Genomic DNA, 137,824 nt, shown 5'->3' with positions numbered 1-137,824 from the left:
GCTTCTGCCCTCGCCAGCTGGGAAGAAGGAATTTTCTCCGTGCCTCCTTCCCCCACAAAGGTAAGAAAGAGGGGCTCGCTGGAATGCCAGCTCCCAGGGGAAGACAGGGAGCCCCACACACTCTATCACATCACATGCACTTAGAAAAATAAAACCAAGTGGTGTTCTGGCATACCCAACACCCTAAGATAGCAATATCCACCTGGAAGTCATCTTTACCATTTTCTAGAAAAATTTATTGCACTTAATTAACAGATGTTAAAGGAGCTCTGGGGTGGGGCTTTACCATGAAAACCAGGGCTCTTGGCCCTTTGTGTGTGTGAGCAGAGTTCCCAGGGCCTTGGGTGGTGAGCTGCCCGGCACAAAGGGGCCCTCCTCTGCTGGCTCCCACACCTGCGCCCCGCCTCAGGCTGGGGGACGGCAGGAGCTGCCCACTCAGGGCCACAGCAGGGTGATGCTGCTAAGTGCCTTCTCCAACCTCAGAGCGACAGGCAGACCCCTTTGGTGAAGGGTACGAGTCACCCAGGCCCTCCACAAGGCTGCTGGCCATTGTGAAAGCTCTCTCTCCAAATACCTATTTAATCTAAATATACATTTATTTTATGTATATTCTTGCAACATTCTAGCTCATTCATTTGTTCTGAGGTTGTAGCAAGGCTGCCATGAAACTGCAGACAGGGCATTTAGGAAGGGATGGCGCTTCCCAGCCCATCACAAACCCGTGTAAAGCCATTTACAGCGGCTTCTCTGGCCTCCAGTGCTTTATAGGAGATGTCAAAGACATGAGCAGAGGAGTCTCAGTCTTTGGCTGTCAGCCCCAAGGTGGAGAGGGGCCAGGAGGGAGTCTCCTTGATGGAAATCGCAGGCACCAACCCCCTCCTGCAAGGACTCGCCTCTTGGGCACGGGAAGGAGACACACTTCCCTGAGCACCCCTTTCCCCCAACACGTCAGCCCCCGCAGACATCTCCTTCCTGTCCCTGCTGGGCTCCCAACTCACAGGGGCTTTTCCAGAAGAGGCCAGAAGCCACACTTTCCAAGTAAGCACTTTGGGAAGGAACCAGACACCCACTGCCTGAAGGGAAGGACGGGAGGGCACTGCACAGGCAGAAGGTGGGACAAAAAGAGGAGACTTCAGGCCATCATCCCACCCACTGGGGTCAGAACATGGACACCATCCAGAAATTTAGTCTCCATCCTTTTAAAACAATCAAAACATTAAAAAAAAAATTAAAAAACCCCACGAGCCATATACTTTCTGGCCAAAGAAAATGAAGAGCTTTTAAGCTGGAGGCTCTTCTACCAATAACAAAATGAGAACTGCCCTCTTGGTGGGCAGCCAGACCAGAGGGAGAGTGCTCGGGCGGGCGGGCTGCCCGGGGCAGGACACTGACATGCCGGATGCAACTGCCCTGTTGTGGTTACAATAGAGTGAAAAGTGAACATGGGTTTTCTAGAACCACAAAGTAAAAGTCAGGGGCCTGGAGGGAGGTGGTGACCTCCCTTGGCCTGAGGCACCCTTGTCAAGTCCCCTGGAGAGGCGGGTGTGCAAGTCCCCGGAGGGCCGTGGCATTCCTCTGGGGTGCGGTCCAGTCAGTGGATGGCTTCCCCAGGTCTTATTATGTTATAAAAAGTCTTTAGGGGTCAGAGTCCAGGTCTTGGAGATACCACTTTAAATAAAGCCAGTGGTACGCATGACAAAGTGTGCCCGTCACCCCGACCCCTCTTAACCACAGGCTGCCTGGCCCTGAGCCAATAAATACACCCATCCGCAGATGCCCCAGCTGACCACAATGGGCAGAGGGCTCCACGGATTTCCTCAATGAATCGCCTGGGCACAGCAAGAAAGACAAGTCCAGCTGGACACGAGAGGAAGCAGCTGTGAGGCAGTGCAGCCACAGCTACAAGGACCCCTCCACAAACCTCGGCCAGGTTTGTGTGGGTGGCCCAAGTCCCCTAGGGACCCAGACTGAGGGGACTCTAGCATGTGTATGTCCAGAGAACCTGCTATTCCACAAGCTGTGCTGCGACCCTGGTGACTCCTGGCCAGGCGTCCTGCCCGGCAGGTCCCCTCTTGGCAGCTTGCACATGGGAGGGTTCCTGGAGCAAGAACTTGGAAGCCCTCTTCTGCTTCCTCTGGCCTGGCCCGCACTGGAGGGCAGAGCAAGATGATGCGGAGACACATGCCCCAGCTCCTGGCCCGCGCGGAGGCTGGTTTTCTGGGCAGTGCGCAGGAGGTGCCTCCTGCCTCCAGGAAGGTGAGCTTCCGAGACAAGGGGTTTTCCTTTTACATCCAAGGTCCGAGATTGGTCACTAGGTGAAAAGAAACAGTCTATCGGGACAAATGAGATTCAGGTGGCCTCTGCAAGCGACCTGGAGAAGAGATGTCAGGGTGGCTCTCTGCACTGTGATCAGGGCTCAGAGGCCGGCCGGCCTGGGGATCTCCCCTTCGCAACAGACAAGACGCAGAGAGCGCCGACTGCCAGCGCCCCCTCCCTGGCTTCCAGGCCTTAGAGTCGCAAGAGTAAAGGGGTGTGGGAGCTAAGAATGGTTGGGTGCACTTTTGCTGCAGTCCCCAGATCCCAACCGCAACCCAGGCTAGCAGAGCCACTTAGGTGGCCTGGGATCCATGCAGACACGACAGAGGAGCTGGTGTGTCTTCCGACCTCTAAGGGAGATGGGAACGGATGTTTCTCTTGGGCTTTCTGGGGAGGGTGAGGTGGCCCACAGACAAAGCACACCTAGAAACACGCCCTGCTACCTGAGAAGACATAAGGGCGACAACGATGGACTCATTCTGCGGAGACAGGCCTCCGCAGCCCGGGTGGAGGCTGAGGGAGAGTCGGGGCGTCTTGAGCGCCCTGTGAAAGGAGGTCTGTCCTCCAGGGGTCCCCTTCCAGTTCAACTGGGACATCCAAGAACAGACACTAAGGCTGATGCACCCGTCTACCTCGATTCTCTCGCGTCCCTGCCAGTGAGTAGGCTGGCTCCCCAGGGAAGTCGCCCCATGCGCTGGCCTTGGGATAATGAAGCTTGAACATGACAGCTCCTGGAGCAGGTGCGTCACCATTCGCCCGTGACGAGTCATAAGTCTCCACGTGTGTGGGGTTTCAGGGAGCCCCCAGGCAGAGGGCTGAGATGCAGGCAGCGTGGCCAGGGCGGGGGCACAGGTTACAAGGGCCCGTACTTGGTCTCGTACTTGGACACGATGGTCTTGCACTTGCCCACCTCCTTGCGTAGCTCAGCCACCTCCGTCCGCAGGGCCATGTTCTCCTTCTCCAGGAAGGCGGCCCGGATGGTGATCTGGTTTTCCTTCAGGCGCCGGGCGTCCCGGGACCGTTTGGCTGCCACGTTGTTCTTTTTGCGTCTTGTCCAGTACTTTTCATCCTGTTGGGGAAGTGTCCTCTGTTGGTCTCTCCTCTTGCCCCACAAGGAAACCCAACCTTTCTCCTCCTGCCAGCACTCCACGCCCCAGAGTCCTCTTATCACTCAGCTGGTGCAGCCGGAATGAAAGCCGGGACCCAGGGAAGGAGGTGCAGGTGCCAAGGACAGCAGCAGCCCTGCTCTTTCCCCAGGATGAGAAACAAAGCCCTTTGGAAGGAAGTGTTGGAGTGACGGGGACTCCACTTACTGGGAGCCCGCTTTGCGATGCTCCAACATAAAGCACTGTCACATTGATTATGGCTAATAGGGTCCAGTCCCCCGAGTTCAAATTTTGCCTCGGCCCCTTATTAGCAGAGGAACCATGCGACTTCCTTAACTTCCCAATGTCTCAGGTCCCTCATCTTTCCAATGGGGGACAGCAGTAACTACCTCTTAGAGCTATTTGAGAAGTAAATGTATTATATTAATATAATATATTATATTATATTATAGTAAGGATCACACAGAAGTTTACCATTTTCATCGCATTATGAAAGCCTCAGAAACCTCCTGAAAGGCACTTATGGTTATTCCCATTTTACAAACGAGGAATCTGAGGCCCAGCTAGTTCTAGACGGCAAAATGGGGCCTGGACGGAGCTCTGCCTAACTCCCAAGGTTGGATGAAAAGTCCTCCCTGCGAGTTTTCCATAGGCGAGGATGGAAAAACTGCGAAATCCTCTTCTCCCTCCCCATCCCAACTCCTACAAGACTATCAGCTTGAGAGCTGTTTGCAACATAAAACTATCTTTTGTCCTTCAAAGCAAGGGCTTGGGCTTGTTCAGCTCAGTTCCTGTGACCTAGTGAGCTCTTGCCCAAAGGCTGGGATAAAGCCAGAGAAGCCAGAACATCAACACGGCCACTGGCCAATAAGGAAACAGACACTACAGGGAGTCACACTGGGGCCAACACCACCCGATTCCCTTTCTACCACCTGGTGCAGGATATGGGTCTATGCTCTGAACTCATGCCTATAAGGAGGGAGGATCCCCCAGATAAAATCAAATGTGAGGAAGCACAGCCCTCCCCCCACCCCTGGCTCTTGAACCCGTGCTGCACCTTCCCTTACAGAGACACCAGATTACCTTCTGTTCATCGGGGACAAAGACCTTCTTGGCCTTTTTGATCATGGGCTGGGGCTTCAGGTCCTCCTCTGCAAACTTGTGCTTCCGAGGATTGAAGAGCTCCCCGCCTGGTACACTGGAGAGGACCAGGTCTGCAGGGTCAGGATTGAAATTCACATCCACCTCCACACAGTTGGGGTCGATGGGACTGGGTGTTTCCCTCTCCTTTTCAAGGGAGGATTCTGAAAGACACAGAGGCAGGTGGTCCCAAAGCAGCTCACTGAACAGCAAAGACTCATGCCACACACTCCTTGAATCCAAAGACAGATTCTTTGACAATCTCATTTGTCCTGATAGACACCTCGAATCCAAGACTCATGCCAAAGATACCTCCTTGAATCTCAGTGTTGCACAGCCACTGCCACCTGGAGAGGAAAAAACCACACAGCACCAGCCCCCAAGCCAGACAGGCATATGTGATTCAAATCAACAACACAAACATGGAAAGAATCCTTCCCTTTAGGAATAAAATGCTGAAAAGGAAACAGAGGATTTTCTGATCCCCACCCCCCCGCCCCAGAAATATTAGGCAAAACACTAAATCATTATCCTCCCTAACTTCCTGTGATTTCAAGCTCTCAAGTAATGAGAAACAGCTGAATCTCTCCCTGAACCATACTGGGTTAGGGACACAGTCTGAATAATGAAATGGCTTTCACTTTTGAGTCCTTGGAGACATATCAGTCACAGTGTTCATTTAGTCTTATAACAACTCTGAAAGCAAGGTTGGGTGTTAACTTTATTTTGCAGATGAGGAAACTAAGGCTCAGAGAAAGGACACGGTTTTCCCAGGGTCACAGAGAAGGTAACTGACTGAACTAAAATTTAAATCTGGGTCTGGCTGACTCTGAATGCTTCTTCTTCTCCGCCCTACTTGGCTGCCATTTTATAGTGGACATTGGATGAAAGGAACTTTCAGAATTCAAAGGCTGTTAGAGGTAAGTTACTTTAAAAACCTATACCTTTGGCCTACTCAACACTACTTCAACACTACTGATAGGAGTACACAAAATATGTAATCACTCAGTCAACAGCTATTTACTGAACACCTACTATATGCCAGCTACCGTCCTGGTAAAGACAAAGCAGTGAACAAAACAAGTAAAAATCTTGCCTTCATGGAATGTTATTCTAGCAGGGAAGGCTGATGTTATACAAGCTAAACTGTAAATTTCTATACAAGCATTAGATGGCATGTGCATATTCACAAGAAAACATTTCAGAAAGAGTGACCACCGAGTGCACTGCGTTGTGCACAGCCAAGCACTGGTATGTTCAAGGATCAGCCAATGAGGCCAATGTAGCTGGAGTAAATGAACAAGAGGGAAGAGTGACAAAACAGGTAAAGAACAGGGGACAATTTTGTCCTGCAGGGGACATTTGGCCATATAAGAATTATGCAGAGTGGGAGAGGTCCTGTTCGGGTAGCTCAGTTGGTTAGAGCATTGTCCCAATACAAGAAGGTTGTAGGTTCGATGCTCAATCAGGACACATACAAGAATCAACCAATGAATGTACAACTAAGTGGAACAACAAACTGATGTTTCTTCCTCCTCTCTTTCTCCCCCCCCCCCCCCACCTTCTTCTCTCTTTCTAAAGTCAATAAATAAAGACTAAAAAAAGAATTGTGGTGGGGAAGGGAGCACTACTGGCATCTAGTGGGTAGAAACCAAGGATGCTGCTAAATATCCTATAATGTATAATATAGTCCCTCCTCCAACCCCAACAACAAAATTATCTAATCCAAATGTCAACAGTATCACTGATTTTGACTTTTGCCCTGACATGAGAGAAACCATTGAAGGGTTCTGAGCAGAGGTATAACATAATCAGAGTTAAGTTTTAACTGGATAATGCACATAAACTCATTGTAGCCCATTAAAGGGGATCAATTACAAAGAGGATTGAGGGTCAGAAGAAAGAATAACCAGGGACCAATGTGATCACTGTAGCAATACTGGGGCTGCCAAACTACACCTACAGAGCAAACAGCCAAGGTACCAAAGGCTGATGACTAGCACTCCCATACCCCACTGGTGGGAGTATTGACAACTACAACCACGTTGCACACTGGTAGTGTCTATAAAAGCTGAATGTCTAGCTCTGGCTGGGTGGCTCAGTTGGTTGGAGTGTCATGCCATACACCAGAAAGGCTGCAGGTTTGATTCCCAGTCAGGGCACATACCTGGGCTGTGGGCTCAATTCTCAGTTGAGAAACGTGCAGGAGGTAACCAATCGATGTTTCTCTCTCTCTCTCACACATATACACATGCGCACACACAAACACACACACACACAAATCAGTGAAAATATCCTCAGATGACAATTAAAAAGCCAATGACCCAGCCATTCTACTCCTAGGTAAATAGCCAACCAGAATGTAAACATATATTTACCAACTGACATGTGCACAAATGTTCATGGCATTGCTGTGCATAATCCCAAACCAGAAACACCTCAGATGTCCATCAACTGTAGAATGGAAATGTGCTATGGTCATACAATAAAATACTATTCAGTGATGAAAATGAACAAACTATGCTACAGGCAACAATGTGGATGATTCTCATAAACGAAATTAAGGAAAGAAGCTATACACAAGAGAAAGAATGCATACTATTTATATCTTTCCTACAGAAGAAACTGAGAAGTTAAGAGAGAAAATTTGCCCTGGCTGGTGTGGCTCAGTGGATTGAGTGCCAGCCTGCAAACCAAAGGGTCGCCAGTTGGATTCCCAGTCAGGGCACAAGCCTGGGTTGCGGGCCAGGTCCTCAGTAGGGGACATGCAAGAGACAATCACACATTGATGTTTCTCTCCCTCTCTTCCCCTCCCTCTAAAAATAGATTAAATATTTTTTTAAAAGAGGGAAAATTTTACCTCCATTTCTACCATGTATACAAAAAAATTGTTCAATGTAGATCTTACTTTATCTGTATTTAGGTTTTCCTGTCACAGGAGTACTCCTTACGCATGTTCTGTGAATCTGTGTTGCTAGTGTAAAGAGACTGTGACGTCCATGTGATTTGTGTACTATAAAGCTAGCTACAGAAATCTATAAATGTAAGCAAGTATAAATGTAATTAACATGTAATAGTTAAAAAAAAAAGGACATAATATACAATTCCACTTATAGAATGTTCAATTACAAGCAAAAGAAATCTTTGATAATGGGAATCAAGATAGTGGTCACCTCTGGGGAGTAATGACTGCATGGAGTCACAAGGCACTTTGGGGACACCAATAATGTTCCATCTTCCCATATGAGTGGGAGTCACAGAGATGGGTTCACTTTGTGAACATTCATCATGTTGTATGCTTCCGATATGGGCACTGTTGTGTGCCATAATTAAGAAAGTTCTTAAAAACACAATCAAAGGCAAATGTCATCCAGGTGATCTAAGGTACAAGAGGGGGGCTCATTCCCAACTCTGTCCCCTGCCCACACACACGAAACCAGCCTTCTAGGACAACACAACCAGCACAAAAATAAGCTGCCTTTGAACAAGAGTTTGGCTGGAATCAGCTGAAGCCTCTAGATCTAACCTGTTTAGAGAAAAAAAGGAGGTGCAGAGGAGCATGGTAAATGGGACGCCAGAGATATAGTCTAAGCTCTACAGGATAAATATAGTTTATCAACATGTGCTAAACTCTATAGCATGACTCCATTTCTTCAACAAATAAGCTGCAAAGAAAGAAAAAGAGAATGGACCCTATAGATTACAAGAGATTTAAAGGATTTAAGAGACATAACTGAATGAAATGTATGGTTCTTGTTTGGATTCCATTCAAACAAACTGTAAAACAGCAGCATTTATGAGATGACTTTTTGGAAATTTGAATGGTGATGAATTTATTGTCAAATTCAGATGTAAAGTTTCTATTTTTGTTATTTTTTAAAAGAACTCATATTTTACATACATATTGAAATATTTATGGATGAAATACAGTATCTAGGATTTGACTGAAAATAATTAGGTGAAGGGAATGGCAGAGGTTACAGAAAACAAGACTGGTTAAGAATTATGTAAGCTAAGTGATGGTTATACGGATGTTTACTATAGTAGTTACCTTTTGTATCCGAAAATTTGTCCATAATGAAAAGTAAAATAAAAACCTAGAGCATGGGGATTCTTTGGGTGTGGGTTCCAGGGGTCCCTCCAGAAGCCGTCAGCCTGTGTGCCCCTACCTAAGCCTGCAGGAGGCTTTTTGCAGAGACCCCTGGACCAGTGACCATGCCTCCTCTGAAGGGTTCATGTCCAAAGGGCATGAAAACCAAACAGCCAACCCACCCACCCACCCCACCCCCCAGAGGTAAAACAAGAAAAGGACAAGAGGATGAAGGAGGAATCCCAAAGATGCCTTCTCTGTGCCAGTGCCTAGGCAGGACCTGGCAGCGGCGTCAGACAGACTGGGCTCAGGTGCTGCCGCCACTACCTACCAGCTGTGCGACCTTGGGCAAATTACTTAAGTTCTGTTTCCTCGCCTCTAACACACAGATGAGTATCAATCTGATAAGGTTCATGTGAGGATTACATGTTAATACCTGGCACAGAGTGAGTGCTAAATAAATGTTAGGTGACATTATTATGATCATTGCCCAAGCTTCCCAAAAATCTGCGGCAAAGTGCCTGCGGGGGTGAGGAGCCGCGCTGGGAAAACGCAGAATGGGATCTCTATCCTGAAAAGCCTCAGACTGGAAGATCTCGCTCCACCGTCCTGACCAGTGGCAGCATGCCAGCCAACAGAACAGAGCAGCTCCAACACTTCTGACGGGACTGCTGTTTTTGCCTTCAGCCTCGGGGACTGTGCTGGACGGGGACGGCACAGGGTTCCTCCACACTGCAGGCCCACCAGGACCTCCCCTGAGAGAAGGGGCTCCCTGGGTGTGTGGACACAGGAAGCCTTCAGTGGGAAGTGGGCTTCCTTAGATGGGACAGGCGGCCCTGCCCTGAAGCCCGTCACCAACCTGTGCTGGACACGGTTTCAGAGGGCTGAAAGACGGCGGTGGAAGAGGACGGTGGGGACGCTGTGGAAGAGCTGGCCGACTCCTTCCCTTCCAGCTCGGCTACACGCAGCAGTAGGTTCTGGGCCAGGTGGGTGGGGCTGGCAGGAATGCCATTCTCCAGCAGGAACTCGTCCAGGTCCATGTACTCCAGGTGGAAAGACTCGCCATCATATGGGATGGTTTTGTCCCAGATGGGCGGCATGAGGGAGGCTGAAACGGCCATGGTACTGGCTGCTGAGGCCTCGTCTTCCTCCAGCTTTTCTTTCCCCTTTTCCTTATCTGCAGACACAAAATCTGTGATGAGACACCATGTAAGAGGGTAATTCAATCCCAGGAGAAGAGCACTGAGCTTCACAGGGCTAGCCCATCTCTCTGAGTCCTGATCTATCCCATACATTTCAAGAGCTCACTGTGTTCTCCATTTTACAACCTAGCGCTTGACCTAGGTTATAAATGGTCTTTAGAGATGGTGGCACGTCCTCACCCATGCTTCGGCTTCCCAGAATGCTCACCGCAAGCTCTAATGTGATTAATTCAGAATGGGTTGTGGAATTAGCATCTGGAGGAGATTGGCTGCAGGGAGGAAATGGAATTTCTGAGTCTTCATGATTATCTTTTCCCTGTGGTAGGAAAGGGCTGATTCCTCAGGTCAAGAACTTCTGTGTTCTGTCCTGTCCCCTCCAGCTATGCTTCTCCATAGCAACCCAGCCTAGGGTTTGAATGCCAGCTCTGTCACCTAGTTGCTGTGATATGTGACCTTAGCCATGTTATTTAACCTCTCCCAGGCTCAGTGTCATCCACTGTAAATAAGAATAAAGCTTCCTCTTTGGTGTAGACTAAAGATAACATCTGAAAGTGTCTTACAGAGTTCTGGGCAAATGGCAGGCATTCATTACTACCATGAGCTCACTGAAGGCAGAGACTGTGTCTGATTCATTTCTGGATCTCAGGGCCAGCACAGGAGCAGGATGGCCGTGGGCCAGGGGAAAATGTGGATACTGAATGAGGAACGCTAGGCTGGCACACAGGTTCCCTTAAGGTTTATTAGATACAGAGGGTGTGGAGCTGTCTTTTCAGGACCTTTTTTAAGGCAACAATTTCAAGAGAAGCCTGTCTCTGAATAAGCAGTGAAGACTGAAGGCAGGTTTCCAGGGAAGGAGGAGAGGGTGGAGCTGAAGAAGCAATCTTGCTCCCATTCAAAGCAAAACTAATCAATTAACAGGGACTGGGTCTCACCTAATTGTCTCAGTCAAAAAGTTACGTGCATGGATATCCAAGAAAGAACAAATTAGGAAAAAAAGACAAGAGAGAAATGTGAAAAGGTTGGAAGGAATCAAAGTGACAAGGAGGCTAATCAGGGAAGTGGGAGATAAAATCATGACAAGTTCATAATGGGTTTTCAAATTGAGGGAGACAACTTTCAACTCTGGATTCTGAAGTGAAAAAGAGAAATCAAATATGATTATCTTGTAAATAAACCAGTCGTGCATGGACTCCATCATAGCTAGCCAAAAAGAAGCCCACTGGTCCAACAAAAATGGGTTAAAAAAGTGGAGGACTTGACAAATGGAATTTGGTCATGGCTTCTACTATGAATTAGCCTGAATTACTGCAACTGCCTTCTGTCCCGGGCTTTGGTTGAAAGAAGAAAGCAAGACAAATGGGAAGTAAGAAAGCCAAGATTTGGTGAGCTGGGTGGGCCAGATGGCTTCACTCTTTTCCTCCCCCAGATCTTTTTATTTATTTTTATTTTTTATTTATTGATTTTATAGAGAGAGAGCAGAAGGGGGAAAGAGAGAGAAACACTGATTTGTTGTTCCACTTATTTATGCATTCATTGGTTGACTCTTGTATGTGCCCTGGCTGGGGATCAAACCTGCAACCTTCGCGTATTGGAACAATAAGTACTAATCAATTGAGTACCTGGCCAGGGGTCTCCTCCCCCAGATCTTGACTCTACATTCTCTTCAGAAATGACTGTGATCCATATTGGGTAAGGTCTTGGGGATCAAAGGAGACAGGAGAAGAAAGGAGATAGAAAAACAGCCATAATGAAGGACAAGTAAGAGTTAGTTCCAGGTTTTGCCTGACCTAAAGAGTTAAGGGTATTTTTTAAAAACATCTATTATTTTAAAAAGAGGGGAAGGGAGGGAGAAAGAGAATGGCAGAAACATCAATTGGTTGCCTATTACATGTGCCCTACAGGGGACTGAACTCTCAACCCAGGCATGTGCCCTTAACCAGAAATCAAACGGGTGATCTTTCACTCTGCAGGATGACCCCTAACCAACTGAGTCACATGGGTCAGGGCAATTAAGGATATTTTTAATCAATGTTTTTATAAGACCGAGTTTTAATCGTAAGAGATAATAAAGAATTAGGCCCATGACTCAGGTCACAGGGATTAACATTAGTGGTTGCCAGTGACATAGCAGAGCACCAGACTGAGAATTACTAGGCCTAGTTATGTGACCTTGAGGGAGCATCCTCACCTCTCTGAGCCTCAATTTTCTTCATCTGCAAAGTGGGGCTAATACCCTCAATAGGACCGCTGTGGAAGACTAAGTAAAACAAGATTCTGTCAAAGTGCTTTGTGAGCGCTCTGCTAATGTAAAGAAGAATTACTGTCATGGATAGCTTTTATTTGGCAATCTAGAACAAGAACCTGACAGATGTCTACACCTGTCCCAGCAGCTTGTCTCAGCCCCAGATTTGGAACAAAGCATTGCCTTAAAAACAAACAAAAGGGTCTATGCACATGAGGTTCTGGAGCAGGAGGAGAAAGCCTGGCTTCACCTGATATGCTGAAGCTATTTATAATCCAACGGTGACAAGCCATAGGAATGGAAGCCTCAAAATACACCCAGGAAAGAAAAAGATGGCATTTAAAATAAAGCAAGCTGATTCCCCAAGACAGGTAATTTACAGAAGGCCTATTCCGTCCCAAACCTCCAAACCACACTGATGATTCTTGGAAATTCAAAGGTCTCAGACTGGAAGCATACCTCTGTGCACCTAAAACCACAATAGGTGGCACTCTACTGCTCTCTGAACCTCATGTTGCCACGCCAAAAAAACAAGGCCAAACCTGCTTTCCACATAGGCCCTAGGGACCTTTGTGGCCTAGGAAACAAGATGAAGCCCAGATCTGTCACTGTGGCCCTCAAAGTCTAGGGTCAGCCCTCCCAAAAGCAGGTGAATGGTTTTGATCTTCACCCCTCTACCTGCCTTGCCCCACTGTCCACCTCAGAAGGTGCCTTGCATCTCTTCTGACACCCCTCCCCCACCTCAGCAGCAACCCTGAGACACACTTCCAGAAAATCTCCAGTGTGTACCTAGTAGTGAGGATGAAGACAAGATCCTCTTCCCAGGAGGGGGCAAGGCCAAAAGCGAAGACAATCTGCCATGTAAATCAGCGCTTCTCAAACTTTACTGGACTACGGAATCACGGAGGTGGGGTGCTCTTTAAAACGCAGACTCCTGTCCCAGGAGCCGCAGATTCGGTGGGTGAAGGGTGGGGCCCAGGAACCGGTATTCTAAACAAGCATCCCAAGTGATTCCGATGACGCTGTCCCGGGAGAAGGCTCCCTGGAGCGTCATTTCAGTGGCTGCTACGACCACCTTCAGACTCTTCAGTAACCCCTACACCTCGCACGCCCTCGGGCGGCTCCAGGGAACCCCCTCACCGCGACCCCACCCCATCCTCTCCCTCCTGACCCTTGCCTGCCGGCGCCCATCTGACCCAACCTCTCTTAACTCGCCCCTGACCTTCCCGCAATCTTCTTGCCTCGCCCACCAGGCCCTTCGTCATCCCCGGTCCCATCCCCCTCCTTGGGACCACTTCACCCAGACCTCCGACCTTCCCGGCCCCGCCCTCAGAAGGCCCCGCCCCTGCAAACCCCGCCCCCCCGGCGCGCGCGGACCCCCTGCTCCTCACCGAGGCGCGCCTCCCGCGGGGGGTTCTCCATCAGCTTCTTCAGGACCAGTGGGAAAGACCCCGGCAGACCCCTTTCCCCAGCAGCGCGCCCGGGCCCCGGGCCTGGCCCCGCCTGCGGCTCCACAGGCGGCTTCTTTCCACCGCCCGTGTCGGACATCGTGCCCCGCGCTCTGCTCTCGCGCCTCACCTCCCCCGCCCTCCCCCCAGAAGGGCCGGAGCCTCGCGACCCGCCGCAGCTGCCGACACTGGCAGCTACTGCGCAAGCGCCCAACAGCTCCCCCGCCTCCCTCCATCCCTACCCCGCCTGCGGACTTGCTCTGAGATATTAATTATTCATGAGGCCAGGCCAGCTTTCCCAGACCGCGGCCTTGGATTGGCCCACCCTGTGAGGAGGGCAGGAGCAGCTTTCCGGGCTGTGATTGGTTAGGCTGCCGCGATAAGTGAGACACGTGCGGGGCCAGGTGAGTAGCAACGCCGGAGGTCCCTCCCCGTCCGCCCGAGTCACCTGATTGGTGCCTGCTGGAGTCTGTGTCATAGACCCTCTTCGGCGGTAACTCCTTCCCTGCTACCAGCGGTTTCACCTTCGCCTTCCTCTTCATAACCCCCGCTCTCATCCTAGACCACCGTGACCGCTCTCCTTTCCCTCTCATCCCAATCTCACCACCGTCGGGACAGGCCACTGAACCGAGGTGGGCTGGGAGCCTCCGGGAGAGCCTATCAGAGAGCCCGTTCGGGATGCATGGCCCACCCCCCGCAGGTCACATGGAGCCCCAGCCGAGTCTATTTGCGCGGGGAGGGGAGAAGAGGAGGAAGGCAAGGAGCAGCCAATGACGGGCGGGGGCGGGGCCCGGGTTGGTTGCACGAGGCTTTGCACGTGCGGGCCTGCGGCGGGGAGGGGAGGACGGGTGGGGGCGGGCCTCTTTGTACCCGGGACTCTGTCCTGGGTCGTGGGGCCAGGACGCGGAGTCGAGCCTGCACCCCTCCTCCCTAGAGGTTGGCTGAGGGCAGGGCGGCGGGCGGCGACCTGCTCTTCCCGTAGGGTTGGCCCAAACAGGAGCAGCCTTGGCCGCCGCTGAAGGGGGTGTCATGTTCCTCACTGATCCCGGGTTTGTGGTGCGGGCGTGGAGGCCAGATAAACACTAGCGTGGAGGGAAGCGTTCCTGAGGCCGGGGGGTGGGGAGTGGAGGGGAGAGAAAGGGTCCAGCCCCAAGCCATGACCGGGGTACGCGCTTTTGTCCTCCCACTTACTACCTGTGACCTTGGGAAAGTCCAGTTGCTTCACTTGAGCTTATTTCCTCGTTTATAAAATTAAGGGATTGGACTACACAGTTTCTGAAGTCCTAAACAGCTCTGAAATGCCGTTGCTCTCTAGGACCTTCCCATCCTTTTCCTAGGGACAAAAAAACAAAACAAAAACAGAAAACCAAACTGCTTTACACAAGGTACCGATTACACATTTTGTGGGAGAACCACCTTCTCTCTTAAAATATAAAGGCTCCCTGGGAGTTCCTCAGGAAACGTAAAAATGTAAAATGTGACGGGTACACAAATACGGAGACATTACAGGAAGCTGCTCCTAAACAGCGCCCAGAAATTCCTCCCTCTTCACAGAACGAATTATACTTTTCTTTGAACCCAAACAATACAAGACTCTGCCTGCCTGAACTCCCCGAGGGCAGGGACTTTGGCTTGTTTGTCCTGTACCCTGCCAAAGGCTGGGGAGTCGGAAATGGCGGGATGGCGCCGGGGTTCACCCGGTCCGGGCGTGACTGCAACACCCAGCTACCTGAGAGTTGTCAAGCTGAGGCAATTAGAATTTCGCTGGGAGCAGAAAAGGATCAAGAAACTGGGTTCCTGCACAGGCCTGGAAAGGGGCGGGGCGGGGGGGGCGGGGAGGCGGGCAGGGCGATGGCGTTTGACGCCAAAACTCAAATTCACTGCCACCCTTACTAGACTTCAGTCCCTTTCTTACTTGATCAGTCAATTGCTTCCCTGCTCCAGGCCTCCTTTCCTTATATGTCAAATGGAAACACTGTCAAGGACCTACCTGGCGGGGTTTCTGGAGGCCAATGCATGTAAATGCACAATGGCAAACCTGCAACAAGTGGTAGTTTTCATAATTTTCTAAAACTGAAAAATAATAATAAAACTGTAGGGTACAAAACCACTGCCTGGTGTATCCCTAATCCTGGAGGCTAGTACAGTGTCCACATCACTCTCAATTTAGTGGAAATAGTAGTCTGTGTATACAAAATCCATTGTGTTGCAGAATTGTTGGTGGGAACTCTGTATGTGGCTAAGATATCTTTAGGAGAAGCTGACCTAGAGGATTTTAGAAACAAATTTGGAAAGGCTTTCCAAGGGAGATTGATTAAAAGATTATATGAAGCTTTTTTAAAAATGACTAGTTTGGCTGTGGAGAGACCGACTGGATTAGAGTCAAATGTATATTTTTCATGGCTAAACATGACATTGTTGAGGGGGGAAAAATCTCAAAGTATTAGAGGAGGATTTATGAGAACATAAGAGTGGGAAGTTATAGCATTTGTTTATGACAAAGGCAGGAGGTAGTAAGAGGGAATAAAGATTTAGGCACTTTTAAAACTACAATTATCCCAAGGGGAAAATGCTTACCCCACTCATCACCCAGCCTGGAGCGACTGAGGTACCAGGCAAGTGACAATGGTGAGAAGTGAGGCAAGCAGGTCAGGGCTTCGAAAGTTTTTATTTGGTTTTCTGTTCATGTACTGACACTTCCCAGAGAGGGTCCCCCCCCCCATAACCTCAGGGTGAATGGTGTGTCACAAACACTGCAGGAACCTTGCAAACATGTTCTCTCTCGTGCCTACTTGCGAGCTGGATGGTTAGCTACATTGCTGGCTGGCAGCCTTCGACAGCGCCATCCGGGAGGTGGGAGCGATTATGTTCTAGTTTTCCTTCTCCCGCTGACCTGAGAGGAGCCATAGCCACCTCACTCTACCTCCAGCTCCCGTCAGTGTGGGGGGAATAGCAGTGCGACCTTGCCCCTTCTCTTAGTGGAGAAATAAATGTTGTGAGAAGTAATTAGCTCGTTTCCACGGTGTTTATGAGCCCTACAAAGAAATAAACTCCATATAAAGAACATGCTATTATGTGGTTAAGGCTTTAAGGGTATGAGTGGTACGTTAGTGTTCTTTAGGAGCAGGGTTTCAATGCAGCCACTTCTTGAGGAAAGCATGGTCCTGGGGACAGCTTTGTGGGCCGGGGAGGCAGGCCTGGGTAGAATCTCCCCTCAGACGCTGACCAGCCATGTGTCCTGGGCAAGTGACTCCTCTTGCCTAAACCTTCGTTACTTTTCTCTTGGAAACAGAGATCTATCAATAAGATTACCTCACAGAGTGGATATGAGGGTTTTGTGTGAGGGGCAATGTCGAGTGCCCGCCTGGAGCAGTGTGGCATGGTGTGGCCTCCACCCTTCTGCTCCCACTCAGGTTGTGTTGGGTCTGGAGTGGAATTATGTGGGGTGTAGGGACAAGGCTGTGTGGTTGAGGAGGGGCTCTGAAGTCTATGCTGAAGCCTTCTCCATAACTGGGCTGGCTTTAAATTCTACTCTTTCCCGTTCCAGGAACCTGCTGACCAACCCAAGTTAAAAACTTAATTCAATTCAATTGAGCATATGCAGAGCAAATGCCTTTAAGCCATTACCCACCGGTTTGGAGTATTATCATTTAAACTGGAAGTTCAGAGGAGCTAAAACACCAGCATGGGAGTCCTTGGCCAGATACCCTCTTTGGCTACACATTCACTAACTACTAGGACAGGACCATTCCCTCTTTCTACTTACTGAAATGCGTGCTGGTATAAGCCTGGTATGCGTAAGACCAGGGAGATGGTAAGGCTTCCATTGAGCTCTCACAAAGCCCAGTTATCTGTGTGCTTTGCCAATACCAAATGCAGGAGAGTAGAAAGCTTTGTTCAGGTTAGTAACTCAATAAATATTTGCTGGCTCATTTGTTGTTGGTGCTGGTAGGAGGGTTAACAAAACCTTTCAGAGCCAAGTCACATACATTTGGAACGTTGTTAACATGAAATAGCTGTCATTGTGTTTCACAGTCAGACCTCGAATAACAAACATGGCAAGTGCCCCAGCACTGGCTGGCCAAGAGCTGTCTCTTTCCGAGCCCACATACCTGTGGGCTGCGCTTTGTGCCTTGGTCTCGGTGCGCTCTAGGGTAGAAGTGGTGGGTGGAGGCTCTTCACTAACTCTCGCGCATCTCTCCAGTCCTCTCAAGAGTCCTAGTTTCCCGTTCTGCTTGCATTTTGCCCACTCCCAGGATTCCGATTGATTGCAGATAGAGAGCTGCCCCAAGAGGGCCGCTTCCAGAGATAAGCCCTCAGCTCCAGTCTCTGCCATCTCAACAGCCACTGCCTGGTGGCCGGGGATTCTCCTGTGCGTGCCCTGTTGGCGGTGCAGTGGTAGGGTGTGGACTCTGGAGCCGGACCATTTGGGTCTGATTCCTGCCTCAAATACTTCTGAACTGTGTGGCTTCAGGAAACTTACTTAACCTCTCTGTGCCTCACTGTCGCAAATGGAAGAGTACCATTCAGGCACACGGCTGAGAGCAGCACTTGGTGCATAGCAAGTGCTCAATTGAAGTTAACTCTTAACTATACTCTTAACTATAATTCCATCTTGAATTGTTCTGGGACTACCTCACTCCTCCTCACCTGCCACCTCCGTAAGAATAGTGGGGGTGGGTGGGGCCTTGCGGGCAGGGAGAGGACAGCTTCACTTCCTCTATCACCTTCAAGGTCCTGTAGGCTCTCCCTGGTCCACATCTCTCCAACCTCACCTCTTCCTTCTCGCCCCTTGTTCACCTTCGGCAGCCACAGAGGCCTTTTCTTGCTCAGACATGTGTGTTTTTCCTGCCCCAAGAAAGGCCTTTGCAGGTGCTCTTCCCTCAGCCTGAAAGTTCTGGGTGGAGCTGGCTCCTCCTTGCCCACCAGACCTCAGTTTACATGTTGCCCCCTCGGAGAGGTTGGCCCTGCCTCCTGATTGCTGATTGTCTGTCTTTTCCCATGGAGCACAGATGCCAGGCAAGCAGGGCCTTGCATGTGTCATTCACTCCAAGCCACCAGTGTAGCAAATGTTCAGTGAGCAACTGATGACAAAGCAAAGGAAGACTGAAGAGGTCCTGCCCTGGGTCCGGATTTCAGAGACCTAGGGTCCTGTGGGCAGGGTCGAGCCTGAAGCGGGCGGGGACGGGTGGGAACCCCTGACTACGCTGAGCCTCAGCCTCCTCCTCTGTAGAACGGATCATTACACTGCCCTTGCAAAGCCATTTCACAGGCAGGGAGGTCAAAGCACTCAACACACCCCCAGCTCAAACTCAGGAACAGTGGCCTTTCGATTCAGGATGCATTCCTTAAGCAGCCTGGCCTTGGGTCAGGGCCTGTCCAGCTGCAAAGCCTTTTGGAAGGGGCGCTCCTGGACACTGCCATCGGTTTCTCGCACCCGGTGAGAATGAGTTTCTCATGTTTCTCTGATTGGTGACAGAGGCCAGGTAGAGAAGGTAGCTGAGCCCCTAAGGTGGAGCAAGGAGAGAGGCTGGCCCTGAGCGTAGCCAATCCTCACCATTTAGAAGGTAGTAGTAAGGATCCAAGGAGCCAAGGCCTCTGGCACGCAGAAGGCCTCCTCCGCCTCTCTTCCCTGAAAGAATGCTTCCAGATTGCTCAGCTTTGCCTGGCCACCCCAGGCCGGGAGTGGGGGCAACCCTGTGGACCTTACTGAGGCTAACCTCAGGACAGCCTGGCTATACGGAGTCCACCCCTCTGGGGCCATTTAGTTCAGTCCCTGAAGAGGAGGCCACCCAGGCCCCTCATCTGCACCGCTGCCTCTGTGCCAGAAAGTCCCCCTGACATCTTCCCTATTGTCATTCAGCTCTTTCCCTGGCCAGTCCAGCTGCGCCGTCTAGTTTGGAGCAGGGCTGATGGCCCCCAAGAGCCTCAGCCCACATTTCCAAGGGGACAGCACAAACTTGCAACATCCAGATATTTTAAGGAGACTATGCACAGGAAGAAGGGTAGAAAAGAGGGGAATGAGGGTCAGATTGCAAATGTGATGTTGGTGGAAAGAACATAATGCCAGACCCAGCTGCTCTTTGCCTTTCACAGAGAAAACAACATGGCACTTCACAGTCTGCACATGCTTTCACATGGGATAACTCATTCAACCCTGGCAACAAGCCTGTGAAGCAAGTATTCCTTTTCTGATTTTTTCCAGATTGGGGATGGAGAGAGAGCGAGCTACATCTAGGAAAGCCTACTGGGTGGCCCACTAGTGATTCTAGTTAGCAGCTCCCTGCAGAGTGGACCCTGCCTGGCCAGCTCAAAGTGAAGGCCATGTTCAAACTTTGGGTGTGTTTCATGCTGTGTGGCTGCTTAGTGACCACAGCTGTCAGAAGGATGGAGGACCGGCCTCTAACACAGCCAAGCCGCTATAGGACAAGGGAAGGAAGAGGTATAAAGAGCTAACAGTACGGCTTAGAGAAGCAGGGTCTTTCCAGAAGCTAGAGAAGAAAGTGAGAGAAAATGAGCAGTCTGAAATGGAATCATCTTTTGGAAAAGAATCCTGGGGGGCCCTGGCTGGAGTGGCTCAGTGGATTGAGCGCAAGCCTGCGAACCGAAGGGTTGCTGGTTCAAATCCCAGTCTAAGGCACAGGCCTGGGTGACAGGCTAAGTCCCCAGTAGGGGGTGCATGAGAGGAACCTCACATTGATATTTCTCTCCCTCTTTTTCTCCATCCTTTCCCCTCTCTAAAATTAAATAAATAATATCTTAAAAAAGAAAAGAAAAGAATCCTGAGGAGAAAGGGCAGGAGTGGAAACAGGATGAACAGTCCTTAGGGATCAGGGCTTAGAGACAGAGGGGAAATTGAATCAGGGCTTGGGGTACATACCACCCTTTTGCTGGACAAGGATTTCTCTGCCCACAGGAAAGTTGGCCAAACTGGTGGCCCGGAGTGAGGGGCCGCCAGGTGACCACTGTAACCTGAAGCCAAGGGAGGCCGGAGCCTCATCAGCTTTGCTAGACAAAATCTGCTTAACTAGAGACAGGCAAGAGTCAGAGGCCTCTCTGTGCAGGCTGGGGTGGGAGGCAAGAGGGAGAGGGAGAAACCCCAAGGTCGGTCCCAGGGAGCATCTTTGAACTAGAAAATGGAGTGAGAAGCTGCAGGGAGAACAGTCTTGTGAGAGCACACCTGGGATTTCTCACACCCTGCATGCTTTCCTCTGAAACTCTCTCACGCTGGACCCAAGATATGCTCTGCACGTGACCTAAGTGCATGCTGAAGCACAGTCAGTGGGCCGGAGAGAGTGGGGAGTTTGTAAACAGGTCTCAGTCCCCCGAGAGAAACATGTTCTTATTACATCAAAGCAAAGGGCAAGAGATCCTGAGGGCAGCTGTTTCTGGGGCAGCTGGCGCCTCAGCGCCTCCCTCCCACTGAGGTCCAAGCCAGAGCAGGGGACAAAGGAGAAAGGCTACTTCATTAAGAACTTAAGGTGCTTGCTGCATGGCTGCCAGAAATTCTAGTTCTGTAGGGTGTGTGCACTCTCTTTCCACTGAGAAATATGGCTTTTCAGGTAGATACTTTTATTTATAAAAGATTTGGAGAGTCTGGGAGCTTTGAGAGCGGTGATTGCAGGTCGGGGCAGTGATGTGAGTGAGGTCTCTGTGGGTGCCCCGGCCTCTCGTTTTATCTGCCCATTGGTGTCTGTCAGTCCCACAGGGCCTTGCACTTCTGACCCTCAGTGAGGTGCCACATGGAGGTGGTCTGAGACACTGGTCCACACCCCTTGACTGACCCGGCTGTAGCAGACCAACTGATCCTCAGAGTTTGCCAGCTCTTGGCAAAGCTCTGTCCAAGACCTTCGGCAAGTCCTCTCAGCACTGGGTCCCGACTTTGCCCATCCATAGTGAGTGATGGGGATTTTCCGGCTGTCACAAGACTATGTGGACCATCTGGGAACCAGCGACCAGCAGCTGCTGCCACACTTCAAAGGCCTTGTTATCCTCATCGGCGGAGGAGCAGCGCCCTGAGTTGCCCCCAAGAACCCTTCCCTGCCCAGCTGGGAGCTGTTCCTGCAAGCTGCCAGCGGCCCAGCCGCTCCCAGTGCATGCACTGGGCCATCCTGGACACCCCACCTTCCCTGGGCACCTGGGCCATGAGGGGAGCCCCCTACCTCTAGCTGCTGGAAGAACTTCAGCTTCACCTACCCACACGGCTGTTCAGGGATGGCAAGAAAAAGTCAGCTGTGACTCATCCACCAGGCTGTCCCGAGGAGGGTGAGCTTCTCCTGGTGAGCAGCTGGGGTCCTGAGTGCGAGGAGGGCACAGGGGGTCCTGTGATGCCCCAGCAAGAGCCTCGGTGCGGTCTGAGGAGCCTGGGCCTGGAGCTCTCTGAGACCCTGGGACCCACCTTTCTTTCCCCAGGCAGGGTTTCCACAGAGCAGAGCCCGCCGGCCCTCTTTCCCTGAGCCCGGCTCCCCGTGGGTGAGAGGGAGGGAGGGCGGGCATGGGCTATGGTGTCTGTCCTCAGGCTCCAGAGTTTGGGAGAGGGCTGAGAGCCTGTGGGACAAGGTCCTGCGGGGACAACCAGGGCCACCTGGTGATGAGATACACTAGTTGACAGCACAGTAGGATGAGGGAGAGGCCTGAGAAAGTTCCCCTGAGGGGACACACCCGGGGCTCCTAAGTCAGACTCAAGCAGCAGAGGGCAATCAGCCGGGCTCCTTTAAGGCACTTTTGAGCAGTGAGGTCCTAGGTGTGAGTCCCTGACATCTTAGAACAGAGGAGATGGGGTGAACCCTGAGCAGGGGGCCCCCAAAGCTAGCCGTGGCCTTGGGTTGCTCAGGCAGGAGTGGGGAGACACCTGGTGCTGGCTGCTGGCTCTGTCCCTCGGTCCACGCCCTGCTCTACAGGCTCCCCGGCCCCGTGTTTGCCTGTGGTATCCTAGGAACCCGGGCTTCGAGCCTGTGGTCCTGTTACATAACAGCTTCCCTCCCATCCGTGGGTTCAGCCCTCCAGCAAGCAGGAGCTGAAGCAGGCATACGGAAGAAAGCCTCTTCTCCAGACGGGAGGCTGCCCAAATCCACAGTCTCTACTCGTCCTCTGCCACCATGCAGAGGGAGGGGACTTAATAAGCAATCTGCATCCAGCACATTCTCTCAGCAGGGCCCTGTGGTCCTGCCCTTGTTCCACGTGAGCACAGCACCTGTCAGTGGCCACATGCTGGCCATGGCTTCCCCAAGCCCGCAGGCTGAGGGGCAGGCCTTGCGCTACATGGCACTCCCCACCTTGCCCCTCTCTGAACCCCAGCCCTTCCTTCTGCCCAGGAAGAGACCAAGGACAGATCCCCGCTGGGGACCCTCTCTAGCTTGGAGATGCTTCTCCTGCCACTGTGCCTGTGGCTGCCCCCAACCCCTTGGGCGCCTGGGCATCCAGCCAATGCAGGCCACCTCCGTTCCTACCTGTCCTCTTCTCTGGCCAAGGCAGAGAGTGCTCCAGCAGGGATTTGAGAACCTCAGGCATGTCCATGGCAGGGGCTACTCCGATCCGGTCGCAGCTCGACATGGCCTGGCAGGAGGAGCTTGCTCTGGGAGTTTAGAAGCAGCTGGAGAGGCAGGAGCTGGCCCGGGAGCCACAGGCTCTGGAGGCGGGCGGGGCGGGAGCCGGAGGCAGCCAATGGGCAGCACGGACCCCGGCCCGCCCGTCCACCCCCAGCTCGGCCACCTGCCAGCTCCGGCTGCAGCCAGGCCTTCCCTTCCCCGCTGCCTGGCAGGGCAGGCCTGGCCCTGTGCCAGCTGCAACACGTGGAGCCACTGCGCCAATCCTCTGACAGAGAGCCTGTGCTGTTATCTAACTTTGCAAAGGGAAGTTCTCCCCCAGGCTGGGAGCCATGACCAGGGCCTGCCAGGTGAGAACAGTGAGCCAGCTCCACGCCCACAACAAGCGTGCACCGCACAATCAGGCACACTCGACAGAGGAGCCCTGGCACAGTGGAGAGCAGGGCCTGCCGTGGAAAGCAGCTTGGGCAGGGACTTGAGACCCTGGCACTGCAGGCAGCTCAGCACAGAGGATAAACTCTATGTCCGCACAAACGGGCACGTGAAGGCACCGCACACAGTCACCTGTGGGCTTGTGAGCCTCCAAGGGTTGTGTGTTTTCATGCTGGTACACGGCATGCCAGGTACATGGCATGCACAATTGGGGCTTTCTACCACCTGCAGAACCTGAAGTCTGTTCTCTTAAGGGAAGTGACAAAACCTGCAGCCTAGGGTCCCTTTGGTCTTCCGGAGAGGGAAGAAGAGGCAGGCGCCAGTAGACAAGCGCTGGGAGGCCAGCCAGGGCAGACACCGCTGAAAGGGGCCGCTCTGCCAGCCCGCCTCAGGCTTGTCCTGGATGGTGCTCTGCTTCCCAGCCATCCAAGGGACCTTGGGGGGTACTGGCCTCTCTGCCTCCCAGGCCACCTGAATGTGTGGTTGAAGCCAAGGTTCTGTATGTCACCTTCCACTGAAGACCAGTATCAGACTTGGCCAGGGGGTTGTCAGCCCTCAATCATGCCACACACTGATGTGTGATCTTGAACAAACTGTGCAGATCTTGTCTAAAACTACTGAATACTGTGACCAAAACTGCTGAACATTGTAATAGCCTTCAGCTCTGGTTCTGTGTCTCTGACGCCCTCGGTTGGATGCAGTAAGCAGTTGCTTCCTTCACTGTAGCAGATTTCTGTGCCGTCCTTCACTGCTCTCCAAAATCCCATTTTGCACAGAATCAAACATACTCCAGGCCTCTTCACCTTATCTTCTAATTACCATCCTGTCCTCCTTAGTGGCCTTCCCTCCCAAAACCATGTTCTTTTCCCAAATTAAAATTAATTTCAATTTTTAAAAAAGATTTTATTTATTCTTTTTTAGAGAGGAAGGGAGGGAGAAAAGCATCATTGTGTGGTTGCCTCCCGTGCACCCCCCACCAGGGACCTGGCCTGCAACCCAGGCATGTGTCCCGACTGGGAATCAAGTTGTTGACCCTTTGGTTCACAGGTCGGCACTCAATCCACAGTCCTGCCAGCCAGAGCTAATTTCAATTTTTGAATATAGAAAAACAGTATATGGCTCAACACTCAAAACTTTTGATAAAGGTACCCTCTAGAAATGGCATTTCTGCCCTGGCTGGTGTGGCTCAGTGGATTGAGCGCCGGTTCATTTCCCAGTCAGGGCACATGCCTGGGTGGCGAACCAGGTACCCAGTAGGGGTGCACGAGAGGCAACCATACATTGATGTTTCTCTCTCCCTCCCTCCCTTCATCCCTCTCTAAAAGTGAATAAATAAAATCTTTAAAAAGGGAAAAAAAAAACCCTGGCTGGTGTGGCTCAGTGGACTGAGCGATGGCCTGTGAACCAAAGGGCTGTTGGTTCGAGTCCCAGTCAGGGCACATGCCTGGGTTGCAGACCAAGTCCCTGGTTGTAGGGTTATGTGAGGGAACCAGTCAATGTATCTCTCAAAAATCAATTAAAAAAAAAAAAAAAAAAAAGGCTGGAAGGAAGGAAGGAAGGGAGAGAGAAAAGAAAGAAATGTCATTTCTAAGCCCTGGTTGGATAGCTCAGTTGGTTAGAGCATCATCCCAATATGCCAAGGTTACAGGTTCGATCCCTGTTCAGTCAAGCAATGAGTGCATAAGTGAGTGGAACAACAAATCGATGTTTTTGTCTCTCTCCTTTCCTCTCTCTCTAAAATCAATCAATAAAAACAATTTTAAAAGTACGTATGTAATGAAATCTCATAAAAAATGAGATTGTGTATTTATCCTTCCAGCACCCTTTGCCTCTGTGACCCCGGGCAAATGAGGACGCAGTGGGCCTGCTGTGCAGGCTGCCTCGATTTGCAGGCTGGGGAGACTGAGGCTGGGCTGGTACATTGACCATTCCTTGGCCCAAGAACCCTGTCGTGTGCAAGTTCGGTTTTTTACAAAGGTGGAGTGAGTAGGTGCCCACAGATTTCAGAGGCAATAGGAAGTACCCAACACATCTCAAAAAAATACCCACCAGCTGCAAGACATTCTCGATTTGTTCCTGTGAGCTCCCTGAAGTCCCTTTTCAATGTACAAACGTACTAAGCCTCTAGGACCGGGAATGTGTGCTTACGGCATACCTGGCATGGCCTAGATCTTGTGAGGAATTCAAAGTTAAATAAAAAACCCAGCCAGCCAAGTCTCTACCTTTAAGGAATTTTTCATGCCACTGAATCAGTCCACTTGGCACCCTTACTCTGCACCCAGGGTGTCCAGCTAGCGGTATCACCTATGGTCGCATAGGGGCCACATCAACAGGTTGCTGGGTCAAGATGCTAGGGTGGAGGGTGGAAGGTGGAAGGGAGAGGGGAGGCCATATAAAAGCCAGGGGACATTCAGAGGGGCCACCTGGCAGGCATGTTGGGATAGTCTGCACTTCTTGGGTTTCCTGGCTTAGAGGTCTTGCTGTAGATGGCTCCCCTGGTTGGTTGCTTATTTTACTCTTTGATTTTCTGAGTTCAAGGGAGGTCCTGATGGAGGTTCATGATCTCTCCAGCCCAACGATGGGTCTGCGCTTTTTTTCTGGAAGCAGTACCTTGTGACTCCCCTTTGGTCTTTCAGTGTGTGGCTAGGGATGCTGAGAAACCAGACATCAGCGATGAGGGGACCTTTGCCGATCAGCCAGTTCCCAGTGGTTCTTGATCTTCTTTCTGCCTCCTTTCTCAGGGTCCTTGGCTCCTGCACTGAACGTGCAGGGTTACTGGGGAGAACGGATGTGCTGCATCCAGTGCCTGGCACACAGAAGGTCCTCAGTCAACTCAGTGGCTGCTCTTACCCATCTGGTCATTTATTGAGCACGTTAGCCCCTACTGCGCGCTGAGCCCAGATGATTCCCTGTCCTTGGGGAAGTCACAGGTCTTGGACCTCTGCTCCTGGGGCCACTCTGTATTGTAGTTTAAAGCTGTCTGGTGAGCTTGCTCATGAACATGTGCAGCCCCTCTCATCAGGGCCCCCTCCATGACGGGCAACCATACACAATGCAAGATTTGAAAAAGTACCTCCAGCCCTCACTGGTGTGGCTCAGTGGACTGAGCGCTGGTCTGTGGACTGAAAGGTCACCAGTTTGATTCTCAGTCAGGGTTCATGCCTGGGTTGTGGACCAGATCCCGAGTTGGGGGTGTGAGAGAGGCAGCAGATCAATGTACCTCTTGTACATTGTTTTTCTCCTTCTCTTTCTTCCTCCCTTCCCCTCTCTTTAATGTAAGTAAATAAAATCTTTAAGAAAAAAGAAAAAGTACCTCCAGCAGATACAGATATCCCTCATTGAGAATTCCTGACTTAACCATATGCACTCTTCTGTTAATGACGAGGAAGCTCACGTGACTTGGATCTCTCTGGGCCCAGAAGAGTCCAAGCTGCAGTCAAGATCATATTCCAAAGCATGACATGCCCCTCACCTTTCTGGAAAAGCCACACCCAGACAGCGCACAGAGCCAGCCCTCTGGAACCCAGGATGGTGCGCATGGTCAAAGCTGGGAGGCGTGGGCACTGTTGGACTGCCCACGCAGAGCGACTTAACTGCGAGCAGGCCAACTGCGGAGGAGCCAGCAAAGGGTGGCTAACTGGGGTCACTTGTGCAGAGCACAGCTTGTCCCTGTCAGCCGTGGTGCTGCCCGAGCCAGGGTCAGCTGAGTTGCCCTGTTTACATAGGGAACCAGGCCTGCCCCTCACCCCTCGGAATGTCTGCTTTGAGGCATTCCCAGCACCAGCCAGCTCTGCCTCATATGAGTATGGAGCAGCCCAGGCTCCGGGCACAAGTGTCAGGCAGGGAGGAACAGGAGCGACACCTTGGGGACAGAGGTCAAAATGCACACATTTATTTTCTAGAACAAAGGCTAAGAGAAGCAAGTTTCTTTAATTTTATTTTAAGAAGGACAAAAATTGTTATTAAAACATCTACATTATTATCAAGATACTAGACCTTATGAATATTTAATATTAAAGTGTGGTATTCTTAAATTTTTAATACACAGACATTTTAAAAGGACCATTGAATTGATTCCTGCCCAGCCGAGAAATGCAGCATCCCTCTTTGCCCCACCCTAAGGGGCACTCACATCGAGGGTGCCTGTCCATCGCCACCATGTCCGCCATGATGTTTTGACCCTGCCTGATGGCAGTGCCACAGGCCCCTGGTTCAACTGGCCCAGCCTCTCAAATAGGGTCACGGCTGAAGCAGTCCTCCTCCTCACGCAGCTCCTGTCCCCCTCCGCCGCCTCCTGCGTCGCGCTCGGGAATCCCGCTCAGGCCGGGCCAGGAGGGCCCAGGTCCCCAGGGCCCCCGGATGGATAACAGGCTGAAGAAGAAAAATCGGGACTCCAATCCTATTTCCTCAGGAGGGAGACAAACACCAATGATTTTCTGTTCCTGAGCACTCTTGCTCTCTCCCCACTCGCGGTGATCTGGAAGCCACCAGGCAGGGCTGGGCCCCGGCAGGGCCATTTCTGCCCCATGGTCAGCTCTGACATGACTCTAGTCCCTGAATCCTCAAAAATGGCCTGATGACCCTGAAAACCTCTCCAAATTACATCAGAATGGCTGCATTTTCTGACCAAATTCTTTATCTTTAGCCCTCATTAGAAGTGACTCGTTGGATACCACACACATATATAATATTATATAGAGCGATATATTTAATACCTGTGTATATATGTATCACGGGGGCGACATATATACACACTAAAAACAAGGCTGGTGACAACAGACTGCAACACCACAAATCAGGGAAAACAAATGTCATTGACACTCACGGCCACGCCCCCACCTTGGGTGTGGTCTCTCCTCCCCTCCAGCCGCCAGCAGCACCCACACCTCGCAGCGCTGGCCTGCTGGGGGAAGGGGCAGGAGGAAGGGAAGCATGCCACGATTACTGGGGAAGGGTTGGGCCGAGGCGGCAGGAGGAACCAGGTTCTGTGCGGCCCGGTATGCCCGTCATCCTATCGTCGCGCACTATCAATCCTTGCTTGAGAAATACAGGGTGCTCCATACTCTCCATCTCACCCCCAACTCCAGCCTGTGTCCCTGGTTCCTTTCGGGGGGACCCCACTTCTTGTGCCAATGGTGTGGGGCATTCTGGAATGTCTGGAGAACCAGGGAAGGCTGGGTCTGCCCACAGGGGGTGGAAGGGAGAGGAAGGGGTGCACACAGACATTAGACAAGGGGGACAGGAGAAGGGCTGGTGGGGGGGTCTGGGGGGTCAGCTGGGGTCCTAGGCAGCTGGCAGGGCTGGGGAGCAGGAGGTAGGGGCCGGGACAGACAGTCATAGTTGTATTTCTGGGTCTAGGGGAGAAGCGAGAGAGGACCATGCCGGGTTCCCAAGAAAGAGGGGCTATACCTGGTCCTGGAGTGGCCCATGGTGCCCAGGGTCCCTTCCCTCTACATCCTCCTCACCCCAGTACCTGATGCAGAACCTGAGCCCATGGGTGCCCTGCCCTTCCCACCTCTCCCTGCTACCTGTCCCTGAGCGGTGCGAGGAAGTAATCTCTGCTGCTGCACTCCCCACAGCCATCCTCAGGAGGGGGCTTCCCCTCCACAGTGCTGACAAGCCCAGCCCTCGGAGCACCCCTGCCCCAGCCCCTGGGCGGCGTTGCCTGGGACCCCAGATGCACACTGAGTCAGAGGCTGTCTGTCACATTGGACGGGCCCTGAGTCTTCTGACTAGTTTGCACCCCAGCTCTACCTGGTGCCATGGGAGGGGGACCCTGGGCCGAAAATGCCCCTCTTTCAGGCCTTAGTTTTCCTATCTGCAAAACGGGGGTTTGGGCTGGGCCATCGCTAAAGGCTCTGAGGATCTAAAATCTACATTCGATGGCTCAGGAGCGAGAGAGGCTGGGCTGGCGGCCTCACCAGAGAACCAGACTCCAGAGATCACTAGCCCAGCCCCTCCCATTCTTCCAACCAGAGGGAAAACTGAGGCCCCCGAGGGTAAGTGACCAGTACAGTGTCTCAGCCCCATCCTGGGGCTGCATGTTAAAGCTAATTGGGGCTTCCTGCCCTTGGTTGTGTCCTGCTCTGTCCCGAGAGAGGTGGGGGTGGAATGAAGGTGGGGCAGGGAGAAGGACCCTCCTGCTGCAGATTCAAGTGGGGACCCCAGGCTCTCCGGCCCTGAGCTTTGGGCCCCCTTCAGGAGCAGACAGAAGTTAAAGCTGTAGCTGAAGCCAGAGGGGTCGGCCAGACCCCTCTCCGCCCAGCCAGGAGTGCTGGGGGGTGGAGGGGGAGCCTGTCCGGGTTTCAGCGGGATGAGGACCCTGGGACCGCTTGTGGCTGCAGCACGTGCACCCGGGGTTGCACACTGGGTAGCGGGGGCAGATGGGCTGGGAGGGGCCTGCAGGGCCAGAGGCTGCCTGGTGGGGGCGGCCCCCACCCCAGCCCTGGCCCTTCTACCAGGCCTTCTGTCCCCACCCCCACCCCTGACCCTAGGACTTCACCCATGACCAAGACCTGGTCCTACTCCCCGGTGACAGTGGCAGTAGCAGGAGCTTCCGGGGTGGCACCAGCAGTGTTGCTGTCCTCTTGCAGCAGGAAGTTGTATTTGCCGAAGTCGTCGTCCCGGGGGCACAGAAGCATGTCCTTGCGAGCCTTGGCCAGCTTCTGCTTCAGCACCTCGCGCCGGTCCAGCCACTCGTTGAGCTCCTCCTGCCCGTGAGCGCAGCGGCACTTGTCCCCATCGGGGCAGGCCTTGCCCTTCTGGAGCCTGTGGGCAGTGGGGGACTCAGTGCCCAGGCTCTGTGCCCCGTCCACGGTGGGCTGCTGGACCTGGGGCTGGCAGCTTAACCTGCCCCAAGACAAGCATCTCCTGGGCAGCTTCCGTCACGCCACGAGGCGGCATGCCCGGCCCTCTCGGGGATCTGATCCAGGGCTGCAAAGTCTGGCCAGGCCCCACCATGCCCTCCGACCCAGCCCTGCTGACCCCATCCTCCTCCCATCCAGGGGAAGCTGTTTCTGGACACACCACCCCTTGTGTACCATCTCCAGACCAAGGGGAGCAGAGCTAGCCACGGCTCCCATTTCCCCAGGCCCCCCGCCACCGCCCACGGTGCTGCCCTCCCCGCAGGCACCTGTCGCACAGCCGGAACTCGCCCATGGGGAAGCGGTAGGCCCAGCCGCTGGCGTCGCTGTCAGACGTGAAGACCTTCTCCTTGTGCTTCTCCGACTGGATGTGCTGCTGCCACTGCTTCTTGCTGTTGCTGTTCTTGCCACAGAGCCAGCAGTGGTAGCCCATCTGAGGGAACAGCCTCCATGGGTGCCCGCTCCTCACACCCCTGCCCAGGGCTGAGCCCCTCCCATGGCCCCCCAGCCCCCAGCCCGGCGTTGAGCATGTGTGGGGCATTACCATGATGTCAGCATAGTCTGTGGGCATCTGGATCTGCTTCTCCCCTTCCCGGGAACTGATTGGGGTCCCTTCCCCCGGCTTCCCTGGGTTGTGTTTCTTCAGCCACATGTCATAGGTCTGCTGCATGTCCAGGACTGGTGGGAAGCAGGGGACAGTATCCACGGTGAAGGGATGCTCCAGCCAGCCTGCCCCATGACCCCTGCTGCGCTGGAGACTTGGGGGTGGCATAGGCCTGGCTGCTGGGCCGCCTGCCCAGCCAACCCCAGAAGACTAGAGAGGGCGTGGCCTGGTGTGCCTGCAGAAGGGACTGGTGGCAAAGGCGCTCTTGGGCCTGCTGAGGAGTTGGGGTGTCCAGCGATGAGGGGACACAGGGCCAGGCCTCCACCCTGCCTGGCCTGCCCACTTACTCTTGTTCTCCTTCATGAACGTCCACATGTCCCTCTCCTCTGGACTGTGTGCGAAGGAGCAGTTCCCCACATACTGGCACTTGCGGCCGTTCTGTGCATGGATGCAGAGCTGTGGGGCAGGCGACGGGAGAGCGTGCTGAGTCCTGCTGGACTGTGTCACTGCCCCGGCTGGGGCCCCACGGTCCCTCCCTTTGAGGCCCCACTGCCACCCTGCCGCGCCCCTCCCCTGCACTCACATCGTATTGCTGTGGGAAGTTGCGAATGGACGGCAGTGGTCTCACTGACACCCATTTCCTCTTGGCCTTGGACATGACGAGAAGGACCCGTCGCTCCTTGGTCCAGCTGCAGATCAGAGCGGGGGGCCAGTTGGGGCAGAGTTTCAGGCTGTGTGTCCTCCACAGAAGATCCACGGCCTGCTCACCCCGTGCTCAGGGGCCCCCGCCTGCCCACGCCCTCTCACCAGTGCTGGGCCTTGGCACTGCAGTACTTGAGGTCTTTGTCAGGCTCCACCACCTGCCCATTCCGCCAGCACTGGCCGCACACAAACTTCATCTGCAGGTCGAAGGTGCTGGGCCCGTGTGTCCGTGGGGCACCCTGTGGGCAGAGAGGTGGGTGACACCACAAGCACCGGGGCTGAGGCCCTGGGGTCCAGCATGAAGGTCCAGGAGCATTAGGGCTGCCCAGAGCATTGGAATGGGCCACTCCATCCATCACCCCTTCCCGGCAGGATGTGGTGCTTCCAGCTCCAGGGCCGAGGCCTGGGACAGGGCTCCTGACTCCCAATCCAGTCCTCTCCACTTTCGCTGGCTGGTCCACACGGGCCTGCTCTGTGGAGGTACTGGCATTTCTCTGGGCACAGCATGCGACCTCACACCTCCCTGCCTTTGCACATGCTGTTCCTTCTTCCTAGAATGCCCTTTCTCCATTTTTCATTAGGTTTGTTCTAGAAATTTTCAAAACTCAGCCTGAGCACCTCCTTCAGGAAGCCTTCCTGCAGCTCTCCTAAGTGGCAGCTGCCCATCCTCTGGGCTTCCTGTTGGATGCAGTAAGCAGTTGCTGCACCTAAACCTGGTTGACCCATCTAGTTATGAGGGCCAGGCCTGGTGGAAGAGCATGGCCCAGCGGGCAGGAAGCCACTCGCAGCAGGTGGGGGAGAGGGGCCTGCGATGGGCACTGGGACAGACTTTGGGGCAGCCCAGGACTCTAAGGTCCTGCAGTGCTCGTTCCCCGTCCTCTGCCCCAGGCTCTCCTTTGCAGGGAGGAGGCCTGCTCTTCTGCACCCCTGGGTCAGGGTGGGAGGCAGCGGGTGAGGAAAGTGCCTACCACCAGCCTTGTCTCTTGCGACCCAGCTGATCCTCCTGTAAGCCAGAGCCTCCCCACACTCCCTGGAGGCTCAGATAGGGGTACCCCACCACTCTCTCCTCTGGGCTGGCAGGTACGCGTACCCTGCCACGGGTGCACCTGCCATGGGCAGTCAGCACTGCCCAGCCCAAGGACTCTGCCCTTGTATGCTGACTGACCCCTGGCCCGGAGCTGGGAGACCGCACCTTTGCAACTGGGACACCTGTGCTAGAGTGTGCCTCGCTGCAACCTGGGGGGCAGGTGTGGGCATGTCCACCTGATGGGGTGGAAGCAGAGGCCCTAGAGGTCACTAACCCTCCCTCAGGTTAGCGGCCTGAGGACAGGGACCGGGTATGAGGCGGGCGCTCGTGCTTCATCGAGGGATGGCACAGATGCTTTACCCTGGCATCTCATACTTGGCCCCACCCGGTGAAGGCAGGCAAGCAAGACGCCCACGTCCGGGTGACAGCAAGGCCTGGCACAAAAGCCCTGTTCCGGAGCCAGGTCTGCGGGTAGCATCTTGGTGGGGCAGAGGGGGCCTGGCAGCAAGAGAAGGTTGAAGCCTGTCGCGGTACCCTTGGGGGGCCAGGCCTGCACCTGTTTTTAGGGACCCTGGCAGCAGCCCTGGGCAGGAGGATGGGGGTCAGAGGGATGGGAGGTGGCGAGACTCAGTGTTCACTCTTTAAAAGACAACGCTGCAGGCCCAGTCTTGGCCTCTCACTGGGGTCCAGCTAGGATCTCAGCCAGGAGCAAAAACTAACCACATGGGAGAAGGATGGAGGAGGGGAGCAACCAGCACGACGGGAGAAAGAACAAGGACCAGAAATGAGGGGGTTGTGAGAGCAGGAAGGCCTGAGGGTGCTGGGCAGCCCTGCTGACCCGCTGGCCTGCTCTGCTCCCTGCGCACCCAGGCTGCCTCGGGACGGGCCAGGGACCAGCCCTCTCCCAAGTTGATCAGTGGGTTGTCCCTCACGTGTGGATGGCACAGAGGGGTCATGTCACAGTCACCATCTTCTGGGCCCTGAGGCCACCCCGTCTGTCCGACTGTCATCTAAGTTACAATGAGCCCTACTTCCTGGCGCAGGTGTGAGGGTCAGGGACGGCACGGGGCCAGTGCAGAGCAGGGACCCAGCAAGCTGCAGCGTGGTCAGCTCCTGCGAGTCTCACACCTGCCTCGGGAGATGGCAGGCAGGACCGGGGTCCCATCTTATGGATGAGGAACCCTCAGAGGTGAAGGGCATGGGGCAGTTTGGGAGGGGGCAGAGCAAGCTCCAGATAAGGCGTCAGGGAACCTGGGGTTTACTTCACTAAGTGCCCCTGGGCAGGTCTGAGAGTGTTCTGAGCCTCTGCTTCCTTATCTGCAAATGCCATGATGCTGCAGCTCAATCTTCAGAACGAGGGAGAGAATTAGGAGGGACGGGAGGGGACACAGCCAGGGGATGAAAGTTTGAGGAATACCAGGATATTTACCAGGTCTCAAATATCTCCCCGGAAGGTGTTTATTAATTACAAAGGGAAAAAAAATATAACTTCACAGTGGAGGCACCTTATACAAGTTATCCAGTTATCATCAGTAAAAGCCAAATCGGATGATGTGCCTTCCAGTGAGTGACCCAGGAAGAACATAACATCATCCTGAGGTTTGAGGAACCATTGAGCGATGCCAGATGGATGGGCCTTTTACAAAGCAAGTGGCTCTTCACAAATGTCAGGGTCATGAAAGACACAGAGAGGCGGAGGAACTGCCCTAGATCAAAGGGGACTCAAGAGACACAATGGGCGAATGCAGTGTTACTCTGGATTTGCAAATGACTCACAAATTCTGTATGACAGTACATCAGAATCTGAGCGATTACACCAACGTTAATTTTGTGATGTTGCTAAAGGTCCTGTGGTCATCACTCAAGAGGCTGTCTTTATTTTTAGAAAATACACACTGAAGTATTTAGGGGTGATGGGGCGTATCATGCCTGCCACTTATTCTCTAGTGGTTCAGAAAAAATGTGTACATTTCCATATACAAATGTGTGTGTGTAGGTACACACACAGAGGACAGGGTGAGTGCGGACTGAGGTAAAATGTTAACGTCTGGGGGATCCAAAAATGGCTATACTCAAATTCTTTATACCATTCTTACAATTTTCTGATAAATCTGAAGTTATGTCCAAGTAAAGGGATGAGGGCTGACCCACCCCCAATGCCCACCGGGGCCTTACCAAGCTGCTGCTGGCTTTCCCTGCATGGGCCTCCATCTGCTGCCAGTATTTCTTAGATTCCTGGACGATGTCTTCGTGGGTCATGCCTGGGGGAGGGGCGGAAGCAGACATGGGTGTCCCTGAAGGAGCTCTTGGGGAGAGGCAGGGATCTGAGGGGGCCGGCCACAGAAACAGGCGGGTGTGGGGAAAGTGCTCGTCGCCTCCGGGCCTGTTTGTTCGCTGGTGACGGGGACTGCAGCCTGCTCCAAGAGCAGGAAACTGCAGGACAAAGATGCTGGCTCCGCGGCATGGCAGGGCGACTCCATGACCTTACGCCACCGTCCCTGTCCCTTGGGCCAGCTGCTCAGCGCCCTTCCTTGGCCCCCGTCCCACTTGGAGGGGCCTCAAGCCTGACCCCTGCGTGGCGGCCTCCAGCCCCCTAGATTCTCAGGGCTCCATGCCTGGCCCAGCCCAGCTCGCCAGCTCACTGAGGGGCCTGGGCCCTTCACTGCCAGTCAGCGAAGGGTACGTCTCTGAGCCTGGTGGCCGAGACCCACCCGATCTGACCGTTGACACTGAGCCTGCCCTGAGGGGTACAGCTCGGAGCCTCCTCCACGAAGCTGTCCCCATTCCTACCCACCTCCAGTCTTCTAGTGCCTTTCCCAGAACTGATTCACTTTTGACCAAGCCCTATGGATACTGCTCCATGGTGGCTGCTCGTCATCAGCCATTAACTCCGGGCCACCTACAGCGCCTGCCATCCTTCTTGTTGATTCCCCAATGTGTGTCTCCAGCCCAGACCTCTCCTCTGGACTTTCAGGTGCCCCCATCATCCCCTTGGAGTCCAACAGGCAGCTGGAACTCCCCATATGCCACACGGCCCGGACGTGACCCCCACACCGGCTCCTCCCACAGCCTCCCTGCCGCAGAGCACAGCCACCCCGAACTTCCAGTTGCTATAGTCAAAAACCCTGGAGCGGGGGTAATGCATGTCCATGAACAGTGGGATGTCCACTGGCCGTACTGCCTGCCCTGCCCTCCCCCACACGCACCAGCTCTCTGCGAGCGAGGGCCTCCCCTGCTCTTGCTCCGCCCCCGGCCCAGAGCAGGCGCTCAGTGAGTCCTTTAAATGAGTGAGTGAGTGAATCACTTCTAGTCTCCGCAGCCCCGACACAGAGACGTTCATCACCATTTTACAGGTAAGCAAATGGAAGCTTACGACCTGCTGGTGACCATCCTGGTGGCCGAGGGAGCGGCACCCGAGCGAGGGAGAAAGCCAGCATCCCTGAGCCTGGCAGCTCTCTGAGAGCAGAGCGTGAGTGATGTTTAGGAGGCACCGGCTCCTCCAGAGGCGGCCCCTCATGAACTGCCCCCTCTGCACCAAAGTCCCTCTCCGCCTGCGGCGCGGCAGCCCCTACCTGAGTACTGCTGCAGCAGCCAGACTTTGAGCTCGATGAAGCTGTGGGCGAAGTGGCAGCTGTCTTCCCTCAGGCAGCCATAACGCACCTCGTGGCGGCACACGTCGAACTGGAAGTGCTCCTGGAACTGGCGGATCTTGGAGTACTTGAGGGAGGTGGAGCGGACGATGTGCACCAGGCACCTGGGGGGCAGGTGAGGGGGCGCAATGTAGTCTGCAGTCCCCGTTCCTGGGGGTCCACTCCCCACAGTGCCAGCAAGCCTGGCAGGGGTCCTATGCTCAGGCAGCCCTGGGTTACAGTGCCAGTTGTGCTCCCTCCCTGGCCTCAGTCTGGGGCAAGCTCCAAGACGGGGCTGCCCGCAGGGGCAGGCGCCAGCTCCCACGGCTCTTCGAGTCTGGGAGACGGGAGTGCCCGTGGGTGGGGTAGGAGGCAGTTTCCTCAGGAGGCCCGGCCCGATGCCCCACAGCCGGTCCTGCACTGAGGGGTAATAACCGAGTTCCTCCTCCGAGCCAGGATTTAAATTACCCACTCAGCCACCTTAGGAGACTTGGGGTCATCATCAACTGTAGAGATGAGGAAACCAAGGGTCACAGTGGCCAGAGGACATCCAATAGGCCACTGACCAGACTCGGGCTTGGACCCAGATCTGTCCGAGTCCAGGGCCTGGGCTCTATCAGCTCCGCTGGGGCAGAGCCAAGGATGTCAGAGGGAGCAAAGATGGGTGACTGCCTCACCCAACCCCTCCCACTCACTGTCCAACACTGATGTCATGAGTGGAGGGCTCCAGATAGGGGTCAGAGAGGTGGTCTCCCGCCTGCCCAATAAGTAAGCTACATACTTCCAAGCCTCCGCTTTCTCACCTGTACAACAGACAGTAACTCTGCCTTCACAGGACTACAGGGACCATTAAGATACCCAAGAGGATGCTTGGAGTACAGATGCTCAAGGAAGGCGGCTCTGTCTGTCCTTTCCAGGTGGATGCTGGATCTAAGTCCCACGTTCTGCCTCTTGCCTTGACACCCTATGTCCACCCTCTGGCCTCAGCTGCTCCCCAGGCATCTGAGCCGCCCCAGGGGGCATCTCCATGTGCCCCAGCTGCTGGGCCACGCTGCAGGTCCCACTCACTTGTTGTTGTAGAAGCTGTGCTTGGCAGCCAGGTTGGAGCAGACGGATGGCGAGTCCTTCGTGCCTTTGCTGATGATCCGGGGTTTACTGTCAAAGCAGATCTGCCCGGGGAGGGGGTGGGCTGGGATCCAGCATGGCCACCGGTGGTGGGCGGGGGAGGCAGATGGGTCGCTATAAGCCCTGCCCTGAACACCTGAGCCTGGGGAGTGAGGAAGGGTGTCCCAGGGTCTCTGGCCCTTGCCTCTGGCTCTAGCTGACAGGTAACCAGGGCCTTGGCTCTCTCCCACCCTTCACGGGGTCAGGGAGTCACCACATCATGTCTAAGGAAGGAGTCACTCCATGCCTCTGAGCCTCAGCTTCCTCAACTGTAAACTGGGAATAATATAGGGTGTGTCCCACAGCGTCACTGTGAAGCTCAAAAGGGATATAACAGGACTGCAGGTGCTTTGTAAAGTACACGCAGCCAGCCAGCTGGGGGCTGTGACACCCAGGCCGCCTGCTCCCTGAGTCTGTCTGCTCTGAGCCAGAGGGAGGGGCTGCTTGTGCAATGCATTAGGGCTGAGCTCTGCCAGCGGCCGGACTCAGAGCCCTCACGCTGTGGATCTGCGCCCTCAAGTACAGGGACTGGGTGGGGAGGCAGGGCCAGGGGGCCTTCTGTGGCAGCTCTGGGGAGGGAATTAACAACAGCTCGGTGGGGCCGGCTGGGTCCGAGCTGGGCCCCAGAGGGTCTGCGGACACTCCAAAGAGGACACAAGGCTGGACGCAGGCAGGGAGGCGCAGTGGGCACTGAAGTCTGCACAACTGAACAAGGAGGCATGAGGGGTAGACTGGGGACTTCAAGCATCTGAGGCTGAGGCTGGCCTACAACAGCCGCAAGGAAAGAGCAGATGTGATTGCTTCTCTTTCTCGCTGGCCTCTATTTCCGCCTCCACGCAATGAGGCGGCTGGATAGGTTCAGGGCTCTGGCATGACAGTAGCCTCTGAGCCTAATTCTCTAACAGTCCAAGGACCTACTGATTCTAGGGTCACGCTTCCAAAGCCCACAGGTTCCAGGGCTGATATCCCACAACAGATGGAGTACGCCAGGGAGCCCCCTCCCCAGCCCTGTCTGTGCCATCGACTGTGGAGGTGGCAGGTGGGTGGGGCAGGCAGGCAGGTACCTCACAGAGGAAAGTGAAGATGCCCTGGTGCTCCTTAAGGAGCTTGGCAATGGTGAGGCTGCCGCGCTTGACGCCCCCCAGCGGGTCGAAGAGCAGGTCGCGGTTGAGGGTGCCCTTCCGCTCCTCGGTCCACACGTCGATCTCCTCCTGATGGTAGGCGAAGGTGCAGTTATCCCCGTACTTACAGTCCTGCTTGTTAATCATGTCTGCAAAAGGCAACAGGACACACGTTCTGCCGGGCAGGATGGTAGCCTGCGGCACCCTGACAACTGCCACTGCTGCGGCCCGGGGGAGGGCCAGCAACCTCCTGGCAGCCTTGGGCTCATCTCCAACACATGGCCCGGTGGCCTGCCCACCGCAAGGTCTTGGGAGGGGGTGGCATGGCAGAGCTCAGGGAGAGCCTCTCCCAGGCCCCCTCTTTGCTCTAAACCTGCGAGGGTGAGGGTGGGGATTTGCATCTTCACCTGCAAAGCACGGCTAACATCGGGCTCCACCCCCCAGAGTTGTGAGGATGCATGACGGTGGGTACAAAGCGCTTAGTAATATTGTGACTGTCATGCATTGCTCTGCAAACTGCTCCAAGATGCTTGGTTGAAGAACAGAAGAAAGTATATAAGATACATGATAACTGTCCATTAAATTTCAACCAAATTGATAGGAGGCAGAAGTGAGGACAGTGACAACAGAATAACTTTTAAAAGCTAACGCTTATCAAGCCCTTGCTGTGTGCTGGTCCTAGTGCTTTGCTAGCTTTCCGTGAACTATCTGACCCTCACACTCAAAAGCGCAGGCCACCAGCTCGACTGTAACACCCCAAACATTCCACCTGTCTGCAGAGCTGCTCGGAATGGGAAATGCTCATTTTCCCTCAATGGGCCACACCTGCTCTGCCTACCTCTGTCTACCAGTGATGGGGAGCAGAGCAGCAGCCTGGCATAAGAAGAGATGCCCCCGCCACAGGCCACCTACCTTTGCACAGGTAGTAGGAGCCCACAAAGCTGGTCTTGGTGGGCCGGGGCCGGATCCGCTTCCAGGTCTGGTCCTCGGAGCTCCGGAGCCGGCCGAGCAGGATGTCCCGCTTGCACTTATGCTCGAGGCCCTCGCGGTAGGTGTAGTCGCCTGCCCTGGGGCCTGTGGGTACAGGGGGAGTAGGGACTGTGATTCCAGAAGTAGAACTGACGGGTGATGGCTGACGGGTCTAAGCAGTGGGAAGTGGCCCCCCGCCTAAAAACCTACCTCCTTCACCTGGGCCTCCCGCCACACCCTCCCCTACCATAGACTCTCTGGGGTCTGGCTGAGGGGGCCTGAGCAGCCAGGTACCAGCTTCTGGGCTCCAGGGCAGCCATGACACTCACCAGCAGTGCCAGCAGCACCCCCTCCCTTCTAGCACTTCTGAAAGTCCCTGACTCCCCTATTTTATTCCTGTCTGGTCGAAATCCCCGCGGGGCTCCTGTTCCTGCACCCCTCTCTGACTAGTGCACTAGGATTCTGTCATTCTGGGATTCTACGCTCCTGAAATTCCTGGCAGCTCTGGGCAGAGGGACAGAGTACGAAGGTGCAACATTACCTGTTTTGGGGTAGCAGAGTTGGCAGGCCTGCTTGAACTCGTGGGTGGCAGCCAACGGGTTCTTGATGAGCAAGGCGGTGTTGGGCATGGAGGGCTCTGGCTGTGACAAGAGAAAGTTGGCCATCTTGGGCACAGGATGACAGCTGGAGCTACCGGCCAGCCTGGGCACCAGAAGTAGGGGCTCTATGACCCTCCCACCCCACCCAAGAGCAGAACTGTAGCCCAGGACCCTCTTTCTTCCTCTGCCTTCCCAGCTGGGGAGCTTATAAATGATCCCGGAATCCAGAACATCAGGACTGAACCAGCCTAGTTGGGCACATGGGTAAGAGTGATCTCAGCCTAGAACCCTGACTTGAGTAAAAGCCCAACATGAAAGCAGAGAAACAGGAGTGGCCCCAAACCCACATGCTGTCCCCCAGCCTCTGTTTCCCAAGTCCCCACAGCATCAACAGATGGGGAAGAAGGTGAGACTAGGGGAGGTTAGGAGACTCTGCTGGGGCCACACAGCTAGTGTCCAGGCTGAGGCGTGAGCTCGGGCTACCTGACTCCTGGGCACGTGCCCTCCTACACCCAGAACCCAGCTGAGTCCCGAAACCAAGGATGTTACTAACCCTGGAGAAGTTACTTAGCCCCTCTGAGAGTCAATGTCCTCTTCTGCCAGACCCCTGTGCCCTTTGCCCACCCTCCCAGCACACAGCTCCGCTGGGAAGGGCCAGGAGAGACCGTCTCCGGCCCCCGAGGTCTGAGGGGCCCCTCCTTGAGAGATGTAGCGCCTTGTCCCAGGCAGAGGGCTCACCTCGACTCTGGAGCCCACAGCCACTTGCCCTCTACCCCAGGGAAGACACGGGACGCCCGGTTGCCAATCCTCGCCAAGTCACTCACCGAGGGAGCTGGTTTCTGAGTGCTGCTTGGGGGACGATGGTCCTGTGAGTTGGCGTCCTCTGGGAAAGGAGAAGGCACGGGGGTCACGGCCCTGATCCGAAGGGTAGGAGGGGACTCGGAGGACTTTTCCTCCACATTTCTAACCCAGAGATGCCTCCCAGGCTACACGTCTTCACTTATTCATGCTGATCCCCGAACTCTACCCCCGCAGGGATGGGGAAGCGTCCCAGCCTGGGCATGTCCACCTGTGCTTAACCGTCAGCACCCCCACTGTCCCTAGGAGGAAGCCGAAACTCCTCAGCTTGGCTCCCAGGTCCCCCAAGACCAGCTCAGGTCTGGGCGGCCCCCCCCATTCGCCCTCCCACGGTGCTCATTTGCCTTGGGCGATGTCCCCCCCGCCCCCATCACACAGGCCTGGTCAAATGCTCTGCTGGAGGTGACCTCCTTCAGGAGGCACCGTTACCCCGTCCTGGGAGCCTCCCTGGGCCCTGAGGCTGAGTGAAGGAAGGCCCTCTGAGCCTCTGCATCCCCGTGGATTCCCCTCAGCCATGAGTTCAGGGCCAGGTCTGACTGTGGAAAGTCGGTTTCGTAGGAGCCCAAATGGGCCTGTTTCCTCTGGGGGTCCCTGGCACCCAGCTCAGAATAGTGCTGAAGGCACCCGTGGCCTTGTGCCCCTTCCTCTAGCCCCAGGATCATCCCTGTGGGATCCCACCAGCCTAGCAATCCTAGGGCGCTGGGGGGCTGGGCAGAGAGCACCGGACCGCAAGTCTGGGGTCCTAGACCACCCCAGCTCTGTTGTTTGATCTTGAACAAGATGCCAGCCCCACGCCATGCTGAGAGCTGCAGGAGACGCAGCAGACATGGTCCTGGACAGTGACAGGGTGAAAGGACCTGGGCTTTGGGAAAACGGCTGTAACCCCAGCTCCGCTCTCCGGAGACTGGAGCTGTGATGGCACTTTGTAAACTGTCAAGGGGGTGTGGGGAGACTGTGCCCACACAGGCCTCACCCAGGAAGGAACTGGGCTTGTCCAGGGCGCCCCGGGTCGACCCGAAGCTGTCCAAGGCGTCCAGCCGGGTCTCTGAGTACGGCAGCAGGTCCAGGGAGTCCAGCGCAGAGCCTGGGGGGTCGAGGGTGTCCAGCACAGAGGCAGCCAGCTTCTTGGAGGGGTCCATGACGAGGCCAAAGGAGGCAGGGGGCAGTGGGCTGGAAACAGGGATGGACCCGCCCACCACAGGTGGCAGCAGCGGGGTCCCACCCGGGAACACGGGTATCAGCTGGGGCAGCTCACTGGGCACGCCGCTGCCAGGCAGGCCACCCTGGACCAGAGACTGCAAGGTGGACAACAGAGGGGTCAGGGGAGAGCTGGGGGCAAGCCAACCCGCCACGCCTCGGCCCGGCCTGCTCCAGGGGGCACACAGGAATCATTATGGCCCCTTCAGCTGTACATTCTGCAGCTTCACGTTTCTATACCTCGCTGGTCCCTTCCCCTGAGGCCTCAGTCTCCTCACCTGTGACATGAGACAGGGCCTTCCCTCCACCCACTGTGAGACACAAGGACGGATGGGATGGGGCCCTTGGCAGGACAGGGAGCCGGGAGAGGAGGAGGACAGCGGCACAGCTCACCAGGGAGTCCAGAATGGAATCTAGCTCTGGGCCAAGGACGTCCCCGTCGGAGAAGTCGTCCAGGCCCTCGGTGCTGGGGAGGGCCCTGCTGCTGCTGTCCAGGGGCGCCAGCAGGTCCAGAACGTGAGGGAACAGGGGCATCGTAGGGGTGGAGGGGAGAGGGGCTGGGGAGCCTCGCAGGTCCACGTAGCAATCTGTGGAGGGGGGCGGGGGGCTCAGGAGCTGCAGGGATCCTGCTCGGTGGGGTCCTCGTCAAGCACTGTCCCTCCTATCCCCAGCTCCTGCTCAGAGCCCTGCCTGCCCTGCTGGCCCGACCCCACTGGCAGAGGCTCGGTGATAGTGAAGGAAGGCCACCGCGGAGTGAGGGAGGGTCCTTCAGCCCCACAGTATGTCCCTGGTGGGCCTGGCTCAGGGTCTGAATATCTTGCCTCTGCGGTAAGCAGTGCCCTCCCCAAGGGACACTTTTTAAGTAACTTTCCTGGCAGCCAGTGAGGAAAAATGGGGAGAGGACTTTGAGAGGGGCGAGCACCCAGCTGCAGGGCGGGGCGGCTGGAGCGGAGGACATGGGGCCAGCACCGCCCCACTGTGAGGCAGCCCCTACCCTCCCAGGCTCGGGAGGTGCTCTCCCCTCTCTGGGGAGTCTGCCCGAACCCACTATATTGACCTTCATGTTTCAGGAAGTCCCCAGGAAGGGAGCCCTCAGGAGCCTTCGTCCGCAGGGCTGGGGCTGGGGCTGAGTCCCTCCTGGGGCCCTGTCTCTACCCCTCCCCTCACATGAGGGACACTACCTGTTTCGATGTCATCTATGGACCCCAATCCATTGGAAGTTCCCTGCGAAGAGGAAGGACATGGTGAGTCAGGCAGACGCAGGCTGGGAAGGCCACAGTGCCCGGCACCCAGGGTGTCACCTGGGCCACGGGACTAGGCAGCACAGACCAGAGTCCCCTTCCCCAGTTACAGCCCTTGGCGGAATCGGTCCAGGTGGGATCCTACTGCGGAGGGAAAGCTGGGCAGAGCTTGCTCCCGGCCCTGCCAACGTCCTCACCCTCTTGGGCCTGTTTCCTTACATACAAAGCGAGGACAACACAGTCAGCTACCTCCTGGGACTGTTACGAGGATGAACTCATTTGACATCTGTATAGGGCCTAGAGGCCCGCCTGACAGACAGGAACTGCCTTATGTGCCTGATAAACAAGCAACATAAAATTTTAAATCCAAGCTGTCAGGAGTTAGCCTGGGTGAACTGGGTGTTCTCTCGGTCCCCAGCTTCTGTATTCCACCCCCTGTGGACGTGAATGGCTCATCTGCCCCTCTGGGCTGGGCCCGTCATTCCTCGAGCCTGGCAGGGCTCCCTTCTGCAGGTCCTGCACACTCCAGCTGAAGTCCTCCTTCCTTGGCAAGGCCCTGGGTGACCTATCTCCTCTGCGCTCCCGCGGAGGGCAACAGAGGGAAAAGACCGCCCCCCCAGGCCCCGCCCCACAGCTCAGCAGCAGCAGAAATAGCAAGATTAGGCAGGCGCTGCCTCTTGCCGGGGTCGGGCCTGCACTTCACACCCAGTTGAGTTCAGGCCTTGGCGCAGGGGCCTTGCAAAGTATCCTCCTGCACAGAGAGGTCAGTCCTGAGAAGCTGCCACTCACAGGTCAGAGGGGCTGGCTGACTTGGGAGCTTGCCCTGACCCCCTGCCCTTGGCCTCACGCTCCCGACCCTGTGTGCAGAGCCGCTGCCCTAGGCACGCAGCTGACAGCGTCTGCCGTTCGGGCTCCCAGGGTGTGCTTGGCCTTCACAGACAAGCTGAACAGACCAAGGCTGTCAGGCTGGGTCACGGAGCTGCGGTGCTCACAGTAAATATACAAAATATTTGCTCAGTGCTGCCATGGCTCCCCAGGCCCCATGGGACACAATCACCTTCACAGTCCCCTGCTCCCCACCTAGCTCCAGCCCACCTCTCCAGGTTTGCCTCTCCCTGCCCGTTTCCGGCTAGCAACACTCACTTAGCAACAACGGTCTCTGGAGGCCCCGCACTCTGACAGGCGCTGTGCTGGGAGCGTTCTCATATGACCCGCTGGAGCCCTACGGCCACCACAAGATGGCAGGCGGCACCTCTCCGAGAGGTGCCGGGGCCACCTCACAAGAGGGGCGCACTCGGGACCTGAACCCAAGCACAGCAAGCTGCGGGGCCCAGGGTCTTCTGAACCCCAGGGGAAGAGCTTGGGTTTCCCCCTCCTGCCTCTTGGCCTCTGCTCCAGCTCTTTCCCTGCTGCAGCCCCCTCCCCGCCCGCCCGAGTCCTGGCAGCCTGACGCCAGGAAGGCCTTTCAACCACCACTGCCTCGGGCTCCGTCTGCACCTCAGACTCCCAGCCCTGCTTGCATCCTGCTCCCTACACTGCCAAGGGGCAGCTCTGGCACAGAGACGGTGCCTGCAGGCCCTGCCTGACTCCAGGGTCCTAAGAAGCCCCCTCTGGGCACATCCAAGCAGGCTCCAGTAATAGTTGCACACATGGAATTGACTGACTGGCTGAAGGAATAGGGCGCTCAGGCCGGAAGGTCCTATAGAGATCCCAGCAGCTCAGGCTCACACTTGCTGCATGTGTATAGCTTCCAGAAGGCCGGGGGTCTGGCTGTGTGCATGTACCTGTGTGTGTGTATCTGGCATGTGTGCACACACGCAGCACCATGCTGGTACACTGAGGCAGGATCTTACCTCGTCTTCTCCACTGTGGAGTCCACTCTGCATGGACTTCTCACAGGTGCCCATCCCCGGGACGAGCCCTGGCCTTTGTGCATGTGGTGGGGGCCCCAGCAAAGTTGCATGGGTAGGTGAATGGTTTGGCAGGGACTGGGCACCCAATGCTATGTATCACACCATCAGTGGTCCCTGGCTTCAGACTCCATGGACATGCAAGGTTGACCCTCTTGTTGTCAAGCATTCCACCCACATTTGCTGTGGCCCTTAGGCCACGGTCATTCAGTCATTCAACAAGTATCTTTTGAGCGTCAGCTAGGCCAGTCCAGTGCAGCACTGCTTGCTACAAACAGAGCTGTATCCCACACTCGCCCACTGGCCTGTAAGGACCCTGGACGCAGGCCCCCCGTCCCAGGCTCCTGGAAGAGACCTGTGAGCAGGACTGGAACGGGACTGGGAGTGAGCAGCAACCCTGCCCGGGTATCAGGAGCCAGCCGCCCGGGCCTGCTCTCATTTCATCCACGAACCACCACCCTGGGGGCTGGGCACGACTGTCCCGTTTTACAGAGGGCACCCAAAGCTCAGGCAGATGACATAACTGCCTCTCGGCCTCGCCACCAGCAAGCAAAGACCAGGCTCATCTGACTCCAAAGTGGAGCCATGTGGAGCCACAGAACAGAGGAGCCCAGAGTCTCTGCTCTCGAATGAGCTCCTCGCGAAGCCGAGGACATACACACACACACACGCCATCCGGTGCGTCCACAGGAGGCGGTGAGGGTGGAGAGGGAGGCTGGAACCAGACGGTGGGGGGCCCACGAATGCCCAGCTAAAGCATCCGGATGCTGACTCATCACATTACTTTTAAACAGATACTTCACTAACCACTGAGGGTTTCCAAGCGAACAGAGACCCACAAGGCCTGGATGTTGGAGTTCCCCTTGCAGCTGTGCTGGGGGACAGGCAGGGGATTCTGGACAGTGTTGGGGGGACAAGAAAGGGAGGCCAGACATGACTTGGAAAAACGGGGTGTGGCCTGAACTGGGGCAGTCACTGTAGGAAGAGAAGGAACAGGGACAGCTCAACACATACCCAGCTAGGGTCACCCAAGAGTTGCCTCTAATACACAATCATGCCACTACCCACAGAAAAGAAAAGGGCTCCCGTCTCTCAGGCTCCAGGAATGAGGAGGAGCCCCTGAGATCCGGGGATTCTGGGTAAGATCTGCCTGGATCACTCCTGCCTCTCCGTCACCTCTGGTGGGACGGAAGAGGAGCCTTGCACGGTCCCCGCCTGCTTGCCTGGCCTCCTGGCTGTTCTCACACGCTGGGCGCTCCTGCCTCAGGGCCTTTGCACTGGCTGCTCCCTCTGCCTGGCCTCCCAAACCTCCTTACGTTTCATCCTTCATCTCTTTTAGGGCTTTGCTCAAGTGTCTCCTCACCGAGGACTTCCCTGCTCACTGTTTAAATACGCGACCCCCTCCCAATAGCCCCGGCACCCCCCAACTACCTTCTCCATAACAACGATTGCCTTTTGTCATTTTTTTCTCTTTCCTGATTAAACTGTAAGTTCTATGAGGGTAGGGCTCTTGGCTGTTTCTTTCTCTCTGCTTTATCCCCAGTGCCTAGATCAATTATATACTGGGCATATAGCACTTAATAATTATCTTCTGAATGAACAGAATCAATACCTTCCCAACTTTCTTATGACGAGGATGCAACTTCTCACCAGGCACTGGGTGGTCTGGCTTGTAGCTATTGTTCCAGCCCCACTGGGACCCTGCCTCCCCTCCATGGGATCCCTCCCACGTTCTGGTCTCTCCCCAGCCTCTGGGCCTTTGCACATGCCTCCCCCTCTGTCTGGAATGCTACTTTACCTGTACATCTTGCCCTGCCTGTTTCCTGACCTTCAGGCCTCTGTTTAAAGGTCACTGACGCCTTTAGGCCCAGTCTAAAGCAGGCCTTCCATTTCCAATGGCCCATGGCTCTCCAAGCTCTGCCTTTAGAGTGCTCATCGTGGCTTGTAACCAAAAGCGATTGGACTAGTGTCCACCTGCCCTGGCCTGGGAGCTCTTTCAGGGAAGGGGCCACACTTAGTTGGTTCACCGTGTGCCCAGTCCCCAGCTCAGTGCCTGCCACAGACTGGGTAAACTCGGACGGGTCACCTGACTTCTCTGTGGCTGTTTCTCACTTGTCATAGGGGAGGAATAGACCTCCCTCGAGGCATCGTTGTAAAATGATCTGGGGCTGCTCCTTCGTCATTCATTCAGTCCCTGCTATGGTCTGCGTGTTTATCCCGCCCCCGCCCCCCAAGTTCCTATGTTGGAATCTAACCCCCAAAGTGATGACAGTATTAGAAGAAGCCTTTGGAGGGTGATTAGATCACGAGAGTGGTGTCCTCATGAACGGTATTAGAGACCCCATTGAGATCTCTTGTGTCTTCTGCCCTCTAAAGTTACAACTAGAAGGCGCCAACTATAAATCCAGAAGTGGGTCTTCGCTAGACAGAATCTGCCAGCGCCTCGATCCCAGCCTCCAGAACTGAGAGATAAATGTCTGTTGTCTATAAATCACCCAGTCTGTGGCATTTTGTTATAGCAGCCCAAACAGACTAAGACATTCACTCATTATCATTTTTCTGAACACTCAGTACACGCAAGGCTCATAATTGCTGGTTACAATCCATGATGAGTGATGGTTACAAACCAGAGGAGACCACAACTGCCTCCCTTGCAGCCTGAGAGGTGCCCAAGGGCCAAGACATGCCTAAGTGAGCTCTGGCCCAGCAGCCAGCCCAGGGCTTAGAAGGGATTCCCTGGGATGTGTTGAGTGAATGAATGAAAGAGTTATAACACCCTGGAGAGAGGCAGGCCTGCTGCCGCCTTGCTGTGTGACACTGGCCCAGTCCCCTGTCCACTCTGTGCCTCAACCTCCTCTTATGTACAATGAGGAGGCAGGACACGGGCTCCATCAGCACTCCTACAGCCTGTTCCTCATCTTCCAAAAAGCCTCAACAGCCCACCCAGCAGTTCCCGCGTGGTGAGCGGTGGGAGAGTCACACGTGTGCTGAGCCCTGCTGCCACCCACAGGACAAGACCTGGGTGGTCTGGCCCCAATAACCCTTCTTCCTACTTCCTTATCCCCATCCTTCCTGCTGCCACTGTTTCCTTTCTCGGGGTCCACAGGCTGCCCGCGACGGTTCCCTGCAGCAACCATCCCCACCACCAGCAGCCACAGCCTGTCCCCACACTGTGGCTCTGTGGTCACACGAGGCACCTCTTCTTAGGAGGAGGAGAGCCGTGCATCCCCGAGTCGTCCCCATGAGCCTGACTCAGGCCCAGGCTGCCAGTCACCCCCTCTTTCCAGAGCAGGCGCCTGGCTCATAGCAGTGGGGACAAGGATAGACGGAGCCCAGCCCTTCAGTCTGATGCCCCTGTACCCGCTGCCTGAGGTCATTTATACCCAGAGTGAGTTCAGAGCTCTCATGATGGATGAAGCACAACAGGCATTCCTTGAGGTGGGGAGGAGGGAGGCTTGGGGTCCTGGCCCCATCCTACCTGATCTGCCACACCAGCTGCAGTGCCGTTACTGAGCAGAGAAAAGGTTTCCAATTCCTGCCAGAGATTGGAGAGAGGTGGGAAGAGATGAAGATCCTGGAAAGATGCTCAGGGTCCCATCCGCCAGGGCAGCAGAGGGGCCCCGACGCAGGCGGCCGGGGTCCGTGGTGCCCTCCAAGGCTTCCTGCCCCGGGCCGCCAGGGGTCACCTGCGCTCTCTCTGGGTCACCTTAGCGTGTTTTCTTCCTGCAGCCCTGACCTGAATGGAGGAATTCCAAGCACGCACTCCTACTGTGTGCAGGCGCCGCCGCCCACTCTCTCACTGCGATCCTCCCGTGGACTCTCTGAGATGGACGTGGTTACCCCACGTCCCAGGTGCAAAAAAGAAGGTGGAGAGAGAACTAACTTGCTCAAGGTCACAGCAGAGACTCCAGAACGACACCCTTTCTACGTGCAGCTTCCTGGCACACGGCAGGTGCCATAGGACATACATGGATTTCAACGAACCAAACAAATACCAACATTTCAAGTATGCGCCGCCACGCAGGGGTTATTTGAGGACATAAGGCTGAAGGACGCCACTGTCAACAGAGGCCATCTCTGGGGTGCTGAAGTCATTCAGGGCAGGGGAGGGAGCAGGTTTTAACAGCTGGTGTCTAAGGTGAGTTGGAAGCTTTGGCTGTTCTTTCCTTTCCCTAAAGGTTCTGAAAGTCGTTCCAGGGCTCCCAGCCAAAGAGAGGGACAATCACCTGCTGTCACTCCCTTCTGTCCTGGCCTGGCCCTGGCCACCCTCACCTACTTCACCCAAAGGCGCCTAGTCTCCCTCTTCAGATCTCCCCATCTCCACCCCCGCCGACCCACAGCACCCAGAGCCCACCTACCTGGGGCCTCTTATACGCCTTCCGAACTCGCAGCCCAAGCTTCTGAGCCAGCTCCTGACCAAGCTGAGTGACACTTTCATCCTGGGAAGACAAGACACAGGGTGGAGCGGGTCAGCCTGCCTGGTTCACACACGGCAGGACTGCGGGCACCTTGTGCGGCCCTGCAAGCCGGTGGGGGGTGGGGTGGGGCTGTGGTCACCCCATGCTGTGGACAAGGAAGTAAGCTCCCGGGAGGGGGACACGGCACTGGCCGCCCAAGTCACACAGCTACAATGTGGTGGGGCTGGGACCAGAAACCCTTGCTTCTGTTTTTCTTTTTATTGGGGGGAGGGAAAATTTTTATTTTCCTATTGTCTTTTTTATTTTCATAATTCAACAAGGAATAGCATCACTGTGGAGGGTGCAACCTGACAGAGCGCGCAGGGCTCCCCGCAGTCACTTCCCCCCAGGCTCCGCCCCCAAGGCAGCGCAACTTGTCTGTCCGATGGGCCTGTTCCCTGCAGAGCTTTCCTAGAATTTACACAGGAGCATATGGACCTACAGAGAGCGCTTACTTTTGCTCTTTGGGGATATTCTCGTGTTCTACATAAGTGGGATCACATTATACCAATTGTTCTACAACTTCCCTCTTTCACCAAACAACGTCTGGTGGAACTTTTTGCAAGGCCTGTGTGGTGCACAGGCCCAGAGCAGCGAGAATATACGAAGTTCAGAGCGGGCCCGGCCCCTGGTTAGGGCTCAGTAGCAGCACCCAGCACTCCTCCCTCCCTCCCTCCAAGTCTGTATTACTGCACGTGTGCCATGTGCCAGGCACAAGCTGGGGGCCCGGAACACCAGCCATAGGGCTGACGGGGCCCAGGACTCATGGAGGTTCCAGTCTAGTGGGGGAGATCAACTGGTAAACAAGGAAATGGTGACTGGGACCTGGGCAACGAAGGGGCAGGGGGGCTGTGACATCCGGGCACTATCCACCTCCCGCCTCGCTGATGAGCCCCTGGAACCCCGGGGCCAGGCTCAGGGGTCATCTCCAGTCCTGGAGCCCAGCATGAAGGAGGGCGCAATGAGCATCTGCCCACAGAGGCAGGGACGGGGGAGTTCCCCGACTCAGAGTCTGAGGCCTCATCTGGGTGCCTCCCTCCGGGGAGTTACCAGCCCCTGCTGGGATGTTCAGTGGGGTAAACCACGTGTCCTCCCAGGTGTGGGTAGCTCTGACAGCTGGATGTGGACCTGTTGTGAATGCTGGAGAAAGGTCTGTGGACGGGGACAACTGTCATAAGACAGGCTCTCACTGTGAACTGAAGTGAATTGGGGAAGCAAGAATAATAAACAAAAAATAGAGTAACAGTGAATGTTTTCTGCATACTTACTCTGTCGGGCTACCATGCCAACTGATGGTGCAATTTTCTGATTCCATCCTCAGCACAGCCCTGTGATGCTTGGTTTGTCACCACCTCCATCTTACAGGGGTGTAAACCAAGGCTCAGAGAGGCTAAGCCGTGTGTATAAGGTCACATAGCTAGTAGGTGGCAGACTCAAGATTAGGACCCAAACCCAGGCCAGCGCTCTGGCACTGATATCCTGGACCATCGTGCACATGCATTTCCCTCTGCTCTGCTCGCCCAAACCCTTCTTGCTTCTTCCAGGCCTGCTCAAGCCCCACCTCCTTCAGGGAGTCCCCCAGGGTCCTGACCACTCCAGAGTCCTCTCAACCCCTCCCGGGAAGCATTTACTTATCCCCAAATGCTTTCGCACCCACTATTTCAGGGAAAAAGCAAAAGAGACCTTTTGCAGGCAGGGAGGTGACATGCAGAGAAGAGGGAGCGCTTTCTCCAAGTTCATGCCAGGGGTCAATGGGGGAGCCCGGCCTAGACCCCAGGGATGTTTCCCCTGTCTGCTAGTAGACTGTGGGTCCCCAAAAAGCACAGATCTGGGCACTGTAAATACTTGTTAAGTGGATGAATAAATGGGGAGAGGGAGCACGTGCCCAGTCGTGCATTGCTGGAGCAGGCAAGGCTCCATAGAGGCTGTTTCTCATTGTCTCTAACCCACCTAATGAGAGCCTGCACATCAGGACCCCACGCATGTGGTGCCCCTTTTAGTCTCACAGCAACCCTGTACTCAGCACTCTCCCAGGTTAGGAACACCAACTCTAGAATCAGACTGCCTAGGTTCAAATCTTCGCTCTGCCGCCTCCAAGCAGTGACACCAGGAAGTTCCTCTCTCTCCGCCATCTTTAAAATGGGGATAATTGTATCTACCACAAAGGGTTACTTGTTGCAAATGAGCTAATACAATGTATCTTTAGCAATGCCTGGCACACAGTCAGAGCTCAGCGTTAATAACAGTATCTGTAACTCTCCCTAACAGAAAACTGATGCTCAGAAAGACCGGGTGGCTTGGCCTGAGTGAGGGCTGGCGCCAAGGGCCAGCACCTGGCCTCAGAGCCTGGCCCCTCGCGTGGATGCAGAGCCGCACTCACGTGGGGCAGGGCGAGCGAGCAGCGGCTGCTGCACTCATAGGCCTCCTTGTGGCGTCCCAGCTCGTTGAGGGCGCGCGCCTTGCGGAACAGCGCCCGGATGTTCTCGCCGTCCAGGCCCAGAGCCTTCTCGCTGTCCTCCAGTGCCTTCTCATACAGGCCCTGCCGGAGAGGAACAGGTGCTCTGCGTCAGCGCCTGCTACCCGCTCTCAGCCAGGCCTCCTAGTCCCCTCAACGGAAGGCCAGCCTCCCTCCCCTGCAGAGACGGAGGATGCTGGCGGGCCTGGCTCAGGGCAGAGACTCGGAGCTCCAGGAGCCAGCTCTGGTGCTCACACTCTGGTCAACAGCAGCCATGTGCCCAGCCGAAGGAGTTGCCAATGGGCACTGTCAGGACACAGGAGAGGGTCCTTCACGTTCTGCAGTGACGAACCCGGTCACCCAGACATGTCTATTCCGTATCTGCCTTTGGTTCAGAATGCCATGGACGGAGAATAAGAAAGGCACCTTTGAGGGGAAGTGAAATCATGAAGGTGGCCGGCGTAGAGTGGGCACAGGCATCTGGTAGGGCCGCTTATCCGGAGCAGTCCACAGTCCCCTGTGGGTTGCAGAGGCGTCGCAGGAGCCTCTGCAGAGCCCACGGCAGAGCCCCCCACAGGATCCAGTGAGTGAGCGAGCAGGGCAGGCACGGGGAGGAGGCTGGAGCTCTCAGGAGGAAAGGAGACCAGAAACGTGGAGAGGAAGTGAGGCTGTGATGGGAGGCGAGGAGCCCATGAGGGAGGAGCAGGAGGGGCCACAGGTTTGCAGGAAGAGGCAGAGCGATGAGGTGAGAGGTTCTCAGCCCTGATTGCCTGACTCCTGCCAGTGCCCGGGCCACCCCGAGATGCTGAGTCCACCTGGGGTTGGGCTTAGGCACCAGTGTCATTTTAAAAATCTTATGATGTATTAGTACTTCACAAGCTCTCCAGGTACATCTGCTGTGCAGCAGGGCTGAGACAACGGAGTACACGGTGAGAGTCAGGCAGGAGGCTGTGGAGGAGCTGGCCTTGCAGAGGCTCCCCGGGATATGGGCCCCGCGGGGCTGGGCATCTGGGAAGCGGTGGGCACGGCAGGGGGAGGAAGGGGAAGGGAGGGTGCCGGGCTCACCATGGTGAAGTAGCAGGCGGCCCTGTTGACATGCAGCTTGCACAGCAGCTCCCGGGGCAGGGCCACCTGGTCGGAGGCAGCGTAGTCGGCCACGTTCAGCCCTTCCATGTACTGTACCAGGGCCTGCTTATAGTCCTTCTCCCGAAACAGGTCATTGCCCTCGGCAAACAGGTTCTGCACCAGCTTGAGCAGAAAGGCCTGCAGGCGCAGGGTGCAGAGGGGGCTCAGGGGGCATTCTCCATCCAGCCCCAGGCCCCGGCCCCTGCCCCCACCTCTTTTGGACACCCCTGCCATTTGCCTTCCCCAAGCTGAGCAGCTGACACCCACCTCATATTCTTCTTGCTTTAGGGGTAGTGTCGACCTAGCAGGAAAAGGAGAGGAAAACGAGGTCTGGGTGAGCCCAAGGGTCCCAGCCGCATGGAGGTCCAGGAGCCAGAGCCACAGGCCAGGGGCCATGCCTGGACTGGCCCCCCAGAGCTCAGACCTCAGATGTCACTTCATGGGTTGGGGGGAGTGGACAGCAGTTTCTTCTCCCTAAATCATCACCGTGCTGGCCTTCCATTCACCCCAGGGCCCAACAGCCTGGCCTTCCCAGGTGCAGAGGCTGAGAGGAGCAGACCAGCTCAGCTCGAGTCACTGTCCTGAGAAGCCAGTCCCCTGCGAGACTGCGCCCTGCCAAACCGGACCTGCAGCTGCAGGGCCCCCGACACCACCCAAAGTCCACCTGAGGCCCCCTTCTCCCGTCCCTTCCCACAAAACACATGACACCAGCCAACGCCAGGTATACTCAGAGCCTGTCACTCCTTCATGCCAGACTCAATAACGAAGATAGGGCCTTGGGTACCCTCTGCTTTCCTGCAGCCAAAAAAATGCCAGCTCAGGATGGTAGAAAGCGTCAGCCCAGGAGAGCGCAGACACATCTGTCAGGCTGAAGGGCTGGGCTGGAAGGGAAGCTGGGGTTTGTCTCCTGGTCCCTCATGTCACAAAGGGGAAAACAGACATTCAGAGGGGCAGTCACTTGCCCAAGCTCACACAGCGGGTCGGCACCCGCGCCAGAGCCGGAGCCCAGGGCTGGGGCACTTTCCATTGCCTGGAGCTCTCACCAAAGGCTGGGCAAGAAGGAGCTGCCTCAGCAAGCGAGTGAGAAGCGGGGAGAGGAGGCACCGGAGGTCCCCAGGGCTGAGACGGTGTCCCTGGTGGTGAGAGTGGGGCTCCCAACCCCATTACCTCACTTGCCTCCCCGCCGTCAGAGACCAGGGCCTGTCCCTGCTTCCCTGCAACACCCCAGCCCAGCCGCCACTGCCCCACTCCTAACTAGTCCCCACCTCCAGCCTCTCCCCTTCCAGCGCCGTGTCCTCTTCAACAGGTCACTCCCTGTCCTAAAAGTCACGGCGTCATGGTGTTCAAGGCCCTCCACAAGCTAGGGCCAACCCACCTGTCCAAATCCCTTTCTGTCTCCTATAATGCTCTGTGCGCCCAGAGGCGCCAACTAAATGTGTGGTAAGCACATGAAGTCTGTATGTGAAAAAAACCAGTAATTTTACAAAGAGCAAGTCCTACTGCGTTATCCTGCAAAGCGGTCCCTGGGGAGGGCCACATATGGTTCCCCAGAGGTTGTACTATTGCTACACCTCTCACGACTGCCCTTCGGAAAGGAGGGCCAGGACACAGGGCCAGGACACAGAGCCAGGACACTGACTGCGGGTGCAGCGATCGTGTGAGGGGCGCGGCGTCACTCTACCCATTTCACGGGAAGGGAGACCACCGGGAAGCAGGGGAACCTGGATATGGGCTTGGAGCTGTTCAAGCCAGGATTCTTACAGACAGTATTCTCCGGCTAACCTTGTTCACCAGGCTGACCTCAGCTTTCTCATCTGCAAAATGGAGACAGGACCACCTACTTTCCTGGGCTGTTGTGAATATTAGGACAATGATGGATGTGAAGGGCCCAAGCACAGAGCTTGAAAGATGTGCTCATTAAGTGGGAACCATTGATTTATTATAAGACGTGCACAGGCAAGCAAGAGAACTAACGAGCACGGGCAGACAGTGAAGGTCTACAGGACAAGACCGAAGGGCAGCCAGGGTCAGGAAGGACACGCGTGCGTGTAGGGTTCGCGGTTCACGTCTGGGGTTCACAGAGCCATCCCCAAGCCCCTGCCATGCCAGCCCCTTCCTAGTACTTCCCACCTCCCCACTCCCCAGCACACACGGGAACCCGAACAGCAAAGGCTCAGTGAGCAGGAGAACGGGGGCTGCAGAGAGCTCTCAAGCTTCGGGCATCGCCTTCGGAGGACCCGCCCCGCCCAGCCGCCAGCGCGCACTCACTGAATGAACTGCAGCCCCTTCTCGATGTCCGCCTTCCGTCTCTGCCTCTCCATCAGTCTCTAGGGGAGAGAGGAGTCCATCAGTCAGACAGCAGGGGCTGGAGGCCAGCTGCAACTCCCGCCACCCCCCCCCCGGCAACACACTGTGTACGCGCCCTCGCTCATCCCATTTCACGGGCGCAGAGGGGATCACTGAGGGCAGTGACCTGGCTCAGGGTCTCAAAAGACGGCCTGAGCCGGCCACGCAGCCTTCCACGCCGTGTCACACTGGACCCAGAGTTCGTGCAGTGCCCTGGACGGCCAGGGGGCTGCATGGAGGCCGCCTGCCCTTTCCCACACGTGGCCTGCACTGCAACACTGCACGGGACTCCCTCAAGTTCAAGGAAAAAAACCTTGTTTAACCATCAGACTCAGTCTGGGGAGAAAAGACATAGAACCGGCAAGATAATGCCAATGGTTATCGCTACAATGTAGCACCACTCACTGGGCCAGGCACTGAGTATAAGGGTCTTACTGAGTCTTTCAACAGCAGTGAGACAGGTGTCGTTCTGCCCATTTTACCAAGGAGGAATGGAAGCTCAGGGAGCCCTTGTCACGAGCGCGCATGCGGCTGAGGCAGGGTTCGAACCCAGACCACCCTCCTTCATGCCCCCCATAGCCCTTCCACTCAGCTCTACGTGCACCATCCTCATAAATAGCAGTAAGAGAAAGAGATGAATGCATATCAACTCATCCTACTCAGAATTTTTATAAATAATAAGTGTTGAATAAGTAAATGAGAAAAACTGATACTGAGATGTAAATTATCAGGTAATGAGCAATATACGCAGCTGTTGAGCAGTAACAATGTGTCTGTCCCGGGGCGTCAAGATCTTTCTTCTTTCCTCCCTTCCTCCCTCCCTCCCTTCCCTTATTTATGAGTTGTTTTATTTTATTTTTTTTGAAAGATTGTATTTATCTTTAGACAGAGGAGAAGGGAGAAAGAGAAATGCCAATGTGTGAAAGAGATACACGATCACCTCTCACACTTCCCCAACCAGGGACCTGGGCCGCAACCCAGGCATGGATCCCCTGATCCATGGGGATCGAACCGGCAACCCTTTGATATGAAGACCAGCACCCAATCCAATGAGCCACACCAGCCAGGACGAGTGATTCCTTTAGATCCCTTTACATACAATGATACCTTTCTTAACCCTTACCTCCCGCACAACCCTGGGACATAGGAACTCTGCTGTCATTCCCATTTTGCAGAGGAGGAAACAGAGGCACAGAGAAGTTATAAAGACTTGCCCAAGGCCACACACCTGGTACAGGGGAAGCTGGGATTCAAACCTAGGCAGCCTGAGTCCCTGCACATCACCATCACCCTTACGGTCACCCATTAAGCAACCAGCCCCGGCCCCGGCCCCGGCCCCGGCCCCGGCCCCGGCCCCGGCCCCGCCCCAGCGGCCCAGGAGGCCTAGCCTGGCATCAGGCTCAAAACAATCAAAACAATTCCCTCCCAGACCCAAGCCCCCCCTCTGGCTGTTGCACAACCTCTCCTCCCTTTCTTGGACACATTTCCTGAAAGAGGTACCTAGACCTTCTCCACAGCCCCACTCCCTACTCCAGGCCCCAGCTCACGGCAACCCCACCCCCACTGTGCCCCCTGCTCACCCAGGGACCTCCTCGTGGCTGAGTCCCTAGGGGGACCGTTTCTCACCTGCCTTCTCTGGCTCCCTCGGCTGCACCTGCCAGGCCCCGCCCACACCTACCTCCCTGACCCACGGCTCCTGCTCATCTGTCGGCCCCTCTTCCCCCGCCCAGGTCTTAGGGCCAGCGCTCCTGCTCTCCTCAGCACACCCGCTCCCCCGAGATGAGCTCTCCATTTCCTGACCTCAGGAGTCACACGGTTGATTCACAAATCTGTTCCTCCCGCCAGGCTCGTCCCCTCCCCAATATTTCAGGTCCGTATCTCTTACCTTCTGGGCAGTGCCACCTGCATGCCCAGCACCAGGTTGCTAACGACTCCCATGCCTTTCCCAGCCCTAGGCCCGCTCCCTAGAATGCCCCCCCCCCCCGACACCTAGCCACTCCTTTAAGACTCAGCTCAGATGCCCGTGTCCAGGAAGCCCTCCCCAGTGCCCACCCCGGCTCGATCGCGTGCTCCTCCAACTCAGTACATCCCAAACCGAACTCAGCAGCTGCTCCCTCACCTGCCCCCTCCACCAACCCCCACTCTAGTCCTAGCTCTTCCACCACCCTGTTCACTCAGCCTCCCACTCCTTCCACCTTTACCTCCGAAACTCTGCTCCCCTCGCAGCTCCTGCCACCTTCTCCACAACCACGGCCCCCCTCTCAGGCCCGCCTCACCTCTTACCGACAGCCTCCAGTGAGCCCCGTCCCACCTGCTGCCATTTGGTGGCCAAGGGTGTCTGTCAACACACATGTCGGTGTCACTCCCCTGCTCAAGCTCTTCCGGGTGCGCGCGTGCACACCCAGGAACACAGGTTTCTTAAAAAGGTGAACACCGAATACACCTGTAAGGCTACCCATGCCAATGTTCTGGTTTTGATAAGATACAACTACATATTGCCATCAGGGGAAGCTGGCAAAGGGAACTCTGTGCTATTTTTACAACTTCCCATGAATAAAAAGTTAAACAAACAAAGTCTTCCGTGACTCCCACTAGCAAGAGGACAAATCCCAAGCTGCTCATCACAGACACAGAGCACCGTGAGGCACGGCCTCCGCTCTGGCCTGCACTGTTACACCCTGGTAACATCAGCCAGACCCTCGGCTTCCCAAGCAAGCTGCCCACTCCGCCCGGAGCACCTTTCATACCCCCCACTTCCCCGCCCTGGCTAGTGCCCAGGGCTTCAGTAAAGCTCAGCGCCGGGGGCTGCCCTACCAGGAAGCCCGCCCCCTGCTCCTCCTGCTCCCCCACCTCCCCATCCTGGCTCTGGCACCACGGCCCCTGCACGTCTCCCTGCACGAGCTCATGTTCCCACCTCCTCCCCAACTGAGAGCTCCCTGGAGGCAGACGCTGCATCTGGGCCACACCGGGAGCACGCCGGGAGCCCGCCGAAACAGGACTCAGGAACCTGTTCTGAGGAAGTGGACGGAGCCTCACAAATTCCAGATTGGCACGTAGAAGCTGATTTCAGTCCTCAGTTATTAGGTACCTTCTTCTACCAGATATTGTTCTAGGAACTTTAAACAATGCTTAATCCTCACAACACCCCAGAAGAAAATACTATTATCATCCCCATTTTACAGATAAGAAAACTAAGGCACAAGGAGTTACTACCTGCCAGTTAGTAAGTGATGGAGCTGGGATGTGAACCCTGGCAGTTGGACTCTGGAAGCCACCCAGGCACCTCCCCACCCAACGGTGCTCCCCCCACCCCCGTAGGATGCCTCTTGTCGCATCCCACATGCTGCCGCCGAGCACTCACCTGTCCCAGGTTTTTGAAAGAGCAGCCGCCAGTGCAGACTGCAGACCTGCCACATGCACGAATGCTACCTGAGGTTACGTCATCTGCAAAGATCCCTGGCACTTCTCCTGACTCACCAGCCCTCGGTGGCTTACTCAGAGACCAGGAGAGGTTTAATTTGGCCGTCCCTGACCTCACCAGTCAGCGGCCTAGGTTTGTCTTGGTCCCCTCCCCAGAGCCCTTAAGGCCCCCCCCCCCCGCCCACCCGAGGACCCTCCACTCCCAGGAGGGTAGGGAGAGGTCTGGGCTCAGTTTTGGAGATTATCCCGCCGGGTGTCGCACACCTTCTGTGGCAGGGGTTTTGAACCTGGAGCCCATGGAAAGAATTCAGGAGTCCATGAACTTGGATGGGAAAACGCTGGCAGTTTTCTTCACTAGCCCATACCCGGTATTTAGCATCCCCTTCAATTATGGACACAGACACTACACCACAGTAGTGTCAGCGCTAGAAATCGCTGCTTCCCCGGTTGCATCTCAGCGGCTACAGACACAACAAAATATTGTTCACACTCCTCACAGCTTCGAAATTACTGTAGTTATATTACTCATTGCCAGGTCTTGTTTTTTAGTGCGTTGATTAACAAAAAAAGAAAGAAAAGCAAAGCCCGGCCACAGTTCCACAGAATTGGTTTCCTCTGTAATCCTGCATATTTTATGTTTAATGCTTTAAAAAACAGCTGTTCTGTGAAGGCTTGCCCAGGCCTCCTGAGGGGTCTGCAGCGCAGGAACGATTTAGAAGCTCTGATCTAAGGAATCCTGTTTTTATCCCTACAATAATCTCAAAAGTAGGTGTAATTATCCCCACTCTCCACAGAAACGCAAGGCTTGAAAAAATAAAGTCTTTAGAAAGAAAAGTGAGGCTTGGCACTCACGCCTCGCCCAGGGCCGCAGCCGCAGGGCGGCGGGGGCGGCGGGGGCGGCGGGGGGGGGGGGGCGGGCCCCACAGCCTCGGCTCCACCGGACTTGTGCTATGTTTACTTTTCGCTGGTCACCTCGACAGAAACCAACACTCAGGAAACTGCCCCCAGCCTCCCCCTGCCCCACAAGAAACTAAACTAAGAGTGGAGGTGTCCCTGCTCCTGGCCCCAGCACTCTGGCCACAAAAGGCTCCGACTCTCAGGATCTTGCCTTAGGCTCCGAAGAGCCCAGGGCCAGGCTGCGCAGGCAGGGCCGAACCCACGTGTCTCGGACTCTGGGGCCCAGGTTCCTGCCCCCCACACCCGCCAGCTGTGGTGCTCAAGTGAAATGTGTAAACGAGAATTTTTTTTTTTTTTAATAGAAAAGTAACAGAAGCTCATTGTACAACCCTTGAGAATTATAGACAAGAATAACAAAGCAAAACAAAAAACACCCAGAGTGACCACCTAACATTGTGAAGGGTTCTGCTTTTTGAGCAACTGAGAAGTCACTGCTCCTGCTGGTGGGAGCTGGGAGATCCTCGTGGTTGTACCGGCTGGGCATCAGGAGAGCTTCCTGGGCTACTCGGGCTGCCCCCCTGCCTAAGGCCAGGGAAGCAGCCACCGGACCTGGGTTCCAATCCCAGCACTGTCCCGCACTAGCTTGCAGGGCACCTCTCCCAGCCTGTTTTTGTTATTTGCATCATTAAGCTGCCGATACGCACCTCGCAAGACAATTCGTAGATTTACACAGTGTGCCCCCCCACCCCAGGAGGTCATAAATTCGTGTTTCTGCCAAGCCGGACACTGAGAGCCCCTGGCAACTTACAAAATTAGCCTTAAAGCACTTTTCCATCAGTCCACACCAATTTCTTTGCAGTTTCTGTCTAGGCCATTCTTTTATGGCACGGGCTGCTCAGGAACACGCTGCCACTAGCCTTCACTTCTTCAACAAACATCCCAGAACATCTTCACGGGCCAGGGGCTCTGCCAGACACTGGGGGAACAAGGTTAATAAAGTCCTTGGCCTTGTGGAATTTGTGCACCAGGCATGGCAAGACAAAGAAACAGGTCAGTGTTAAATGCACAAGACAAGTAAAGGTACCAGTAAGAGTTACAAGGAAACTAAAAAGAGAACATGGCCACAGAGTGATGGGGGTGGGCTGGGAGCTTAGGGAAGACTCTTCTGAGGAAGTGGCATTTAAGAGACAAAAGAAAGGGGCCCTGGCTGGTGTGGCTCAGTGGATGGAGCACCGGCCTAAAAAACCAAAGGGTCACCAGTTCAATTCCTGGTCAGGGCACATGCCTGGGTTGCGGGCCAGGTTCCCAGTTGGGGGTGTGTGAGGGGCAGCTGCTCGATGTTTCCCTCTCACATTGATGTCTCTCTCTCTCCCTCTTTCTCCTTCTCTCTCCCTTCCCCCTCTCTAAAAAATAAATAAACAAATAAAATCTTTAAAAAAAAAAAAAGAGAGAGACGAAAGAAGGAGCCAGCCATGGGCACCTGGGAGGTGGGTAAGAGTGCCCCTGGTAAAGGGCACAGCAAAGGCACTGGGCCTGAGACGGCAATGAGCTTAGAGTCCAAGGAGAAGACAGAAGGCCAGTGTGACAGCGCTGGAGCGAAGGCAACCCAAGTAGGACGCGGGGTGCGAGCGGCAGGCTGAGGCCGGTCCGAGCGCCGCACGCGGGCCGGGCCGGAGGGACAGCGCTGGGTCCTGCACATGTCAGGAAACCACTGGAACGTGCTCAGAGGAGGAGAGACAGGGTCGCATTTAAATTTTGAGAAAATCCCTTTGGCTGCTGCATGGAGGATGGATGATCCGAGGGGGAGCTGGGAAATGAGCTGGGAGGCTACCTGACCCAGGCCTGGGTAAAGAAGGCTGTGGCGGTGATTCAGGGATGTCCTAGACGTTATTAAATGCCCACGGCAACCACAACCGTGCACTATAAAGGCACTGGGTGGTATTTATATCTTTCAAAGTTCCTTCATTTGAGACTCCCAGCAAACGCGAGGCAGACGGGGCTGGGTCAGCAAGGCCGCTTCACAGGCCAGGAGACTGAGGCCAAGGCGGCTGAAAGCATCGTGCCCAGGCCACACGGCTGGCCTGTGCTGGAGCTGGGTGTGCAGCTCAGGACTTTGGACTCCCTGCCCTGCATTCCTCTGCCTGTGGAGGGACAGGGCAGGACACGGAATGCTGTGGGGAAGAGGCGCAGAGGAGCCCCTGACAACCCCGGGAGGGTCACGGCCCCCGCCTGCCCTTTGGCCCTCACGGAAGTGGCTCAGTGGCTGCTGGCCGGCCGACCCTGGCACTGGGTCTCCGGGAATCGAACACGTGTTCCCTTTCTGAGTCACAGTGTGGACAGGGTAGGCAGACCTGGAGAGTGGATGACCCTTAGTTTTCTTCTAAAAAAAAAAAAAAAGAGGGACCTCGCCGACCTTGAAGGATTGTCAAATGATTAATGAAAGACCATGGGCAAAAGCACAACACGAATGTCAGATAATTAGATTTCCAGAGCGGCAAGAACGGAGCTCTGAGGAGACCAGAATAACATGGAGTCACTCCTGCAGGAAAGCTAAGGCCTCGGACCTGGGAGCCTGCACTGCCTGGCTCCTCGGACCCCCCGCTCCCCCACAGCGTGCGACCTCGGAGCCTCAGTCTCCTTGTCTGCGAAGTGGGGCTGCTCACCATTGCTCCTGCCTCAGTGGGTCATTAAGATTCAACGAGGGAAGACGCAGAAAGCGCCGAGCGCAGAGCCGGCACACAGCAGCATGGGATACGTGGTGGCTGCCGTCGCCACTGCCACCATTTCTGTCAAGCCAGTGTCTCCGCCTCTGACACAGGGCTCAGGAGCTGCTGCTGACGGGAAGTTGGGGCAGACGGGCTCTGAATCAGAGATGCTGCCGCCCCTTCCCTGGGCCTCCGCAGCCTGAGGGAGACGCAGCAAGTACACACCCGCAGAAGCCATCAGGACGCACGCAGGGGGCGGACTACCCAGGGGAGATAAGCAAGATGGGACGACAGAGACAAGAAAACGAGCCTGTTGCTCTGGGCCATTAAATGTGATGAAAAGAACTGGCTTCTGTGGCGGCTCCTGAGAGCCAACACAGAGCTGCCACTTCATCCATGGTGGGGGGGGGGGGGCGCGGCTCCAGCTTCAGGTGGCCGCTCGGCTTCCCCAGGGAAGAGCTGCGCCTTCTGCCATCAGAAGCCCCCACCCTGGGCCCCTTCAGGCCCCTCTTCTCCCTCCCAGCCACCGCTAGACCCACATGGGGCTCACTCAAGAGCCAGACTCCCTGGGTTTGCTCTCTAGCTCCGCCTTTTACACAGCGACATTTACCTCTTCGTGCCACAGTTTCTTCACCTGTAAAATGGTAATGTAAAAATTAGTGCCTTCCTATAGGGCTGTTACAAAGACTAAATGAGCGAATCTAGGAAAAAGCAATCCCTCAGAGCCTGGCCAGCGGTAACTGCTGGCTCAGGGCTTTGAAATGAAGGATTCACAAGCCCCTCCAGCCCCTCTCGCCTCAGTCTCCTGTCCCAGTCCCCAGACACTGGGTTCCTCCCTCGGGTTGCCATTCAACACCATCAAACCTCAGGGCTTGCGTTCAGAAAGGAAAACTTAGGCCCAGAGAACCCAAGGGAGCTCCGCGGCAGAGCCAGACTTGGACCTGAACCCACACACGCCGCCTGTATTGTGGCTGCACCAGATGACCTGCCTGTCCCCTCTTTGCGTGGCCCTGCCTCTGCCCCTCTCAGTACATCTCCTCGGGAGGCCCTTTCCGCCGCCTTTCTCAAGGCATCTTTCGAATATTTGAATGGCACTTTCTCTAGGAAGAACTTCCAACCCCAGACAAAATACACAGAGGGGCATAATTCACTTTGACAACACAATGGCTGAACGCGTCCTCCGGCACCTCCACGGGGGCCTGGGGCACAGAGGGTGAATCAGACCCAGATGCTGTCCTTGAGTAGCTCAAGTTAGTCATCCGTATCCTTCTCCTGTGTAAGCTACACGCTCCCCCAAGGCACCCAGCCAGGCTCTCGCAGCACAAAGACACTGAACGTAGGTCTCCACGCTCAGGGCCCCATCCTCCTTCCATGGCCATTCTGCCCTCTCCAGTCTCCCTTCCAGAAATCTCTGAGAGTGCTTTGACTGGGCCAGCCCTCGAGGCCCTGGGACACAGCGCTATTTTGGTAAGCTCCTGGCCTTGGAAAGCCTGCTCACCTTTTAGCTTCAGCCCCCGCCCCCCGCTACTGCATTTGCCAGTTCAGACTGTCCCGGTCTGTGTTCTCATCTCCATATCTAAGATGGAGGTGGTCCAGTTTGATGGTCTCACCAACTGGAGGTGACACCACTTCCAATGTAGCACACTCAACAGTCACACAGAGGTCGGGGTTCACGTCCAGCTGAGTGAATGTGGACCGGCCACAGAAGCCTGTGTTCCTCGGGTTCTCCAGCTGTGAAATGAAGATTAACACCGCCCCACCTCGTGGAGCCACTGTAAGCATGGGAACGCATGTCCGTGGCCAGTGCAGCAGCAACTGCGGGGAGCCCAGGAATCAGGTCCTCTTCTCACCGGGCCGAGCCTCCCCATTCTTTCCTGTTCAAGCTCTGCTCCCTGGAGGGAGCCTTCCCTAACTTTCCCAGGTCACCCAAAGAGCTCTCTCTTCTCTCCACTGACCGCAGTTTTGAGTATTTCCCTGTTCTCTCCTTGATTCACTAGACTTAACATTCTCTTTCCAGGAAATTCAAGGAACAAACTCAACCCCAAGCCTGCCCCAGAGCACCTCACTAGGCTCACAAGAGGCACTTGAAAAGGAACTTGCTCAGGTAGCCCAGGGCTCTGGGAAAGGCTGAAGATCTGGAGTCAGAAATCCAGGCAGGAATCCTGCCTCTGCTATGCGACTTCCCAGTGAGACATTCTATTCTCAAAGCCTAAGGTTTCTCATCTGGAAAATGAGGACTGAAAAACGTCTACCTGACATGGTAACTGTGGAGGGTAGGCAAGCCAACATATGTAAAAGCCCTTTTGTTATGAAGTAAAAAGTGCTATTTAAGGGAATATTATTTTCAGACTCTCACATCCAAACTGACCGATGCCTCAGCTTTCCTATACCTGAGGCTCAAGAGACTAGCTCATCCCACAGGGCTCCTTAGCCGCCAAAACCCACATTCTTAACTGTCCATCGGAAACAAAGAGCCAAGAGCCCAGAATTCACAGCAGCCATGGAACACAAACCCCACCCCAACTCCGGGACCACAAAATCTCCCTCATGTCCTCCCATCTCATCGAGCCTGGACAGAGGCGTCGCCTTCCCAGCCTAGGGCACCCCGCACCGCACACCTGCCCCGACTGTGCGCTGGCCCAGTATCATTTCTACGGAAAGTGAACATGGAGAAAGACAACACAGAGGTGTGGTTGTACAGGAGGAGTGAGGAGGGGGAGTCTTGGTAGTGAAACTGAAGATTCTACTGTAAGTTTGCTTCCAACAGTTGCTCAATGTACTGTAATTACCAAATTCTTGTGAAAATTCAAGGATCTGCATTCTGCTATTTTCATGAGCCTTGATGGATTACAGGTGCAGAAAAAAATGGTAAGAACTTCGGGTTCACAGTCTGGCACCTGGTAAGCAAAGTCCCAATGAAAAACCCCAGAGGGATCAAGTCCCTGACAAAGCTGCTGTGGGACCCCAGTTCCCCCCTCGGGATCCAGCCCCCCCCCCCTGCAGCCCCCATCCTGGGCCCAAACCCTGCTCTTGCCCTCTAGTGCCATGTTGTCACCACAGCCCTCAGAGTCTGTCAGTGAATCGTTCCTACATAATTTTTCCCCTGGGGAAAACTGCTTTGTCTCTGTGAGACACCCACAAACCAGGTACCTTATAAACACCAAGCCAGGTAGATTTTACAGGGAAATGGGTAAAAGGAGGGAGCAGGCCCGGAGGGGTCTCTGAGGCCCCCTGAGGAAGGGAGCGGAATCCGAGGCCGGGATTGGCAGCTCTCGGGCACCCATCTCCCGGCACCCCCCTCCCCGCCCCAGGCGCTGGAGCTGCGCCCCGCAGTCCCCCCGCCTCGCGCTCCCCACCCGGCGACAGGCCCCTCTCAGGCCTCAGAGCCCAGGGACAAATCCAGCGACCGGAAATGCCCCCAGCCCAGACCGCGCCCCCTTTCCTGCCACTCCTTCCCTCCGGGCCCGGCCGCAGGCCCAGGATCCCCGGGCTCGCGTGGCCGCCGCAGCCGGCAGGGGCGGCCTGTCGGCGGCCGCGGTTCCTGGCCCTCGCTGCGGTCCCTCCAACTCCCGGCGCTGCGGGGCCAAGGCGCACACAAAAGGCAGCGCCCCTACCGCGGGGGGCGGCAAAGCATCCGCGCACCCCACAGCTCCGACGCGGAGGCGAGAGCACCCCCGGAAGAAAATCCCCGGGCACCCCTCCCCCTCGCCAGCCGCAGGGGCGGCGGAATCACCGGCGGCAGGTGCCCCCGGCCGCACAATAACTTTGAAACTTTGGGGCAGGAAACGGGTACCGAAAGGAGGTGCCCCCAAAAAGAGGAAATGGGAATGGGGGGGCATCGTTTTAGTTCCGCCAAATGCACTTTTCAGGGGGCCCCGCACAGCTCCGGCCTGGCCCGGGATCCCCCACCCGCCCCGGTCCGCACGGCCCCGGGCCCCGCGCCCCGCGCCCTCCCGCCGGCCGCCCGGACGCGGCCGGGCCCGGGCCTCTGCCCCGCGGCGCGCGGGCCGCGCGCTGCACTCACCTCGGCCGGGCTGCGCTCCCCGCGGGCCTGCGCCGAGCCCGATAAATGGTATGCTATGACTAGAGGTATGATTACGTTATTATTATTAGTAATAATAAGAGTAAATGCTATTTAATTACGGGCGGCCGCATCCTGCTCCCGGCGCCGCCGCCCCGGCAGCTCCGTCCATGTGGCTGCGGAGCGCTGCACTTCCATTTCCAGCCGCTCGGCCGGCCGCTCGCGGCAGCACCCGCCGGAGGCCGCGTCCGGGTCCCTGCGGCGCTTCCTCCTCGGGTCCTAGCGCAGCTCCCCCGCTCGGCGCCGGTGGGCGGTGCGGGGCGCACCTGGGGGCTCGGGGGGCGGGGAAGTCCCGCTTTCCCCCGGAAAGCTCATGCCTGGAATTCACCTCTACTTTTTTTAAGTGTCCTTTCCTTTTAGGGCTTTTTCTTTCAGCAATTGTGCATTTCTGGGCGGATGCTGGTGCGGCTGAGCGCCTCCGCCCTTCCCCGTGTGTTTAAAAAAAAAAAAAAAAAAAAAAAAAAAGAGGGGTTTCCAGGAGCTTTCATTGAAGGCTCCCCAAAACCCTAGCTGCGTTGTGTCCTTTTCACGGATGAGAACCAGAAGCTCAGGGAGGCATCGGACCTCAGTCGGCTGGTGATTTTTGTATGGGAGCGTTCCCGAAAGGATTTGAGGCTGCTTAGAAGACCCAAAACGTACGGGTAGATTACCAAAGGGAGAGACCAGCCTAGGCACCCAGGCACTGCACCGGGGCTGGCCAGGGCCAGGCTGGATTTGAACCCAGAGCTCCAGCTTCCAAACACAGTGTCACCCGAGCTTACGATCCCTCGCACCACTGCTTCCTGAGAGTTCTCTCAGATTTTCCCCTCTTCATTTTACCTACACACATATGTATGTATGTATGTGTGTATGTATGTATATGTGTATATATGTACACGTATTTTTTTAATTTATTGAGTGTCAGCTGTGAGCCTGGCTGACTATCTTTACAAATGTTATCTCTTCTACACACATAGGTGCCAGACACAATGTTAGGAACTGGAGATACATTGTTGAGACAAATTTGAAACACACTGTGGTCAAAGCTAGGAGGGAGGAGAAACTGATGCTGTTTGTGTATGTAATTCTCGCTGTAACCTGGGAAGGTTGGTTTTAGCATGCCCATTTTACAGATGGAAAGCTGGGCCTTAGGATTAAGTGACCCGTCCAAGGTGGCAAGTTTGACTCCTGAGCCTGTGTGTTTTACATGGCCTCCCACACTTTGCCCTGTGTGCTTCGAGGGAGTCCTGAAACGGGGAAAAATAGACATGCACTGAGAGTTCTCAAACTCTTCCCTCCTTGGGTGCTGTCTCTCCTTGCTACTCCCCGGTCAGCAAACAAAAAAGTGGCCTCTGGCATGAAAAGGATGATTTTTTAAAAATATTTTCTTTATTTATTTTTAGACAGAGGGGAAGGAAGGAAGGAAGGAAGGGGCGGTGGGGAGCATCAATACATGGTTGCCTCTCGCACGCTCCCTACTGGAGACCCAGCCCACAACCCAGGCATATACCCTGACTGGGAACTGAACTGGCAACCTTTCTGTTTGCAGGCTGGCACTCAGTCCACTGAGCCACACCATCCAGGGCAAGAGGATGATTTTTTTATGTCCACGAATGAAAAGCAGAGTCCAGTGGCCCTCAGACTCACTATGGGGGGGGGGGGTTCATTTAAAGTGAAGACCTCTGATCCCTCCCCCTCACCCCAGAGATTCTGACTCAGTGTTTCTGACCAGCACAGCCTTGGAGATTCTAATGTTTAATAGGAGATGGACCCCTGAGTCACTTGCAATAGACCCAAGGTCATGGGCTAAAGGTAGCCACCAGCCAAGCCTGGTGACTCAGGGAGGCTGGGTGGTGTGGTGGAGATGTCACCAAGGTGGCATTAGAAAAACCAAGGCTTGTTAGAGTCCCAGCTCTACCACTTGCTGGCTGTGTGAGTGGGCGCAATCTCACAGCATCCGTTTCCTCATTTGTAAAATAAAGGTAAGGACACCTAGTCAACATAAAATTTGTTTTAAGGATTACAGTGACGTTATATCTGTAAAGCATGTAGTGCAGAGCCGCGCTCTCGTAGAAGATGAGTAACTGTTGGTTCCCATCCCCACAGCACAGTTCACAGTGAAGCGCTCTTGGACAACTTGTCAGGTTAGACACTGTTGTCATTACATTCCCATTTTATGGCTGAAGATGCTGAACCCGTTGGATGACTGCATCTTGCCTCAAATGAACTAGCCAGTGAATGTGTGGTGATTCTGCCGTCCCAGGGCCAGTGGAATGACACAGATCCTTAAAAGAGGACTTATCATTCAGGGGGGAATTTGACTGGGCATCTGTCCCCCTGTGTCTTCAGTTTGGCACCAACTAGTTAAACTGTCTGAGATGGTAAATGGGCCTTTACAAGACACCAACAAGACCCTAGGTAGGTGGTTCAGTTGACTGAAGAGTTGTCCTGTACACCCAAAGATTACAGGTTCAATTCTTGATCAGGGCACACACCTAGGTTGAGGGTTCTATCCCCAGTCAGGGCCTGTGTGTGGGAAGCAGCTTGTTGATGCTTCTCTCTCACATTGGTTTCTCTCTCCCTCTCCCCCTTCCTCTCTCTCTAAAATCAATAAGCATGTCCTCAAGTGAGGAATTAAAAAAAAAAAAACACATTACACACATACACACAAGGTTTGTCTGGAAAAAGTCCAGCCATTGTTAATATAATGAGAATGGTTTGTGTGATATCGATGTAACCTGGCACCCAAGGAAAGTGGACTAGAATGTGCATGTATGAGCAAAGGTGACTCCACTGTACTAGTCAGTGGGGCGGTAGATACTGTTGAGTGAGCATGTGTCCTGTGTGGCGGCCTCATTCAGAAAGACTAAGCAAAGTAGAGCAATGGATCTGCATCTAATTTTGCATTAAGCTTGAACATTCCTCTGCAGATACTATTCTGATGACTCAGAAGACCACCGCTATGGGCAACTCGAATGGCAGCTTCATTGTGACAATGCACCTGCTCATGCATCACGTCTGGTGCAGAGTTTTTGGCGAAACATTAAATCACCCAGGTGACTCAGCCCCACTACAGCCCAGATTTGGCACCTTGTGACTTGTGGCTTTTCTCAAAACTAAAATCACCTTCGAAAGGGAAGACATTTCAGACTGTCGATGAAATTCAGGAAAATATGACAGGGCAGCTGATGGTGACTGGGAGAACTGCGTGAGGTCCCAAGGTGCCTACTTTGAAGGGAACTGAGATGTCATTGTCTTATGTACAATGTTTCTTGTACCATCTTTAATAAATGTCTCTATTTTTCATATACATGGCTGGATATATATAAAAGACCCCAGCAAGAGGAACAGAGGCAGTAGTGCTTTAGAGAGAAAGTTCTCAAGGCTAGCAGCAGTAGGTGTCTTCTGGGAAACTCCAATGCCCAAATGTCCTTGGGCAGCAGTGTTCCGCATCCCCACGTTAAAGCCGAAATAGCAAAAACAGCCACCACTTCTTACCATGAACCAAGCACTTTGTCTATATTGATTCTTTACCCTCCCACGAGTCCGGTAAGATAGGGATTGTTTTTGCATGTTTTTAGGTGAAGAAACAAACACAGAGTAGGAAGCAACTTGGTTGAGGCCACACCGCTGAGAAAGAGGCAGAGAGACAGAATTCAGCCCAGGCCTGTCCACCTGAGATGCCTGACCACCACGCTGTGACGTGGACCCCTGAAATCTGAATGCATCCCAAGGGCCTGTCGCCCAAGCGGGCTGCTGGAGAACAGGCCACTCACGCCCTGACCTCTGAGGAACCAGCAGGCACATCATTTGTGACCCCTTCCCCAGGAAGCATCTCCTGCTCGGGGCTTAGGTCTACCCGGCCCGGCCTCCATGATGCCTTGCTGTGTCCTGGGCGGGGCCTGCGCACTGGGCAACCTTAGCTGCAGCCTGCGCAGTGTTTCTTCACTCATTCGATGTTCATTTCCACTCTGGGTCCTGCGACTGCAGAGAAATCCCATGTCTCCACAGCCCCAGCAAAGTCCCAGATCCCAGGCCCCCAGGATCTTGCCTCGGAGTGTCGGGAAGGCCCCTGAGGGTGAGCACAGAGTTTTAGGCTGAGGTTGGGCATAGGGAGGGTGCTTTCCCGGGGGCCGCTGTCAGGGCTGAGCATGCAAAATGCTGATAAATGTGCGGTTAACCAGAAAATAAATTTAAAAAATATTCTTCTGGGAAACAGTCCATAGAATTCAGATTCTCAAGGATGATGTAAAATAAGAGAAGGGAGGACCTGTGAGCCTGGGGGCTGAGACAGGTGAGCCTATAACTCAGTGGATGAAAGACAGGCAATGAAACATGGTCACTGTTGCCCCCCACAGTTTCGAAAATGTCCAAACGTACGGAAAGTTGAAAGAACTGTATATTCGCATGCCCTAGATCGTGCTGCTGTTGTTAACATTTTGTTGCATTTGCTTTATCACCTATTCATCTTTCTATCATCTACCAATCCACATAACATTTTTTTAAAAGATTTTATTTATTTAGTTTTAGAGCGGGGGAGAGGGAGGAAGAGAGGGCGAGAAACATCAATATGTGGGAGAAACATCTATCGATTGCATCTTGCACTCGTCCCGAACAGGGACCAGCCAGCAACCCAGACATGTGCCCCAGTGGGAATTGAACCAGTGACCTTTTGCGTTGTGGGACGATGCCCAATCCACTGAGCCACACTGGTCAGGGCTGCATAATGTTTTTTGTTAAAAACAAAACAGATTATTTTTAACTTTCTTCTTTATGCTTGTTTTGCATATATACTAATGTTTTAAAATTACCACCAGTTTTCTTTTTAAAATAAAAATCATTGCCATTTTGGAACATGATATTGAAAAAGAAAACAATCTACCCAAAGCATCTGGTACTAGGGAACCCGTCACAAATGTTAGCCATGAATTTGGGCTCCTCTGCAGATGCCATCCTTCTCTTTCTCATTTATCACTGGATTCTCAGGAGCCTGGTACAGAGTAGGTGCTCGATAACTATTTATAGAGTTAATGAATTCTTTTAATTGTGGTTGTTTATTGAGGTTAACAAAAAAAGAGTATGTTCTGGTGGAGATCCCTACCTCGAACCTGGGGTGGGGGTGTGGTTTGAGTTGTCTTTCATAGATGATGTAGGGACCCCCTGCCCCCAGGAGCTGGGCGCTGAGGGGGCAGGCTCCCAGCAGGGGGCCAGGCCTGCACATCTCTCTCCAGGGGGCCAAGGGCAGCACTCGCACTCGTTTGGATCTTAAGAATGACTCTCCGCATTCCTCTCACTGTCTGGCACGCTTAAGGCATTTGGTTTTGATGTGATTACATGGCAAGTCTGCAGTCTTGGTAGCTCTTTAGAAAACCAGCATAAATATTATTTATGCCATTTACAATTGGAAATTAAGTTTGTTTTTAGGCACCAGAATGGAATTTAAAATACTCAGTTAAAGGAAACCAAACTAATCAGAGGCTGCCTGTTTTCCCCTTCAAGACACTAAAAAACAAAGCAAAACAAAGTGCACTGCAAGACAGAGAGAGAAAGGTCTGGAACGTTCCCCCTCCTCTTATTCTTGCCCTTATTCTCACTTGCAAAGTGACTTGTTGTGTGTGTGTGTGTGTGTGTGTGTGTGTGTTGAAAAGAGGCCTAGAGACCTAGCTTCTACTATGTCTTTTTTAAATTTCCGTGTAATCGGGGCAGGTTATTTGACCTCTTTGGCTGCAGGTCTTCCTCCGTTGAGAAGAGGAAGGGGGTGGCCTGAGATGGCTTTCTCTGTCTGTGCTCTCATATGACAAAAGAGAGAGAGAGAGCTGGAGAACAGGAAGGCCAGAGAGAAGATGAAAAATGGGTTGCTTGGAAACATTGGTCCTGGACTCTTCTGACTCACTATGTACCCCTGGGGCAAACCTCCTTCCTCTCTTTTTAAACATCCCCCCGCCCCCTCTCCATTTTAAAGGAGTTTGAGGTACGGTCTAGATTTGGGAGTAACAAACAGAATCTAGATTGCTAAGGGGCGCTACCAGGCTGGGTGTGTGATTTTTAGCTTAGAACGTGAGCACTTTCAAGCAGAACATTACTCTCAAGCTCTCCACAAGCCCCCGTGACCTCCCATGACCTCCCATGACCTCCCTGGCCTTTGAAGTCTGTTGAGTTTCTGCTAAGAATTCCCTTCCAGTTCATTCTTTCTTCTCTTTCTCTCTCTCTCATTTTAATTTATTGATTTTTGAGAGAGAGGAAAGGTGGGGAGAGAGATGAGGAGAGAGAGAGAGAGAGATCAATTTGTTGTTCTACTTAATTATACATTCACTGGTTGGTTCTTGTCTGTGATCTGACTGGGGATCAAACTCACAACCTTGGCAACTTGGGATGATGCTGTGAGTAAATGAGTTACCTGGCCAGGGCACCGTCCAGTTCTGAAACCCCTGATCCATCAACTAGATGAAGAAAGGGAAGGCTGCCTAAGATGTTCTACCGCCCACCTTCTTCTTTCTGGGCAGTCTGTGTCAGAGGACCAGGAAAGCCTCAGGAAGTAAAGCAAACTGGTCCAGGAAGCCTGGGGAGCCCCGGACACCCCCAGACTGATTTGACTGATCCTAGCTGGAATAAGCTCAGGCAGTATAGCAGGCCTAATTGGGGGCATCTCAGACTTCTCAGATGATGATTCATTTTAAGCAAACATTCAGTGACTCTGGCTGGAATCCAGTTCAAATGAGGAGACCTGAAGCACCGGGCCCCAGCAGATGCTGAGTACCTGTCCCAGGCGCGCTCCCAGGTTGAGGAAGAAGCTGCCCCGAACACTACTGACTCTGACTGTGAAGAAGCCCACAGACTAACTGTTATGGGGGCATCCGGCTCACTGTGGGGGCCAGGAGGAAAGTGTCCTGGCTAGGGTGGTGTCGGAAAGCCTCCTGAGGGAGGAGGCATTTGCTATGGGCCTTGTGCGCAGAGAACGAGAAAGAGGATGCAAAGATGACCCCCATCTGAGGAGCTGTGTGAACTAGGCTGGAACTTCGGTTTTCTCATCTTCGTACTGGGAAGGGTCGTCCTGAGGCCCGCCTCCTTAGCGGTTATAAAGATTCAGTTAGCTGTGTGTTAAAGGGCCTGGCTCATGATATACGGGGTGGGGCAAAAGAAGGTTTACAGTTGTGATACAAATAAATAATACAATAATTAATAAATAATAATACAAGGACAAACTGTGTGTTGCATACTCACACTGTAAGCCTACTGTTACCCGACCCTGTTTGTAACCCCGAATCACAGGTAGAGCACAAGTACGGGTGTGGGCCAAGTTGTGAGAAGTAACTTTGGAAAGGGCAGCTGCATATAGTGACAGTGATTATCTCTGGGGGATAGAGTTTCTGGGGTGATGTTTACTTTTCTCTTGATCCTCTTCTAAATTAGTTGAAGTGTTTATGATGAACATTTTTTATTTAGGTAATTGTTGAAGAGAGCTTTTTGCAGCCTGGCTGGTGTGGCTTGGTGGATTGAGCACCAGCCTGTGAACTAAAGGATTGCTAGTTTGATTACAGGTCAGGGTACATGCCTGGGTTATGGGCCAGGTTTCCACTAGGGATGTGCAAGAGCCAATGAGCTGACGTATCTCTCATGGATGTATCAATGTTTCTCTCTCTCTAAAAATAAATTTTAAAAAATTTTAAAAGTTTTTGTTTGAAAAAAGAAAGAACAGAAAAGCAACTTGTGTCCTGATACTTTAGAAAATTCAAACCTAAAGAATGGCCAAAATGTTCAAAGACCTCCCATATTCACTTACTGTTAACATTTCGCCGCATTTGCACTCTCTCTCTATACATATAGGTATCCCCCTGCTTTTTGAAAGTTCACTATGCCACTTTTTTTTTATGGAAGACATACATCTGTAGAGTCAACTCTCTGTACCTTCGGGTTCTGCATCCTCAGATTCAACCAATCGAGACAAAAAATATTTGAAAAAAATGTTATATTGTTGTACTGTATAGTTAGGCCTACAATGGTTATATCTGCACCAAACAGGTAGACTTTTTTGTCATTATTTCCTAAAGAATACAGTATAACAACTTTTTACATAACAATTACATTGTATTAAGTATTATAAGTAATCTAGAGATGATTAAAGTATACGGGAGGATGTGCCTAGGTTATATGCAAATACTATGCAATTTTATAAGGGACTTGAACATCCACAGATTTCAGTGCCAGGTTTCCTGGAACCAATCCCCCATGGATACCAAGAGATGACTACCTGTTTTCCATAACTGAAAGAAATCAGAAGAGGATTTTCACTTTTTAGGAAATGAGCAAAAATAGCTTTAGCATCTGTAGGGTTTACAGTAAGCTGTTATATGGGCAGCGCACACTAGTAAGGGAAACGACACTGTACACATGTATATTATTTCTACTTCACATAGGCTGTGTATCATACCATATCTGCTTTTAGTACATGTTTATGTTATTTTAGATTTTATGTTATTTGATTTTTAAAAATCATTTTTATTTATTGATTTGAGAAAGAGAGGCCAATTTGTTGTTCCACTTACTCATGTACTCACTGGTTGATTCTTGTATAGGCCCTGATAAGGGATGGAACCTGTAACCTTGGCTTATCGGGATGACACTCTAACCACCTGAGCTACCCAGGGCTGATATGATTTGGCAGGTTATTTTTTGAGCCTGGGAACTCTCAAAAAAATTTTCCTTGTAAGTTATGGTAATTGCTTCTTTGTTTTACACCATTGGCATTTATAGGTTTCATAGGAATGCTTGAAGTTGGAGACCTCATGCTCCTAATAATTTCAGCATATATTTTCTAAGAATAAGGGCGATCTCTTACATAACCCAGTATAGTAATAAAAGTGAATACATGTAATGTTGATACAAACTATTATCTAATATACAGTCAAGTTTTGCTAATTGTCTCAATATTGCCCTTTATAGTAATTTCCCCCCATTCCAAGATTCAGTCCAGGATCAGGTACTGTATTTGGTTTTCCTGTCAGTTTAGCCTTCCTCAATCTGCAACAGGCCCTCAATTTTCTTTGTCTTTCATGACAGACGTGTTTGGAAGAGTACAGACCAGTCATTCTGTAACATGTTTCGGCTTGCCTGTTGTTTCCTCGTTATTAGATTAATTGTATGCATTGACCATTGGATGGTGATGCTGTGTCCTCAGTGCATCACCTCTGGAGGTGTGCGATGGATGTCAGCTTCTCCTCTTACTGATATTCATAAGGACCAATTGGGGTAAGGTGCTGTCACAGAATGTCTCTCCTATAGGGTTGCTATTTCCCCTTTTTAATTATCACGTAATTTGCGGCTATGGGAAGCTTCTAATGTCCATTCAATTTCATGAGTCAAAAAAAGGCGAGGCTTTCCTTTGAGGAAATACCTATTTCTTGCTGGACAGATCCAACAGCGTGCCTAGGGCTATACCAGCTTTTGTCAATAAAGTTAGGTGAAAGCACACCTTTCCGGAAGGGCTGGGATGTGGAAGACCGCAAGGCATTAAGGGAATTGTAGTCTTCCTGGGCGCTCACGACAAAATGCCGCCCTGTGGTCTCCCAGAGAAAGAGCCAGAAGTTGAAAAGGGAGGGCGAAGAGGGGCCCGACGGCCCGCTCTGGGCGCGTTGAATCACGGGAAGGTAGTTCGCGGCGGCTCCCCGCCGCGCCCCGCACGGGAGCACCGGACTACCATACCCGAGAGGCCGCGCGCGCGGGGGCCGGGGAGGCCGCCTGGGCCTGGAACAAATCAGATCGAAGGAAAGAAACTGCCGGCTTTCAAAATCCTCCTCCTCCGCCATCATTCTCAGCCGTGCGGAGAGCAGGTGGTGTTGCGAGTGGGGAGATCGGACGGACAGGCGAGCTGGGCATCGGGACCGCTGGGCTCGGAGGCGGCGACTCCGACCTGACCTGACCCGGACCCTTAGTCAGTCCTCATCCCGGCGGGAGTACGCGCCTGCTCGGGGCTCCCCACGCGGCGGCGCCGTCTGTTTACGGTAGGGTAGGGGGTCCCTTTCCTTTCCCCGTCACCTGCAAGGGATGGGGGCGGGGGCGGGGGCGGGGGCGGGGGCGGGGCGGCCCTGGAACTGGGAGTGGAAGGTGTGGCGCCCACAGAGCATTTTCCCTGCGCCTTCTACTGCTAAGCGCGGAGAGGGTGGCAGTGGGGGTGCTGGCTCCTTTCCCAAGCGGGGAAACTGAGGCTTAGAGAGGGTGTCTGGCTCTCCTGGTCGCGCAGCACACCGCTGCCAACAGTGGCGTCTCCTGTTAGCGTAGGTGTCAGCTGGGGGCGGTGCGCGTCGTCCAGGGACCCGGGTGGGGCTCCCTCGCTGCCCGCCTGTCATTTGCGGCTGGCACTCGCTCGCGTCTCCCTTGCCGCCGCCTCCCAATAGGCCCACACCCGCCGAGGGCCTGGGCTAGCGCCGCAGCCCTCGGGAGAGAATCGGCGTGACTCATTGCTAACGCTTCCCAGGAGCGATGGATGTGCATCTAAGAAAGTGTGAGGTTCATGCCGAGAAGCGAGAGGACTGTTTTCTGTGTTTACCGTTTGTCTTTGCTCTGCCACTGCTCCTTTGCAGACTTTGGACAAACGAATTCACCTCTCTGCTGAGTCTAGTGGATCGCGTGTGTACACTAGACTGAAGGATGGGCTCTCCTACAGCTGATAGATTTTGTGTGCCTCTTCCTTTTGGACCCCACGCCCCACGCACACCGTTTTTCTATTCTCAGATTGTTCCCTTCCAGAACTGCAAGAAGTAGTGGAGTTTCAGGCTAATTTGTATTCCGTTTCATCCTGTCTTTGAAGCACCTTTTAAAAGCCAGGCCGTATGTGGCAGATGGATTGATCCTGTTGAAACGTGTCATATCACCTCTCCCCTCTGCTAGAAACATTCCAGTGGCTCTCCTTGTCACTCAGAATAAAAGCCACAGTTCTTAAAATGACCTTTGTGATTTGAGCCTTTTGTTCATTCTCTTTTCTCATTTCTTACCTCTTTTCTCCCTTCCTGTCTTGTCTGCTCCAGCCCACTGGCCTCCTTGAAGTTCCTCCCCCTACAAGAGCAGGTAGTTGCATTTGCAAGAATGTTCTCCCTCCAGGTATCTGCATGGCTCAATCTGGGATATCCTTCATGTCTGTTTTTTCCCTAGTAACACCTTCTCTAACCATTCTACTTGAAATTGCACCCCCCCCCCAAAAAAAATTCCTTACCTGCCACCTTCCCTGTTTGTTTTTCATATCAGATACTGAGTATCTTATTTAAGATACTCAGTATTTTGTTTAGAACATATGTTTATAGGGGGCAGGGTTTTTGTTTTCTCATTCCTGCTGCACTCCTGGTACCTGCAACAATGTCTAGCACACAGTAGGACTCATAAATGTTGAATGAGTGATTGGATGCCTCCTTACCCAGAAGAGTAATTTGTGCTTATTGATAAAGACAGACACACCAGGGTGATAAGGCTTAAGAAAAGAAGAAGAGGGTGGGAAGTTGGCTCTTAAGGCCCAGAGGAAGCCTAGGGGAGTGGGAGGATGGGAAATTCTCACAGCTGTATCTTGAGGCTGAGTGGATTGGGGGAGGAAGCAGTCTGAGTGGAAGGAGTCTCTGTGGGCAAATTCTCGTTCTCGCCACCAAATCATTCTTCCCTGGTCTCGCCTGATTACCTGCTATTTCCTCTTGGGAGAGTGGAACAGTCCTATCTGAGTTTGCTGAGCAGACTGGAAGCTCCTTTTTCCAGCAGCTCTGCCCCTACTCTGTTGTGTTGGTGGCTATTGTGATGTAGAGACCTCTGGTCTCCTAGGAACCCCTGAGGCCTGACCACCGTGAGCTCCCTACTCTGCTGGCCGAGGGTGAAACCAGATGTGCAGTGGGCTGGCTCCTACGCCCCAGCCCCAGGGTCATGCCAGCGTGGGTGGAGGGGCATTCTCTGGGACAGATGACCTGGATCCCATAGCCATCTATGTCTTGTTTGAGGAATGGGACCCTCAAACAGGAAGTAGCCAAGATGATCCGGCAGGTGCTTGCTTGGGGCAGACTCTTTGCAGTAACGGGACTGGGACCTAACTAACTGTCACTCACTGGGAGCCCAGGAACAGGGCAACTCACATGGCTTTGCTAGGTGTCCCAGCTGGGGCAGTTGGGCAGAGGAGGACTTGTAGTGGAATGATAATTCTTCAGAGGCAAAACATGATTTTTCTGTTTTCTTGCCACCTCATCCACCTTCCTAGAATTATTCCTTTCCTAATTTACTGTTTTCATTTCTCCCAGTGGTTTAGCTATTGGGAAGGTGGACTCAGGCCTACCCTGCTCTCCCCAACTGAGGACCCCAGGAGCCTTCCCCAACTCCACTCCTCTCTCTCTCTCTCTCTCTCTCTCTTTAAAACATTTATTTATTTATTTATTTATTTATTTATTTATTTATTTATTTATTTATAGAGAGGGGAAGGAAGGGAAGAAAAGAGGGACAGAAGCATCAATGTGTGGCTGCCTCTCAAGCACTCCCCACTGGGGATCTGGCCTGCAACCCAGGCATACTCCTTGACTGGGAATTGAACCAGCAACCCCGTGCTTCGCAGCCCGGTGCTCAGTCCACTGAGGCATACCAACCAGGGCACTCTCTTTTAAAATTTATTTACTTACCGAATTTTAGAGAGAAAGCAAAATGATTTGTTGTTTCACTTATTTATGCATTCATTGGTTGATTCTTGTATGTTCCCTGATGGGTGATTGAACCTGCAACCTTCACGTATAACCAACAGAGCTACCCTGCCAGGGCCGAGCCTTAGCTCTCTTAATGAAATTCTGACCACCTCAGTTCACAGATTTCCAGGGGAGCCTACCAACGTGTCCAGCATGGCCTCTGAAGACATTGCCAAGTTGGCAGAGACACTAGCCAAAACCCAGGTGGCTGGGGGACAGCTGAGTTTCAAGGGCAAGAGCCTCAAGCTCAACACTGCAGAAGACGGTGAGTTCCTGCATGGGCGGACCCAAGGGAGGCACGAGAGTGTGGGGATGAGCCCTTCCCCTGACTGTCGACAGGCTCGTTTCACTTCATTGTCTATCACATTTTGTTCTGGCAGCTCCGTGAGGTACCCATCATTGGGCCCATTTAACAGTGAGGCTCAGAGATGGTTTGCCCTTGAGCATACAGAGGCTTCCCAGCCGGTCTTCACGTTTGCGGTGGGCATTTCTGCCCTGACAGCTCAGGCCGGCAGGTGGGAAGGGCCCCTTTGTCTCTTGGAGGGGACAGAGGCGGTGAGGGACCACCGTTAGCAGCAGTCCTTGACCCACCCCCACCTCCACCCCCGTGATCCCCAGCGGATCTGTGGCCTTCCCCAGAGCTGAAGCCTTTATGGAGCTGAGTTAAGACAACAGTCCAGGCCCCCTCAGGAGGTCTGGTCCTGCAGCTGAATCCACCTGCGGGGCGGACGTTCCTGTCTGTGTACAGGCACTGGGACCGGGGAGAACTAGCAGTCAGAACGCAAACTCTTTCTTTCCATTCCTGGCCAAGGCATGGCTGGCACTGACCGACCCTGGATGCCCTGGCTTCTGGGATTGAAGGCACCTGTATCGGTACTTGTAAGGCCTCAAGGTTTTGGTCCAACCAGGCAAACTGGTCTGGGCTTGCCTGGTTGTCCTGCTGTGTGAGCAGGCTCGCTGCCCTCTGCTGGGCCAGAGGCTGCCTGAGTCCTTGGCTTGCTGGGAGCATGGTGATGCACATTCCTAACATCTCTCACAGGGTCGGGAAATTGACCGAGTTCCTCCCTGTGCTTTTCTTACTTTTGATTCTTACATCATCCCTAAGGTACACGTGTTGCTATTTTAGACATAAGGAAAAAGACTTGGGTAACTTAAATAACTCGCCCAATGTCATCCAGCTGATAAGTAGCCAAGCCAGGGTCTTAACAGAGGTCCAGCCGCATCCTTGTTCCTGTCCTCAGCAGACATTCAGCTCGTGCAGTAAACGTGGGTTTGCCGTTAAACGCTACTCACTGAACACCGTGTCAGGAAGAGTTTTAAGTGCCGCACAAACAGTATCTCCGGTTATTCTCACAAAAGCCCTTGTGGTGGGTTTCACCTCCATTTTGCAGATTGGAAAATTAAGGCTCAGAAAGGACTCTGTCTTGGCTGGGAGTGAGCCAGCGTGGTCGGGGCGGGCAAAGCAGTGGATGGAACAAGGCCCTTTTCTCCCTGGGAGGTCATTTAAAGAGCAAAGAAAGGCCTTTCTCCTTTACATGGCCGAGTGACCAACACCTAGAACTTGTTACTTTGTGAGGGGGCAGAGGCAGAAAAGAGAAATCCCTGCTCCTCAGCCATGTGGCACTTGGGTGTTCGGGAATGGTTGGGGCCCCGGTCTAACCTGTTTTTAAGTTAAGCATAATTCCATTTGGATTGAAAACCAAGTGAGAGAGCAGCTTACCTCTGGTGCCACCCTCTGCTTTCCCTGCTCTTCCCACTTTGGTGCATTTCCTTCCAAGGGTGGTCTGTGCTTGTGAGCCAGTCACCCCAGGGCTGAGCTTGCGGAAAGCACTGTGGCTGGGTATTCCTGTACTTAAGTCGCTTGTCCAGCACGGGTCGTCTGCCCGTGGGGCCGTGGCGTGCCCACGCCTTTGAAGGCCCGCGTAAGCATGCCTTGAGCAGCCCTCCTCTCCTCGCGTTGACCGGACAGTCCCTGGGTGTTGCGGGGGGGCCCCTTTTGGAACAGGTCTTCTAAACGACCGAGAGGTTGTCAGCCTTTGCACGGGGTGCCAGCTCTAGAGCGAACCCAGGAGGCGGTAGCAAGGAGGGATTAAGGGACTTCTCTGCAGGGGCGGGGGGCTGCATAAAGGCCATGGTTGAGCTCAGAAGCGAGGGTTTGGGGAGCAGCGTGTGGGTTCAGTTTTGGAAAAGCAGCCTGAGGTTCAGCTCTGCTGTTCTTGAACTGCTGGGCAGAGTCACTTCATTCCTCGAAACCTCCGTTTCTGCTTTTATAACATGGGAGGCTCCTACCTTCCCAGCCTTCCTTGTTGTAAAGAGAAATGGAAGGTGAAGGCTGGTCACCGCTTTCTAGCTGTGTGACCTCCATAGGCATTTACTCCCCCCGTGTGTGTCTCAGGACACTCAGCTGTAACGTAGATGCAACAGTAAGCACCTCGTAGATGGTGTGGGGAATGCATGAGTCAGTGAGTCAGTGCGTGTAAAGCATACACGTTAGGTGCTTATCCGTACGTGGTAGCTGGTAGTGAGCAGAGGCAGTGTGAGCCCCTCTCCTCTTGTAGCTCATGACCCGGTGGGAGGACAATGTTTAACAAACCCACCACGTGACAGTCAAGCAGTTGTTAGGCAGGTGTGAGATTATTGCAGGCTCCACAGGAGTGATTGGGGCTGTGCCGCCTGGGAAGGTGGGGCCCTGCTGGGAGCTTGGCAAGGGGTGCGGCGGTCGCGGGTGCAGGGAGGCGGGGGTGCGCAGAGGCCCCGCTCAGAACGCTTCTTCGCTTCTTCGGGGGCCCTGCCAGGTTGCAGGTCACAGCCTTTCTCAAGACCCTCTGCGGACTTTGTAGCCTAGAAGGTTAAGTTCACCTTTTATCTGCCATACACGTGTATCTCCATCCCTTCTCTACCACGTCACCGCAGCCCGCTCCAGCCTGTGCCTGCCAGACTGGGTGGTTCTGGTTCATGTAACTCATGTGTTTTGTTCAGATTATAAGGTTAATCCATGCACATTATAGAATACAGAAACATGGAAGAAGGAAAAAAATTCTATAAATTTATTATCACACAGCCCAGGGATATAACTACTGTTAATTTTGGTACAATTTTTAGTCTTTTTTTCCCCCCCTAAACATAGCTGAGTTCTTTTTTCTTTTTCTTTTTTGAAAAATAAAATTAGGATCATATTACAAGTACTTTATAACCTACTTTATCACCTGAGTCACTCATAATCCCACCGCCTAGAGATGACAGTGTGCCATTTGGTCTCTATCCTCCTGCCTTCTGGACCTCGTGTTGTGTGCGTGTGCGCGCGCCAGGCACAGGGTCATGGGGGGCAGAGAGAAAGAGCATACAGGCACCGTTCTCTAAGTGTCATCACACAAAATGCATGAGATACCCTCATTTTTTACCTACCACTGTAACATGAATAGTTCCTAAGTCAAACGCCTGTGTCACCATTCATAAAGACGCTAGCATTACTATACTCCAGTGGAGTATAGTAATACTCCATTACTATACGGACCAACCTGTCTGCTGTTGATGGCCATTTAGGCTGTTTGGACTTTTTCATCATAATACAATACAGTAGTGAACACCCAAGCATGAATAATTGAATGCTTGAAAGCCTCCGTGCCATTGTACCTGCCGGCGCTCTGACTTGGGTGCTGTTTGCCCACTTGGCCTGGCGCCCTCCCTGTCCTGTGAGGCTCCATGCAGCCCACCCACAAGGTGTCCCAAGCACCTTCTTTGCCCCAGGCAGCCCGTTGTCTTTCCCTTGCCTCCCAGACCTTTTACACATGCCTTGTTTTAACACTTGTTACAGAAAAATGGTCTGTGTGGCCGTGTCCCCTGCTAGACAGTGAGCCCGTCTGAGTCTTCTTTGTAAGCCAGGGCCTGGCACCTGGTAGGTACATCAGCGCCACTGTGAGCGATAGGGCAGTGGCTGGGCTCTCCTGCCGCAGCTGTTCGCAAGTCTAAGGTTCTCTTCTTTGGTCCGGGGCAGCCAAGGATGTGATTAAAGAGATTGAAGACTTTGATGGCTTGGAGGCCCTGCGCCTGGAGGGCAACACGGTGGGTGTGGAAGCGGCCAGGGTCATCGCCAAAGCCTTGGAGAAGAAGTCGGAGTTGAAGGTGAGATGTCCCGGGGCACAGGGCCCCGGCTGGTTGGGGCCAGCTTCTGCTCAAACAGCCACAGGACTTTCTGGGTTCCTCCCGTTGTGGCGGTCACCATGACCAGCCCCTGTCCCTCTGGCTTCCCCAGAGCATCCAGCAGTGGCCAGCATCCCCCTCCCTGCGTGGCATCCATTTGGGTCGTCCAGTAGTGGGCACGGAGATGGCATCAGGAGTGTAACAGGCTTATTGGGCAACAAATGTGAAGGATAAAGGGGAGAGGAGCTGAACGGGACAGGGAGGGCCTTCGGCTTGTGACGTGGAGGTGGCACCCGTGAGGAGGGAGGGCACAGCTTTGGCTGAGAACCTCCCTCTTCTCGCAAACGCTCAGCTTGCCTTCGCTCCAGAGCAAAGATGGCCTGATGGAGGAGTCTCATGTTGGGCAGAAATGGCGAGGCCTCGCTCAGTGCCTGGGCTGATTGGGAGTGTCCTGCAGCCCGAGGTGGCCAGCTGACCACTCCCCACAGGTGAATGGCAGGCTCTCGGGTAGATCCAAGGGGTGCCCCTCCTGTCTTTTCCCAAAGTGGGCTCCACTGAACGCCTGCGCTTCAAGATGCTCTCGGAGAAAAGTGGGTTACCATGGTCAAAACGCCAGGGAGACGTCACTGCATGCTACGCCTTGCTGGCATCCCAGCGTGCAGGGATAGAGCAGAGCCTCTGGAAGAGTCACGGGGCCGGGGAGAGGGAGCCCTGCTTTGCAGACGGGAAGTGGCTCTCTTAAGTCATACCAGGCCGAGCTTGTGCTGGGCTCCCCTGCACAGGTCGCTCGGTGCTCACAGTGACCCATCTAGTAACGACTCTCCCTTTTGTAAGTCATGGGAACTGAGGCTCTGAGGGGCTGAGTGACTAGCCCAGGCTCCCACTGCTGCCAAGCGGCCGAGCCGTAGTTCGCACGCCTGAGTCCAGTGCTCCTTCTGGAGGCATGGCTGTGCTTTCTGCAGGGGGAACAGTACAGGGCTGGGGGCCATGGGAGAGAATGGAGGCGGGGATCTGCCCAGCAAGGGCCTGGGGCTAGTGTGGGAGGTGGCCCTCAGTGTTTGTCTCCTCAGGAAGACCGCAGCCAGGTTAACAGCCGGGCAGTGGCTAATTCTGCTCTCCTGCCCGGGCAGGCCTTTCCGGGAGCAGAAGCTGGAACTTTTTCCTACAAAAGAGGTTAGCCCTTCCCGGTGACCTGTGACTTCTGCAGGGCAAGAGCAGGGAAGATGTGGTCTGTCCTGGCGGCGACAGAAGCTGAGCTTTAGTGTCCAAGGGCCTGGGTTCCGGTTCTGTCTGTCTGGGCCCTCAGCACCGTGCGTCAGGGTGGCTCACCGAGCAGACGCGTGTAGAGCGTCCCCCGAGGCCCCGGTGTGCCAGTGGTTTGCTTTACCTTTTACAGAAAAACCAGCTTCCCTCATACTTAACGTTGGGTTGAGTTCGTGCCCTTTACAGGCTGGATTTTCAGGGGAAAGTGCTTCCGCGTGTCCCAGGTTTGGCCCAGGACAGGCCAGAGCTGCCAGAGTTGATACTTTAGATGGACACAGCAGCCAGAGTGGGAGGGTAGGGTTGTGTGCGCCCACGGTGCCTAAACCGTGCTGGCAAGTGGGCACAGCCTACTACTGTGGCCTCCACTTCTGTGGCCACCATTTACCTAATATTTCCTTTAAATCAACTCACTTTGAAGTAATGGAAAAGCAAACCCAGTCCCCTCTGTTTAATATAAATGGGAGGCTTCACGCACACAGTTCACAAGGTGTTCCAGCCCACACGGCCACTTGGGGCCCTGTGCCTGCGGCTGCTCTTCCTTTGCTCGAAAGGCAGACAAATAAGAAGCAGGAAGGTGGGCAGGACCCGCCAGCCTCAAAGTGCGGTTGCCTTCTGGAGGTGGACAGGACGGCTGAAAATGGAGTTGAAAAAAGAGTGGCTTCCTTGCTGCTGGATCGCACGTTGTTTACTTTCTGTTCCTCCGCCGCCTAAAATCATGCCGCGTGTTGCTGCCCCCCACACCACATGGGACACTGGTATGGGAAAGGAGCGCTTGGCTGCTGTGCAGCCCCGAGCATCTCTTCTCTCTCACCCTGATTTCCCTCCCAGAAAACCAGACGGTTGAACAGGTGGGGGTTTTCCTGACGTTTCTCCTGAGCCTCCAGGTCCCACCGGCTTTGGCCAGAGCTCGTCCGCCTTTTCGCTGACAAAGCCCGAATTAAGAAGTCTTACAGTGCTCAGTAGTTCAAGCCCACGAGGTGAGGTGCTCCTGACAGATTCCCTCCGAGGGTCTCGGCTAACTCTCCTCGTCCTCCTTTCAAAGCGATGCCACTGGAGCGACATGTTCACGGGGCGGCTGCGGTCTGAGATCCCGCCAGCCCTGGTAAGTGAATGCGGTTGCTGCTTTCCTCTCCCCTGGGCACAAGGACCCCGTTGGCCAGGCCGGTCTGTGTCTCCCCTACTCCCCACCTCCCCAGTCTGTGCCCAGCCCCATTTCTGCCTGCCATCCCTGGCAGAGCCTCCTCTCCGCCCGTCTCTCCTGGGGCACTGCAGCTGTCCCTGGCCCAAGAGGGTCCCAGGATTGCTCCACATCTTCTTGCCGCATCTGGTCCTCCAGCACACGCATGCCACTTTATGCTTATGTTCCTCTGCTCATGTTTTACTGCTGTCTGGAATCTCATGTTTGGCCGGCTGATTCTCATCCAGATAGAGCGCAGATGTCACCTTCTACAGGAAGCCTTCCCTGACCACGCTACATATACCAAGCCCCCAGTCCCCAGCAGAATTGGGAGCCTCTGGAGGGTTTCCAGCCCTGGGTGTATAAGTTAGCAGCCCTGTACTGAAGTGGTCTGCGTCTCTGCCCGTTCCCTACCAGCCCGAGTGCCCTGGCCACAGGAGCGGCACCTGGCAGCTGGCTGTGACACTAACGTGAGTCCCTTCTGTGCCCAGATCTCACTAGGGGAGGGACTCATCACAGCCGGAGCCCAGCTGGTGGAGCTGGACCTCAGTGACAATGCTTTTGGGCCCGACGGCGTGCGAGGCTTCGAGGCCCTGCTGAAGAGTTCCGCCTGCTTCACGCTGCATGAGCTCAAGCTCAACAACTGTGGCATGGGCATCGGGGGCGGCAAGGTGGGTGCACGACGCCCTCCTTCACATCCCCGCGGTCCTTCACCCTCCCCTGCACCCAGTCCCCTACCACAGTTGCTTCCATCTGAAGTGTGTGCCCTGGCCACCTACCATCTGGGTTGCTTGGCCTGTTGTTTTTTTCTTCAAAGGAGAAAGGCCTTGAAGGCGGCAGCGTGTGGCCAGTGGGGAGAGGAGATAGAGTTCATGAAGGTGGGGTTGCCAAGCAACCATCTTGATTCTTGTGTTGCCTTGGCAACACAGAGGCAGTATTGCACTGACCTGCTGGCTCTGCAAAATGCAGGCTTTGGGTGTCCCTAGACCTGCTGTGCCCTAGGAACAGCTGGCAGAGCCACTTAAGGCCTGGCTGTGCGTGTAGGGAGGGAGCCCAGAAAGAGGCAGCGCAACTCACCTCTGTCCCTGCCTCAGCCGGGCTGGTCAGTGTGGGAAGGCTCCTCTCCTCCTCTCAGAACCTGCTCCGAGGGAGCAGGCCGTTTATTCTCTTCCTCCTCCTTTCTGGCTCCTGTAGGCCCGGATTCTAGAAAGACTGAATGCCAGTCTGATTCCCACCTCCCCTCCCCCTGACATTCCAACCAAAAGTAGAAAAGGGCTGGGACACAGGAATTAACAGCGACTGGGAGGGACATCTCTTTAAATATGTGTTATATTCCTAACCTTAAATCTCCCACGCGCACCGACAGGTGGGTGATGCTGTCCCCATTTTTTCAGATAAATAGCCTTGGGCTTAGAGACCTTGGGTCGAGTACCCCGGGTGATGTAGCTCCTGTGGGACAGATGTGGGATTTGAACCTGCATCCACGTGGCCCTGTCAGCACAGCAGCAGGAGCCTGTGTGGCGCTTGCAGTGCCCCTGGCTGAGGAGCCAGAGTGGCCTCCCCTGTGGAGGTGACTGTCATCCCTTGTCGCTCTGGGGAAAGTGAGGGCTGCGCTCCCATGCCAGTCTCAGCCAGCCCTCCCCTCAGCTTTAACTGGGCAAGAAGCTTCGTGTGTTACGAATAACGGTAAGTTTGTGTTATTCATAACAAATGTGAATCAGCACAGAAGACAGGCCCAGCCCCACCTAGAGTATCTGATGTGGTGGGGGAGCCAGAGACGCCCTTGTAAAATGCTTCCACTTTCCATCCATCACCTCACCTCTGCCCAGGAACGGAGGCTTTAAGGCTACCTCCAGCCCGCACCGCAAGGAGAGGGAAAACTGGGCATTCGGCTTTGACTCCCAGCAGCCGAGACCCTGCTTTGTGTGGCCGGCCTGGACACCGGCGCGCGTCAGACGGGTGCAGTGGGGCCATGGTCCCCTTAGCCCACTCCCCTTACATACTGGGGAGCATGGAGGAAACACTGGAAGATTCAGGTTCTGGTCCAGAGTCTGCCCCTAGCGTGGCAGCCATAGGAAAGTTTCTGCCTCTCCCTGAGCCTAAGCCACTTCAGCTGGAAAGGGACCCATGATGGTCCCCACCTGATCAAGGGCTTGTTGACAGCAAGTGCGTAATCATGCAACCCTTTCCCAGGGGTTTAAAGTTGGCCATTCAGTGTCAGTCTGTTCCTTCCCTCTGGCCTTGGTCACTTGTTTCTAACACGAGCCTAAGCTCCAGGGTGGAAGGACCTGCACCTGAAGCAATAGCTAGAAAAGCTCTTTGTAAACTTGAGGGTGCTGGGCACGTGTGAGGGGTGACTGCTGAGCTTTTGGGCAGCTATTTGTCCCTGCACATACCACTGCTGGGTGGCGTGGGGTATTGAAGACCAGTTTAGCCACCTGGCTGCCCTGCTGGGGGAAGGGCTTCCAGCGAGGCCTGGGCCCCTCGCTTCGTCCCCACAGATCCTGGCGGCTGCTCTCACTGAATGTCACCGAAAGTCCAGTGCTCAGGGCAAGCCGCTGGCCCTGAAGGTCTTTGTGGCTGGCAGAAACCGCCTGGAGAACGACGGAGCCACTGCCTTGGCCGACGCTTTCGGGGTGAGTGTGTCTGCCGTCCCTGCTCGCCCCGCCGCCAGCCCTGGGAGCGCAGCCCAGCTCTGCGGCTGAGCCGGGGGCCCTCAGGCGGGCCTCTGCCCCGTGCTGGGCCTGGAGAGCTCGGGGCTGAGGGGGCGCAGACAGGAAGGTGACTCTGATATCCCAGCATGGCGAACACCGTGATAGAGGGGTGGGGGGCTTTGGGGGCACAGAGGAAGAGCGCTGGACAGTGCTTGGGGGGACCCAGGAAGCCTTCCTTGGGGGAGGAGGCATCCAAAATAAGAGGTATACAATGCGTAGTAGTCAGCCTACCAAGAAAATGCCAACAAATAAGGAGATGGAGTGTTCCAGGCAGGGAGAACGAAGTGTTAAAAAAGGGTGGGATGCAAAAGGGCCAGGTGGGTCAGGGAAGACCCTCCTCAGCCGCAGAAGGGCCCTGGCGTGTGGGATGTCAGTGGTATTGCGTGAGTAGGGCAGGAGGCCCCAAGACCAAGGCCAGGGGGAGCTGCACTGTACAGAGAAGGGCACGGCCGACCGCCAGCCAGAGCGCAGGGCCCCTACCGCGCGGGGGGCGCCCGACTAAGAAACTGGTGTCGGCGCTGTGTGGCCCCAGGCCGCTCACTTAGCCTCTCTGATCCCCAGCCTCCTGTGTTAGGAGGAGATCCTAATCCTGGGCGGTCTCCCTCATGAGGCTGTGGAGAGGCTCAGATGCGGCCATGCTGAAAAGCACACTTTGAGATCTGGTCTGCCCAGAACATTCACAGACAAGCCCCTGCCTGTGCGGACAGCAGCCCCGCCCCACATCTGCGTGTAGTGTGTCCCCGCCCCCATCTGCTGGGTGTCACGGTCACCCACCTCCCTGCCCTCTCCCTCCTGCCCCTCGCAGATCATCGGGACTCTGGAGGAGGTCCACATGCCACAGAATGGGATCAATCACCCCGGCATCACTGCCCTGGCCCAGGCTTTTGCCATCAACCCTTTGCTGCGGGTCATCAACCTGAATGACAACACCTTCACTGAGAAGGGCGCGGTGGCCATGGCCAAGGTAAGGCGGGTTCGGCAGGGCCCAGTTGGGCCCCGGTGGCAGGGTCCGGCTGCTGCCTTTGCAAGGAACCCGTCAGCAGGTGGCCACTCTGTTCCCCTCCCTGGCCACGTGGTGTGTACCCCCGGGGTCCAGCTGTGTAAACGTGCCCAGAGTAGAGCGCGTGTCGGGAGCTAGCCTGCGCCCGTCGTAGGCCACTCCGAGTGTCCGCACGCCTTCCTCCTGAGCTGCCTCCGTGTAGCCCCCGCAGTCGGTGCTGGTTTTGCTCCCAGAGGCTGCATGTAAGGCCTAATAGCTTCCTTCGTTGATTTTGTTTGTTGAGCCCCTGTGTAGTGCCCAGCCCTGTGCCAGTCACAGGCCACACAGAGTTGAGTCAGACACAACCTTCAAAAAGCTCCTGTTTCTAGGAGGAAGGGAACGGCTGCTCGGTGACGATGCAGGGCCACGAGCACCGTGACTGGCTGGGTCTTCTATGTGTGAGGGCTCCACGGCCCCACGGGAAGCTGGTCCTGCTGCTGCTCAGTGTTAGCAGAGGTGTGCGCGCAGTTGGGCGCACACGGGAAGTTTAAATTGGACTCAGGCAGGCTTCCAGAATGACGAGGTCACATTTTGGCCAGTGGACTTTGTTGGGACAAAGAGGGTAGAAGGGGTGTTTTAGGCACAGGGATCAGCAACAGGAAGTCTGGCCCAGAAATCGGAGGAAGCCTTGCTCAGTTGGTCCTGGTTTGGAATAACTGGGGCTCGGAGTGTGTTTAAGGGCTGGAGGAGAGGGAGGGAGGGAGGCAAGACCTTGTGGCCTTGCTGAGCCCTTGAGACGTTTTCCTGGAAGGAAGACGGAGCCATGGAGGGTTTGAAGCAGGGGTGCGACATGGTCAGATTTGTGCTTCAGGAACAGGGTTCTGGCTGTAACGGGGAAACAGGGAGGAGGGGATTTAGCTAGAGGCCACGGGGCCAGCAGGGAGGTGGCGAGAAGAGCTGAGAAGGCCAGACTGGACACAGAAGAGGACAAGGTGCGGCCCTGGCTCTTGGGGGCCGGGGGAGGCTGGTCTCCTCACCCTGCGCCCCCCTCCTTGCAGACCCTGAAGACCTTGCGGCAGGTGGAGGTGATCAACTTCGGGGACTGCCTGGTGCGCTCCAAGGGCGCTGTGGCCATTGCAGATGCCGTCCGCGGGGGCCTGCCCAAGCTGAAGGTGTCTGTGGGGTGCAGGGTCCCCTGCACGTGATGGGGGGCGGGAGGGGCGGGCGGATAGCAGAGGGTCTGGTCTTCAGGGCCACGTGGGCCTGGGTTCTTCCACGTCCTCCCTTGTGCCATTGTCCAGCCCCCTCGTCTCTCTGAGCTGCAGTTCCTCCATGTTTACAGTGGGAAGAGGGGAGGAACGTAGGTCACTATCACCATACTGAGTGTAAGTGAAGATATCGAGCACCTGGCTCACCACTGGGTAAATGACATTTTTATTGTTGGTGTCATTCTGCCCATCTGGAGGGCAGAGCCCACCTCACCCTTCCTTAGGGAAATGAGGCTTCAGAGTAGGACCTGGTCCAGTGGCCCACGTTTCTGCCCACCACCTCCCCTTCCTCTTCTTTTCAGGAGCTGAACTTGTCGTTCTGTGAAATCAAGAGAGATGCTGCCCTGGCCGTGGCTGAGGCCGTGGCAGACAAGGCCGAGCTGGAGAAACTGGACCTCAATGGTAAATGGGAAATGGGGGGTGGCCCCAGCACTGGCCTGCTGGGTGGGCCCAGTGCCTGTCCTGACCCCTGACCCTGACCCCCTCCCACCGAGCAGGCAACGCCCTGGGGGAAGAAGGCTGTGAGCAGCTCCAGGAGGTGCTAGACGGCTTCAACATGGCCAAGGTGCTGGCGTCCCTCAGGTAGGGAACTGTGGGCGGCTAGTGACTCATTTGTACGTTGGTTGAGTCCCTGCCACTCTGCTAAGTGGCCGGCGCTGTGCTGGGCATGGGGGATGCGCGACGGAGGCAGTGAAGGTTGCTGGCTTGTGGAACTTCATTCTAGTGGGGTGAGGGGTCAAGAATTGTCAAATAATTGTAGGTTCAGCGGGGGGGACAAAGGCAGGCTGGGGGCCGTGGTCCCCTGGAGAGCGGGGGAGTTGGGGGGAGCGTAAGAGCTGAGCTGGTGCTGACAGGTGAGGCTGGGGAGCCAGCAGCGAGGTCAGGGCCATGACGGGGGTGGGCTGAGTTGTTCATAATGTCAGCCTCAGAGGCCAGCTCTAGAAAGGAAGGGACAGCTGTGGGGGAGGGGGTCCTGGGTGCCCAGAGCCCACTGGAGGCGGGGGTGGGGCCACCGCCTCCAATAGGTAGTGCCTGTCTCCCTTGGCCCCGCCCATCTCCGTTGGCTTTTTTTTTTTTTGCGAGTCAGGGCCTTGGCTCTGGCCCTCACTGCTGGAGCCTGTGCTGCGCCAGGAGCTGGGGACCTGAAGACGGGCTCAGGAGGCCCAGGGTCCAGGGGAAATAGCAGAACAGCCTTCCTCAGGGGACAGGAAAACCCCCACCACTCCCCCGCCCTAGCTGCAGCTTCCCGTGGCCAGCGAGATGTGGGCACACAGCCCTGGACGTCACAGCCTGGGCAGTATTCCTGCCAGACCCGGGGTCCCCACGGCCATCCTCTTCCTGCTCTAGATGCCCCCAGTGGGTTTGGGGCTCTTCAGTGACAGGGACAAGATCTGGTTCTTGGCACGGGCTTCTCCGGGGGGTGAGGTGTGAGTGACGGGCTCCTTCATGACCCACTTGTTCCCACCCTGGGAACAGCTGCCCAGCGGGGTCTGTGGGTTCACAGAGCCAGGCCTCAGCCGACATGGGCCGCTGGGCAGGGAGGGTCTGCTTTAGCCAGTTCCTTTCTGCAGTGACGATGAGGGTGAGGATGACGACGAGGAGGACGAGGAGGAGGAAGGAGAAGATGAGGAAGAAGAGGAGGAGGAAGATGAGGAGGAGGAGGAAGAAGAAGAAGAGGAAGAAGAAGAGCCACAGCAGGAAGGGCAGGGAGAGGAGCCAGCCACACCATCAAGGAAGATTCTGGACCCTAACAGTGGGGTGAGTTCTGTCATTTGCAAGGATCAGAACCCAGTCCCCAACCACACGGCCCCAACATCTTCATGGGGCCCCGTGGTAGCGGTGGGATCCATTTAAACACAGTGGCCCCAGACTATTTTTGCCCTCTTTGTATTGAACTCAGTGTAGATGTGTTCATTTAGAAATAGTAACATGTAACGTTGCTATGTTATACATAAGACATAAGTACTTCTAAAAGAATAGAGTAAAAAAATAAGCATTAATAGAAATTCTTTTTCCCACCTGTGAGTGGGTTATCTTGCTTATCTGCAGGGACCGCCGCCTGCCCCACAGAGCGACTGGGACCATGGCCCAGCCTGGCACCTGGTGCCTCTTCCCTGGCCAGGAGGCTGGCGGAGTCAGGCCTGCCCTGTCCTATCATTCATTCCTGTTCCTGCCCAGGCTCCCAGATAAAGCTTTTTGGGTTGGACAAGGACCCCCTCTATTCTTGCTGAATTTGGCTTTTCCAGTTATGGAAGCATTGCAACAAATAGCATTTTTCAGTGTTCCGTTTTCCTCTGGGCACCGTTGGGGCTCCTAGCAGTGCGTATTGGGGCTAGATGCCAGTTCCTGGTGCGTCCGCTTTAGTCCCCACGTGCCTTTTGAGTCATCACCGTATGTCATGACATAGGCCCACGTGGTCTTGCCCGGCTCTTGAAGTCCTAGGGAGGTGGCTCGGCCAGTGTTGGGGCCCCACCCTTTGGGGAACCGCACCTGAGCGGGAGGAAGATTGTAGACGGAGCAGCGACTGGCAGGTGTTCTGGGCGAGGAGTCTGGGTCCGGGCCTCTGACAGCACTGCCTGTGCCGCCCGTCCCGCAGGAGCCAGCTCCCGGGCTGTCCTCCCTGCCTCCCGCGGACATCGCCACCTTCCTGGCTTTCCCGTCTCCGGAGAAGCTGCTGCGCCTGGGGCCCAAGAGTTCCGTGCTGATCGCCCAGCAGGTGTGAGCGCTTCCGACCTCGCGCCTGCGTCTGCCGAGCTGTCGGAGAGAGGGACAAGCAGAGCACGGGACTGGCAGGGGAGGCTATCAGTGGGTGGGGGTGCTGCCAGGTGTCCCTTTACGTGCTGCACGCTTGCGTGACCAGGGCCAGGCCAGGCTCTGAGGGGCGGCGTGGGGCGAGGTGGGACCTGTCCTTGCCCAGTAGAGGCCCACGTCTTACCAGAGCTCTCTGAGGCAGCCACAGAGCCCGGGCGCGTCCCCTCTGTGTGTCAAAGCCCTGGGGCTCCGGCCCCTGCTGACCAGCCGTTGTCGCCTGTGTCCTCAGACTGACACATCTGACCCAGAGAAGGTGGTCTCCGCCTTCCTGAAGGTGTCCTCTGTATTCAAGGACGAAGCCGCAGTGAGGACGGCAGTACACGATGCAGCAGGTAAGGTTGGCTGCGGGACTCAGATGGCTCCTGCGCTCACGGAGGAGCTGCTCTCTGGCCCCTCCTGCCTGTTCTCTGTTGGGTTCTCACTGGGTGCTCTCCTTTCTGGTTTTTCATAAATGAGGAAACTGAGGTCCTTCCCGGAGTCACACAGCTATGTGCCTTAGAACTCAGGCTGGGTGGCGTTCACCACGGGAGGACCAGCTAGTCACAGCCCAAGGCCCTTGTGGAGGCCATCCTCTCAGGGGAGAGGTGAGGCAAAGGGAGCTTCTGTCTCCACCTCCAAATCTCCGCACACGGGGTCCTCTCCACCCGGAGGCCCCCTGCTTTCCCTGTATCTTTCACCAGGCTTTCTGGGAGCTCTGGTCCCCCTCCCCGCATCCCAAGCCCTGTCCTGACTTCCTCTCCCCACCTCGTTCTCCGTTACCTCCACTGATCTTCCACCTTGTCCGTGTATGTCTGAGCCTCCACGGGTGGGCCAGGTCCTCCTGGCAGCGGAGAGGAAGGGCCCATGGGTGAGCGGCACAGCGTGGGGAAGTGGGGAGAAAGTGGGACCGCGTGCAGTGCTTGCTCCTGGGCACACTGCGGGCGCTGAGGCAGGAGGACCCGCTGGAAGCAAGGCGGGGCGGGCAGGGGAGGGCCAGGTGGGAGTCTCCGGCTCTGCTCCCTGAGGGAGGTCCCAGCCCCCTGGGCACTGGTGAGAGCCAGTCCCCTGAATCGTTCCCCAGGACAGCCCAGCACAGAAGCGAGGGCCGCAGCGGTCCCTGCAGGCCCCGGCCACGCTCGTCCCTGTTCATGCTCCCTCACCTCCACAGGAGGCTGACGGGGGCCACCTGCCTCACTTAACCTCCGCCCCAGCTGTGCCAGGTCCCCGAGCCCATTTTTCTTAAGAGGCCAGGACAGGGAAGGGTCGGGTGTCACAGCCGAGCCCTTTCCCTGGTACTAGCTGTCCCCTCGGCCTGGTACCTGTCCATGTCCCGTCTCCTGTGTTCACATCCTGAATAGCGCAGGAGGCAGGACCCAGCCTGCGGGGGGCGGCCTGCCGCCTGCCCTGTGGCCCGTGGCCCGCCCTTTGGTGCACTGAGCGCCTGCCCCATGCTGCTTCCATCCCGCAGACGCCTTGATGAAGAAGGCCTTCAGCTCATCCTCCTTCAACTCCAACGCCTTCCTCACCAGGCTCCTCATCCACATGGGTCTGCTCAAGGTGCGGCTGGAAGCGGGCGGGGCGGGGGGCGCTGGCGGGGCGGTGGGGGGGCGCTGCAGGTCTGCTGGCTGTGTCCGCCTGCCCCTCCCACAGGAGTCCTGCTGGGACCTGTCACCCATGCTGTCCTGGGCCTGGCTCTGCCAAAACAGCCTTGGTTTTCCTGATGGGACTCTGCTTGTCCTTGGCCATGGCGCTGTCTGAGCAGGGGCTGGACGGTGGAGACCTACGATCCCCCAGGGGACCTTGAAGCTCACCTTCTGCTCGGTGTGCTCCCCTTGCAGAGTGAAGACAAGGTCAAGGCCATTGCCAACCTGTACGGCCCCCTGATGACGCTGAACCATGTGGTGCAGCAGGACTACTTCCCCAAGGCCCTCGCCCCGCTGCTGCTGGCGTTCGTGACCAAGTGAGTGGCCTGCGCCAGCTGCCGTGGTCTGCTGAGACTCCTCTGGCCTGGCCACCCGGGCTTGTGAGAGGCCCCTGGGTCTCCCAGGCTCTTGGCATCCGTGATTAGGTGCCACTACTCCTGTGTGGCCACCACACCTGTCAGGCCTCCTCCCCTGTGCCCAGGACTCAGAGCCCTTCTCTGTGAGACAGAGGACAGGCTACATCCCACATTGTCCAGACGAGGAAACCGAGGTCAGTGAGGAGTTTGCCCACATCACAGTACTGATCAGGGACCCGTGCTCGGCAACGTCCCTGGCACCACTTCTGTGTCCATTGCCACAGCGACCTAGGCCCAGGCGCCCAGCCCCGCTGGCCTCCGCAGCCACAGGCCCTGCCCTGGGGACAGAGATGTGGGAGCCTTGTCCTTGCCCTGGAGGGTCCTCACAGAGGCCCTGTGCGGCCCCAGCAGACCAGCCTGCCTCAGGCCTCCGTCTCCCAATTTGCCCAACCAAGAGGTTGGCCAGAGTTGTCTCCAGGGGCTGTGACCCGCCTCACTTCCGGTGAACCCAGAGCCCTGGGAGAAGGCGGGGGTGGGGTGCAGAGGAGGAAGGAAGTGCCACCCCCACCAGCATGTGCATCTCCTTTGAAAAGTCATTGTGAAAATTCGAAAAGCGGGTTCTGGAATATTTCAAGTCTCCAAAGTGGTCCCTGCGCTGCTGCTGCTCACTGAGCCCCTTTCCCCACAGGCCCAACGGCGCCCTGGAGTCCTGCTCCTTCGCCCGCCACAGTCTGCTGCAGACGCTGCACAAGGTCTAGACCTGCGCACGAAGCGGCGCCTCCCCGACCCTCAGCCTGGACCAGTGATTTGGGAAGGGACTCGGAGGAAGGACTCTGGCCAGAGGCATGGAGGGTCTTTGTCACATGTGTCATGCTGGTCCCCCGAGTATGTGTGTCGGTGTGGTGTGCGTGCCGGTGTGTGCTTCCTGTCAGGTCTGGGTTAGGTAACGTCTCCCTGCTGGGCCAGCCCGGGTTCTCTGGCGGGGAGGCGGCCCCAGGCGAAAGGGCTGCGGGCTGTGAGCCGCTCTGCCATTAAATTCACGGCCATCTGAGGGCGCCGTGCTGATCTGGACCTCAGGCGCTGGCATGGCTGTTCCCACCCTCTTTGCCTTCCTTGGCTTCCTAGGTCACATCAAAGCCTGGGGCGCTGCTGTCCATTGGCTGTCGTTCCCCCTCCCCCAACTTCCCCTTGTGGTTGGGCTGCATCCCAACCTGCTTCTGCTTCCTGTGACCGAGCCCTGGTCCTGCAGCCACCACAGTCCCCACCGTGGACCCCTGCTGTGCTGAGCCCTCAGCATGAGAGGCAGAGACCGCCGCTGCAGGGCCATGGGCGTCCGCAGAGGGCAAGACCCTGGTGCCCCTGCCATGTGGACAGGACAAGAAGCCAGTGGGCAGACACCAGGGGGTCCTGGAGCAGGCGATGCCTGGATGGCGCTGGCTGTGGACCCAGTGGGGCCGTCCCCTGGCCGCCGAGATGTCTGTGGCTGGCCTGAGGCCACACTGGAGGGGTGCCTGGAGAGGCACAACCCTGTTCTCCAGCCGGGGTGGGGGGTGGGGGCGGGGGCAGGGGCAGGGCCCGCTGCTGCCTGAGCTCCCTCTCAGAGCTCTCAGAGGGCCCGGCGGGAGCAGCGCGGGGACTGGATGGGCTCGCGTGCCTGCCGCCTCCTTCGCTGCCTCGCCATGCCCCGTGCTTTCCCCTTTGTGTTCTGTGTCTGGGCTGTGCCCGAGGCTTCACAAATAAAAGTCATGTGGTAACGGGGGCCTGAGAAACTTTTCACCTGAAGTGGGCTGTCGCGGGGGCCCTCGGTCTGTAAGGCGCAGTCCATGCTGCCGAGTCCCCATGCCAACCTTGTGCCATCACTCGGGGCAGGTTTCTCCCACCAGGGCCAGATTCGTCTTCTGTGTGCACACGCCCACTCCTTCCGCCAGGTGAGGGGCTGGGGGGGACCAGGGTTGGCCCTGAGCTGTGGGAGTCGGGGAGGGGTTCTCCCTCTGCCAGTGGAGGCCCCGAGCTGGGATCCCGTTCACCTGCCTGGCCCCTTCGCACCTTCCACCCCGTCTTTGGGCCACAGCTCCACCGGTCCCACGCTGCTCCACTTACGGGCCTGACGGGGCAGGGCCCTGTCTCCATTGCGCCACAGGCCCTACTGTCTGCGCGGCCAGGCCCCCTGGATCTGGCTAGCAAGGTCACTCCACGGGGTGGGCCTGGCTGGGAGGCTCCTGCCGTGGGAGTCTTCTCCGCGGGCGCTCCGCCTGGGGCAGGACAGTCCGGGAGAGCCCCTCACCACATACCCTGGTGTTCCCACAGGCATCAAGAGGTCTCTCCAAGTTTTCTCAGGGACAGCATTTTCTTACTGTGGACCACTCAGGTGACTCCTTTCTTGGCCAGGGGCTGAGGGCATGTCTTGCCCTGCCCCTCCCCGCACAAGGAGATGTGCCAGCACCAACTCCCCCGCAACCCCGCCCGGCCTCGCCTGGCTCGGTCCTGAGTCCTGGGAGCTCCCGGGCCTGTGCGGGAGACCGGCAGGCATGGACCACCGTGGGGACAATGGGCAGTGAGTGGCGGTCGGGAGGCTGGGATGCAGATGAGGTCACTGAGGCTCAGGCTGCTCGGCCTGGTGGCGACAATCTTCGGGAAGGTCATTTGCAAGGAAATCCCAGCCGACGTTTTTGGGAATGACCAGTGTGTTGTTTTCCGTGATGTTGCCCCTTAAGCGCCAACACACCTGGTGAAACCCAAGAAGCTTGTGACCCAGGCTTCTGTAGCAGAAGACGATGTTGAAAGTCGTCTTGGACATTTAACAATGGTGGGCAAGAAACGTGCTGCCAGTCCGGGCCTGGGGCAGGGCCATCGTGCAGTGAATGAAGGCTCGGACGGGGACAGTCCGCCGACCGCGTTTGTCCTCCTCATCGTGGAGGCTGGCAGATGAACTGGCCACCTGGCTAAGCGTGTTTTCAGATAATCCCTATTGTGGGCAATGAACACAGTACACTTTATTTTGGCCTATGTATGGAGAGATTGAGGAACTAATTTCTAAAACCCTACATGATAGCATTGCATGTTCTGAAAAAAGGATGCAGAACTGAGTCGTGAGGTTCAAATGGGACTTCTCATGGGTGACATTTGTCAGATGGAGAAGCAGGCGTGAGGCTGCATAGCGGCCTCTCGGAGGTTCTCTGGCTGGGCTGGCCTTTCTTCTTGGTCCCATGTGAGTGGGTTCTGACTACGCCGGCCCCACCAGATCCAGGCACAGGGAAGGGCCGGTGAGCCTCTAATTTTCTGCTTTCTGAGAAAGCTGCAGCCTTTTGGAATTTCCCCCCCAACTCCCACGCTCCTGAGAACTACAGACAGCCCTGAGACTGTGCAGGCAGGAGGTCCCTAAGCTCCGTGATTTGGGGTCTGCAAGATCATAGATGCCCTGGCCTGGTATCCTACATGCAAAGAGTCTGCTCAGCACCAGGCTGTTCCCACTACAGGGGATGCAGCCACTGGCTTGGGGCTAACCCACCAATTCTATTCTGAGGCTTGGACTAGAAAAGCCCAGGAAGCCTGGTTGAGGGCGCTCCTGGCAGCACACCCTGCTGGCAAGAACCTAGAAAAGACTTGCAGGCCAGTAGCAAAGCGCAAAGCGGCCCAGGGGAGCGGTAGGCCGTGGTGGCAGCGTGTCAGCCAAGGTTATGCGCATACCACGCACAGGCGGATCCACTCCGTTAGCAAGTTAGCGCCTGTGTAAGCATCAGTATGTACGTACGATGCTGTTACCAATACAGGAGGTGCTGAACCCAGCCTTCACCGCGGGACTTAGTCTGGGAAAGGAGGGGCACAGGGCGGGGTGGAGGGCCCAAGCCTCCAAAGTGATCCAAGCCCATCCACTGAAGGGCCATATTCTTCAAAAGAAAATAGGAGAGCATTTTTGACAAAATTTTAACCATAAGGAAGTTTGCCTATGTCAAAAAATGTAAAAATACCATAAAACAGAAGAAAAGGTGATAGAGTAGAAAGACCAAGAAACACAAACAGCATAAAACAAGGACTAGCATTGAGCATATAATCCACTGAAAACTAGGCAAAGGACATGGACAGGCATTCCACAGAAGAGAGACCTGGTAAGCAAGGTCCACACAAATTCTGCATATCGCTGGAGGGATGCGCTAATAAAACCGCTTTAGAGAGCAATCCGGCAGATGCTAACAAAATTGGGAATTCGTACAGCCCGCAGCCCCAAACTTCATTTCTCAGGATGTACTTCAGATCAACTCGCTCATGTGCACAAGGAGGCAAGTACAAGGGCAGTTTGATACGGGATACCAGAAAATTGAGAGAGAAGCTAAATGGCCATCGGTAGGGAGATGATTAGATTATGGCACATGTGTGCAACGAACGCTGTGTGGCAGTTAAACCAGAAGCCACCTGCAGCCACATAAATGAATCTTGAAAGGACTTAAGTTGCAAAATAATATGTCCTGTTCAGTATATTAAAAATTTATTGCCATATATTGTAGGAAAATTATACTATTCCATTAAAGTGATTGGTTGCCTCTGGGTAGAGAGGGAGAGGAGAGAACAAGACAAGAATGGAAGCACGGGAGGGGGCTTCTCCGGAATTTGCTGCACCCAAAAGAAGTGAAAGCAAGGACTCGGGTGCCGGTCACCCACATGCACCCCGGCGTTACGGTAGCTAAGAAGTGGAAGCAACCCAGGTGCCCATCCACAGATGAACAGAAAAAAAATCTATACATACAACAGCAGAGTATTCAGCCATAAAAAGGAATGAAATTCTGATACATGCTGCAACATGGATGAACCTCGACACATCACGCTAAGTAGAAGAAGCGAGACATCAAAGGACAAGTAATACGTGATTCCACTTGTATGAGGTACCTAGAATTAATAGAGAAAAAAGACCCATTCACAGAGATGAAAGGTAGCAGAGAGGTTACCAGGGGTTGGGGGGAGGGCGAGATGGGGGTTGGTGTGTCGCAGGGACCATGTGTCTGTTCGGGGTGATGAAAAGGTTCTGGAGGTGGCTGGTGAGACGGCTGCACAGCGTGGGGAATGTACTCGATTCCGCAGAATTGCACACACGGAACGGTTCATATCATGTATATTTTACCACAATAAAAAAATGTAACAGATAAGACTGGATCGTTTCGAAGGTAGCACAGGTGACTGTCATCAAGACCCCTAGAGTAAGAAAAAGAATAAATCTTTGTGTAACTTCGTGGTTTGCCGTTATTGTAGGATATTCAGGCAACGGATACTATGTAGCAATGAGATCAGGTTTCTGTTCATCAAAAGGCATCACAAGGGAGTAAATTAAGGCAAGTCAAAGGAAGAAAGTAATTGCAGTATATATTTTAAAATTATTTAGAGTTTCTAAAATGTACTGAAGACAACACAATAGAAAAATGAACAAAAGCCTAGAATGAGCACTTCAAAACAAAACATGAAAAGCTGCTTACTTTCATTAGTCTTCAGAGAAGTACATATTAAAATCCCACTGGGCATACATACCATTATATCCTCAGTAGAATGGCTCCAATACAAAATGCAAATGATACCGAGCACCGGTGAGGACGTGAAGCGACGGGAACGCCCGGGCGCCGCTCCTGAACCGGCAAGTCGGCGCGCCCGCTGCCGGGAACTGGCAGTGTCCCTGGAAGCGGAAAATGAGCCTGTTCTAGAGCGAGCAATTCCACCCCCGCCCCCGCGCCGTGTGTGTGTGCGCGTGCGTGTGTGTGCGTGCGTGTGTGTGTGTGTGTGTGTGCGCGCGCGCGCGCGCGCGCACATCCTTACAGGGACGGGTTGTGATATGTTCATGAAAAAGTGTGCGAACCTGGTAGGCACCACTTCATACTGGCCCGGCCCTGGAAACACCCCGGATTCCGGCCACGCGCGGGACGGACGGGGAACTGAGGCGCAGGGAGGCGGAGCCGGCCACCGCCGCCCGAGCAGGAGCGGCGGTTCAGTGCTGGCGGTGGTGGGAACTGCCAGGGCACGACGGTGCAAAGCAGATCGACGCTAAGCTGGTCCCACTGCCTCTAAATTCCCCGCGGCGGGTGCGCTCCTTCCTGCCTGCATTCGGGGCAGATGGCTCTGCGCCTCGGCTCCACGCCACTGCTGCGCAGTATTTATGGAATGGAATGCTATACAAAAAAGAAAATGAACAAATTAAGATGAATCACAGGTGACTCTCGTAGAGACACTGTTGAGTGAAGAAAGCTGGCCGTAAAAGAGTATGCAGTGATTCTGTTGATAGGGAATTTGCTGAGTGAAATAGCACATGAAGGAGCTTGTGTGCAATGTGGCACTGTGTCTGCTTAGAAAACAAAAAGCCCAAATGAAATAGCAAAAGATGCAATTTCATCAGAAAAATGATACATAAATGTTTGCTATGATCTGGATGGACTATTTCATTGAAAATGCACATGTGTCCAAGAAGGTAATTATTTGTATACTTTTTGCAACGTTATAATAACAAAAACTTGGAGGTAACAGGTTAATTAAGTTGATACGGTTACATCATGGAATACTATACAGCAATCAAAATGAATGAGAATGACTAAGAAGAGAGCTCCCAATAACCTGATGTTGAGTGAAAAAACAAAAGTGCAGAAAGTTGTAAGCAGAATATATTGAACAATGTATGTAAAGGTATAATAACAAATGGAAAGGACAGAGTTAATCATTCTTGAGCACCTACTATGTGCCAGGCGCCTACCTTAATGCCCACAGCAATGTTCTGAGCTAGTTACTAATCGCATGTTTTTCTCACAAAGTAGGAAACGGAGGCTCTGCGGGGCACAGCCCACCCAGGGCCCCACAGCCGGAGACCATACAGCCCCTCAGTCCCCTCCCTGCCGGGCCGCCCTGGGGCTCCGCTGCCCAGGCGGGGCCTTCAGGCCGGGCCGGGATCCCGAGCTGGCGCTGGGCAGGAGGCCCTGTAACTCCAGCCGCCGCTCCAGCCCCTGCCCGCCCCCCCTTCACCTCAGCCTCTGGCCGAGCTGCCCACAATGCCTCCCATTCAGCCCTGTCCGCACTGCCAGGCCCGCGGGCAGGGAGGGGGGCTCCCGCCAGCAACCAGACAGGGGCAGGCGCAGCTTTTCCCTTGTGCTGCTCCTCCAGGCTGGACGGGCCCTGCGAGGTGGCATGGAGGGGTGAGTCTTTGGGCCCTGGGGTGGGGGCAGCGGACCGGAGAAGCTGAGCGGCTGAAGTGAACCCCTGCCCCTCTCTGGGCCTCTGGGATCTGCTTGGGCAGCGATTCTCCCAGGGTCTGCTGGGGGCGGGCTCTCCGGGAGCCGGTGAGGGGAATGCGGCAGCTCCCCTGGCTAGTCCCCTGGGGGCTTGTCTGAGAACTCGCTGTATGCTTGTCCCTCAGGGACCTGTCCCCTCCTCCCAGGCTCCCTCCCTGGCCCGCCCTGAGCCTGGCCTCCCCACAGACTGGGAGATATCACCATCCCCAAGGCCAGGGCCGGACCCTGGGACCCCAGGGAGACTGAAAAACAGGCGGTGACAAAGCAGTGGTGGAAATGGGGGAGACTTGGGGTGAGGGCCCAGCCCAGGGATCAGAAGAGGCTGCTCGGAGGCCCTGACTGAGCTGAAAACTGCAGAAAGAGCTGGGCGCGCAAGGCGTCGCAGGCGGCGAGGGGCCAAGCGCTGACCCCGCAGAGCCTGAGCCGGGGCTTCCCCCCGCAGGCAGCGCTGAGGAGCTGGAGGGCTTCGGCGGGGGTGTCAGGGCCCAGCTGCATTTTGGAAAGTTCCCTCCGGGGGCTGGTGATGCGTGGAGCAGTCAGGAGGCCAGGAGACCGTGTGGCAGCGGTTGGCCCCCCAGAGCAACAGGCAGTGGCCGAAGCTGTGACTGTAGGGGGTCCAGCTGGGCGGTGGGTGGGCGGTGGGTGGGCGGTGGGTGGGGGGTGCCCAGACGGGTGGACGGGCAGGTAAGCGGGTAGACCCTGCCCAGTGCTCAGCCCCAAGCCCAGACCCTCAGTTCCCGATCCCAGTCCTGGCCAGCTGGGGGCACTAAGATGGAGGAAGGACAACAGGGGAAGAAACGGGGAGAAGAGGGCCGAGCCACCGGCTCACCTGTCAGCGTGGCTCTGACCAGCCACTAAGGCTCCGCAGGGCTCTCGGATCCCACACCGCCTTGTCCCCCAAGTCTTACCCCATGACTAGGGCCAGGCCTAGGCCCTCCTCTCTGGCTGCCAGGCTGTCTTCTCGAGGTGGGTGCTGCTTCTGGAGGACCGGCCACTTCTCCCTCTGCCACCAGCCTCACACCGGGTGGTCCAAGCCTCCACCTCCCCCTGGACCAGCAGCCTCACCACAGCCTGGGCACAGATGGAACCCCGCTTAGCAAGGCCTCCCTGGGTGGACAGCCAAAGGGATGTGCCACTCTAAGGTTGCCTCTCTAAAACGGGGCTAACAATGGGACGTCTGCTGCATGTGGGGGGGTGGGGAGGCTCGGAGAAATGACCCCTTCTATGGGGCCAAAGGACCAGAGTGTGGGCTCAGTGAGTGGACAATGTGGGACCCCTGCTCCTGTGAGCAACGGCCTCTCCCTCTCTCTCCCAGGGCCCAAAGTGTCTCTCTGGTCCTGCTGCTTTTTCTGCTGCTCCCACTGGGTCCACCTTGGCATGCAGCCGCCCAACGCTGCCCGCAGACCTGCGTCTGTGACAACTCCAGGCGACATGTGGTCTGCCGGCACCAGAACCTCACTGAGGTGCCCAGCGCTATTCCCGAGGTCAGCAGGGCAAGGGGGCGGGGAGGGCAGCCGGAGGAGCCTAGGCTGGCACGGGAGGAGCTGCCACTGCCTGGCTGGGCAGAGACCTTGGAAAGTAATGGTTCCTCTCTGAGCCTCAGTCTTCACGTCTGTCAAATGGGAATGACAACAACCAACAACAGGGAGACAAGCTATTTAAAACCCTCTGTGATTGGCACCAGAAGGTGACCTATAGATAAATATTGAATTAAGTGTAGATACCATGGCAGGGGACTGGGGATATATTGGGGGAAGATGTGATCTCAGCCCTGTGGAGTCAAGAACCAGCGGGTAAGGGAGGAAGTCAACAGGCAGTAGCAATTTAGTGTGAAAAGTGCCAGAGTTGGGGATGCCCAGGTGCTAGAGAGGATGGCTTCCAGGAAGAGGTGTCAGGGAGCAGGATGAAGAGAATGAGAGAAAGATGACGCGAAGCGTGTCTCAGGTGAGGGGACTTTGCTGGGAGCACAGGCCATAGGACTTGCAAAGCTCAGTCTCCGCTCCCCTCTCCCCGCCCAGCTGACCCAGCGGCTGGACCTCCAGGGCAACATGCTGAAGGAGATCGCTCCAGCTGCCTTCCAGGACCTGCCTTATCTGACCCACTTGGACCTGCGGCACTGCCAGGTGGAGCTGGTAGCTGAGGGGGCCTTCCGTGGCCTGGGCCGCCTGCTCTTCCTCAACCTGGCCTCCAACCGCCTGAGTGCACTGCCCCAGGAGGCGCTGGATGGGCTGGGCTCCCTGCGGCGGCTGGAGCTGGAGGGGAACATGCTGGAGGAGCTGCGGCCTGGGACGTTTGGGGCGCTGGGTGCACTGGCCACACTCAACCTGGCCCACAATGCCCTGGTCTACCTGCCCCCCATGGCCTTCCAGGGGCTGGTGCGCACCCGTTGGCTGCAGCTGTCCCACAATGCGCTCAGTGTGCTGGCCCCTGAGGCCCTGGCTGGCCTGCCTGCTCTGCGTCGTCTCAGCCTGCAGCACAATGAACTGCAGGCCCTGCCCGGGCAGGCCTTGTCCCAGGCCCGCAGCCTGGCCCGTCTTGAGCTGGGCCACAACCCATTCACCTACGCGGGGGAGGAGGACGAGCTGGCGCTGCCCAGTCTGCGGGAGCTGATGCTGGACCACGGGGCCCTGCAGGCCCTGGACCCCAAGGCCTTCGCCCACTGTCCGCGCCTGCACACCCTGGACCTCCGCGGAAACCAGCTGGACACTCTGCCGCCGTTGCAGGGCCCTGGGCAGCTGCGCCAGCTGCAGCTGCAGGGAAACCCGCTGTGGTGTGGGTGCCAGGCCCGGCCGCTGCTTGAGTGGTTGGCACGCGCACGCGTGCGCTCGGATGGCGCGTGCAGGGGGCCCCGCCGCCTGCAAGGCGAGGCCCTGGACGCCCTGCGGCCCTCAGATCTGCGCTGCCCGGGAGACCCAGCAGAGGATGAGGAAGGGGAGCCAGCGGCTGCAAGGCCCCGTGCCCCTCCTGGCGCTCTCAGGGAGGAGGATGGGGAGGCCCGGCCCTGCCCGAGCGCCTGTGTGTGTGCCTCCGAGTCGCGGCACAGCAGCTGTGAGCGCCAAGGCCTGCAGGCTGTGCCCCGTGGCTTCCCCAATGACACCCAGCTCCTGGACCTGAGGCAGAACCACTTCCCCTTGGTGCCCCGGGCAGCCTTCCTGGGCCTGAGTCACCTGGTGTCGCTGCACCTGCAGCACTGCAACATTGTGGAGCTGGAGGCGGGCGCTCTGGCGGGGCTGGGCGGTCTGCTCTACCTCTACCTCTCAGACAACCAGCTCGCAGGCCTCAGCGCTGCTGCCCTGGAAGGGGCCCCTCACCTTGGCTACCTGTACCTGGAGCGCAACCGCTTCCTGCAGGTGCCCAGCGCCGCCCTGCGTGCCCTGCCTCGTCTCTTCGCCCTGCACCTGCAGGGTAATGCAGTGGACCACCTGGCACCTGGGGACCTGGCGGGCTTGCAGGCCTTGCGCTGGCTCTATTTGAGTGGGAACCGTATCACCCAGGTGTCCCCCGGGGCACTGGGCCCAGCTCCGGAGCTAGAGAAGCTGCACCTTGACAGGAACCAGCTGCGAGAGGTGCCCACTGGGGCCTTGGAGGGGCTGCCTGCCCTCCTGGAGCTGCAACTCTCGGGCAACCCGCTTGGGGCCCTGCGGGATGGGGCCTTCCAGCCTGTGGGCCGGTCACTGCAGCACCTCTTCCTGAACAGCAGTGGCCTGGAGCAGGTGGGCACAGGAGGGGCGCGGGGCGGCAGCATGGCCCTACGCGGTGAGCATTCGCTCAACCACCACTGCCAAACCTGCAGTGCCAGACCCGGGGCTGGGCAAGGGGACCCTGAGATAAGCCACACTACGCCTGCCCGCAGGGGACTCAGGTGTGGGTGAGGGCAGGTGGAATCCCGCGCCGCACAGAGAGGTCTGCCAGGGAGGCACGGAGGAGGGAGGACGTGGGTCCACGGTGTCACCTACTGTAGTACACTTTGAGGGCACGGCTGGAACCCCCAGAGGTTTTGCCATTATTGTAGGGGGTGGTTCGAGCAAAGCGGGAAGAACCATGAACCAGGGGTCCAGGTGACTTGCAGAGGGCAACTGCTTTGGCATCAGATGAACCTATATTTCCACCCCAGCACTGCCCTTCCTGCCTGGCCACCTTTGGGTCCCCACTTCCCTTCTGCTAGGCGGGCATGGGCCTCCTTTCCTGGCCTGACAAGCGCTCACGCCTGGGCCTGGCACCTCCTTGCAGATCTCTCCCGGGGCCTTCTCGGGCCTGGGGCCCCGGCTGCTGAGCCTGTACCTGCAGAAGAACCAGCTGCAGGCCCTGCCCGCCCTGCCCGGCCTCAGCCAGCTGGAGCTGGTCGACCTCGGCGGCAATCCCTTCCGCTGTGACTGCCAGCTGCTCCCGCTTCACAGGTGAGCGCCTCCCCCTGGACCCCCAGCCAGGGGCCCATCGGCTGCAGTCAAGCCCCCACCGTCTCCCCAGGGCACCGTGTCTGCCCAGCTGAGCTTTTGGGGTAGGGTCCTGCCAGCGCCAGCTGCCCTTCCTGGGGAGCCAGTGTGCACAGGCTTGGGCCGGGCTTCTCTGAGCCTTAAGTCCCTCATCCACAGAGTGGTAATGAGACCCGCCGAGCCCAGTGGGGTTGGACCTAATCAATATTCATGGGCATGTCACATAATTACATGAGAAAACATCGAGCTGAAATCCAGCTCTGTCTGCCTATCTGACTTGGGCCATGTGACTTCTTTGTGCCGGTTCCTCTTCTGTAAAGGGGACGACAGTAATCATGTCCATCTCGTGGTGGTGGCTTGTTAAGAGTTACATTGAATTAGTTATACATATAGATTGGCCTGACCGGTGCCTGGGTCATCAGCCTTCTGTAGCTGTTTATCATTATGACTATCCCCTTGTTACAGGGAAGGGCTGTGAGGTTGGAAGTGGCTTGCTCAGGGTCACAACTGGTCAGCGGCCGAACCAGGATTCCATTCTCATGCACAAGGCCCCGCTGCCCCAAATTCTCCAGGACCTCTGCCCTCTCCCCAGGAAAGCTCAGCACCGTGGGTTCCCTGAACTCCCTCTCCTCAGGTGGCTTGCTGGGCTGAACCTGCGCGTGGGAGCCACCTGTGCCGCCCCTCCCAGCGCCCGTGGCCGGGGGGTGAAGGCTGCAGTTGCACTCTTTGAAGACTGTCCGGGCTGGGCTGCCAGGAAGGCCAAGCGGACGCCCAGTGCCAGGAGAACCCACACGAAGGGCAGACGGTGGGGCGCAGACAAGGTTGGTCATGGGGCATGTGCGGGGAGGCCTGGGCACGTGGCTCTGGTCCCAAAGCTGCCGCTGTGGCAGGGCTCTGGCTTCTCTTGGTCTGTCTCATGTGGCTCTCAATCTGGGCACTGACCCCGTTGCTCCCATTCAGCAACGCCCTCCTCCTCACCTCATCTGCCTCTGGGCTGGGCCCAGGGTGGTCTGTAACAACTATTTCATGTTATTTCAACCTGAGGGACAGTGACCTTTCCGCTAAGCCACAGCATACTGGACCCAATGCGCTCAGGAAATCAATCCCGCTGTTACCGTAATTGCTGCATCGCTGTTGATTGAACCATTTCCCACCCTGACCTCGAGGGCTTGGCTCAGCCCTGGCGCGGGCAGAGTGGCCGTGCCAGGGCCTCTGCTGCTTCTCAGCCAGCGGTTGGACTCCCTCCGCATCAGCCTATCACCCTCGGATGTTACGGTCACCATCCCGACTAATACACTCCCACTTGATAGCTCAGCTGCAGCAAAGCGTCGCAGCGCATCAGAGGAGAGTGGGATGAGGGCACCTCTCCACATGGGAGCCGTGCTGTGTGGGGACAGCACGTGGTTGGGGGGGCCTCAGGGGAGCAGCCAGTTCTTAGAGGGAACATGAGAACAGAACAAGGGGGCACTGGGAAGGGGGAGAAGAGGACCTGCATTTTGAAAATTTGGGGTGCCTGGGGACCATGAGATGGCGCATTAGTTCCCTGAGGCTGCCGGAACGAAGGACCAGCTGGGTGCCCTGACCGTGCAGCTGCTCTGGAGGTTAGAAGTCGGAAGTCAAGGCAGAGCCACATCCCTCTGATGGCTCTAGAGGAGGGTCCTTCCTGCCCATTCCTGCTTCTGGTGGCTGCAGATGTTCCTCGCCTGTGGTAGTGCGATTCCAGTCTCAGTCCTTAGATAGTATTTCCTTGTGTCTTTTTTTTTTTTTTTTTAAAGATTTTGTTTACTTTTTTAGAGAGGGGAAAGGAGAAAGACAGGGAGAGAAACAGATTGGCTGCCTCTTGCACATCCCCAACTGGGGACCTGGCCCGAAACCCAGGCATGAGCCCTGACCGGGAATTGAGCTAGCAACCCTTCAGTTCACAGGCCCATGCTCAATCCACTGAGCCACACCAGCCAGGACCCTCCTTGTGTCTTTACATCACCTTCTCACTACATCCTTGTGTCCAAATTCCCTCTTTTTATTAGAAGAGTCATACTGGATTAGGGTCCACCCTAATGACCTCATTTGAACTTGTTACCTCTGTGAAGACTGTTTTTCTAAATAAGGTCTCACTCTGAGATCTTTGGAGGGACAGAATTCAACCCACACAGCGTTCCTTGTGGGGTAGGCTGGGACTGAGGAAGGAACCCCTAAAAAGATCCCAAGCTGAAGGTGAGCAATTCTGCCTTAGAAGCAATACCTGGAACTTAATGACAACAGCAGTGTGGGTGTCAGGGGACACTCATGTGGCACCAGCTTGCTGCCAGGCCTTGTGCTGACCAATAGCACCAGGGCTCTGTCCCTGTGTCGGTCCTGGGAGCCCATGGAGCAGACCTGATGGGTCCACCTCCAGGCCAGGGTTTAGTTCAGAGGGAAGCCCCCCACGCATGCCCCCCTGCCCCCGTATGGTGGCTGCCACAAGAATTGGGACACCGAAGACCATCCCACCCAGCCACCCTTTCTGGACATGAAGAGATTCCCCGCAAGGCCAGGCGTGGAGTTTTATGTTTTTCGTCTTTGTCAAAAGCGGCAGTTCACTCCCGGGAACACTAAGGAATTGCAGGACAAGGGCCCCGAGCCCTGCCGGATGTCCTGGGCGGGGGTGCCGCCCTTGCTGGAGGCAGGGGCCAGGCCACAGTCCCCTCTCCTTCAAAGCCTGACCTCTAGCTGGGTGTCCAGCACGCGGAAGATGCTTAAAAATGCTGCGTGAATGGATAAATGCAAAGCACCGGCAGTGTGGCCATCAGCCAGGGTCTGACCCCTCTGCTGTCATTTCAGCAGCCAAGCTACTGATCTTAATGAGACTTTCTTTTCCTCGTCTGTGAAATGAAGCTGTGCACCTCGCAGGCCTACTGTGCAGACGATGTAAGCTGTGTGCACGAACCTGGGCCCGTCGTAAACAGCCATCCCCTCACTTCCCAGTCTCTCAAGCAGAGCCATGGGGCTGCCCTGGGTGACAGGAAAGGGGTGAGGAGCGTGTCCCCAGCCCACAGCCCCGCTGCCGCAGACCACCCAAGGGAGTCGGGGCACAGGCCCATTCCATGCCCGGAGTGACATCCCAGAGGCCCACATTCGCCCCTACGACAAATCAAATTAATCTTTAGGCCCCAGTAATACGGCCATTGCGTACACTTCCATGCCACACACACCCACTGTGCCAGGGCCTGCGGGCAGGGCACAGGCTCGGCCTTGGGAGAACTTGGAGTCAGGGGAGAGGAGTGGCAGAGATAAAGATATGCTGCTTGCTGTGGAGACCAGTGCTCAGGAGACAACAAGCGACATTTTTTCATTATTCTCTCCATGTGTGAACTCCACAATTGTCATTATGAGGCGGCATATCAGAATACACTGCTGTAAGGAACAAAAATCCAACAAATCGCATTTATTGTCTCATTGTCTGGGCGGCCAGCCCAGGGCTTAAGAGGCAGCTAAACCTGTGCTCTGGCTCTGCCATTGGAATCATGGGGCCTCTGTGCCCACGGCACCCGTAGCCGACATGTCTTCATTCAAGAAGGAACTAAAAGCCAAAATGCCACACCAGCCAGTTTTCCCAGAAGTCCTTCAGTCAGAACTGGGCCCCTATTTGCAAGGGAATCGTTTTTATGGGCGCATCACCCTCCGCGAAAGCAGGGCCCCGTGAGCAGGCCAAGGGGCCCGAGTGCACACGCCCTGGGTGCTGATGCCACAGGCCGGCCCCCACCCTGGTCTGGGGTGGGCGGTGTGTGACAGACAGACACAGCTGTCCCTGTTTTTGGTCTTCACTGCGTTCCTCATCTAGTCACTTTTTGGAGAATTTGGGCTGCACCGACAGGCTGCTTTCCGCACCACGTGGGGCTGCCTCGCGCCTCCAGCAAAGGAGACCAGGCCAAGTTCTCTCGAAACTGACTCAAAATTGGCTCCCCTTGGCCTGGACACCCCATCCCTGGGATGACGCTGAATAGCCCAGACCCTGAGCAAACCACACCCACGTGGCAAGCACAGGCCTTGGTGGCCCGAGGGCCAGCACCGCTTCGGGGGAGCCAGAGGCCCGCCCACCCGGCAGCACGGTCCTCGGTTCTCTGCCCTGGAGCCTGGAGGGGAGGAAGGGGCCCAGGAGACAGCTTCCGCCTTAGGTTCCAGAAAGAGGAGTCAATGGAGACAGGACTGATCAGAAAGGAGACAGTCTCAAAGGAGTCTGGGAAAAACAAAAGCTGTAGTTTGGGCAAACACTATGTGAACTGGAATATAATTTCAGAGGAGCAGGGAAAAACCTGCAGGAAGGAGTTAGGATTTGGACGGGAAAGGAGAGGGAGCCAGAAGTGCGTCCCGTTACCTCCTCCTCAGGTGGGGGCTCCATCACAGCCGGGCCACGCCCCCCTTTCACACCTGCTGTCCACACCGGCCCTGTCCATCCCCAACTCTCCCCACGGGGCATGGGGCTGGTGTGGGCTTCCCCACCCTCGGCCCCTGCGAGCCCCCAATCCAGGGAGCAGACACCCCCTGTTCCACTGGTCCTTTCAGAACTGGGGGTCAGTGCTCCTGCCAATAGCGGAAACATGTCAAGACCACCTCACAAGTCACCAAACCGACATCCTGGCTACTGCTTCTCAGCTGCCTGCCAGAGATGGGTGTTGCCATGGGGTTCCCCAACCTCCCTAGGGCGCTAGGAGGACCAGAGTACCAACCTGGGGGGCCAGATAGGCCACGTGGTTATGTTTAGAGACAGAGGCTGCACCTAGTACACCGTTCACCATCAATTGCAGGGTGGGGGGCGGTGACTGTCTCCCCCTCAAGAGCTGCTGCAGGCCTTTATTTATGTGACTCGTTTGGGCACCCATATACGCACGCGCGCACACACGTGCGTGCACACACATTTCACCACCTTGTCTTGCAGCGCGACTGGGTGATAACCTCCCGCCCCCGGCAACTGAGGGGCACCGCAGGCGTGGAGGGAGGCTACCAGGAGGGCAGGCTTCAGAAACTAGCTGGAGAGGGAGCCACTCAGAGACCAGTCCCAGGCACTAGGCCTTGCCAAAGAGGGCGGCGGTCACAGGGTGGGTCAAAGGAGACACTGGCTGGTCCTTCAGTGCCAGGGACCCTCAGCACCAGGCTGAATTTATGCAAAAAGGCTCAGCCTCCAAGTTAAAGTGGGTGGCGGTGATAGAGGAGCCCTGGGCTGGCTTCCTGGGTGGCCAGGATGGCGGCAGGGACGACTCAGTCGTCCGTCTCCTGTTTGATGTTCTCAAGGGAAACGGGCAGCTCTGGACTCGGGGCCTTGTCAGGCGTGGCCGCATCCACATGCTCTTCCTTCACGCGCACAGCGATGACTGAGGAGGGTGGTCGTGGGGGGAGGGGGAGAGAGAGAGATGCTGCATGTAACTCTGGGAAGGGTAGGGCTCAGGACCTGGGGAAGGGATTTTGCTTCCTGCAGATGGGGGCGTCTGGCTGAGGTGGGGAGAAGGCCTGGCCCCGTCACGTGCCGGCCACGTAGGCTGTGCCAGAGCCACCGCCCCGCCCGCTAAGCACAGGAGGTGGGGGCAGATGTGGCGAGGCTGGAGCTGCTCTGCTCCCCAGATCTGGGGGTGGGTGTTTGGAAGCTCTCCAGGCCCCGGGGTCTGAGAATGGCTGCCTGGTGCCCAGAAAACTCCCTTCCATTCTGACTGTACTTTTCTGTGCCCAGGTGGGGAAGGAGCGGGGCCGCCTGTGAGCCCTGGAGCGGGCTGGCCCTGCCACGCCCTGCCGGGGGCTCTTACTCTCATCAGGAACAGGCCCCGGGGAGATCTTCTCTGTGGCCTTCGGATCCTCGTCCAGGAGGGGCTTCTTGGACCCCTGTCTCAGGGGCCGGGTCTTGGTCGGTGGTATTCTTTTCCCTTTGAATAAAATGGAATTAAATCCAGCGTTAGGGTTATATTCACGTGAGGCTTGAAGGTTGGGTCTCACCCAGCAGCTGGGCAACAGGGCGGAGGGGATGGTACCAATGCGGGGAACTGGCTCGAACCTCCGACACTGGCCCCAGGGCCCCGCAGCCCAACGCTCAGAACACTCCATACCCTCCCACGGCCCTGCCCCTGCCCAGGGACCCCGTCCGTTTGCCCTCTGTCCCTCTTCGGGTCATCCGCTTCTCTGCGTGGTGCCAGGTCAAGGAGACTGCCTCACCGCCACCAGCCCAGACAGCTTTGCCTCCTTCACTCCCTGCCCCCTTCAACCTGATGTCCCCTGAGCTAAGCCCGTGCTGGACTCGGGACCTGTGGGGAGTGGAGCCCCCGCCCAGGGAAGCGGCCCTGAAGCTCCCCGGCTGCCCATGTTCCCACGCTCAGGTGGGCAGGAGGGCGGCCTGGCGGCCTTGGGGAGCGGCTCGCTTCCTCCGGCGCCTCCGACTGTCACGGCCGGCAGCTGCGCGCTGCAGGGGGGCCGCGACCCCTTCCCTTCTCTCTCTCAAGCACGACCTGTTTCCTCCTCGGCATCCCGACCACTGCCACAGACTGAAGACGCCCTGTTACGTCAGCCCTGGCCTCTGAAGTCAGGAAGACGGCCCGTGGGGCCACGGGGCAAAGGAGGAGATGGAGCGACCATCATCGCTCCCTAAGTGACGACTCCCAGGCTCTGCTTCCAGGGACACAGGCCCAGCTGCCGCCCACACCAGCCCAGGCTGCTTTAGGGCGCCACTTACTTTTCTTTCCAAACTGTTTCTTTTTCTTCTTTGTGGCCTCTTTGGCCTTCAGAGGTGCGGTGGGCTCTGTTGTTGAAAGACAAGGACAAGAGGTGAGGAGAGGTTCTGAGAGGACATGGGGCAGAGGCACACCCCGAGACCCCTGCCCACCCTCGCTGGCCTCCCTTACACACGGGACACCCCAAGACGGAAAGTTAAAGTTGGGCAATGAGAATGGGGGAGGGGTCGGGGGAGGGACTGGAGAACAGCTGTCCCTTCCCACCCTCGTCACCAGGGCTGCTCCGAGGGACCTGGGTAGTTTACCTGGGTGCATAAGGGCACGAGCATATGACAGAGTGGGCAAGATCAAGGAAGGAGCTCTGCAGGCCAGAGGGAAAGGGAGACAGAGAAGTCAGGAGCAAGGGTGGTCCAGGAGACTTCTCGATCTCATGCCAAAGAATGAGGTGGGCACGGGGCATGGGGAATGGTCGACAAGAAGGAAAAAGGAAAGTCGAGAGCCCCTTCGGGCTTCAAGAACCCAGACCTGTGGCCACGGGTGGCTGGAGCTGGTAGCCGGTGAGCTCACACCAGCCGACAGGGTAGATGTCCGGGGACTCACAGTCCACCCACTGGTCATACTCGCTGTCCCAGCCATCGAAGTGGATGCTGAGGAGCCGATGCACCACCCGCTTCACCGTGGCCACGCAGATGAGCCGGGGTTCCATCAGGTCCACGGCCTCCAGCTTCATGCCCACCTTGAAGCCATGGTTGGGGCAGTCCTGGGGGGCCGGAAGAAGGCAGTGACCAAGCCAGCCAGCTCCCCGGCCCAGAGGGGCAGGACTGGGGGTGGGGGCAGGGCTGAGAGTGCCTGTGGGGTGTCCCTCGGCCCCTTGGTCCCACGGCCCGCTGTGCCTATGCCAGGGCGGGGGCTCCTCCCTGGAAGTGGCTGATCGCAGCCGGAGAGACTCCCTGACAGCGGGCAGTGCCAGTTGAGGCCGCCCTGGGCACCCCCCACCCCGTTCCCAGTCTCCTCACCATGTTGAACAGTCTCGATGGAGCTGCTTTGGACTTGGTCTTCTCCAAGTAGGCGTCCCAGTTGAAAGTGTGTGTCTCATACCCTGGAGGAGCAGAAGGCTCAGATGCAGAGGGAGGAGGGAGGCGGGGGAGTGCAGGAAGGAGCGCACTGCCAAAGGGGTGCCAGCAGCTTGCTCGGGCCGCTCCTACCTTTTGGGGGTGTGAGCTCAATGTCATTCTTTTGGCAGAAGGTGGCTGGGAAGATAGCGTGGGAGGAGGCATGGTAGCAGAACCAGTCAGAGCCATCTGTGGAGGACCCACCGTCCACAGAGATCATCAGGTAGCCATCCAGGAGGACCTAGGGGGTGGTTGGACAGGGGCGGGGCAGACACAGAACACGGTGTCATGAGCTGCCCCCGCCCCGGGCACGGTGGCTGTGGAGGGGATGCGAGGCCACGGAGCCCATTGGAGCTGGGTGTCAGCTTGCCCGCGCTGCTGCTCCCGAGCTCTCTGCACTTCTGTGACCGTGCTTGTGAGATTAATGACCACCCCTGCTGGCCAGCAACCTGTGCCCACAGAAGGAACTGGGTCTGTCTTTCTGCCGCTGTGCTCTCAGGGGCGAGCACACGGACCCTGCCTGGGGGAGATGGGCCGGATGGACAGACCAGCAGCTCTCCCACGAGGCTGGGGTTGTTTGCTCCTGAGGCTGCCCCAGTAACGGAGGAGGTCCACAGCAAAGTCAGTCCTGCTGTGGCTCTCGGCTAGGCCAGCGCCCAAAGGAGGTGGCGGGTGGCGGTGGCGGGGAGGGCCCCAGGGAGGTGAAAAGGTAGGGCCTACACCTGACACAAGAGCAGGCTTGGCCCAGGTGGCTGAGCGGTAAACACCTGCCCGAGGCACGCCCTGGACCTGACGTGAAGGCAGATGTTGAGCAGGGAGCAGGTGAGCCCCCTGCTCACAAAATCAGGGTACTCCGGAGGCAGGCAGCCCCAGGGATGTGCGGTGGCCAGAGGAGGCGGGCTCTACCCCCTCCTTCTCCCTCCCCCTCCCCCTAGAAAGCTGTACCCGAGGTCCAGGGTGGGGGCCAGCCACCAGCTCACCTTGCAGATGGTCGCCACGCAGATGTTGCCCAGATTCAGGGGGTCAATGGCCTCCAGCTTCATCCCCTCCTCAAACCAACCGCCTTCTGTGTAGACAGCTCGAACCTTGAAGGAATGGGACAGTTGGGGACGCTGGGCCTGCCCAAGTAAAGGGCTGGGGAGCAGGCATCGCCTGCCAGAGGCCTGGAAGGAACCGGGGAGGGACAGGCTCCCAGGGCCTGGGATGGGCCCGTGCTCAAGGGGAGAAGTGCCCAAGGGCGTGCCTCACCTTCTTGAACAGGTAAGGGACGGCATCACAGTAGATTTTCCGGAAGGTGGGATGGTGGGCCATGTCGCTGCGCCTCTCTTTTGGGAAGATGGCAGAGGGAGCGAGGGAAGAGAAGGGAGTTGCAGGCTGCCAACAGGGTCACCCCCCTCCAGAAACATGGGCGCTGCCCGGCATATGCTCTAATCTGCACCTTAGCCCCCGCCCCACCTAGACCAGGAGACCAAAAACATCAGGCGCTCCCTGTAGGAACCATTCAGACCTAAGACCCAGGTTCCTCCCATGTGACAAGGGAGAAGATGAGGCCTTACAAGCTCAGCGACCTTAGCCAAGTCACTCGGTCCCTCTGGACCTCAGCCCTGCCAGTGGCAGGGCACAGAGGACCACCTTCGCGCAGAACGCTGTCGCGGGGTACAGGGGTGCCGCCTGGGGCTCTGCTAACCTGACAGCTTGATGCCGTGGCCGACACGCCGTGACCAGCCCACTGGATGGATCAGAGGGCTCCACATGTGGCACCAGAAGTCGTCGTCACTGTCGCCGTCCTCATAGAGGAGCCGTAGGCGACCCCCGATTACCGTGTCCACCACGGCCATGCGGGTCCGTGACACTTGGGACTTGTCCACCACCTCCAGCCGCATGCCCTGCCGAAAGGGGTACTTCATGCTCTCCACCATCTGCAACACCAGAACACAGGCCCGCCGTGGGCGCGCGGCTCTCCCAAAGCCTCGCTGTTCCCACCCCTGCAAGTAACCCCAGCAGCAGGGGAGCAGGGGAGGCGGGGCGGGGCCACCCCAGGCACTCAGCCAGGAAGTGAGCCCGCTGGTCCCCGCAGGCTCCACCCTGGCCTCAAAGCCCTCAGGATGGTCTGGAGAGAAAGCACACAGCGTGCAAAGTGCACACCAAAACACCAGTGAGCCCACCTGACAGGAGTTACAAAACCTTTCTCGGACTAAGGAAATGGGGCCTGGGGAGGCCGACTGCCTTGCCCAGGGTCACACTCTCGTGAGTCTCGGAGCTGAGCCCTGAATCTGGTCCCAGTCTCCAGCCTTGTGCTCTTCAAGGGGTGTGCGCTCTGACCCAACAGGTATCCCATACTCCCCTCTCCCTTCCAGCCCCTGCTGACGGCACACGCAGGCCTCCTGTCCCGAGAACAGCATCCCTTGGCTTCCATACACCTCGTTCCAGCTCTGGCCTCATGGGGCTGTGGCTCTGGATGACTCCTCTAACACCTAAGTAGCAACGCCCACCCTCACACAGCGAAGGACAGGGACGCAAAAAGGCCCATGAACCGCTCTAGAGAGCCCTGATGGCGGGCATGCGCGAGGGGGTAGGAGCTCCTTTGCTGCGACTTTGGTGAAGACCCTCACAATGCGCTCCGCAGGGCATTCCCAGGCCTGGGGCACTGCTGGCTCAGAGAGAGCCAGCCCGGCCGTGGCAAGGTGGGGGCTGAGCTGTGTTATTTTACGTCGCATGAGAAAAGGGGTGTCTCAGAGGTCACAACACAGCCACCAGGAGGAGCTGACTCAGTCCTTCACCACAGACCCCCGCCCTCCACTCAGGGCTGGAATCACCGCCCCAACGCCGGCTGCCTGGCCTGCCCACTGAGGAGAGGGAGGGAGGGAGGCAGGGCGAGGCCTGGCTTGCGGTACATCTGGGCTGCCCCCACCTAGCCTCTCCCGACACACCCCTTCCCTCTGCACCCACCGGCGCAGCCCAGGACCCACAGCACTCACTGCCCCTCAGCCGGAACACGCGCTCTAAGGAGAGAGGCTAGGTTCGGCCTGACTCCCGCCTACATTCTCAGCCCGAGCACAGAGCTAGGCATCGAGTCAGTGGTCAGTTAATGATTTTTCTCAACAATGAACAAACACAGGTGGCCTTGGCTGATGGCTCATTAATTCAAAATATTTTACTAAGCACTAACCATACTGCAGGCATCAAAGGGCACGTTTGACGTTTCCTCCACAAACTCCACAACCTTACCCTCCCCAGCCCGAATCTTCACAGGCAGCTGCTTCTGTGTCCCCTCCAGCGTGCACTACACAGCTGGGTAAGCGACAGACAGTAAACGCACGCCCGCTGACTGGTTCACATGGAATCCCATCCTGCTACCCAGAATCAAACTCTTTTTATTTTAGGCAGAAGAGAGGCCACCCTGACACCCACAGTGGCCTGCACTGCCATGGTCACCTGCCGCATCTTAAAGACAAGGGCCAGCTGAGAAAGAGTAAACAGATCGTCTTCAACGGCAAATCTGTCAACTCTGCAAGGGACTATGGGAAATAGAGGAGGAAAAAAGCTTCCAGTTTTGTTGGAAAGAGAATATGGAAAGATAATTTAACAACATACAGAGAGATAAAGAGCAAAGGAGTGGTACCTACGGAGTTCCAATAAGGGAAAGATCATTTCTACTTAGGAAAAAAAGGTCTGAGGATGCTTTGAGTGCCTGAAACGACCCCTGCGGAAGGCCAGCTCCCCGCCAGCAGAGGCCATGGCGGCCTCCTTCGCACCTGGTGTCTGGTGCCTTGGAGAGGTGGCCCCACCTTCCACTCCGCCCTTGTTTTCCAGCGCTGGCTTCCATGCCATCCACAACCTAACCATCAAGGTCGAATTCAAATGCCACTTTCTCCACGAAGCCTTCCTTGGCACCTGCTCGTCCTGAGCAGGTTCAATTTCGTATCCCGGCGGCACCAGCCCAGCCCAGCCTCCCTTGCACACCGCTGTGACCCCGGCAACACAGGAACCGCGCCTGTGAGCCTCCTCGTGAGGAGACCTGGGTTCGGCCCAGGCACCTGGCGGCCGGGGGGTGGGCCCCCAGCAGATGTGACAGACAGAATGGGAGCGACGACGTCTTCACTGTGTGCCCTTGAGAGTCCTTTGAATTTTACCACGTGTGTGACTTTTTATGTAAAAAAACTAAATTTTTTAAAAATATTTTTTTTATTTACAGAGAGGAGGAGGGAGAAAGAGACGGAGAGAAACAGCAATGTGTGGTTGCTTCTCATGTGCTCCCCACTGGGGACCTGGGCTGCAACCCAGGCATGTGCCCTGACTGGGAATTGAACCGGCGACCCTTTGGTTCGCAGGCTGGCACTCAATCCACTGAGCCGCACCAGCCAGGGCAGAACTAAATAGATTTTAAAAATTAAAATTAAACGTCACACACATGATTCTGAAGCACACCCCTGATTCAGAACCAAGGCTACTTTGTAATTATTCATGTGCATGACTTCGTTTCCTTTGCTGGACTGGAGAGCCATGGATGGCAGGGTCTGTGTTCCCACAGTGCCTTTCACATGAGTCCTTAATAAAATCTACTGAATGAACACTCCTGAAGAATGCTGTAAGCAACGGGAGGGGTCTGGAGGAGCAAAGAGCAGATGCCACAGTGTGGTCGATGTGGCTGGCTCAGGCTCTGGGTGGGGAGGGGCCGACATCAGGCTGGGAAGGCAGCAGGAGCCGCCGCCCTCCCTGGAGAAACACGGAGCCGCTACAGATTGTTAACCACGGAGTCATAGGAAGAATGATCCAATGAGCGGTGGGAAGCACATAAACTAGGCAGGAGCCCTGGTCAGGTAGATCAGTGGGTCAGAGTGTCGTCCCGATACCCCAAGGTTGCGGGTTCAATCGCCAGTCAGGGCACATACAAGAGTCAACCAATAAATGCATAAATAAGAACAACAAAAATCAATGTGTTTCGCTCTCTCTCCCCCTTCCTCTCTCTCTAAAAACTCTTTTTTTAAATGGAAGGAAGGAGATCACTCAGGAGACCCGAAGGGCCCACTGCCAGACCTTGATATGGAAATCCACAGGGAGCGTCCTGGAGCCCACCAACCGTGCCATGAGGTAGCCCTTCCAGTCGGTGAATTTGGCATGGATGGCTGCGAGACAGAAGATTCCTGGTTACACGCTGACAACACTCCCATGGACAGAGGGCGCCGGAGCCGCCTCAGAGGTCAGCAGAGGAGACAGGGCAACTTATTTCTGCCTTTTCTGGCCAGCAGGCACCTCATCCCATAGAACCGGCCTCTATGACCAGAGCTGCCATCGGGCCTCTGGGCTGGAGGAGGCAAGCAGGTTCTGCTCCGGCCTAACCTCAGACGGGGATGGGCCTTCTCCCAGGGGCCCCGCAGAAACCAGCACAGGGAGCCTTCCTATCAACTCACTGCGCGGGGGCACCAGGATCTTGCTGTTGATGGCGCACCAGCCGATGGGGTGGACATCCACGGTCCCCAGGTTGCACCAGAAGTCGTGGCTGGCATCGTTTTCAAAGCCCTCATACCGGAGCAGTACTCGGTACCCTGGAAGGCGGAAACGCGCCAGTGAGGGCGGGTGGGACAGGGGGAGGTGTGCCCCTAGGCCTGCCTCCTCCTCCAGCCTCGCCCGGGCCTCCGCGGCCCACTCCAGAACCCCTTCCAGGAACTGTGGTCTCTGCTGTCCCCAGAGTCACGGCCAAAACGAACCCATGCCACTTACTTGGAAAGTGGCAATGGCATAGTGAGATTTAAGTTTCTATAGCCTGACTGTCCCTGGAATAAACTTAAAAAATGGGAGCGTCCATACTCATCAAGCTCTGTGGTCCCTCTAAGGTAGGCAAGGTGGAGTTGCAAGGAGCCAGGAGCTCCAGTACGTGGGGTTTTTGCTTTTGTTTTTTAAAATGGAGCCAAGCTCTACCTACAGCGCGGCCCACCCATCTGGAGAGGCCTCTCTCCGGACCCTGACGCTGCGGACCCTGACGCTGCGTTCGCCGGGGGAACGCCCACCTGCGGCCTGGATGACGGAGGCGATCCAGTACACCCGGCTGGGGAGCACAGCGTCACTGTTGAGCACCTCCACCTTCATCCCCTTCATCACATCCTCCCACTGGTCATAGAGCGGGACCTGGGTGGGGACGAGGGAAACAGTGAGCCGCCTGGGCTGGCAGAGAGGAGTGCTGGCCCCGGAGCGTCCTGAGTCACCGCGGCCTTCGCTTTCTCACACCGCTCACTGGGTGCAGAACGCCAGGCACGGGACGAGGATGAAGAGAAAAGCAAGATGTGCCTGCTGTCCTTGAAGAGCAGAGTCAGGGAACGGAGCCAGCTGGGCAGGGGCGAAGGTCAGAGATGCAGAGTCAGACGGCCCTGACTGCTCATTACCAGGACCAGCTCCCGCGGTGGCGTCCCGAGCACATCCCAGCTGAGCCAGCCCGCGGGCCACTCGACAGTCGCTAGTGCTCATCACGTGCCCAATATCCCTCCTTCCATCGTCACTCAAACCTGGGCGGTAAGGACCACGCTGCCCTGGCCTCCGCCATCACCCCGCCGGCGCTCACAGGGCCCCCACCCACACGTTACTCCTGGCACGTTCTGCCTCCACCTCTCCGTCTGGTCCCCTCCTCCTCTTACAAATGCCCCAACAGTAATGGACCAGTTTTTGGGTGCCCTCCCAATAACTAATCCTCACTGCGCTGCCAATGGCACTTTGATTCTCCTTCATGGAAATTCACCTTTTCTTCACTTTCAGCCCTAGATTGAGACAGGGTATCCTGTCCCCTCCCCCTGGCCATAGAGATCGGGTCCATCAGAGGGCCTAGAAGGGGTCATGGTGCCCAGGCACAAGGGTGGGCCTCGCACAGAGCACACGCAGCAGGTGTGCCGAAGAAAATGCAAGTGCGATGGCATCCACCCTGCAGTGAAAATGCCAATGCTGGGAGTGTGGAGACGTCAGGGCGACCAAGAGGTTCCCCAGCTGGGGAAGGTGTCTGCACCTTCACCGGGAATGCAGAGAGGAGGAGAGCTGGGGCCCAGGTTTTCACTGCCCAGGGCACCCCGCAGAGGTCAGCAGCAGCTCGGAAAGGGGAGGCTAGGAGAGGGGGTTACTCCGGTGGGAGGGTTCTCAGAATAAAAGAGGCCTCCTGGTGGATTTCCTGGCTGTTTTGAAATTGGCTTGAAAGACAAAACCAGGCTGCTGCCCTAGGCCTCTCTCCTTGCCTGCAGACCACAGCAGGTGACAGGTGCTGCAGCTTCGGTGCCCGCTCCCAGGCCAGCCCTCAGGGCCTCGCCCTTCCAGTGTCTCTCAGTGACGAGGGGTCCGGGAGGTACCCATGTCGGCCTCCTTGGGGTCCAGGGGCCCAGGGTAGTTCAGAAGCTCCGAGCTTTCAAAGGAAATGTGAAAAATGAGGAAGAGAGGAGGAAAGGGTTTCAGGTTTGGCTCTCAGGCACAACCAGCCTGAGGTTCCATTATGTAAATAACAAAGCCCGGATCTGGGGGGCGGGCAGAGGGAGCACAGTGCTCAAGAGCCCTCAGTGAGGGCTGGCAAGAGGACTTTTGAAAAGAAAGAGAACAGAAAGGTAAACAGGAGCAGCATAGCCGGGCTTCGACCACCCAGATCCCACCACTGCTCTCTCTGGGAGCTAACGTCGTGTCTGGCTTGGAACAATGCTCGTGGGGCAGCTGGGGGAATGGGTGGGGAGCACCCAGGTCCCTGCTCTCCCTCCCTTCACCTCCAGGGCACTCACGTGTTTAAAACAGCTGACAGGAGCAGCCTTGTAGCTGTGATCCTTCAGGAACTTGCCCCAGTCGAAACCCAAGACCAGTGCTGCAGAGAAGAAAGAAGGGGCGAACAGATGCAGGCTGGGAGCCCAGGCAGCAGCCACTCTGGGACCCTGGCCCCCCGAGGAGCCTGGAGAAGCAGGCCCTTCCCCACCACAGTGGCATCTCAATCCCCAGTGCATGGGGAGGACACCTGTCCCCATACCTGCTCCACTAGTGGCCATCAGGGCCTTATCCAAAGGCTGCCAGACTCTCAGAACCAGAGGAAACATTCAGAAGGAAATGTCTGACCCCCACCCCCAAAAAAGCAGAAATTGAGGGGCCCTTGACCTTAAATCCCTCAGACCTCCCCGACCTTTCCATGGCCACAGCTGACCTAAATGGGTGGGAGGTCACCCACGTAGGCCCCTCCAAGTCTCCTGCCTGCGGAGGGCCTCGATTTCAGTCAGAAACTCAGACCACTTAGAGCAGAGCTGCTTTGTGCCTTACTTAATTCGCTCAGAAATTGCCACACAAACTCAGGAAGAGTTTCCTTTTCTTGTTCCACCACCTCTCTCCCTACTAAATCTGGTTTTCCACTGCCCCCGGGAAACAAAAAGCATAGGGCAAAAATCAATGCACAGCAACAGAGGCTAACTGTTGGCTTCTGGATTATCAGTAGGGGTCCCACCTTCTCAGGGGGACTGAAGGGATTTTTCTGGGGTCCTCTCCCCAGTACCTCCCAGGTGAAGACGATGCCACCCCAATCCGCAGGAAGCCTGGGTCAGGGCGCTTCCTGGCCCGCCCTCGCCCCAGCTCGCTCCCAGGGAGGGGCATCCCAGTCCTGGCACCCCACCCCCGCCCGCAGCAGCCTCCCGAGCACAGTCCTCGGCCCACTTACCATCTTGCCCTGTCGGTGTCCCGTCTGCCAGCTGTCCTGTCCCTTGTGAGTGCAGGAAGGCTCCAATTTTGGCAGACCAGGCTGCTTTGTGCAGGACTTTGGCTTTCTTGGTAGGTGGTTTTCCCTGAAGGGACGAGAGGGTGTGTGTAGCCTAGTGGCCGAGAACCTGGCTCTGGGTTTGGACTGCCTAGGTATAAATCTTGGCATGGGCCCAGTTACTTAAACCCTTTGGGGCTTCACTTCTTCATTGTAAATCAAGGTGCTACTGGTAACAACACTTAGCGCAGAGGGTGGCTGCAAGGATGGGAGTTACTCGCAGAGTCTGACGCTGAGTAAGGGCTGAGCTATTGTTCACTGGGGAGGGACTTGTGGGGAGGCGGCCGGTGACAGAGCAGGAGGGCAGAGAGGGACACCTGTTCATCTTTTAAACCTCTGCCTCCTCCAGGCACCCTTTCCCAGTGGCTTGAACACTCAGCCCTTACTTACCCCTGCACTTCTACAGATTTATGGCAGAGAATGGGTTCCAGTGGCATCTGTGAACTGAACCAGGTGACATTCTGTGCACACGTGAATGTTCTGGACAGGGTCCCTGGCTTTCATCGGGTGCCCAAAGGGATCCTCTCCCACAGTTGAAGGACACCGACCTGGCCTGTAATTTGTAACTTAAACACTAACCAGAAAGGTCTGGAGGATTTATTGTGGAGACCAGTGAAGTAGAAATGTGGGTTTTGAACCCACAAAGACTGGGGGGTCAAATCCTAGCTCTTCAATTTCATATGTACCTTTGAGCAAGTTGCTAAAATCTTTGACTCTTTAAACTAGGAATTTTTAAAATTCACTTTTTAGTGATGATTGGTTAGGCTGAGAGTGCCAAGCCCTTAGTAAGCACCCCCAAACTGTAGCTATGAACAATGTTATCAGCTCGCTGAAGGAGGATTTTTCTATGCCTTGACTACAACCCACAAAATGAGGGAAACAACAGTAACTGTCTCATGAAGATGAGACAGTGGGTGAAGTCCTGAGCAGAAGGCCAGGCTCCTGGACTCTGGATAAGCATCAGCGCCGCGGGCCTCGGGCCGCGCCACGCACCAGGGCCGCCTGCGGAGCTCTTCACAGCCCTTGCCCAGGCCTCACTGCGTCCCAGTTAAGTCAGAATCTTTGGGAATAAGACCCAAGCATCAGTATTTCTAAAACCTTCCAGACAATCCCAACGTGCAGTCAAGTCTGAGAACCACACCTGCACAGCGGCCACGGCTACCATGAGACAAGGCAGGGCCAGGCCCTGAGAGAGCGTCCAGCCTCACCCTGCTGCCGGTGCCCTGTGGAGCCGCCGGGGTAAGTCTTCGTCCTTGCTGGGCCCCAGCATGCTTATCAATTAATGTATGGGTCAGACAACACCTCAGCACCCTTCCACGCTAAAAGTCCTATGAACGTTCATTGGTCGGAGCGGTGTCCTGTACACCAAGAAGGTTGCAGGTTTGATCCCCGGTTGGTGAGGGCATGTACGGGAGGCAATGGATTAATGTTTCTCTTTCTCCTTTCCTCTCTAAAACCAATACACATATCCTTGGATGAGGATTAAAGTAAATGTTTAAATAAATAAATTAAATTCTATGAATGTCAATAATTAGAGACCGATGAGACTTTCTGGGCAGCTGCCGATGACATGGAGTCAGAGACAAGGCATCAACTGTCTAAACCCCTGTGGCTGATAAACTCGTGGCTGGTTCCCAGCTTCCTTTCGGAACATTTGAAAAAGTGTGGTACAAGGACCAAGGGTGTCAGACTCCCAAGACGCTCTTGCTTAAAACTTATTGAACACATCAGATTCTGAGGGGCGAGGGCAGGAACTGAAGCTCAGGAATCTGCAATTTAATGAGCTCCATAAATAGATTCCTCTGCTTTCTAAAATCTGAGATCATAATAAATACCAGGAAATTTACAACCTTGGATGGATACACGCAAGGTCCTTCCCAAGCCCTCCTGGCCCCTTGCCATCGGTTAGTTGGTTGCTCCTGTCTCAGTGCCCCGGGCCCCAGGAAGGGTGTCCCAAGTGACTGCCTCTCACCTGTAATCTAGCCAAGATACTGGCTTTCTTGGAGTTGGAGGAGTAGCTCCTGGAACAGGAGACACTGCAGAATCTCTTGGTCTTGGAGAAGAAGGCTTCCCTTGTACCCACGATACCACACATCTCACAGACAGCTGGGAAGAGAACTTGGCACATGACTCACCTGACACGGTCACCCCACATCAAACAAAATGATGGGCCCGTCAAAACCTGGGAACTGCATTAACCAGGTAAATCCTGAATTCCTGAATCTATTCTGCCTAAGATAAGCTGCTTAGCATCTCTTGGCTATGTGTCAACAGCAGGGCTAAGGAAAATCCACGAGGAAACGTGAGCATTGGAAAGTTTGCCAAGAGGAAAATGAGAAGCAAAAAGTGCCCAAGTCATTTAACTTCTATGGGTCTATTTCCTTCTCATCTACAAAGAGACTGAATAAGATCAGTGTTTCAACCCTGAGTTCACATTAGAATCACTTGGGGAGCTTTTAAAAATGCCCAAGCCAGAGATTCTAACGTGCAGCCAGGATAGAGAACCCCTGGACCAGATGGTCTCTATTGGGTCTTTCTATTTGTAAAGTTCTAAGGTTCTAATTGAACAATTAGAAGAAGACAGAAGGGAGAAAGGTAAAAGAAAGGTGAGAGAGGAAGGGGAGAGGATGAATAGAAAGGAAATAAGATTCAACTGGCAAAGAGTCTTAGATAATTTTTCTAAATGGTTCCGGCACCCTGCAACAGCAGTGTCCTCGCAGACCGTCTAGCCTGCCTTCACAGGCAGCGCGCACGCTGGAGACCTTGGCACTGGCCCAGCAGCTGCCCCAGCATCACATCCTGAAGCCAGCTGGCTTCCAGAGATTCCATGGGGGTTCTGCCCACCCCCACCCTAACCCTCTTACCCATGGGTCACTTCATTATGTATTTCCCTCCCTGTCACTTCCAACCCCCAAACTATTTCTTGTCACTTCTCGCGGGGTAATCAGAATACTTTAGGTGTCCTATCTTCTCAACATCCGGGTTTCCACTGGTTATTCACAGAAATGTAAAAGTAGCACTGTGTTAAATGAGCAGCATCTAATATGTGCTGTGAATAAAACTAGTCGTATGAAAGAATGAATGAAATCACAATCTGAAATCAGACTGCAGCAGAGGAAATGACCCTGGGGCATACTCGCGATGCTTCTGTCTGTCTAAGAGGTCCTCAGACATCTGATCCCTTACATTTAAGATCAAACAGCCCGTGACACCTAGACACCTCTGCCCACATGGCCTACCTCCCCGCTTCCCCCTTAGCCTCCTGACACCTCCCCACCCTCAAGGACATTCTGAAGGCACCTGGCTCGGAACCACTGCCGTCCAAGGAGCGAGGAGTCCCAGGGCTGAGCAAATGCAGAGGGGAGGTGGGCAGCTCCCCCGCTTCCCGCTCCTCATTCTCTGCTTCACTTGACTCCTCGAGATAGGAGCTGCTTTCACTGCCCGCACTGCTGTTGTAACTCCGGAAACTGTCATAGCCACCGAAGAGCTCCAGGTCGTCATCTTCCTCTTCTCCCTCCATTGGTTCTGAAGAGGGAATCTCCTAGTGCAAGAAAGAATGACACAAACCAGGCAGGAATTGTGGTTGGCTTAGTGTATGGGAAAGGCGGCTGCAGAGCTGCCATCAGCTCCCTTTCTAGCTCTTGGTCAGGTCAACACTTTTGGGCAAAACGGCAGGGAGACTCAATGGCCCTTTGCAAACACCGGAATCGTTATTCTTGTTCATACACGTCTCAACCAAAATTCAACAGAATGGCTTAACAAAACACGGAGAACATGTTTTAGGAACAAGCTCCTTCTGTGGATTTGTAAGTGATGATATTTTAACATTGTTCAAATAGAATACAATGATATGAAAATATCCTAAGTGCCTCATGAAGGCTTTCTGGAAAAGATGCACACAGTTGGCCCTCTGTATCAATGGGTTCCACATCTGCAGAAAGAAAATATCAGTATATGGCAGGATATGCGTGGGTTATATGCAAATATTATGCTATACTATATAAGGGACTTGAGCAGCTACAGACTTTAGTGTCATGGGCGGGTCCTGGAAACAATCCCCCACAAATAGAGCCAACGGTACAAGCACACCTCGTTTATTGCACTTTGCTTAATTACACTTCACAGATACTGCAATTTTTACTAAGCTCTACCAGCAAGATTGCAACTCGCTTTATTGTGGTGGTCTGGAACTGAACTCATTAGAAACTCATTCTTCCCCTTTCAGCATAGGTACACCAAAATAACCTCAACCCCAAAACAATTTATGTTAGAGAAGAGTTAATTTGGGACCGAAACTGACGTAAAAAGGATTTGGAAGGCGGAAGACACACTGGTTGTAGCATATGGGTATGAACCACAGTTAGGGGCTTAGCCCTAACTAGATGGGGGTCCTAGGGCAAGTCATTTAACCTCTCTGGGGCTCAAGTGTCTCATCTATAAAATAATAAAAATATTTGGCTCACAGAATGCGAGATGTAAAAGAGATAAATCTAACGTTCTAACGTATGTAAACGTTTATAAATCTACCTAGCAGTAGTAGAAAAGGTGGGAAGAGTTCGGGCTCCAGGCCAGGGCTCAAATACCATCTCTAGTTTTTACCAGCTGTAGGATCTGCAACAAGTCCATCTTTCAGTGCCTCAGTTTCCCCATTTGTAAATAGGAATAATACCACCTATTTCATAGGCTTTTTTTGGGGGGCGGGGTAAGGGTTAATACAGGTGAAGCACTGGGAACTATGACTGGCACATAGTAAGAGTTCAGTAAATGTTGGCGATTATTACCGGTTAAAAGCAGAACATTGCAAACAGGTTTGTTTGAATCCTGGCTCTGCGTGCCCTGGTGCAAGACAGCTACCCTTGCTGCTCTCAGCTCTCATCGGTGCAACAGAGATAATGACAAGCCTTCTTTAGAAGACTGTTAGGAAGACTGAGATGTGCAAAGCCTAGATCTGTTTCCAGCAGCGACAGCATTAAAAGTGTGAACTATTATTCTTATTTTCTACATTATTATTACTCTCCTTTACCACTGTAGAATTTTTGAGCTATTCCACTTTATATTTACAACTACACATGCACACGTGCCAGAAAGGAAACTGAATTCAAACGCAAGGTGGCCAGAAGCCAAATGACTAAAGAGTAAGTGGGTTCCAGGTTGAGGTCGAGTGGGAAAAGCCTAACAGGTCAAGCCTGGGAGACCTGCTGGCCTTAACGCCCGCCTCCTGCGCTTCACAGCCGGGTGAGCCTCCTGCAGAGTCTCATCACCTGGCTAAGCCTCAGCTACTTTAACCATAAAAACGAAACTGGGAGATAATGCACGTGAACGCTCTAGACACGGAGTGTTTATTAAACTTTAATCTCCCTTCACGTGACACCAGGATGTGACAGGCCTCACAATCCCTAAAGAACACGACCACGCGACAGGAAGGACGAAAAAGATTCGAGAGCTCTCAGATCTCCAACTGAGCTCCCCTCCCCCAGACCAGGGAGACTGTTCCGCCTTCACCTTCTCGCTAGTCGTCGGCCCCAGCACTATCGGCCCCAAGGCAACACCAGTCGCGCCCGGCCCACCTCAGCCTCAGTTTATCCATCCCTCCACCCTAAAGACGTCTCTAAAAGGCCTAAAGAAGGGTCTCGAGCGCTCGGTCCTCGGAGTTCCCTTTCCCAGACCCCGTAGGTCCTCCCCATCTCACCTCCACTACCCTGGGCTTCTCCATGAGACCTAACACAATTTCTTCAAGCAGTCACCAAGTGCAGGAAGCCATATTGGCTTCGCCGCTTTCTCCGAGGGCGCTCATTGGCCACTTTCCAGAGCCACAAGCCAATCACAATTCAGAACAGAGGAAAAAGCCGGTACCGTCCTCGCCTGCGTCCCTCCTATTCTGGGGGCGGGGGAGCCGCCAGCCTTGCGGGATTTGTAGTTCCCCTGTCGCTGGGTGTGGAGGGGGCGTTACTATAGCGACGGGAAAACTCCCAGGGTACTGGTCTTGCAGGGGCTCCTGCAGGCGGGTTTTATTTTGTATTTTATTTTATTTTTTATTTTTAATAGTTCATTTTTATTGTATTTTCTCTTACCATTTGCACCCCTCCTGCACGCAGTTTTCATCTAAGACAACCTTTTCCGCGACACCCAAATCCCACTCAGCATTAAATCAATTATTGAGTACCTGCAATCGTCAGGTACTGTTCCAGGCCTCAGGAATAACCTCGCATTCTTCCTGATTAGAAATTTAAGGTGCTCTTGGGCCCGGATGCCTGGCAGAGAGATTCATTTTCAATTTAGGTAGAAACTGGAATATTTTTGTGCCCAATCTATAAATGGCCCAGTTGTTTGAAATCATACAACTCTAGCCCTACATCACCATCTCCCAAATAAAAACCTCAAGTATGAGGCTCTCTGCTTCATTCCGTTTGGATTTCCCACAATCTCCTCACCTGCTCCAGTTTCTAGGTGCTGTCATGGAGCTCTAGGAACATCTCAAATCAGGTGACATCCATCCATCCCTTAAAGATGAGGAAAGAGTGGGTCTTTGGGTTTAGGGTTTCCAAGATCACATTGGATTGCATTGGAATTAGTCCAAATTCTTTCCCTACGTTATGCTGTGCTCTGATTAATTAATTGAAAATCTGAACGTACCGTAGTAAGTAAAGGCTGAATATTTGTTAAAATATATTTCAATATTTGAGGTTCACCTCATAGATGTGACAGTCTTCCTTGAACTCTTTCCTTCAACCTTTTCAACCTTCAACCCCATATCCATGCTATTAACAAGTACTGTTGATTCTTCTACCTCTAAAATATATCCTTATCCCTCCACTACTACCGTCCAAACACAAGCCACAGATCTACTGCGACAGCCCTCCAACTAAATCTTCACCTTCTTGAATCTTCATCTTCTTTATTCCATGCATATGGCCTTTTTTTTTTAACACTTTATTTATTTTTAGAGAGGGGAAGGGAGGGAGAGAAACATCAACGTGTGTGAGAAAAATTGATCAGTTGGCTCTCACATGCCCTCAAGTGGGAACCTGGCCCACAACCCAGGCATGTGCCCTGACTGGGGATTGAACCAGCAACTTTTCAGTTTGCAGGCTGGCGCCCAATCCATGGAGACACACCAGCCAAGGCTGCTTTTTTTTTTTTTTTTTAATCTTATGTCTTTATTTTTAGAGAGAGGGGAAAGGAGTTAGAAAGAGAGGGAGAGAACTATTCATATGAGGTTGCCTCTTGTATGTGCCTCAACTGAGGACCAGGCCTGCAACCCAGGCACGTGTCCTGACCAGGAATTAAACCAGCAACCTTTCACCTTGCAGGTGACGTGCAACCAACCAAGCCACACCAGTCAGGGCCATACAGGTGATCTTTTAATAATCATAAACCAGAACATGCTCATTCTCTTGATTAAAACCCCTAGTAGTGTCCCTTTGCAATATGAATAAAGTCCAAACATCCCACAAGGCCCCAGCTTTCTCTACATCTTCCTCTTGTACGACCTGCTCCACCTTTCCACTGTGTCCATCCACTCAGCTCTTCTTCCTGTGTTTTTTTTTAATCCTTAACCAAGGATGTGTTTATTGATTTTAGAGAGAGAGTGCCCCACGAGAGAAACATCCATGTGAAAGAGAAATATCAATCACTTGTCTCCACTACCCACCCCTACCGGGTATCAAACCTAGAACCTTTTGTTTTGTTGCATGGGATGACGTTCCGACCAACTGGTCCACCTGGCCAGGGCTTCTTCCTGTTCTTGACTGCCCAGCTTGAACTGGCTTTAGGGCCTTAGAGCTTGCTGTTCTTTTTGTGTGAGACATTCTTTTCATGACTCTTCTCATGGATAGCTCTTCATTTTTCAGATTTCAGCTCAAAATAACCTCCTCAGGAACCTTATTTAAAGCAGCTGTTTCCTCTTCTCACTGTGTATCCTATCCCTTCATCATTTCACAGTCCTTGGTAGCAGTTATTTTGGTCTGAAATTATCTTGTTCATTTTATTTGTTTATTGTCATTCTCCCACCACTGAAATGTAAGCTCCATGAGGGCATGAACTTTGTCTTGTTTTCTACTATATTTCCAGACCCAAGAACAGAGCCTTGCATATGCAAGGGGCTTAATGACTAAAGGAGCTGGATAATAAGACTTCAAGGATTACAACAGCCCTGCTGGGGTTTTTTTTAAAAATTAAAGTATAGCTGACATATAATATTATATGAATTTCAGGTGTACAGCACAGTGATTTGACATTTATGTACCTTGCAAAGTGATCACCCCTAGATAAGTCTAGTAACTATCTGTCACTGTGCAAGTAATTACAATCATTAGATTATAATTGGCTGTATTCCCTGCACTGTACATCATATCCTTGTGACTTACTTATTTTATAACGAAAAGTTTGTACCTCTCAATCCCTTTCACGTCTTTTGCCCTCCCCTACTGCCCTGCCCTCTGGCAAGAATTAGTTTATTCTCTGTAACTATGAATCTGTTTCTGGTTGGTTTGGTTTTAGATTCCACATATAATTGAAATCATATGGTATTTGTCTTTCTCTGACAACAGGCTGCTTCTTGAAGGGAGAGCACTAGTTTGGGTAACTTGCTATTCTGACCCCTGTGAACTGTTTTGTTTTATTTTTGTTTTACTGCTAACAGGCGTCCAAGCCCACTTCCTCCACCAAGAGACCTACACTTTCCTCCTTTGTGCCTCAACTTCCTCATCAAATAAACTGAGTTAAGTTAATGTCATTCAACTTGAAAAATTCCATGATTTCGAAGTGCAGTAAGTAATTCAAGATTGGACATCAAACATAATAAACAAATGGAGTCTAGGTTTTAATCTGTAAAATGAGAATAACAGGATCACCTCATTGGGCTGTTGCGAAAACTAGAAATAACAAATGTGCAGGGCTTGCCCCATTCTAGGCATGGTAAATGGTAGTTATAATCATCCTATTAGACACTACAATGACAGCAACTAGAAGAGTAACCAGCCAAGAACAACATCCTTTATGAGCTGTTTAATCTTTTAACTTTTACAAAAGAGTGATCATGAATCTCCCAGGTAGAGAATCTGTTCATGGCCGATCATCTTACTCATCGAGCATTTACGTAGTGCCTACTGTGTGCCAGGCCGTGTTAGACTCTGAGAAGACACGGGAAGTTCACTGCCTCTTGTAGGGAGTCAGTGCAAATACTAGCTCCAGCTGGGGAGGAACTTTGCAGGGCGCCATACTGGAGAAATGGGAAAGAGAGTGCCCAGTCCTGGATGTCCAGAGAAGGCCTGCTACCTAAGAAACGAACCTCCTTGACTTGCAGGATGTGAAGGAGCCAGTTAGGAGCAGAGGGCAAGGGCATTCCAGGCAAAGAAACAGAATTTAGGGAGGGAGGTGAACTGCTCTCATGGCAGGAGAATATAATGGGAAACCTTTGAAAATTTTTAAACCGAGAAGTGAATTGATTAGATTATGTTTTGATGGATCACTCTCTGGCTGCTCTGTGAAGAATGGATTCCACTGGAGCTGCCTAGCTGGTCTCCTCTCCTACCCTGTCCCATAAATTGGATCAATTAACTCCCCTGCATCAGTGATTTAGAGGCTGAGTGCTCTTTATCACATCAACCCACCTGTCTGGCCTTCCTCTCATTATTTTATTACTTTTTAAAAGACTTTATTTATTTTTAGAGAGAGAGGAAGGGAGGGATAAAGAGAGGCAGAGAAACGTCTTTTCTGGTTGCCTCTCATGTGCCCCACACGGGGGCCCTGGCCAGCAACCCAGTCATGTGCCCTGCCTGGGAATTGAACCTGTGACCCTTTGGTTCGCAGGCTGGCACTCAATCCACTGAACCATACGATCCAGGCCCCTCCCCCGCCCCCCATTATTTTAAAAGACCTTTGGGGAGGGAGCAGTGAACAAGTAAATGAGAAAATGGCAAAGTTCCTGCTCTCAAGAAGCTTCCAATCCAATATGATGGAAAGGAAAGGAGACCAACGCTTTCAGGTGCTAACAACGGGCCAGCATGGTGTTAATTGTTATGACTACCGTCCTGCCACCTGGGACCCTGGGCAGTTTGCCTCAGCGCAAAATGGACTGACAACACGTATCTCCACATCCTAGCCCTCGCTTGGTAAGGGTTCGGGTACAGGCCAAGGTCAGAGGTGCTTGCACCACCCATCCCTCCGTCCCACCCACTATTTCTGCCAACCACCTGCCCCGAGGGGCGGGGCCCGACTATCAGGTGGTTGGGCGGTACGCGCCGGTTCCGAACTCCAACCGCCAGCCGTTCCGCCACGCCCCTCCCTGTCACGCCCCGCCCCGCCCCAGCACGTGGCCCTCCCGGCGCCCTCCAGTCCCCCAACCCGGGCGCCCCCGACTGCCCCAAGTCTGGAAGGCAGACTGCCTGCCCGAGCTAGCCTGGCCACGGCGGGTTGGAGCGCGGCGCGGGTTCGCTCGCACTGCTGACCAGCTGGGTCCAGTCTCGGGGGTCAGTGATGGCAGTGTGGGAGGGAGGCGCTGCGGGGCGCAGCGGGCAGCGAGACCGGAGCCCCGCTGCAGCGTTGGGCCAGAGCAATGAGTACAGTGCCCGGCACGGAGCGAGCCCTCGTAGTATTCTGGCCTTGATTGCAACCGCAGCGCGGGCAGAAACCAGGGAAGGGAGTGTTCGATAACTGGGCTGACCAAGGGTAACTGCCATTATTAAGCTCACAGGCTGGCCTGGCCGGGTCACTACCTCTTCCTTTCCGCGGTGGCAGGCGAGGCACACAGGGCACGAGCTTGTGTCCTAAGATGATGAAAGCGGCAGACCTGGGATGCGAACCGGGGACATTTGGCTCTTGGCCCGCAGCGCTAGGGTGAGGAAAACATGTGGTACTTTAAGGACTGGGAAGAGTTTGATGGATGGAAGTAACTGAGAGAGCTCTGCTGTAATTCTCTAGGATCTTGGGAAGGCGTTTGCCCTTTATAGGCCATAGTTTCTTTCCCCTTCCACAAAAATGGCTGGACTTAGGAAAACTAAGAACTACAATTTAAGCAGTGCTTTGCGTTGTGTAAAGCACTTTCAATGACGTTGTCATAGATAATGCCTCACACTTAACTCACCAAGTAAGCGTTTTTATTAGCCACCTCTCACAGATGAAGAAATTGTGTCCTACAGAGGTTTATTAGATAAGGGAGCAGTGACAGAGTAGTACTATTGAAAAAATCAAAAGTTTTTCAGGATAACTGCCTTAGATGAGCATTAAGTTCTGAAACACAACCACCCTGTGACCTCATTACCTGAGCTCCTAGCTACCGATTTAAAACAATACTTTTGCTGGATCTGCTTGCCCCTCCCCAACTACCAAGCACTGTATCCTAGCAACCCAGATCACCACGACAAAGCAGTTTTAATAATTATTTTCTTAATGTTTCTTTGTGTTTTGGGCTGAACCAACTATGAAGAGTCCTTTAGGCAAAGTGAAAACTGGGAGGTAGTTGGGTGGGGGTTGATTCAATTCTATAAATTCCAATTCGGTGTTTTGGGTTTTCTAAGTAAGAATTATTTGAAGGGCATTGGTAGTAAAAAATAATTTTTGTTCTTTCCATTGACAGGTCTACCTTCTAGCAAATTATTGGAAGGCTCATGAGAAATGTAAGTAGGGATCTGAAGTATCAGTTAAAGGAACCAAAACTGTTCCAAACTGTTTTAAATTTTTATTTATTGATATGTGTGTGTGTTTGAGAGACGGACAGACATTGCTTTGTTGTTCCACTTACTCATGCATTCATTGGTTGCCTTGACTAGGGATCAAACCCACGACCTGGTCGTATCAAGAGGACAAGAGGACGCTCTAACCAACTGAGCTCTATGGCTAGGGCGGGAGCTGAAGTTGTTTATTTATAGAATAATAACATTTAATTTGGTAATAGCACTTCTGGATGTGTAAAGTTAATTGGCAGGTGCCTGTCAAATGTCCATGTTTGAGGATGATATTTGCTAACAGTGTAGGCAGTGAGGTCACACAGCGGGCGGCCCATCACCAGAAATGCTGACGAGTGCACAGGGCGATGCCATGTTTTCCAGTCCCGACAGGCCTGTGGAAGGGCGGCGGGGCTGAGTGTTTCCTAGTGTCTGCGGTGTGCGCCAGGTGTTTTTTGGGCCTAGTTGTTTTCACCTAACCTGTAACCTCCTTTATCCTCAAAACAGGCTTAAAAGGCAGGAGGAGTCCTTACCCTTTTTAGAAATGAGGAGATTTAAGATTAGGAAAGTTAAATAAATAAGCCTTATTGGTGCTGAAAAAACTTTGCACTAAATAACTTTTCACGTTGTTGATCCATGTTCAGAGTCCACAGATATTTAATGAACATCTTTTTATGCTTTTGAGTATTTTATTTAATCCTCATGACAACCCACCATGCTTTTTATTGACATTATATTTTATTGGGATTTTAAAAAATTTTTCTTTCATTCAAATACATTTGTCTCCATTTTCCCATACAGCCCACCATGCTTTTTGCTCATTTCAGGTGATCACCTTGAACTCAATTACTGAGCCTTTAAAAAAAAAAAAGCCCATAGAGCACAGCAAAATAAGCATCTGTAAATCCATTGTTAAGTTAGAGCGACCTTTCTAAATATGACATGGTGCTATGGGGGTACCAACAGCATCAATTCCTTTTTTTTTTTAAGACTTTTAAAATTTATTTTTAAAGTGAGGAGAAGGGAGGGACAAAGAGAGGGAGAGAAACGTCGGTGTGATAGATGTCGGTTGGTTGCCTCTCACATGTCCCCAACTGGGGACCTGGCCCGCAACCCAGGTGTGTGCCCTGACTGGGAATGGAACTGGCAGCCTTTTGGATCACAGGCTGGCACTCCATCCACTGAGCCACACCAGCCAGCCCAGCACCTTTATACACTCCTGACATCTCAGAAAAAATGGTGCAAAACAAAAGTGTAGACCTTTTGGTAACAAATTGAATTGCGAGAGCATTTTCTTCCATCAATGACAGTTAAATCTGAAAGTGCCACTGGTCTCCTGTGATAAATGCTCGCAATATTGACTAATGGAACTCACCATTGATCTGACGCTTGGACAAATTAAGTATTACTTGCAAAAACACATGTGGATATTCCAACATGGCCCGTATGAAAGGGGATCTGTAGAGTGTTGCTTACATCCGAGCACTGAGGGGAAATATTGACAGAGGCAGCTTTCAGTCTGAACCCCACCCCCCAATCTCCATAACTGATCTCCGTAACTGTGAATGATATTTAAAAAAATACGTAAATCTGATCAGGTGTTTCCCACCCCCGCCCCCAGCCTGCCCCCGCCCCCCACCCCCGCTCCCCACCCCGTGTTTGGTGGAAAGGTATCTATTTGCACAGCCAGGAGCAGATCAGGGCTGCCTGGGGTGGAGGGGGGAACAGGCCCTGAGGGCGGGCAGACCTTTTCAGGGTGATGAAATCTAAAACCTGACTGTGGTGATGGTTGCGCAACTCTGTGTATTTGCTAAAAATCACTGATTGCACATATAAAAGAGATGACTTTTATGGGATATAAATTGTGCCTCAATAAAACAGGTAAAAAAACAACAAAGAAAACCCCTTCTGATTCCCTGTCTCTTACCAAATCAAGGCCGTGCGGCTTAAAAGCTGTCCACCCTGCAGCCTGGCCCCTGCCTGCCCAGCTAGCATGGCTAGCGTGGTCCCTGCCTGCGAGCCATCCA

At 54.9% G+C, this 137,824-nt stretch overlaps 5 protein-coding genes across 14 annotated transcripts in view; 2 read left to right on the top strand and 3 right to left on the bottom strand.

Annotated features, from left to right (window-relative positions):
- The window catches only part of TEF (TEF transcription factor, PAR bZIP family member), a 23,546-nt gene extending 380 nt beyond the window's left edge, over positions 1-23,166 (bottom strand). The window contains exons 1-4 of one of the 3 annotated variants that reach the window (XM_054582445.1): positions 22,994-23,166; positions 9,512-9,829; positions 4,506-4,726; positions 1-3,385 (exon numbers count right to left, since the gene is read on the bottom strand). The exon at positions 1-3,385 is cut by the window's left edge and continues 380 nt beyond it. In XM_054582445.1, coding sequence (XP_054438420.1) covers positions 3,170-3,385; positions 4,506-4,726; positions 9,512-9,829; positions 22,994-23,096 — 858 coding nt within the window. In that variant the 5' untranslated portion in view covers positions 23,097-23,166 and the 3' untranslated portion in view covers positions 1-3,169. Of the gene's footprint in view, positions 3,386-4,505; positions 4,727-9,511; positions 9,830-13,487; positions 13,676-13,992; positions 14,259-22,993 lie in introns of those variants that run through there. The other 2 variants (XM_054582444.1, XM_054582443.1) reach the window with 2 other exon arrangements.
- A 4,245-nt stretch (positions 23,167-27,411) lies between these two features.
- ZC3H7B (zinc finger CCCH-type containing 7B) lies at positions 27,412-67,105 on the bottom strand. Of its 5 annotated transcripts, XM_054582439.1 has the most exons (25): positions 66,835-67,105; positions 63,421-63,444; positions 60,914-61,081; positions 55,711-55,769; positions 53,710-53,743; positions 53,383-53,580; positions 52,243-52,401; positions 49,764-49,844; positions 48,884-48,940; positions 43,436-43,478; positions 42,648-42,841; positions 42,031-42,352; positions 41,024-41,082; positions 40,142-40,241; positions 39,544-39,705; positions 38,575-38,780; positions 37,415-37,515; positions 36,290-36,471; positions 34,893-34,978; positions 31,796-31,929; positions 31,572-31,677; positions 31,336-31,444; positions 30,929-31,062; positions 30,654-30,817; positions 27,412-30,289 (listed from the first exon to the last, which is right to left on the bottom strand). In XM_054582439.1, the coding sequence occupies exons 3-25, from the start codon at positions 60,938-60,940 to the stop codon at positions 30,043-30,045; spliced, it is 2,964 nt and encodes a 987-aa protein (XP_054438414.1). In that variant the 5' UTR covers positions 60,941-61,081; positions 63,421-63,444; positions 66,835-67,105; the 3' UTR covers positions 27,412-30,042. The 5 variants fall into 5 exon arrangements, with proteins under 5 accessions (XP_054438414.1, XP_054438416.1, XP_054438413.1 ...); XM_054582441.1 differs by lacking the exon at positions 60,914-61,081; XM_054582438.1 differs by lacking the exon at positions 63,421-63,444.
- A 9,565-nt stretch (positions 67,106-76,670) lies between these two features.
- On the top strand, positions 76,671-97,350 carry RANGAP1 (Ran GTPase activating protein 1). The gene is made up of 16 exons (XM_054582437.1): positions 76,671-76,868; positions 79,681-79,830; positions 83,560-83,687; positions 86,011-86,070; positions 86,637-86,816; positions 88,647-88,781; positions 89,665-89,823; positions 90,897-91,010; positions 91,409-91,508; positions 91,604-91,688; positions 92,678-92,864; positions 93,703-93,822; positions 94,147-94,249; positions 95,365-95,453; positions 95,735-95,856; positions 96,584-97,350. The coding sequence occupies exons 2-16, from the start codon at positions 79,719-79,721 to the stop codon at positions 96,651-96,653; spliced, it is 1,764 nt and encodes a 587-aa protein (XP_054438412.1). The 5' UTR covers positions 76,671-76,868; positions 79,681-79,718; the 3' UTR covers positions 96,654-97,350.
- A 5,694-nt stretch (positions 97,351-103,044) lies between these two features.
- Positions 103,045-113,456, top strand: CHADL (chondroadherin like). Of its 2 annotated transcripts, XM_054582432.1 has the most exons (6): positions 103,045-103,052; positions 104,464-104,632; positions 105,167-106,861; positions 107,379-107,545; positions 108,216-108,402; positions 113,283-113,456. In XM_054582432.1, exons 1-6 carry the CDS (start codon positions 103,045-103,047, stop codon positions 113,307-113,309), a joined length of 2,253 nt encoding a protein of 750 aa, XP_054438407.1. In that variant the 3' UTR covers positions 113,310-113,456. The 2 variants fall into 2 exon arrangements, with proteins under 2 accessions (XP_054438407.1, XP_054438406.1); XM_054582431.1 differs by lacking the exon at positions 103,045-103,052 and having other exon boundaries at positions 104,414-104,632.
- On the bottom strand, positions 112,113-129,926 carry L3MBTL2 (L3MBTL histone methyl-lysine binding protein 2). 3 transcript variants are annotated; one of them, XM_054582433.1, is made up of 17 exons: positions 129,824-129,926; positions 127,435-127,675; positions 126,107-126,240; positions 124,039-124,162; positions 123,125-123,204; positions 121,391-121,508; positions 120,794-120,928; positions 120,420-120,508; positions 117,070-117,301; positions 116,631-116,707; positions 116,363-116,467; positions 115,476-115,623; positions 115,287-115,369; positions 114,796-115,030; positions 114,273-114,338; positions 113,356-113,472; positions 112,113-112,929 (listed from the first exon to the last, which is right to left on the bottom strand). In XM_054582433.1, the coding sequence occupies exons 1-17, from the start codon at positions 129,845-129,847 to the stop codon at positions 112,817-112,819; spliced, it is 2,121 nt and encodes a 706-aa protein (XP_054438408.1). In that variant the 5' UTR covers positions 129,848-129,926; the 3' UTR covers positions 112,113-112,816. The 3 variants fall into 3 exon arrangements, with proteins under 3 accessions (XP_054438408.1, XP_054438409.1, XP_054438410.1); XM_054582434.1 differs by lacking the exon at positions 129,824-129,926 and adding an exon at positions 128,662-128,732; XM_054582435.1 differs by having other exon boundaries at positions 112,812-112,929; positions 114,891-115,030.
- Positions 129,927-137,824: the final 7,898 nt, after the last annotated feature.

The sequence above is a fragment of the Pteronotus mesoamericanus genome, unplaced genomic scaffold, assembly GCF_021234165.1.
Source record: "Pteronotus mesoamericanus isolate MK-2021 breed Mesoamerican mustached bat unplaced genomic scaffold, CSHL_Meso_final contig_702, whole genome shotgun sequence".
Taxonomy (NCBI): Eukaryota; Metazoa; Chordata; class Mammalia; order Chiroptera; family Mormoopidae; genus Pteronotus; species Pteronotus mesoamericanus.
Note: the sequence above shows the minus strand (reverse complement) of the source record. Positions and strands in the feature narration are given on the sequence as shown.

Excerpts from the sequence above, each read along its gene's own strand:
- ZC3H7B (XM_054582439.1), bottom strand. The coding sequence starts at position 60,940 with ATGGAAAAGTGCTTTAAGGCTAATTTT. Across the intron at positions 53,581-53,709 it reads TAAAGCAAGAAGAATATGAG|GCCTTTCTGCTCAAGCTGGT; the intron begins GTGGGTGTCAGC and ends CTGCGCCTGCAG. Across the intron at positions 34,979-36,289 it reads GCTGCTGCAGCAGTACTCAG|GCATGACCCACGAAGACATC; the intron begins GTAGGGGCTGCC and ends CCCCTCCCCCAG.
- RANGAP1 (XM_054582437.1), top strand. The coding sequence starts at position 79,719 with ATGGCCTCTGAAGACATTGCCAAGTTGGCAGAGACACTAGCCAAAACC. Across the intron at positions 89,824-90,896 it reads GCGCGGTGGCCATGGCCAAG|ACCCTGAAGACCTTGCGGCA; the intron begins GTAAGGCGGGTT and ends CCCTCCTTGCAG. Across the intron at positions 91,689-92,677 it reads AAGGTGCTGGCGTCCCTCAG|TGACGATGAGGGTGAGGATG; the intron begins GTAGGGAACTGT and ends TCCTTTCTGCAG.
- CHADL (XM_054582431.1), top strand. The coding sequence starts at position 104,414 with ATGTGGGACCCCTGCTCCTGTGAGCAACGGCCTCTCCCTCTCTCTCCC. Across the intron at positions 104,633-105,166 it reads TGCCCAGCGCTATTCCCGAG|CTGACCCAGCGGCTGGACCT; the intron begins GTCAGCAGGGCA and ends CTCCCCGCCCAG. Across the intron at positions 108,403-113,282 it reads GACGGTGGGGCGCAGACAAG|GTGGGGAAGGAGCGGGGCCG; the intron begins GTTGGTCATGGG and ends TTCTGTGCCCAG.
- L3MBTL2 (XM_054582433.1), bottom strand. The coding sequence starts at position 129,847 with ATGGAGAAGCCCAGGGTAGTGGAG. Across the intron at positions 127,676-129,823 it reads AGAAGCCCAGGGTAGTGGAG|GAGATTCCCTCTTCAGAACC; the intron begins GTGAGATGGGGA and ends TTCTTGCACTAG. Across the intron at positions 123,205-124,038 it reads GACACCGACAGGGCAAGATG|CACTGGTCTTGGGTTTCGAC; the intron begins GTAAGTGGGCCG and ends TCTTCTCTGCAG.